The sequence below is a fragment of the Leptodactylus fuscus genome, chromosome 11 (genome assembly GCF_031893055.1).
Source record: "Leptodactylus fuscus isolate aLepFus1 chromosome 11, aLepFus1.hap2, whole genome shotgun sequence".
NCBI classification, from domain to species: Eukaryota; Metazoa; Chordata; class Amphibia; order Anura; family Leptodactylidae; genus Leptodactylus; species Leptodactylus fuscus.
In genome coordinates this window covers 1,496,694-1,640,872 of record NC_134275.1, presented here as the reverse complement: position 1 = coordinate 1,640,872, position 144,179 = coordinate 1,496,694, and the positions used below count along the sequence as shown (strand labels likewise).

Sequence of the window (144,179 nt, the reverse complement as noted above, 5' to 3'; positions counted from 1 at the left end):
TATACAATGTTGTTATTTGGACCTTAGAGTCAGTTTGTAGCCCTGTGCTTCCTATCCCTTTACACTTTGTTGGGGGTGGGGGCATAGGGTCTTCCTTACCAGGTACACTCGTGGTGCTTGCGGGCCCACTTCTCCCCCCATCTTTTCTTACTCCCTCACTCCTTCCTGTCTGTTGTTGTGCCCCTGGCCCATTTGTCTAGGGGTAGTTAGATTTGTTCTACTCTTGGTTCTTTTTCCCTTTCCTTTCTCCCCCCCCCCCCCCCTCATTCTTTACTGCTCTCCTTCCTCTACTCTGTTACTTTTCTCTCTTTTTTTTTTCTTTCCCTCCCCTTTACCCTCTTCAATTCTTCGCCCTCTCCCCTCCCTCCCCCCTCTCCCCCCTTTTTTTTTTTTTTTTTTTTTTCCCCTCTGCTCCTAGGGTGTGAGCTGGGAAAGCCCGTCTCCCTCCATGCCTCCGCTTGATCGCCTTTCCTCCATCGCTGTGGGCTCCCTCAATGTGAGAGGCCTTCATAGTCCAGAGAAGCGCTCCGTACTCTTCAATCTGCTCAAAGGTAAGCGCCTTCATGTTGTGTTTTTGCAGGAAACTCACCATTGCTCTACCAAGCCATACAAGTTGACTAATGCTTGGTTTCCTCATGCATATCATAGCTCCTCTCCTGATCCGAAATCCAGAGGGACTAGTATCTTGATTTCTCGCTCCCTGCCTTGGGAACATTTGGAGACTCGCACTGATTCTGAGGGGAGACTTGTTATGGTCAAGGGTCGTATCTCCTCTCAGCTTTTTACTTTTGCCTCTTTGTATTTGCCTAACTCGGGACAGGGTCGTGCCCTTAGTTCTTACTTAGGGCTGTTGGACGGCTTTGTGGAGGGCTTCCTGGTGGCGGGGGGTGATCTTAATCTGGTCCTAGACCCTTCATTGGACTCTTCTGCTGGCGTCTCTTCTCACCCTTACTCGCTCATCAGGAGGATTAAGAGGGACCTTCATTCCCACCAGCTTGTGGACTCCTGGAGGTTACTCCACCCATTGGATAGGGATTACTCCTATTACTCTCCGGTCCATCACCGATATTCTCGTATCGACTACCTCTTTATCCGTCACCAACATCTCCACTCTTTGTTGGCTGCGGAAGTCGATAACATTACTTTCTCCGACCATGCTTTGGTTACTTTGTCTGTTTCCTTGTCCTCTCCTATTCCCTTCCAGCGTCAGTGGAAACTTAACGCATCACTTCTTGATGACGTAACCATCCTGGATGACATTAAGACTCGTTTGGGGGAATACTTTGAGAGGGAGGAATTGTCGGGGATTGCTCCTCCAATGGTGTGGGAGGCTCACAAATGTTTTATCCGGGGTATCCTGTTGCAACATGGTTCCCGCTTAAACAAGGAACGCCGGGCTTGTATTGAATCTCTGCTGCAGCGGATCCGCTCATTGGAACTTCTTCATAAACGCCAAATCACTCCTGATGTTTATTCCCAGCTTGCCAGCGCCCGAGAGGAATTGCGTACGCTCGTCACTGATAGGGTGAAGGGTACTCTAGCTAAATGCAGACGTCATTTTTATGAGTTTGAAAATAAGAGCGGGCGTTCACTAGCTAGGGCCCTTCGGGTTCAGCAGTCCTCCACCTACGTTCCATGCATCAATTCCACCCAGGGTACTCGATTACACATGCCCCTTGATATTGCAGCTGCCTTTCGGGACTACTATGCCTCTTTGTATTCTGTAAACTCTGGCCCTTCTCCTCTCCCTGAAGCGGAGTTCCGAGATCGCATTCGTTCTTATCTCTCCTCCTCTGGTCTCCCGTCGTTGTCTCTAGAGGAATTGACGGCCTTGGAATCTCCTATTGTTGAAGAGGAAATTTCTTTAGCTATCTCCAGTATGGCAACGGGTAAGGCCCCAGGCCCAGACGGCCTTACCTTGGTATACTATAAGAAACTTGGCCCTGAACTCCGCCCCAGACTGTTGAAAGTTTTCAATTCTCTCACCGATGGCTCGGCCCTTTGTCGTGACTCCCTGTGTGCTCACATAGCGGTTATCCCCAAACCCGGAAAGGACCCTCTTCTGTGCTCTAACTACCGCCCCATTTCGCTAATCAATGTTGACCTAAAAATTTTAGCCAAGATCCTTGCGACGCGTTTATCGCCCTTGTTAGGAAATATTGTTCACGCGGATCAAGCTGGATTTTTACCCGGCCGTGAGGCTCAAGATAATACTACCAAAGCTATCAACCTCATGTATGGGGCTAAACAATCGGGCTCTCCTCTCATGCTTCTTTCAACTGACGCTGAGAAAGCCTTCGACAGGGTCAACTGGCGGTTCATGGAAGAGACCCTGTTACATATTGGCCTTGGAAATCGCATGATGAGTTGGATCATGGCTCTATACTCTCTCCCTACAGCGATGGTTAGGGTGAACGGTTTATTGTCCCAGTCCTTCCCTATCCGAAATGGCACTAGGCAAGGATGCCCCCTCTCACCTCTCATTTTCGTCCTGACTCTTGAACCCTTCCTCCGCCAGGTTCGAGCCGACCCGAACATCTCAGGCGCTGCTCATTCTTCCTGTTTATACAAAGTGGCGGCTTATGCAGACGACTTGCTATTTTTTCTTTCCTCCCCTCATGTTTCTCTTCCAGCTCTGATGTCTGCCTTTCAGGTTTACTCGACCCTTTCGAATTTTAAAATCAACTTTTCGAAATCAGAAGCCCTTAATGTGACCCTTTCCTCCTCGGCGGCCACCTCCTTGAGTCAATCTTTCCCTTTTCATTGGGCCCCCACTTCTCTCAAATATTTGGGGGTTTATCTTACTCCGGACCCGAAAGATCTCTTTCGTTGCAACTTCCCCCCACTTCTGGCGTCTATCAGGGCTGATTGTACTCGATGGTCCGCTGGAGCCTTTACTTGGTTCGGGAGATGCGCGATTTTTAAAATGAACATTCTCCCTCGTCTTCTCTACTTGATGCAGGCGCTTCCCATTCACATCCCTCTGTCTTTTCTTAGATCCCTCACTTCCGTCCAACTGAAGTTCATCTGGTCGGGCAGACCCGCCCGAGTGAGCAAGGCTTTTCTCTTTCGTCCCAAGAGTTGCGGTGGTTTATCGCTTCCGGACCTGAAGTCCTATTACTTGGCTACCCACCTGACTCGTGTCGTGGACTGGTGTAGGCATGCTGTTTCTAAACCTTGGGTCTACATCGAACAGGCATTCTCTCCGATCCCTTTGCAGGTTGCCCCATGGTTGGACTCCTCCTCATTGTCATCTCTCTTTTCTCACCCTACCCTTGGTCCCACGCTTCGGATTTGCTCCAGGGGCCTTGTTCGCTCCACTTTCCTCCCTAAGGATTCCGCTCTTTTCCCAGTGCTGGGCAATCCTGCCTTTCCACCTGGAATGTTTGACCGAGTTTTTCGTAATTGGCGCCGTCATGGGATTTTCCGTGCCTGTCACTTCCAGGACGCTGGGGGATGGACTACACTTCTGAATTCCCAGGCCCCTCCTGAGCTGCCCCCTTTGGACGCTTGGCGGGGGATGCAACTTCGTCACTTTTTACATTCTCTCCCTGCTCCTGCAGAGTTCCGCGTCGAACCTACCCCCTTGGAGAAGATTTTTGTTGGTGCTGGCCCCCTTCGCCACTCCCTCTCGCTCACTTACCGGATCCTGGTTGAACCTCCGGAGGACTTTGTTCCGCCGTTCTTGTTGAAATGGGAATCTGACTTATCCCTTTCCCTCTCTCAGGAACAGCGTAGGCGCATTTTTCGCCTTTCTCATACTGCTTCCATCGGCTCTCGCCACCAGGAGGCCAGCTACAAAATCTTGTCCCGATGGTATAGGGTTCCTACGAGACTCCATGCTATGTTTCCTCAGGTCTCCCCATTATGTTGGCGCTGTGGCGACGAGGAAGGCACGCTGCTACACATTTTTTGGTCCTGTCCTGCCCTTTCGTCCTTCTGGGAGGGGGTCAAGCGGATAACCCTCCAGCTTACTGAAACTTCTCACCATTTGGGCCCTGCCCTGTTCCTCCTTAATCATTGTGAGTCTTCTGTAAAGGTCTTTAAGCGTTCCCTACTTAGATTCCTGATCCTCGCTGCCCGGGCTTGTATCCCCCTTTTTTGGAAACGAGTGGATCCTCCTCCTCTCTCCCTCTGGATTTCGAAGGTCAACGAGATAATGCGCATGGAAAATCTCACGTCTTTCCTGCATGGCACGACTGAGGCGTACATCAAAACCTGGTTCTACTGGTTCAGGTTTCAACAGTCTGCAGAGTACCGGACGCTCCTGGGCTCTGACCCCTCCTCTGATTGATACTCTTGTTGTTCGTCTCAGGTATTTGACCAGTGGTTGCTCCCGAGCCCTTCCCAACTGGCTGTGGTATGGATGACCTGGCGAGCGCTCTCACTGGTTTCCTGACTGCTCACACTCACCCCTACCTACCCTTTCACCCCCCACATTTAGTCCTCTCCCCCACTCATCTGTCCCACTAACCCCTCCCTCCCCCCCCCCCCTTTTTTTCCTTTTTCTTTTTTTTCTATGTTGCTTTCTTTGTCTTTAATTTTTTTTTTTTTTTTTTTTTTTTTTTTTTTTAATTTTATTCTTCTGATTGTATTTTGTGTTGCACTGTGTGCTTTTTCTGTTCGCAGGGCGGGTGTTCGCCTTGTAACTTGTAATTGTTTTTTCTTTTCTTATTGTTTAAAAAAAATTTTCAATAAAAATTTGAGTTATAAAAAAAAGAAGTGAGGAGAAGGGGAGCCTGGAAAATGGCGGCCACACAATGTACACACCAGTATAAGAAGTGATGAAGGCCGCAATGAGGAGAAGGAGAGCCTGGAAAATGGCGGCCACACTGTGTACACACAAGTATAAGAAGTGATGAAGGCCGCAGTGAGGAGAAGGCGAGCCTGGAAAATGGCGGCCACACAATGTACACACCAGTATAAGAAGTGATGAAGGCCGCAGTGAGGAGAAGGAGAGCCTGGAAAATGGCGGCCACACAATGTACAGACCAGTATAAGAAGTGAGGAGAAGGAGAGCCTGGAAAATGGCGGCCACACAATGTACACACCAGTATAAGAAGTGATGAAGGCCGCAGTGAGGAGGAGAGCCTGGAAAATGGCGGCCACACAATGTACACACCAGTATAAGAAGTGAGGAGAAGGAGAGCCTGGAAAATGGCGGCCACACTATGTACACACCAGTATAAGCAGTGAGGAGAAGGAGAGCCTGGAAAATGGCGGCCACACTATGTAACACCAGTATAAGAGGTGAGGAGAAGGAGAGCCTGGAAAATGGCGGCCACACAATGTACACACCAGTATAAGAAGTGATGAAGGCCGCAATGAGGAGAAGGAGAGCCTGGAAAATGGCGGCCACACCATGTACACACAAGTATAAGAAGTGATGAAGGCCGCAGTGAGGAGGAGAGCCTGGAAAATGGCGGCCACACTATGTAACACCAGTATAAGAAGTGAGGAGAAGGAGAGCCTGGAAAATGGCGGCCACACTGTGTACACACAAGTATAAGAAGTGATGAAGGCCGCAGTGAGGAGAAGGAGAGCCTGGAAAATGGCGGCCACACCATGTACACACCAGTATAAGACACCACTTAGGGTACAGACCAGGAATAAAAACATCTAGAATATGGGCCTTGCTTATAAAGCCACTTATGCTAGCCTCACACCTGCACTGGGTTTCTGTTTTGGGGGTCCACTTGGGAGCCCGAAAAACGGAAACCCAATCTACTTAAAAAGCGCAGACCCCATAGACTATAATGGGGTACGGTCCAATTCATATCTGTGCTCTTTTCGGGTAGTCCGTCCCCCCAACAGAAACCTCTACACATATAAACATGGCTCCCTAAGGAAACCTGTGGACCCCATAGACTATAAGGCTAAGTTCACACGTGAATTACGTGTGGCGTAATTTGGTCCAGAAAAAAAAAAAGCTTCCTAATTAGCGGTTTTTGGACCTTGAGGCGTTTTTTGGAGTGGACAGTGAATGGAGCATAAAAAAACTGTGTCACGGTTTTTGGTTGCAGTTTTTGCTAAAAACTGCGCCAAAAACCGCAACACATTTATTGGCAAAAAAAACAAAATCGCAAACTTCTATTGACTTCCTGAGGCGGAATCCGCTTCTTTTTTTCCGCTAGAGGTTTCTATAGACCACCATTGTGAGGGGGCGGATTATGACGTGGATTCCGCACCATAATCCGCCCCCTCTGTGCCCGTGTGAACGGGCCCTTAGGGGGTCTGTGTGCTTTCCACACAAAACATGCAGAAAGAAAGCAGAACTTTTCTCTCTGCATGTTTCAAGCAGAAACCACACAGACCCCATTATAGTCTATGGGGTTCGCGGGTTTCCCAGGTAACCACTTTTTTATGTATATAGGTTTTCGTTCCGAAAAATGGGAACCCGAACACAGATGTAAACCAAGCCTCAACCCGGTTTCTGCCCAAAAAATGTGGAGGGAAGAGTCCTGTTTTCTTCCCTTTTTTAATGTAGATTGTGAGCCCCATATAGGTATATATATATATATATATATATATATATATATATGTCTCACATGTACATTGTTCCCTATCGGTATGTCTTTGGTGTACTGGAGGAAATCCATGCAAACATGGGAAGAACATACAAACTCCTTGCAGATGTTGTCTCTGGCAGGATTTGAATCCAGGACTCCAGTGCTGCACGGCTGCAGTATTAACCACTGAGCCACCACGTTGCCCCCTCCACATTTTTCTAGCAGATTCAGAGACAGAATTTCTGAATGGAATCCAATCACTGGTGTGAACCAAGCCTTAGGCTGCGACACAAGGGTGTCAAAGGTTGCAGAGTTTCCTCACTAGTAGCCGGAAGCACAAAAAAAAAAAAAAAATCTATCTGGTTTTAATTTTTTTGCAGTCACAATAGGTGTTTATGTACACTGGTGATTGCCACATCAATCTTAATATCCCCAGTGGCTGGGGAAGAGCTGCACACTCCGCCATAAATCTGGAGACTCCTCCCCCCGGCGATGCCCTTGTGATGAAATTTAGGCAGTGTCTAGCCTTCACTGATCATTTGCAGAAGTTACCTGGTGTCAATTACATTAAATGTAGTCCAACTCCCAAGCCACGTTTGCCTTCATGAAATGGTCACAGTTAGCACTTATAAAGTCCCAGACTTAAGGTTTGCAACTTTTTTTTTTACATCAAGAATCAGGAGTAAACTTAAAGGGGCCACCCCCCTTTTTAAAAGAAGATCCCTCCTTCTACACCTCTTTACTCCTTCCTTCAGAGCAGCGAGTCAGGTACAGCGCAATTAAAATCTCGCACATGTGCTGTACATGCTGTGCTTGTCTTTCAAGAAGGGGGCGGTGAGAAATGGAGGCGGCTAATCACGCAGGGGTGCTCGGAGCACAGGGATAACGCCCCCTGTGGTCCCCAAACATTCATTTGCATATAAAGAAAACCGGTTTCATTCAAAAACAGGATGAAGGAAAGACAGGCATGCCTAGAATAGCCTTGTTATAGGATATGTAACGTGTGCGGGGAGGGGAGGCTCAGCAGTGGACCCAGACAGCAAAATCAGGTTCTACAGGTTTTTAAGCCTGTGCCTTTATTTTGCAAAAACGTGCTGGGAGACAAAATAAACAGGCCTTAGCTTGAGGCAAAAACAATCACATAAATCCTGCTCGTCTGAGCGGCTAACTAAACAAAGGGACTGTAATTATACGTGTGGCAGGGGAAAAACCAAAAGCAGAAACTGTGGCGCACACTGGTCTCTCACCAGACGTCCGGCTGTAGGGACAGATCCCGGCTCCTCCACTCTCCCCCAGGACTGAAGTCTTGCCAGGCTTTATAGGCCTGTAATGAGGCCCAGTTCTCACCTGTGTTTGAAAGCTCCCCCCTGCTGCAGGATAAGAAGGGGTTAAAGGGATTCTACCATTAAAAGCCTTTTTTTTTTTTTGGATAAGACATCGGAATAGCCTTTAGAAAGGCTATTCATCTCTTACCTTTAGACGTGATCTCCACCGTGCCGTTCCTTAGAAATACCGGTTTTTACCGGTATGCAAATTACTTCTTTCGCAGTGATGGGGGCGGGACCCAGCGCTGGAAATGTGACGGGGGCGTCGACACTGCTGCTCGAGAACAGGCTCCAGCGACGCCTCTATCTTTGGCTGGATCCTCCCCCTTCTTTCGTCGTCTTTCTTCGGCGTCACCTCTGACGCCTGTGCAGTTGGCTCTGCCAGTGAGACACCAGTAGAGCCGACTGCGCATGTGCGCAATTGCAGCCTTGGAACTATGGCCACCGGCCGGCATGCGCAGTCAGCTCTACTAGTGTCTCACTGGCAGAGCCAACTGCGCAGGCGTCAGAGGTGTGAGCTCTCTCCAGTTTCTTATCCATTAGACCAGGACTATTGTTACAACTTCTCCACCAATCATGTTATGCTAATGATACAAGTCCAACCTGTTTTTGTCTATGCCATGTATTATATACCGCTTCCTTGTCATTGGGTGTCAGACTATGGTGATGCAATTACATTTCTTTTACATTTCTTTTACATAGATCGTACTGTCTGGCAGAATAAAGGTAACAGAAGTTTTACGGCAGTGAGTGCTGTATTTTACAAAAAAAAAGAGTAAGAAATTGGCTCAGCGCGTTGTTTTTCCTATTCCACCCTATTCATATTTTTTTCCAGCTTCCAAGTACTTTGTATTGAATATTAAATGGTGCCATTAGGAAGTTCAATTTGTGCTACAAAAAAACAAGCCCTCATGTGGCCGTGTTGGCACAAAGAAAGTGCAAAAAATAAAAAATTGCTGTGTCCTTAAGCGGTTAATGCACATTGTGCCGTATCCACACGTCTTCGCCCTTTCAGCACATATTGTGTCACTTTTCTCTACAACATAAATTTGTATCTATAAAAATGGATTCATCTGAAGTTTACAGACCTTAAAGGGATTCTATCAATGCTGCGAGCGAACTCTGCTGCGCTGCCTCTCTCTTCGCCTGGAGCGACCTCTCCTTGTGTCGGGCCTCGGGCAGAGCCAACGGCACATGACTGCGGCCATTTTCTTGTGGCCGCTTACCCCAGCTTACTGTGTAAGAAGCCAGAAGAAAATAGCAGTTTACACTAGGTTACTGTGTAAGCGGCCAGAATTTATGGAAGCTTCTGGTGTAATTTATGGTCAACTAGCATTTGCCTGTGACTTCGTCTGCGGGTTGGCGTTTGCGTCGACCTATGCAAAAGTGTGCAATTGCTGGTGGTGACGTGCTGCATCCCGCCGCGCTGTATCTCTGTATATGTACAGTATATGCAGGTGTGTGCCAGCCCCCCACCCCCCCTCGCACGTTCGCCCGCCATCCCGAGGTCCCCCACTGTATCATGTGCCCCTAGCCCCTCTCCCCACCTGATGCCCCTCCTGCATGTCCCCCACTTACCCACCCCAAACCGGGACCCCCTGCGCCCTACTGCAAACCCTCCTCCCTCACGTGATTGAAGAACAAACATCCAAACTTTCACATTTATAATATTAGTAGGATTTGTTTATCTTCAGGAGGTTTTACTTGTTTCCAAATGTTACAGGAAGCATACAAGACTGCCTCGAGTTACCTGGGTACACAGGGCCTGTAACAAGATTTGCATCCTTGTATGCCAGTTTGAGGCCCAATGCAGTGTTTTCTGCATCTTTTTTCACAACAGTCCACAGAGTTTTCCTCTCCGGACCGTCTGCCCCTATACGCGAAAACGCATCCACAACCTGTCCCTTCTATATCTGTAAGCTTTCGAGACTGCTTACGCCAGGTTCACACTAGTGCCCAGAGTCCGTTCTGAGCTTTCCGTCTTCTGCATGCAGAAGATGTAAAGCTATCAGACCGGGTCAGGCCGTGTGCGCCGGTGAGCGTTTTATGCTCTCTGCCGTGAAACCGTTTTTTTTTAAACCGAACAGAGAGAACTTCATGTCCAACTGTGTCCGATTTAAAAAAAAAAACGGTTTCGCAGTGGAGCACATAAAACGCTCACCGCCGCTCACGGCCGGACATCTTTCTCACCCATTCAAATGAAAGAGTTCTGTTTTGTGCAGGAAACGGAAACCTGCAGAACGGAGACCGGGCGCAGATGTGGACGAGCCCTTAGGCCTCTTCGTCAGGCATGGTATACCACAATTTCTGAAGCAGCCATAGGGGCCTCTCTTTGAACTGATAAGGGCCTTGTGAAGCGATGATTTGTTTACTTATGTGTACCAATTACCATCTACTCTCCCACCAAACCTTCTATTCCTATGTGCATAAATATACATCCTTCAGAAATTGTGTTTAAGCTATACCTGACGAAGAAGCCGAAGCAGCCTCAAAAGCTTCTGCAATCTGTCATAATTATAGTTAGGCATTAAAAAGGTATCAACTACTGAAGACTCAAATTTTTTATCAATTCAAATCTCATATGTCTATCTAATCTCTGATTCTTTCAAGACCTTGTTCTGATCTTATTCAATCTTCACAGAACCACCTTCAAGATTTCTCCCATGCATCCCTTGGACTCTAGAATTTACCCTCACGATACATAAGACTCAGGGGACAATCGTACACATCAGGGAGAGTGTCTGCCTACATACATGTATGGATACATAAGACTGTCACCCACAATTGCAATTACCTGAATAGCCACCTCTGTAGGAAAGTCAACAACCTTCTCCTGCCATCACATGGGTGTTGCTACAGTTGCATGGAGATCATGCAGGGGAGGGATGAACTCCCCATAGAGAAGACATATACAGTTTATTAGATCCTTGCAGTTCCGTGTGGTTTTATATACTGTCGTTTTCCCGCTATGTGCCTCGATGCTGAAGATATCGGTGTTGTTAGTTTCGGCACTGATATCTCCCCACTGTCACAAAGGCGTTCCTCATAGCTCAGCATCATCGTTTGGCTGTAAGGCCCTCTTTGACAGAGCTCTAACACATCCTTGTACAATTAGTATAAGTCTAGGGATGAGAACAAGTCTATGGATGTCTCCAGCACCCGGCACATACCGCCAAAGCCGACAGTGCGCTGAGTTTTTCTTGCAGATCCAGCGGTATACTGAACAAGTATAGGGATGTTGGGAGGAATAGTTGTCGCCTATAGGTGTGTTTGGATGAAAGTCATCCGTAGGCTGTAAATGAGGTTTTGTAAACCTGCAGAATGGGCTCATACAGTATTACCGCTCATAGGAATAAATCTGAGAGCTTTTACTTTTATAAAAGTTGATGGCAGCAGAATGTGTTTATATATAACATGTAAGAATACATAGATAGCGCCATAGGTGTTCTGTAATGTGCAGGTGCTCAATGACAGATGGACTAAACACATGATATCGTATGGTTGACAACCTAATGGCAAATATCACACTTCAGTTCTTCCCAGGAGCTACAACCTTCCCGGGAAAGAGAGTTTATTCTGTTCTGAAAGCCTGACATATGCAAATAGAAAACAAATGCTTGCAAAATATCCATAAGCTAGAAAGGTACATGTTCAAGGAAGTTTAAAGAGGACGTTTCATCAGATTGGGCACAGGCAGTTCTATATACTGCTGAGTTCAGCGCACTGTCGGCTTTCCCGATCTGTGCCCCGGGTAAAGCGCTATCGGTCCCGGTATCGTAGCTCTTTACAGTCAGAAGAGCGTTTCTGACACTCTGGCTCCCCACTTTACATGGCATAGGAGACTGCACAGGGTTTCATTGCCTATGACATGGAGAGTCTGCTGGACAGCCACAATGGATTAAAGGCAACTTGTAATCAGAAAACCTAGGCCGATATCAGACCACCATGCTGAAACTGGTGGGCCGGGAAGTAAAAGCACGGGTGGCTCCTTTCATTAAATGAACAGGAGCCACAAAAGCAATGGCCATGAAATAGGACAGGACTAGGGATAGCTCGTTCTAGATTTCTCAGCCTGGACTGTCAGCCCTCACAATGGTCATGGGTACGGGCCCATTGAAACGAATGGATCAGTGCGCTATCCAGGAAAAATACATTTCACATTGATCTCGGCCATGCTTGTTTGCACCCGACCTTAGTAATTGCATAATAATTAATCATCTATTTTGAGGCTAAAGTCAGTAACTCCACCCAAAATTGGTCCTGACATCAAGTCCACAGACCTGATTGCAGAAGCCACTTCACTTCATCCGTCCACAAATATAACGTGGATAGATCAGACTATATTAGACTTGGATAGAACTGCAGAATTTTCAGGAACAGATAGTAACATGGAAAATTACACAAACCACCAAAAATTTGTAAAACACGTAAACACATTCTCTTTAAGGTAAAACAATAATATGACCGCACTACATATTTTGCAATTTTCACAAATTTTTAATGGCATGATTTTTTTTTTTTCAAGTGAATTGAATAGGACCCCAAATTCAATGGGATTAAACAGTAGCAGACGGGGCACAAAGTACAAGTCCTAAAATAATTGCTGATAATCTGAAATTGGCCTTTTCTGGAGTTGCTCAGAAACGTCGGTCTGTCCGGGAGTTGTGTACACAAACGTCAATGTGAATTGTGAAGGATCCAAATGTTCATTGTGTAGTGAGGGTTTGGTAGTGTGTTATGGGATACAGACGGGCACTCAATAATTAGTCATGTATATAAGCCTTGCTTCTACCGCACAGCCAGCAATGGAGGTCTATGGGAAGGCGTGGTCACGGTCATGCCATGGATATTCAGTAATTTGTTATGTCCTGTATATACTGGAGTGCAAACCTCCATCTCTGGCTCCATGTGAAAAGAAGGAAAAAGAGGGACAAAGGTGATTACTACAAAGGGGCAACACGGTGGCTCAGTGGTTAGTACTGAAGCCTTGCAGCAATGGAGTCCTGGGTTCGAATCCTGCCCAAGACAACATCTGCAAGGAGTTTGTATGTTCTCCCCGTGTCTGTGTGGATTTCCTCCCTTTCTACAAAGACATACTGATAGGAAAAAAATGTACATTGTGATCCCGATATATATATATATCCGTATATGGGGCTCACAATCTGCATAAAAAAAGTGATTATTACAAAGTCCAGTTCAGACAGTTATAGAAAATCATGTAATAACACAGCGATTGTACGGCAGACACGAGAACAGAGTATATTAGCAGCATTACTGGCATAAGAACAATGTACATTACAGAGGACAGCAGGGTGTAGTTACCAAATTTACAGATATTGCCTCAGTCTCATAAAATATACAGAAATGCCATAAAAAATAGATTTAATAAATGTACATGGTGAAGGAACATTACACGAGTCAGATGTGAGAATATTAGATCCGTGCACAGTATGGCGTGCAGGTTATATTATATATATATATATACAGTATATATAGCCACGCACTTCAAATTCCCTGAAGCTTCTGTTCTACCCCATTCTGGTCCAGTGATGACACGTTCGCTCCGGGGTATGTGACTACTGCAGCGATAACCCACCACGGACAGATAACCCCTCTGCAATGCGCATTATATACTGTCAGTAAGGGCTCCCTGGTACGTACACTAAATATTCGGCTTGATCTTGACCTTTGCAGCAGAGTAAATGCTAAGCAGACTTGTGAGTAGCTTGTGACTGCGCTGCGCGGTTGTTACGTGCCAAAGGCAACCTCACAGAAGAACAAACACTCCCCAATGTGAAGATGCAAACAAGACCCGGTCTTATCACCCGAAACTTTATTACTAGGCCCACTACTGACTGGGAGTTATTGGTCGGGGTCTGAACGCCCTGTACAATATTACAAATAACAAAGCTCATCTATTATGACAAGGCTTTGTGTTTCCAAAAACTTTTTACCGTTCTGCCGAACCCCAATATCACGCCCCCACACACTCGTCTACACTTCTGTATAACCTAACATGGGCCAAAGTGACCACAATGCACATATTCCTTGGCGTGGTCAGTGACTATAAGACAGGGTGTTGTTCACCCTATTCCGGCATCTTCCGGTATCATGTCTGCTTTTTAACAAATCCACCGTCACACCGATCCCCAGGTTGTATACGGTATCACAGATCAGTCCATTTAACGTCCATGCAGTATTATCTGCAATACCATATACAGCCTGTGCTCAGGGTTGGCGCAACGAGGCAACTATGTTTTTCTAAATCTAAGCCAGCAATTTAAAGGGGTTGAAGATGAACCCCACCATTACCTGCATTTAAAGGGGAACTTTATCAGGAAACTGCTGCTCTAGAAGATCGCACTGTCATTACCAACCTATATCTATGACCACATGGTTGCATTACGTTTCTCTTCTCTATTAGATGACGTTACAGTAGGAACTGTAGTATGGTCATTGTTCAGGATAAGCTGCCCTATAGGTGTCTATGCAGAATAACAATTTCTGGCTGATATTTTGCAGTTTTCCCTCTGCACGCTTCATCTGTAGCTTGCAGTTGTCCATGAGCTGGTGGATGAGGACTAGCTGCCATATAATAAAGCACTTAGAAAGTTTCCGTCACAGCCGTCTTGGCTACTTTCAGTCTCTCACCCCCCCCCCCCCCCCCTCCTCATAGACTTCTATGTACATCTGAAATATGTGACCTGCAGTCCGTCACTTATATGTGTAGATGAGATTCAAGTCAATGTGGCAGCGAAGAGGGGGAAGAGCCATAAGAGGAGAAAGAAGCATTAGTCTCTGATCAGATATATTAGGGCTAGTTCACATGTGAACTGCCCACCGGGTTTTGACACAGAGAGAGACGCCGACCATCGCTGTTGCGGCTTAACCCTCTGCTGTCGGCTCAAATGAATGAGCCGACATAGGAGGGAGCTGCCGGGGGCGGAAGCCGCACGGCTGAGCCTGCGCGGCTTCCGCCTGAAGAAAGGACATGTCCTTTCTTTTCTCCGCTAGCGGCAGCCCGCCGCTAGCGGAGAAAAGAAGCCCGGCGTTCTCCATAGACCACCATTATAAGGGGAGGCTTTGGACGCGAAATCCGCTGTCAAAAACCTCCCCTTATACTCACGTGTGAACTAGCCCTTACAAAGTTCCTCATCTTCCTTTGTACCAGGGATTGATGCAAGGTTAGTTTTCCCAGTTACTGTATAGCCTGTACAGATCGGGCCACAATAATACTCGCCTTTCCTTACCAGCCACATTTATTATGTTTTCACACACCTTTACCTTCTTGGGCTGGGATTGTCAAAAAAGGACATCGTCTAAGTCACAACATATAAAATAATATGTATATTTGTATATAGATACAGATACATATATATATATATTGCTGTGGGCAGGCGGGCATATATTCCCCTCCACTGCAATCTTACAGTAAGCAGTGTAAGTTGGCTTACTCTGAGCTGGCATATTGGCACGTTATTGTATCTTAAGCTGTGCCCCTTCCTCAGTAAGTCGTGCCCTTTTCTCTGTACGTCGAGCCCCTTCCTCATTCAGCCTCACCACCAGAATTCAGCCGCGTTTCGATCAGTAAATCTCCCCCACTGCTATGGTTGGAGCCACACAGGACAAAGACGCTGCAGAATTTTGGTTACGGAGAGTTAGTCTGCAAACCATTGTAGCAAACCTGCAGCTTTCTCTCTGGGTTCCCCCCACAGTTTTCATCCCTTTTTGAAACCCATGGGTGAAAGCAGTAGCAATAATGGACAGGGTCACTTATTAGGGTGAACTGCGGGTTATCATCACAGCGGGTAAGAGCAGAAAAGAAAAAGGGAGCAGTGTGTTATGTAATATACCATAATGGCGGACTAGACCAACACAATCTGCAAAAAAAAAAAAAAAAAAAAAAAGGAAACCTAAAGTTTTCATTGTGTAACTGATGTGTTCTAGTTATATACAGACATGACCAGTGAAGTGTAATAATTAGAGATGAGCGCACTATTAGGAACAAGCCAGTACGAATAGCACGCTCCCATAGAAATGAATGGCAGCGGCCGGTTACGTCCATTCGTCAGCGGCCGGCTACGTCCATTCATTAGCGGCCGGCTACATCCATTTATTTCTATGGGAGCACACTATTTGAACGGCTGTTTCGAGTAGCGTTTGCTCATCTCTAATAATAATAAAACTAAAAGCGTCCTCATATCTAATATACAAATAAAATGGTCCAAATGAGTAATTCTGGAGCTAAATGACAAACCAGTCCCAATATATTCAGCTTTCTGCAGACATTGGCTTTGCCAAATATACACAGGCCTTAAACAACCCAAAGAGAAAGTCACTTCTAAGAGCTCGTTCGCACAGGACAAGAGCGGGTGGATTCTGGCGCTGAATCCTCCTCAGACTCCGCCCCCTCACAATAGAGGTCCATGCAGACCGCCAGCGTCCTTTTTTCCATGAGTGGTTTGTTCCCGATTGCAGAAAAAGAAGTGAGCTGTCCTTTCTTCAGGCGGATTCTGCGGCTGATTCCGCTGCAGCGTCCACCTCTGGACAAGGCCCATTCATACTCCGGAGCGGGAAGCCGCAACTATCAGAAGCTGCGACAGTCGCATTTTGGTTCTATTCTGATGCAGCTTCCAGTGTCAAAATCAGGACCAAAATATGCGGTCCCATGCCCTGTGTGAACGAGCCCTAAGGCTTAGGCCTCGTGTAGCAAAACAAAAACAAATAAATACATTTTTTTTCTGTGCACAGGATTACCCGGAATCTCGTTCATTTTGCAGGCCCGGTAACACACATTTTTTTCAGTAGTGTTTCCATAATTCAGAGCTTTAGCTTAGCAAATCCCATCCACACATTGCAGAGAAATACCTGCGGTGGAGATGATGCGATTTCCAAAACAGTCACATTTCTGGAAATCGCAGAATGTCAATTATACCTACAGAACCTCCGGCGGTTTCCCCATCGGTATAAAAGAAACAAAGTCAAGAAGAAAACGTTTCAGACTTTGTGAAAAGCGCTGCAGGAAAAACTGTGAGGGTAAGGTCTCAGGGGTTTTTTTTGGTCTGGAATCTCAAACGAAGGCAGCCTCAGATTCCCGAACCAAAAGACGGGTAGCTGCGACTGAATGCCGGGGCAGTGCACCAGTATCCGGCCACGCACTCCGCTCTGGATTAGGCCCAATGAATGAGCCTTGTGCGGAGGAGGGAATGTCTTCAGGCCAAATCGTGAGGCGAATCCGCCTGAAAGAATGAGCGTGTCGCTTCTTTGTCTGGGAGTCGAAACAAACAACCCCCGGAAAAAAAGAACTGACCAGCTCCTATTGATTTCAATGGGAGACATCGTTTTGGTCAGGATTTTGAGGCGGATACGGCCTCTAACTCCTGACCACAAAACCTGTGTGAACTTACCCTGAAGAGTTTCTGCCGCGGATTATCCTGCAGCGCTTTTTCACTGTGACCTAAAAGGGGTTTTTGGTTTGGGTTCTTGTAAAACTGAGCCAAGTCTTATCCATGGTTATTGCGCAGATGTTGCAGAACAGCAGACAAGGCCACACAATGTGATGAGACAGGAGAGGCCACATACACATCTTAAAATTATATAAAATAAAAATATTTGAACTTTAAATTAGAAGCTAAGATTAAAATGCAGATTTTCTTTAGGACATGAAAATTCTCTGGCGTCTTTCTACAATAGTACAACATATTGGGCATTTATCAAGGACCTCGGCACAGTCAGCGCACACGACTAGGTGACCACAAGGGATAAACACGATGCACACAGCCTTGTCCATGCACACTTTGCAGAGTTTTTCCTCTTCCAGTTTCCTCAACTTTTCTTCTATGCTGTTCTCTGCAAAGCGTGAAAAAAAAAAAAAAAAGAAAGTTAATCTTAGTGATCTGAGAAATTGTACAATTAAATTATAAACTAACAACAATAATAATACGGATTGGACTATCCTGCAAACTGAAATCTACATTTATGGAATGACATTTCCAATAGCAATCAGTTGAGAACTGAAAGCAATTAGGATATTGTCTGTGCCCGGGGCGGTGCGACATTAAAGGGGTTGTCTGGGGACTTTAACTTACTTCAGGGCTTTATTCACTCCAGATCTAGGGATCCTAAGCTGGCTCTGATCCCGGGTCACTTGCTAGGAACCCGCACCTGAGCACTCTGCGCCCTCCCGGTTTTCACAAGTAGTTACTAAGGCTATAGGATCTGGCAGATTATAGTAAAGCCCCAATAACACAAGTCATTAACAGACAAAACGTCTCGTTCATAGACAAGATCGCACCCTGACAGTGCTGGGGATTTGGGGAGATGCATACTGCCCAAAATATAGGGGAGATCAAGCAGATCTGTCACATTCACAGTCCAGTCATATTAATGTGAGCAGCGCCTACTTATGACGTCAACATTAAATAACCAATGGCAGAAGGCGCGTGTCATCAGCCATCTGGGTGCACTCATCATTGTGGAAGCCACGATGGATCAGCACCAGTATGCCTCAATCCTTGTGGACCATGTTCACCCCTACATGTGAATTGCGATGGCATCTACCAGTAGGACAATGTGACGTGTCATAAAGCTCGCAGTGTACGTGCACGGTCCGAGGAGCACCAGGATGAGGTTACCGTACTCCCTTGGCCAGCAAATTCCCCGGACTTGAGCCCAATTGAGAATCTGTGGGACCACCTTGATCGGGTTGTTCACGCCATGGAGGCTCAACCGCGTAACCTAGCGCAGCTGGCCACGGCACTGGAGTCGGCTCAACATCCCAGTGACATCACCACCACATCCCAGTGACATCATCACAACATCCCAGTGACATCACCACCACATCCCCTCTCTTCCTGCAGGTCTCGCCGCGGTCCGCGGGTTATTCTGGATTGTGACAGGTGGTGACATTACTGTGACTGGACTGTGTACCTTCATGGGTTTGTGGCCATGCCGTTCTGTTCCTACTCCTATTACTGGCCCCTTATTGGTCTGTGAGACATCGTAGACTCTTAGGACTTGGTGCTTACCCTTCTCTGTAAGTGTAACACTCTCCTTTGCAGACTGAGAGTTTAGCAAGTCGGAGACCAGAACCTCGACAGACGAGTAGTTTTTTCCGGTGTTTTTGATTCTTTTCAACATAAGTTTCTTAATTTCTTCTAGTGGAAATTCCATTTGCTGAGCGTGGATCACCAACGGGTTCTTCATTAGCTCGCTGTCTAGAGAGAGATACAGGGCTATCAAACTACAGAGACAATAATAATAAAATATACCGCAGTACATCATATCCGGTAACCAGGGGACGGATCTCATCTGCCGATTAGTAACGGCTTCTGGAAACGTTACAGAAGTCTCTAAAGGACATGAGGGGATGTCACCCCTGCCCAGGACCCGCTGCCCCGTCTCTGCTCTCACATGTATGGTGTACAGCCCCTATAAAGGGAATAGGTCAGTAGTCAGATGCCGTTACATAAAGGTCAGCTAGAAATGATCCTGGTCATGGCTTGTAGCCACAGGCACCGTCAGGTCACCTAGGCCGCATCATCACAATCTGTCAGTCAAAAGGCAGATGGGGCCATGAATGTCACATACACGTCAGCGAAAAGGGATAAAGTCATCACATATTAGGGCATGGTGACTTCTGACCATTATGCACTTGCATCGCTGTAGTATTCATAACCGGGCTGTGGCCTTATCAAACCAATAATGGCCCTAATAGTGGCAAAAATATACAAAATACCTGTGTGGCTACAAACCAATGCAGAGTTATTAATCGGTTTATAAATATGCAAAAATGCAGCCTGCAAGTGCACTGGGGGCGGGGCCTGATGTGCCAACAGAAATCAGCAAGTGCTCCAGCTCTTATCCGAGTAGTCAACCAGCAACATCTCTTAGGCCGGTTATAGAGGACCATGTGCTTTGCCATGGCCGTGAATTAAAGGCACAGGGGTACAAGCCGATGTCTCCCGTGTACTGCCCGTGCTCCACAGCCCCTTTCATTAAATGAATAGGAGCCACGGAAGCAAGGGCAACAAAACAGGACAGGAATAGGTCCCGTTCAATATTTTGCAGCCCAGACTGTTTGCCCGCACATAGGACTGTGTATTTCACAATCATGTATACGGGTCTATAGAAATGAATAAGTCTGTGTGAAATCTAGAAAATATATGGACAGCAAACTGACCACGGCCACAGTCGTCTGCAGCGGGCCTTAAGAGGCGAGCGGCGTCTTCAGCCATTGCCTGTATCATGGCTGTTTGTAGACAGATCAGACTTGCCCATTGTGCACTTGCAAACACATAAAAACAGATGATTCACGTCACATTTATTACAGCAATTTAATGAATGCAAAAAACTGCTGCAGAGACGGCAACCTGGGGAATCCGGAACAGATACCGTACTAAAGGGAGAAAAAGCCCAATTCTACTAACGCCTGGGTTTGTTTAAGAAAGACAAACCAAAAACTGCAATTTTTGTACCAGGACCAAATAACATTTTTTTTTTTTTTTTTTTAATAATAACAATGTAGAATAAGAGTTTTGTTACCTTCAGGTAAAGCAGGTTGGGTCGCACTTTCCTAGCAAAAAAAAAGAGGTTACATTACTACGTAGACAGCATATGCAATAGAAAATACAAAAATACGGCTGTACATCACATACATTGTGGCTTGTGAACCTAGAGCTAGTAATGGGTTAATAAGTGTACCCCTAAACTTTTAGCCGTGTTTTGAGTGATTTCTGAGTTTCCATTGGAGCTCATGGCATCCTCTGCATTTGTTTACAAGGTGTAGCTTCCTCACTACCTCCCCTGTCACCGCCCCTCCTCCTCTCCAACTCCGTTACACCCTCCTCCCTGTCTCTCTAACTAAGCTGTCCCACTCACTACTAGGCCCCCCCCTCCCTAGGCTATCCCGCCCATAACTAACTCACTCAGCCCTGGACAGGAAGACACGTAAGTATTGCTGGGTTTGGCGAGAGTACTGGTGACATCGTTTTGGATTATTAGAAAGTGTCTCTGGGGCGGCCACATGAACACCCCGGGGATATTAGTAATTATAGATTTTTTATTTTTTTATTTTTTTTTAATTAGAAGTTAGGCAGGAGGAGAGGGTTTAGTTTAGGGGTTAATTCCGATTCTATCCCGAACAATCGCTTTAACAAGTGGTCAGGACTAGTACAGCGAGCTTTGGCACTCCAGCTTTTCTATCCGTATTTTTCATGTAGAGAGGGGAACAGAACCCGCGTACAGACTGGCAAGTGAAAATGTGAGCTGGAAAGGAGCCAAATTATGTAAACGAAGCATATTACAAAACTTATTAATGACACAAATACTGTCAGAAACATCAAACGTTATCCAAAAGTCTAATTACACTTAATAATAATAATAAATACGACCTCTACATTTTCTTTTTCATGGAATCTGTGTGTTTTTTTATTTTTTCCCAAAAATGTTCCATGAACTGTATTGCAGAAACGTGATGTGCCCTTGGCCTACTGAGCATTTAGTAATGCAACACAGAAACCCCCTAGATGTCAGCTGGTGTCAAACTACGAAACACTTGAACCTTCTTCTGTGCAGAGAGCAGACACTCCCTAGGGCTTGGCACGTTATTCTGTGCACATAACAGCGGTCACATGTCTGAGGTCAATGCTTAGTGACTCCATTGTTATGCATCCAGTTTAGTGAGCAATAAAGGAACTTACCAGGCGGCTCAGAAGGGGGCGGGATAACTGCACATTATTAATAAAATGCTGCCCCTTCTCATCCACTAGAAACCTGCACCTACAGTAACAGAAGAAAAAGGTTAGATCCTTGCATCAAAGATAATGAAATATAGTCCCAGGCTCAGCGAGCACACGGACCCATTCGTTTCTAAAGCCCCATACACATGCCCCAAGTATTATTGGCCCGGGCTCATTCATAAAAATGAATGGGGAAGTGAAGGCGCACACATATCATCCATGTGCCGTACGTCAACATACTCGACACTTACACACGTTCATGTACATGTAGCTTCCAAAAATTATCTGCAAATACATCCACAGCAGTGCTAAATATTCATGTGCCCTGATGCATCTCCCTGCTCTCACCCTGTGCACCAAGCCAAGCTAAGGGAGCACAAGGACAGAGTATTTAGCACTGCTGAGGATGTATCTGCAGATCATTTTTGGAAGCCGGAGAACCCCTTTAAAGATGACCTTTCATGGCCTCGGACACATGTGTTTTTATATATCGCTAGATAGCCAACAGTGCGCTGAACTCAGTGTCCCAGGAGAAGAGATATCAGTGCAATTACCAATAGCTGTTCAACGTCAGAAGGGCAATCTAGCTGGGAAGGCTCCTCCTGACTGTACTGTCTGTAGCACTATACTGTCAGAGGGGGGCGCTCCTTACCACCGAGCGGAAGATTAGGACACACCTTATAGTGTCCCTCTGGTCCAAAGATTTATAATACAGTGCACGGCTACTTAAAGGGGATAAGTGTCCGACTACTGGGAGGCCCAACCACCAGGACCCCCAGTGATCAGGAGAACAGGGAACCAAACGTGAATGGGGCTCCATTACTGCTGTGCGGCTGCTGGACTGTAATCTCCGACAGCGCCTGCGGTCCAATAGAAGTCAATGGAGCGCTGGGAGGGTTTAGGGGGACTGATCACTTGGGGACACGGCGGTCGGACCTGATCGGACACTTGTCTATCTTGTAGTTCAGGTTGACAGAGGAATCGGTAACTCAGTTTGTGTAAAGAGTATGAAACCTTTTAACAAGCTATGTATACAATAGTGCAGTGTGTGGACATGAGGAATAACGTGTTTCCTGGCCATTATATGACAGGTATTGCAGTTTCTTTCTCTCGTTTTTAGTTCTCCCTAAGGTGGTGGATGAAGACTAGCTACTATGATGTCTGCCATACACTGCGCACAGAAAGAAGAGACATCTGCTCCATAACGTCATCTCTCACACTCAGAAACTGCTGCAGGATCATGTAGAGAAGTACTGGCCATTACTGATAGGAATAAAGCACTTGGGGCGAGACGCAAACTTCCTATTTAGCTGTTTGCACGCCCCGCTGGACCTCATGTCCTGCTCATCACTTCCACCACCACCTTTAGGTTTCTACTGAGAGATTTAAAGGGAGTCTGTCAGTAGGAAAATCAGACTAATGAATGTACCTGGTGGAGTAGCCTCTAAACTTCCCAAAGAAGTTTCTCTCCTCCTCCAATGGCTTGAATTATTTCCCACTTTACTCTAGATAACTGACCCCAAGTGAAGCCCTAACAGGAGCCAAAAAAAAGCCCCTTAAAAGCTTTTCAGATAATCTGCAGAAGAATAAAATCCTAACGGTCATGAAAATGGATCTGCAATGCAGAATAAGGAAGGCCTCTCTGGAAAGTGCAGAAGATACTCTCATTAGTTTGATGCCAATTTTCCGGGTCAAAAACTCCATTAAATATGTTTGTCCTGCAATTCAGGATATTTCAGAGTGATGCCACTAAATAATCACATCGGCCACTTCTTACCCCGGATACCATCTTGCATGTATTTCCCAGGGGTCATCCTTTGCTTTCCAATCTCTTAGTTCCCCACCACAGTAAAAGCATCTTGTAGAGTCATCTTCACCTGTGGTACAAAGTCAATAATAAAGTTTGGAACAAACATCATCCTGAGGCCTCAATTACCCCGGGGAACACCCGGACTTCCCGGAGTGAAACTAGTCCAGTGACCGGCGCTTCTGGTGTATGTGACCGGATACAAAGCCAAGGGCCCGAAATGTGAGCAATGCAAGGCCAGTCACTGACATTAGTGGTATCAGATAGTGGAGCTGAAGCCATATAGTAATCCCTGGCTCTGTATCCTGCACCAAGTATGGAGGAGATGGCGACCAACCTCTAAGCATTTAGGTATTAGAATATGTAGACCCCTGGAAAGCCCAACAGGGTGCGTATAGTGAGGGAGGAGGTGTGGACTAGAAGCTTGCACTTTTTCCCAAAAAATTTCAGAGGAAAATGGGGCTGAATGTAGTGGGGGATAGGTGAGGGGGGTGGAGGGAGGTCGTCGGTGGAGCAGAGTCGCCCAGATTGGTGCAAGTAAAAGCCCCAGTAGTGATGTCTGGGATGTGTGACCTCAAAGAGGATCAAAGAAGGTGCCGAAGAGAGCCGGACGGTGTGAGGAGGTCAAGGACAGGTGAGGTAAGGGGAGTATAAGGGGGCATTCACATGGGCGAAGTTGGTGCTGATTCTGGCACGGACTCTGGATCAGAATCAGCACTGAAAAAAAAGCCTACCACTGACTTCAATGGGTTCCTTTTTCCCCACACAGAACCCATTGAAGTCAATGGGAGGCTTTTATTTTTTTCAGCGCTGATTCTGATGCAGAGTCCGCACCAAAATCAGCGCCAACTTCCTCTGTGTCACTGCCCCCTAAGTGTTTTTTCCATCACCTCCCCTGGGCCTCCGATTATTATACACTGGTGTCTGAGGAGACCACAGCATATAATAGCCCCGGGCTACTGTGAGGAGCATATTGTACTGTGTGCGCGCCAGGAGGAGAAGAAAACCTGCGCCGCCTGTATGCGCCTCTGTGACGTGACTGGTGGGTCCCACATTAACATTGGCAAACTCCACTGCAGAGCCACCGGTCCATGCGGCCCTGCACACTTTGCAAAACTACAACTCCCATCTTGCTTGGGCGGGTTAGGATGATGGGGTTTGTAGTCTGGCAACAGCTGCAGAGACACAAAAGTTGTGCAAAACTACTGTCCTATACAAGAGTGTTGCAGAGTTTTGTCCCCCCCATAAATGATTTCCCTATTTTAATTCTCTAAATTCTAGGTGCGTCTTATGGTCTGAGGAAATCAATGACGTGAGTGTATATAGACTAATCTACAGATAATCAGGGAGATAAGAGGCATAATAAATCTGCTATAATAAGCTCCCCTAGGGACACGGAGTGATGTGACTACAGTCTCTGTACAGTGCTGTGGTATAGGTTGGTGCTATATTAGAAATAGATACATAGCCATGTTTTTTCTGTAGCGTAGTCGTTTAGTCCGTTCTCACCTGTACTATAGAATCCGGCTCTGGCCAGCAGCTCCTTGTTAGTGGCGTAAGACCAATTAGCAAAACTCTCCAGACGAGTCTTCATCTGACTCATGGCTGGATTTTCCGGAACTTCCGAACCTCTCCTCGTACTACTGAAGACGCCGCTCGACTCCAGAGAGACATTCCCGACATCTCGACCTAAAACGAATAAGCAGTCGGGGAAATGTTTGCGATGTTCCGTCCAGGCCACGTCACTTGGCTCCCAGTTCATCAGTTTTCCTCCACAACAGAAACATTTCACCATGTCGTTGACACCCGTGTAGAAGAGACCGGCGTTCGCCAACTCCTTGGCCGTCAGGCGCACATAACTCGGCCAGTTCTTAAAAGTCTTAAGTCGCGCCTCTTCGCTGCACATATTTATATACTTGGGGAATTTGGGCACCGACTCATCGACGATTCGTCCCGTCCGCAACAAGAAATCAGTCTGAATCTCTGAGTTGGAGCCGTGAGCGAGATCATTGGTTGCGCAGTTATTGACAAGGTGAGGGCCTGAGAATTGACTCCCGGGCGCTTGGGTTTGGATGGAACTGAAGGAGTTAATAAATTTGCAGTTTGGGCTGATTTTCCGGTGCTTGCCGATGGCCGTGTCTCCGTGATGCCAACCTTGTACCGCCGCCTTACAGCTGAAGCACGCCACTCTGTCTTCTGTTCCAGTGTAGTAGAAGCCGGCGCGGGCCAGGGCCGGGGCAGAAATAGGACAGGAACTTGGAAAATCTGTAAAGGACGCCAATCGAATGGTCTCCTCGGAGTAGTCAAGGTCCAATTCCATGTCGTAAACACCATCAGACAATTTTGGACAGTTACATGTCATGTCCTCCGGGATGAAAGGTTTATCTATAGCAAGAGAAAGACAACAATGCAGGGAGAATGAAAAGAAGGTCATTGAAACCTAACGGGGTGGTCCGGGATCAAATAAAGATTAACCCCTTCCCCCCGTCTAACTTCTAATTTACTTATGTTTAAAAAAAATTCTATAATTACCCATATCCCGTGTGACTTTCTGATAATCTGGTGACGTTCCATTTTCCCGTTTCTGAACATCACCATTACTCAACCCTCACCGACTCCATCTTACCAATGTCTCCTCCTCTTCGGACACAGCTCCTCCCCTCTTCCTCTCTGCAAGCGCTTGCGCAGTCTGAAGGTGCCTGCAACACAAGCGCAGTAGAGCTGGCACATGAACTCTACTGCGCAGGCGTCAGCGGTCCTGCTGGTCTGTGTACGCGCCTGCAGAGATGAAGAAAGGAGTCTCCAGCCTGCGCAAGTGAAAGAAAAGGAGAAGCCGTCTCCCAGATGGGAAGACAGGCAAGTATGATGGAGTGGGAGGGGGCTGAGGAAGTTGGGAAGGGCAAATAGTGGCGGGATAGCTAGGGAGAAAGGGAGGGGGCTGTAATGAAGTGAGAGAGGGGGGGGGAGCAGTGAGAGGGATGTAGTGTGGAAGTGACACCATGTAAACAAATGCAGCCAATGCCAGGAGCTCCCAGAGACACCCGGAAGTCACTCAGGTCTATGGGTGCGCTTAGTAACCCATCACTAGCACTAACAGATCTTTAAAGAAAAGAAAAAATTGTACCTTTTTAAAATGGAAGATTCTTGGGGGGGGGGGGGGGGTCCAACACCAAGGAAATATCAGCTGTTTCACGCAATAGCAGCACTCCCTGAGCGAGACGATTGGCTCCAGAGGCTATTTTACGCGACGTTCATTGGTCACATGCCTTGATCGCAGCTCAGTCCCATTCAAGTGAAAGGGGTGATGTGCGATACCCATCACAGCCACTGGACAACCACACAACACTGGGCTTGTACTGAAGAGGCTGCAGAGCTCATCCAAATGCTGCAGCCCCATGAAACAGCCGGTATAGTGGCTGGGCACCTGTACTGATCAGCTACAAGGAGCTGAGATACACTATACAGGTTCTGAATAGCTGATCAGTCTGAGGACTGGCTGTTATCGCACCATTAGATATTTATGGCCTACTATAAAGGACAGGCCATAAACCCCTTTGACCTTCGTTACGTCTTCCATTTTTGTTCCAAGTCACTAATATTATAGAAATATAATACGCTGCAAGTGACAATGCGTGGATTTAATAGCCGCACCTGAAATCTACAATGTCCGCTCATGTAAACTCTCCAAAGTATAGTACGATTCATCTAGAAAAAAAATCTGAACTGCAAGTCAATTTCCTCGCGGATTCTTCTACTTTTTCCCCCCCTTAGAATCTCATTCCCTAGGCGGCCACTGTAAACCTCTGCAGATTTATTCTAACAAATTTTGCAGCATTGCCGTCCTCTGGATACAAAATGAAGTGAGAATCATAAAGAGAAAGCAAGTAGAGATAAAAATACGGCCGCTCCTGATCCACGCTTGGGTATGGCCACAAGAAACCGTAAAGCGATAACGCAGACTAAAGGAATACATAGAACCATGGTATAAAGGAAGAAGTGTTCCTGTTCCGTGCCGCTTTATATTTCTGCTCCGCGCCGCCGTTCCGTTGATATACCATTTTTACCCAATATGCAAATGAGTCTCCAGACAGCACAGGGGGCGTCTTCTGTGCTGCCTGAAGACTCTCCAGGACACCTCCATCTTCTAAAGCCTCTCCGCCGTGTCCATCATGTAGTCTTCTTTCGGCGAGCCTGCGTTTGGAATCTAAATTCCGCGCATGCGCAGTTGGCTCTGCGATTGGGCAGAGACGACTGTGCATGTCTGTTCGGCTATTTTAGTATGGACGCTTACAGGCACAATACGCTCATGCATCGGTCATAGTAAACTGGCCGATCAGACACAAGCAGTCAACTCTGCCCGAAGCCTCAGCCGAGTGCGCAAAATTTATGCCCCGAATGCAGGCTCGCTGGAAGACGACTACACGAAGGACGCGGCTGTAGAAGATGGAGGCATCGATGGAGAGTTTTCAGGCAGCACAGGGGACGCCCCCAGTGCTGTTTGGAGACTCATTTGCATGCCAGAAAAAAAAAAAAAGATATATCAACGGCGGCACGGAGCACAAATATAAAGGTAGTGGACGAAAAGCCTTCCTTACGGTTATTCCAACGTGATATTATCTGAAAAAGGAATTCTAATGATAGACTCCCTCTGAAGCCTTAGGCCTAATGCCCACGATACACCTATAAGCAGGGTGACGCTCTCCCGATGAGGCGTCCAATGGTCCAGGACAATGAATACAAACCATATCCTATCCTGCTCCATATCATCAGAACCCCCCGCGAGGCGAGAACATCATGGAACGCACTTGGATGTCGCACTCGTGTGCAGGGGCCTTAAATCTTACCTGCAATGGCGTAAGGTCATTGGCTGCAATAATTTGGCAGGGCTCTCGATTTGTGAGCCCTTATAAAGCCTAGTTATTGGGATCAAACATTTCTACGAGTATTTGTCCCAGTCATCAGCCTAAGCAGGAGCCTGAACGCTTACACAAATCTCAAAAAAAAAATAAAATTAAGGGTTTTTTTTTTTACCAATTGTAAAACACCGGCCTTTTGGCGCAATTTCCCCACAGAACAGACATTTCACATCCTTCCACTAAAGGGGAATTTCTCAGTTTCATTTCATGAAATTCAGGACTACGAGCGCACCGCTGTATTGTGTATTCCTCATACGATTCCTATTACAGAACATGAGCGCTATACGTAACCCCCCCCCCCCCCCATTCGAATCCCATCAACCGACTGCTGACTTATGTGTACAGAGGGGTCGGCACAATCACATCTGCCTTCGGGCTAGCGGCTGCTATCTATGACTATTAGGCCATGCTCATATCTGCTGGCGGGGTCACTCCTGCGCCCGGTCTCCACAGGTTTCCGTCTTCTGCCCGAGAAACTAGAATTTGCAATGGGTTTGCAAAGTGCCCGTCCATGTGCGTCTTCTGCCTCTTCACAGCGAAACCGTTATTTTTAACCGGACACAAAGTCGGACATGCAGAACTTTGTGTCTGGTTAAAGAAAAAACGGTTTCGCTGCGGAGACCAGAAGACGCTCACAGGTGGACACTGAGCTCCAGGTTTCCGTCTCCTGTCCAGTTTCTTGAGCAGAAGACGAAAACCTGCAAAGCAGAGACCGGGCGGAGGCGTGACCCCGCCCTCACACCTGCCTAGTTCGGAGGGCATGTCCTCAGGTGAATGTCCTCAGGTGACCGGCCGCAGAATCCGCCTGAAGAAAGGCCAGCTCACTTCTATTTTCTGAAAGCAGGAACAAAGCACTCGTGGAAAAAATAAATGACCGGCTCCCACTGATTTCAATGGGAGACTTTTTTTTGGTCAGGATTTTGATGCAGATTTCACATCAAAATCCTGACCAAAAACCCCGTCTGAACTCAGCCTAAGTTTTATAACGTTAATTTTAACACGAACATCTACTGCGGACAGACAGATCTGTTATTACTGCACTGAAAGCAGAGAAGAAGAGGGACGCCATAAAAATGGCCTCGAACTGACGCTAAAGTGTCCGATAAATGGATCCGTTAATATCTGTTTGTGTCTGTTATGACGGGGGGGTGGGGGGGTGTTTAGTAGACACTACCAGAGCGGACATCCAATGGTAGTGTGAACCAAGCCTAAGTCTACACAGTGTAATAGGCAGTAATTATGGGTCATTGTGATCAGATTAGAGAACAGGGTGCGGGAGATAAACCAACAGCGATGCATACCTACAGAGTCTACCCTCATTAGGGTTTTGAGCCGCGATTCTGCAACATAATCAGCCTGCAAAAATGGCGCAAGCTGAGCAAACCGTTATCAAACTGACCCATGCACTATATATAATAAAACTAGCGTGGCGGTCTATCCATTCTTCTGCTCCATCGCAAATGACAGACAGCAACACATCTCATGGGGTCCCACTGACTATAATGCTAGGGGTGGGACAACACGGTGGCTCAGTGGTTAGTACTGCAGCCTTGCAGCGCTGGAGTCCTGGGTTCTAATCCTGCCAGGAACAACATCTACAGGGAGTTTGTATGTTCTCTCCGTGTTAGCCGACCAGAGATCACTGCGTTCCCTACTTCTCCTTCATTCATATTAGTGAATGTCGCAGGGTAACACGGTCATCTTTGGTTGCAGGATGGAAGTCACGGCAAAAGACCCCCGAGCTTATCAAGGAGTCTGATCACAAAGTCACGGACACTACAGTGCAGATGTGAATGCAGCCCTAGACACATCCCTGTCCTTGTGCCACACCTTGCAGACATACACACACACATATATACACACAGACAGATAGATAGCACTATACACACACCATATATATATATATACACACACACACACACATTAGGAGATTGCACCACTCTTTCCTATAATACAAGGCTGAGCTCTGAGCATGTGCATGCAGGTGCAGGATATCAGAATCCCTGTGACACTTACCACTATGACTGGAATAAGACTAGGCTGGAGGCCTGCAGAGGCTCCGGGGGCCATGTCCTGTGCTGTCCTCTCCCTTGTCCTGTCCTGTGCTCTCCTGTCCTGTCCTCTCCTCTGTCCTGTGCTCTCCTGTCCTGTCCTCTCCTCTGTCCTGTGCTCTCCTGTCCTCTCCCCTGTGCTGTCCTCTCTCCTGTCCTGTCCTCTCCCCTGTCCTGTCCTCTCCCCTGTCCTCTCCCCTGTCCTCTCTCCTGTCCTGTCCTCTCCCCTGTCCTGTGCTCTCCTGTCCTCTCCCCTGTCCTGTCCTCTCCCCTGTGCTGTCCTCTCTCCTGTCCTGTCCTCTCCCCTGTCCTGTCCTCTCCCCTGTCCAGTCCTCTCCCCTGTCCTCTCTCCTGTCCTGTCCTCTCCCCTGTCCTGTGCTCTCCTGTCCTCTCCCCTCCCCTGTCCTCTCCCCTCCCCTGTCCTGTGCTCTCCTGTCCTGTCCTCTCCCCTGTCCTGTGCTGTCCTCTCCCCTGTCCTGTCCTCTCTCCTGTCCTGTCCTGTGCTCTCCTGTCCTGTCCTCTCTCCTGTCCTGTCCTCTCCCCTGTCCTGTCCTCTCCCCTGTCCTGTCCTCTCTCCTGTCCTGTCCTCTCTCCTGTCCTGTCCTCTCTCCTGTCCTGTCCTCTCCCCTGTCCTGTCCTCTCCCCTGTCCTGTCCTCTCCCCTGTCCTGTGCTCTCCTGTCCTGTCCTCTCCCCTCTCCTGTCCTCTCCCCTGTCCTGTCCTCTCCCCTGTCCTGTGCTGTCCCCTGTCCTGTCCTCTCTCCTGTCCTCTCCCCTGTCCTCTCTCCTGTCCTGTCCTCTCTCCTGTCCTGTCCTCTCCCCTCTCCTGTCCTCTCCCCTGTCCTCTCCTCTCTCCTGTCCTGTGCTCTCCTGTCCTGTGCTCTCCTGTCCTCTCCCCTGTCCTGTCCTCTCCCCTGTCCTGTCCTCTCCCCTGTCCTGTCCTCTCCCCTGTCCTGTCCTCTCCCCTGTCCTCTCCTCTGCCCTGTGCTCTCCCCTGTCCTGTCCTCTCCTCTGTCCTCTCCCCTGTCCTGTCCTCTCCCCTGTGCTCTCCTGTCCTGTCCTCTCCCCTGTCCTGTCCTCTCCCCTGTCCTGTCCTCTCCCCTGTCCTCTCTCCTGTCCTGTGCTCTCCTGTCCTGTCCTCTCCCCTGTGCTCTCCTGTCCTGTCCTCTCCCCTGTCCTGTCCTCTCCCCTGTCCTGTCCTCTCTCCTGTCCTGTCCTCTCTCCTGTCCTGTCCTCTCCCCTGTCCTGTCCTCTCCCCTGTCCTGTCCTCTCCCCTGTCCTGTGCTCTCCTGTCCTGTCCTCTCCCCTCTCCTGTCCTCTCCCCTGTCCTGTCCTCTCCCCTGTCCTGTGCTGTCCCCTGTCCTCTCCCCTGTCCTCTCTCCTGTCCTGTCCTCTCTCCTGTCCTGTCCTCTCCCCTCTCCTGTCCTCTCCTCTCTCCTGTCCTGTGCTCTCCTGTCCTGTGCTCTCCTGTCCTCTCCCCTCTCCTGTCCTCTCCCCTGTCCTGTCCTCTCCCCTGTCCTGTCCTCTGTCCTCTCCCCTGTCCTCTCCTCTGCCCTGTGCTCTCCCCTGTCCTGTCCTCTCCTCTGTCCTCTCCCCTGTCCTCTCCCCTGTGCTCTCCTGTCCTGTCCTCTCCCCTGTCCTGTCCTCTCCCCTGTCCTCTCCCCTGTCCTCTCTCCTGTCCTGTGCTCTCCTGTCCTGTCCTCTCCCCTGTGCTCTCCTGTCCTGTCCTCTCCCCTGTCCTGTCCTCTCCCCTGTAATGTCCTCTCCCCTGTCCTGTCCTCTCCCCTGTCCTGTCCTCTCCCCTGTCCTGTCCTCTCCCCTGTCCTGTCCTCTCCCCTGTCCTGTCCTCTCCCCTGTCCTGTCCTCTCCCCTGTCCTGTCCTCTCCCCTGTCCTGTCCTCTCCCCTGTCCTGTCCTCTCCCCTGTCCTGTGCTCTCCTGTCCTGTCCTCTCCCCTGTCCTGTGCTCTCCTGTCCTGTCCTCTCCCCTCTCCTGTCCTCTCCTCTCCCCTGTCCTCTCCCCTGTCCTGTCCTCTCCCCTGTCCTCTCCTCTCCCCTGTCCTGTCCTCTCCCCTGTCCTCTCCTCTCCCCTGTCCTCTCCTCTCCCCTGTCCTGTGCTCTCCCCTGTCCTGTCCTCTCCCCTGTCCTCTCCCCTGTCCTGTCCTCTCCTCTGCCCTGTCCTCTCCCCTGTCCTGTCCTCTCCCCTGTCCTGTCCTCTCCTCTGCCCTGTCCTCTCCCCTGTCCTGTCCTCTCCCCTGTCCTGTCCTCTCCCCTGTCCTGTCCTCTCCCCTGTCCTCTCTCCTGTCCTCTCCTCTGTCCTGTCCTCTCCCCTCTCCTGTCCTCTCCCCTGTCCTGTGCTCTCCTGTCCTGTCCTCTCTCCTGTCCTGTCCTCTCCTCTGTCCTGTCCTCTCCCCTGTCCTGTCCTCTCCCCTGTCCTCTCCTCTCCCCTGTCCTCTCCTCTCCCCTGTCCTCTCCCCTGTCCTGTCCTCTCCCCTGTCCTGTCCTCTCTCCTGTCCTGTCCTCTCTCCTGTCCTGTCCTCTCTCCTGTCCTCTTCTCTCCCCTGTCCTCTCCTCTCCCCTGTCCTCTCCTCTGTCCTGTCCTCTCTCCTGTCCTGTCCTCTCTCCTGTGCTGTCCTCTCTCCTGTCCTGTCCTCTCTCCTGTCCTCTCCTCTCCCCTGTCCTCTCCTCTCCCCTGTCCTCTCCTCTGTCCTGTCCTCTCTCCTGTCCTGTCCTCTCTCCTGTCCTGTCCTCTCCCCTGTCCTGTCCTCTCCTCTGTCCTGTCCTCTCTCCTGTCCTGTCCTCTCTCCTGTCCTCTCTCCTGTCCTCTTCTCTCCCCTGTCCTCTCCTCTCCCCTGTCCTCTCCTCTGCCCTGTCCTCTCCCCTGTCCTGTCCTCTCCTCTGCCCTGTCCTCTCCCCTGTCCTGTCCTCTCCCCTGTCCTGTCCTCTCCCCTGTCCTGTCCTCTCCCCTGTCCTCTCTCCTGTCCTCTCCTCTGTCCTGTCCTCTCCCCTCTCCTGTCCTCTCCTGTCCTGTCCTCTCTCCTGTCCTGTCCTCTCCTCTGTCCTGTCCTCTCCCCTGTCCTGTCCTCTCCTCTCCCCTGTCCTCTCCTCTGTCCTGTCCTCTCTCCTGTCCTGTCCTCTCTCCTGTCCTGTCCTCTCCCCTGTCCTGTCCTCTCCCCTGTCCTCTCTCCTGTCCTCTCTCCTGTCCTCTTCTCTCCCCTGTCCTCTCCTCTCCCCTGTCCTCTCCTCTGTCCTGTCCTCTCCCCTGTCCTGTCCTCTCTCCTGTCCTGTCCTCTCTCCTGTCCTGTCCTCTCTCCTGTCCTGTCCTCTCTCCTGTCCTGTCCTCTCTCTTCCCCACCAGCGCCCGACACAGCGGGATTGTGACAAGGGTCAGACCACGTGACACCGCACACCCGCGCGCCTATGTAAATGAGGTTCCCGGCAAAGGGCGTGGCCTAAAGTCAGGTGGGCGGGGCCGGAGTATAACATAGCGGAGCATAGAACCGCAGGAGAACGCCAGGTGTGTACTGGACATAACCCCAGGACCTATCAGTGGTGTAATAACTCCAGGCTATAACCGCGCAGTCAGTATACAGGAGGTTACACATAAGGAAGGGCTGCAGCACGTTACAATACACACAGATTACAGAGAACACTCACAGTCCTCAGGCAGGGACTTCCCTCAGCAGACCCGGTAGTGATCGCTCCTCACCTGGAAGTAATGGCGGAGCTCAGTACACCATTTCCTGCATCGTCCAGTCCTGCCACCTGCTGGCCGCACTGTGGAAGTGCAGGCAAGGGGCAGCCCCCGGGAATTCACTCCCTGCAGAATACTGCTGACCTGTCTGACTGTCTCCTCCATCTGTATTACACGACAGCTATGGCAGCTCCACTCAGATCTGTGCAATAAGACAGCTCCACTCACATCTGTGCAATAAGGCAGCTCCACTCACATCTGTGCAATAAGACAGCTCCACTCACATCTGTGCAATAAGACAGCTCCACTCACATCTGTGCAATAAGACAGCTCCACTCACATCTGTGCAATAAGGCAGCTCCACTCACATCTGTGCAATAAGGCAGCTCTACTCACATCTGTGCAATAAGGCAGCTCCACTCACATCTGTGCAATAAGGCAGCTCCACTCACATCTGTGCAATAAGACAGCTCCACTCAGATCTGTGCAATAAGACAGCTCCACTCACATCTGTGCAATAAGACTATAATGGGGGTCTGTGTGGTTTCTGCACGAAACCTGCAGAGAATAAAGTCCCTTAATCAGCGCTTTTCTCCCTGCATAATTCATATGGAAACCACACGAACCCCATTATAGTCTAAAGCAGTGGTTCTTATCCAGGGTTTGATCCAACCCTAGGTCCTATGCACGGTTCATTTTGTGTACCAGTAAAAAAAACATATACCTAGGTCTTGAATTTGAAAAAAGTCATATTTGATTTATCACTAAAGAAGGGTTCGGTGACTGTGCAAATGAGACTGGTGGGGTCGGTACCTCCTACAAGGTTAAAGGGGTTGTCCCATCACAAGGCTCCTATCTATACTGCTTGTTAATGTGGATGTAAGACTTTTCCTAAATACATTGCTTCAGCAGAACTGCTTTGTTTCTCCACTATCTTACTATTCTTACTTTATTCATTTTTTTTTGACACATCCCTTGACTTATCTGGTCATAAGTCAAGTGATGTATCTGCTGCTCTGAGGGGGGAGGGAGGAGGGGCTAAGTGCACGGGAGCGAGCCTGAAGGGGGGGGGTAGTTTACACTTTGGGGGGAGGGAAGGGGCCACCAATACAGACCTGGCATCCGAGGTAATAGAGAGGCGGATGCCGGGGAGTGTAGACGCCGGCACAGGTGAAGCCAGCAGCGGCAGGAGCGATGCTGCTCTTCCAGAGAGGAGGGGGGGGGGGGGAGAGCGGTATAGCAGCATCGGTCCTGCCGCTGCTGGCTTCACCTGTGCCGGCGTCTACACTCCCCAGCATCCGCCTCTCTATTACCTCGGATGCCAGGTCTGTATTACATTGTGAAGGCTGTACGTCCAATGCCTAGTGCATCGGCAGCACACACGCAGGGCCAGCGGCATAGAAGTGACGACTTCTCGCCGCTGGCTTTGCATATGTAACCCCGCCCATCAATGACGCAACAAAGCCGGAAGACAGAAGAATTTACTGCAGCGAAGACTGGTGAGTATGCGACGTGGGAATACCCCTTCAAGCTTTTCACTGGAATCAAAACAATAGAGTTGAAATTTAGACATTTTTTTTAACCCTTAAACCTACACATTCACAAGGGGTTAAAGGAAAACAATATCTTTCACAATTTTTTTATGCCGTTTCCCCCAACCACGGAAATAGACAACATGTGGATGTAAACGGATATTTGGGTACGTCACCGCATATGGAAGGAGAGCCACTGGAAAATCGGATTTTGTTGCAATAATTTTTCAGGTGTCATGTCTCATTTGCAGAGCCCCTAAAGCACCCCCCTTCCCAAAGTGAGCACAAAAGTAGTTCCCAAAAACTAATGTGCCACGTGAATATTGACATATTTCAGGAAATATACCATTTTAGTGCCCAATATGTTGTGCCCAGTTTGGCTCAACAGAGACACACGCAAAGACTAAGGCCTCGTTCACATCAGCGTTTGTATTCCGTCCAGGGGAGTCCACATGAGGACCCCCCCAAACTGAATACCGGACACAACTGCAAACGGTGTGCAGTGACAGCACACGGACCCAATAGGCTATAATGGGGTCCATGTGTTAGCTGCCAGATCTCTGCAGGGATCATGTGGACAGAATACTTCACAATCTACTTTCCTGTCCGAATGATTCATACGGGCAGCACACGGCAAGCACACGGACCTCATTATAGTCTATGGGATCCGTGTGCTTTAACTGCACAGCGCTTTCAGTTGTGTTCAGTATTCCTTTCAGCGGGTCCCCATGCAGACTTTCCCCGGACAGAATGCCAATGCAGATGTGAACCAAACATATAACGTTTATACCCTGGAGGAAACTAATCCCTGAAACGAATAGTATTGTTGGATTCAAATAAAAGTTGACATATTCCCTAAACTTGGGTGAGTGCGGTTCCTCCTCTTCTGGCCTGATCAGTTGGTTTGGAATTGCTCCATTATATGGCATCCCAGCGAGGTGCTGACATGCTGGAACAATCACGGGCACGGTGTGAGGAAGAAGTTCAGTGACAGGCCAGCTTGACAGATGCCGAAACGCTGGAGCAGGCGGATCATTAACGCCAACAAGACGCTCATAATAGCGAGATTCTGAGATCCCGGATCAATCACAGGCACGGCGCAAGGAACGAGATCAGCAGCAGGACAGCTTGAGAACCGCCAAAATGCAGCAGCAGGCGAACCATCGACGCCAACAAGACGCAGCCGAAGTCGCGGGCAGAGGCTAGCTTCTGTTTACAGGGATGCTGAAGACTTGTTTGTGTGGCCAGACACTTTCTATTAATACCATTTTGGAGAATATCTATTGCTCTGGTCACTTCTTATTCAAATTTTTATGGCAAACCAGTAAAAAATAACAATTCGGCTCTTTTGATTTTTCCCCGCTGCAGCATTCACCATATAGGAAACATTTCTAAAGGCGCTCTATCATTGGAAAAAGTCATTTTTAACTAATCACATCCATGCAGAGGCTTTAGAAAGGCGATTCCACACCGACCTTTTGTATGTAAATTGCCTCAGTAGATTTTGAATAAGTTCGTTTTTATTCATATGCTAATTAGGTTCTTTGCACACCCTGGAAGTGTCTTTGTGCAACGTCTTCTGAATATATTGCTCAGGCTGCTTCTGCCTCCTCCTCTCATACACAGCACACACCATAGAGACCAGTGCTGCCGACAACTTCCTGTGCACCCTGGAGCCTAATTAGCATATGTATAAAAACGGACTTATTCAAAATCTACTGAGGCAATTTACATACAAAGGGTCGGTGTGGAATCGCCTTTCTAAAGCCTCTGCAAGGATGTGATTAGCTAAAAATGATTTTTGCCAATGATAAAGCGCCTTTAAAAGTCTGTAAACCAAGAGATTTTGGAAAAAAGGGAACCTGATATGTACGCGTTCACTTTAAGAACTTTTATATGTGTTTGAGGGGATTGGGGAGATTTTATTTTTTACTCTTATTTTTAGACTCCCCCTAATCTGGAGCGGAGTGTGTGGCTGGATGACACTGCAGTGCACTGGATTTCAGTCGTGGTATTCGGTTTTTGGATCGGAACCTGAGGTGGCCTCTGCCTCCAATCCAAAAAACCCTGTGTGAACTTATTGTTACACTGTAGCTATACGCCTGCTATGTTACTAGCACCTCATATACCACTATATACAGTATAACCCTACACAGTATCCAGTCCGCCCCTTATACTGTAGCTATACGCCTGCTATGTTACTAGCACCTCATATACCACTATATACAGTATAACCCTACACAGTATCCAGTCCGCCCCTTATACTGTAGCTATACGCCTGCTATGTTACTAGCACCTCATATACCACTATATACAGTATAACCCTACACAGTATCCAGTCCGCCCCTTATACTCCATGTGCCTGTTATGTTACTAGCACTATATATACCACTATAACACTATATATAGCACTACATATATCACTATAGCACCTCATATAACCCTACACTGTATCCAGTCCGCCCCTTATACTGTAGCTATACGCCTGCTATGTTACTAGCACCTCATATACCACTATATACAGTATAACCCTACACAGTATCCAGTCCGCCCCTTATACTCCATGTGCCTGTTATGTTACTAGCACTATATATACCACTATAACACTATATATAGCACTACATATATCACTATAGCACCTCATATAACCCTACACAGTATCCAGTCCGCCCCTTATACTGTAGCTATACGCCTGCTATGTTACTAGCACCTCATATACCACTATATACAGTATAACCCTACACAGTATCCAGTCCGCCCCTTATACTGTAGCTATACGCCTGCTATGTTACTAGCACCTCATATACCACTATATACAGTATAACCCTACACAGTATCCAGTCCGCCCCTTATACTCCATGTGCCTGTTATGTTACTAGCACTATATATAACACTATAACACTATATATAGCACTACATATATCACTATAGCACCTCATATAACCCTACACAGTATCCAGTCCGCCCCATATACTCCATCTATATAGCTACTATGTTACTAGCACCTCATATAACCCTACACTGTATCCATTCAGCCCGTTATACTCCATCTATATAGCTACTATGTTACTAGCACCTCACATAACACTACATAGTATCCATTCAGCCCGTTATACTCCATCTATATAGCTACTATGTTACTAGCACCTCACATAACACTACATAGTATCCATTCAGCCCGTTATACTCCATCTATATAGCTACTATGTTACTAGCACCTCACATAACACTACACAGTATCCAGTCCGCCCCGTTATACTCCATCTATATAGCTACTATGTTACTAGCACCTCATATAACACTACACAGTATCCAGTCCGCCCCATATACTCCATCTATATAGCTACTATGTTACTAGCACCTCACATAACACTACACAGTATCCAGTCCGCCCCATATACTCCATCTATATAGCTACTATGTTACTAGCACCTCACATAACACTACATAGTATCCATTCAGCCCGTTATACTCCATCTATATAGCTACTATGTTACTAGCACCTCACATAACACTACACAGTATCCAGTCCGCCCCATATACTCCATCTATATAGCTACTATGTTACTAGCACCTCACATAACACTACACAGTATCCAGTCCGCCCCATATACTCCATCTATATAGCTACTATGTTACTAGCACCTCATATAACACTACACTGTATCCATTCAGCCCCATATACTCCATCTATATAGCTACTATGTTACTAGCACCTCACATAACACTACATAGTATCCATTCAGCCCCTTATACTCCATCTATATAGCTACTATGTTACTAGCACCTCACATAACACTACATAGTATCCATTCAGCCCGTTATACTCCATCTATATAGCTACTATGTTACTAGCACCTCATATAACACTACACTGTATCCATTCAGCCCCATATACTCCATCTATATAGCTACTATGTTACTAGCATCTCACATAACACTACACAGTATCCAGTCCGCCCCGTTATACTCCATCTATATAGCTACTATGTTACTAGCACCTCATATAACACTACATAGTATCCATTCAGCCCGTTATACTCCATCTATATAGCTACTATGTTACTAGCACCTCATATAACACTACATAGTATCCATTCAGCCCGTTATACTCCATCTATATAGCTACTATGTTACTAGCACCTCATATAACACTACATAGTATCCATTCAGCCCGTTATACTCCATCTATATAGCTACTATGTTACTAGCACCTCACATAACACTACACAGTATCCAGTCCGCCCCGTTATACTCCATCTATATAGCTACTATGTTACTAGCACCTCACATAACACTACATAGTATCCATTCAGCCCGTTATACTCCATCTATATAGCTACTATGTTACTAGCACCTCATATAACACTACATAGTATCCATTCAGCCCGTTATACTCCATCTATATAGCTACTATGTTACTATCAGCAGTGAGGCCTGCTCTCTATCTCCCAGCCTGCTGTTATTTCCCGGCATGCACCGCTCCTCCCACCTCCCCTTTGACCTCTGCTGATGTGCTAAACATCCGGGCTATCTGTACTATAGAGGGAAGATGGCGGCGGCAGTACTACCTGCTGATTGGATAAAGAATTGGGAAAAATCCGGAAAAAATGATTTGTAAGTTGTCGTTTGGGGCTCCGGTGACCGCTGCGGGGGGTCCGGGGTTGGCGGGGGGGACACTAGAGCTGTAACGGGAGCCGAGGTTCAGGCGGGAGATCCGGGCGGCCTGGCCGTGCTAGAGGCCGCTTAACGTGTGAGCATGGAGAGGGCCGGAGGGGACATGGCGGGGAAACAGCGAGCGGAGGGCACGGGCTGGAAGCTGCTGATGGCCCGGTGTGTGGAGGCCTCACCGAGGGGAGTGAGACTGCCGGGAAATCCCGGGGGACTCCCAGCTTGTGTCGCTTTACGGCATGGGGGCCTCCGCCGCTTGTTACGCGGGGGATCGTAGCGACCAATCAGGCTGCGGCTTTCATGTATCGAGAGCAGGCTGGGAGATATAAGCAGTGATCTGATTGGTTGCTACGCTCTCCCCTTCTGGCCTGCACCCGATCAGTCTCCAGATGTGATAGATCTGCTGATACAGAGGAGTTACCTGCTGTCTATTATCTGTTACCTGCTGTCTATTATCTGTTACCTGCTGTCTATTATCTGTTACCTGCTGTCTATTATCTGTTACCTGCTGTCTATTATCTGGGTTACTCTAGGTGCTGTCTATTATCTGTTACCTGCTGTCTATTATCTGTTACCTGCTGTCTATTATCTGTTACCTGCTGTCTATTATCTGTTACCTGCTGTCTATTATCTGTTACCTGCTGTCTATTATCTGTTACCTGCTGTCTATTATCTGGGTTACTCTAGGTGCTGTCTATTATCTGTTACCTGCTGTCTATTATCTGTGTTACTCTAGGTGCTATTATCTGGGTTACTCTGGGTGCTGTCTATTATCTGTGTTACCCTAGGCGCTGTCTATTATCTGGGTTACTCTGGGTGCCGTCTATTATCTGGGTTACTCTAGGTGCTATTATCTGTGTTACTCTAGGTGCTATTATCTGTGTTACTCTAGGTGCTATTATCTGGGTTACTCTAGGCGCTGTTTATTATCTGTGTTACTCTAGGCGCTGTCTATTATCTGGGTTACTCTGGGTGCTGTCTATTATCTGGGTTACTCTGGGTGCCGTCTATTATCTGTGTTACTCTAGGTGCTGTCTATTATCTGTGTTACTCTAGGTGCTGTCTATTATCTGTGTTACTCTAGGCGCTGTCTATTATCTGTGTTACTCTAGGCGCTGTCTATTATCTGGGTTACTCTAGGCGCTGTCTATTATCTGTTACTCTGGGCGCTGTCTATTATCTGTTACTCTGGGCGCTGTCTATTATCTGTTACTCTGGGCGCTGTCTATTATCTGTTACTCTGGGCGCTGTCTATTATCTGTTACTCTGGGTGCTGTCTATTATCTGGGTTACTCTAGGCGCTGTCTATTATCTGTTACCTGCTGTCTATTATCTGTGTTACTCTGGGTGCTGTCTATTATCTGGGTTACTCTGGGTGCTGTCTATTATCTGTGTTACTCTGGGTGCTGTCTATTATCTGTGTTACTCTAGGCGCTGTCTATTATCTGTGTTACTCTGGGCGCTGTCTATTATCTGTGTTACTCTGGGTGCTGTCTATTATCTGTGTTACTCTGGGTGCTGTCTATTATCTGTGTTACTCTGGGTGCTGTCTATTATCTGTGTTACTCTAGGCGCTGTCTATTATCTGGGTTACTGTAGGCGCTGTCTATTATCTGTTACTCTAGGCGCTGTCTATTATCTGTGTTACTCTAGGCGCTGTCTATTATCTGGGTTACTCTAGGCGCTGTCTATTATCTGTGTTACTCTAGGCGCTGTCTATTATCTGGGTTACTGTAGGCGCTGTCTATTATCTGTTACTCTAGGCGCTGTCTATTATCTGTGTTACTCTAGGCGCTGTCTATTATCTGGGTTACTCTAGGCGCTGTCTATTATCTGGGTTACTCTAGGCGCTGTCTATTATCTGGGTTACTCTAGGCGCTGTCTCTTATCTGTTACTCTAGGCGCTGTCTCTTATCTGTTACTCTAGGCGCTGTCTATTATCTGTGTTACTCTAGGTGCTGTCTATTATCTGGGTTACTGTAGGCGCTGTCTATTATCTGTTACTCTAGGTGCTGTCTATTATCTGTGTTACTCTAGGCGCTGTCTATTATCTGGGTTACTCTGGGTGCTGTCTATTATCTGGGTTACTCTAGGTGCTGTCTATTATCTGGGTTACTCTGGGCGCTGTCTATTATCTGGGTTACTCTGGGTGCTGTCTATTATCTGGGTTACTCTGGGTGCTGTCTATTATCTGGGTTACTCTGGGTGCTGTCTATTATCTGGGTTACTCTAGGCGCTGTCTATTATCTGTTACTCTAGGCGCTGTCTATTATCTGGGTTACTCTGGGCGCTGTCTATTATCTGGGTTACTCTAGGCGCTGTCTATTATCTGTGTTACTCTGGGCGCTGTCTATTATCTGTGTTACTCTGGGCGCTGTCTATTATCTGTGTTACTCTAGGCGCTGTCTATTATCTGTTACTCTAGGCGCTGTCTATTATCTGGGTTACTCTGGGCGCTGTCTATTATCTGTGTTACTCTGGGTGCTGTCTATTATCTGTGTTACTCTAGGCGCTGTCTATTATCTGTGTTACTCTAGGCGCTGTCTATTATCTGTTACTCTAGGCGCTGTCTATTATCTGTGTTACTCTAGGCGCTGTCTATTATCTGTTACTCTAGGCGCTGTCTATTATCTGGGTTACTCTGGGTGCTGTCTATTATCTGGGTTACTCTGGGCGCTGTCTATTATCTGTTACTCTAGGTGCTGTCTATTATCTGGGTTACTCTTGGTGCCGTCTATTATCTGGGTTACTCTAGGCGCTGTCTATTATCTGTGTTACTCTAGGCGCTGTCTATTATCTGTGTTACTCTAGGCGCTGTCTATTATCTGTGTTACTCTAGGCGCTGTCTATTATCTGTGTTACTCTAGGCGCTGTCTATTATCTGTGTTACTCTAGGCGCTGTCTATTATCTGTGTTACTCTAGGCGCTGTCTATTATCTGTGTTACTCTGGGTGCTGTCTATTATCTGTGTTACTCTAGGCGCTGTCTATTATCTGTGTTACTCTAGGCGCTGTCTATTATCTGTTACTCTAGGCGCTGTCTATTATCTGGGTTACTCTAGGCGCTGTCTATTATCTGTGTTACTCTAGGCGCTGTCTATTATCTGTTACTCTAGGTGCTGTCTATTATCTGGGTTACTCTAGGCGCTGTCTATTATCTGTGTTACTCTAGGCGCTGTCTATTATCTGTTACTCTAGGTGCTGTCTATTATCTGGGTTACTCTAGGCGCTGTCTATTATCTGTGTTACTCTAGGCGCTGTCTATTATCTGTTACTCTAGGTGCTGTCTATTATCTGGGTTACTCTAGGCGCTGTCTATTATCTGTTACTCTAGGTGCTGTCTATTATCTGGGTTACTCTAGGCGCTGTCTATTATCTGTGTTACTCTAGGCGCTGTCTATTATCTGGGTTACTCTAGGCGCTGTCTATTATCTGTGTTACTCTAGGCGCTGTCTATTATCTGGGTTACTCTAGGCGCTGTCTCTTATCTGTTACTCTAGGCGCTGTCTATTATCTGGGTTACTCTAGGCGCTGTCTCTTATCTGTTACTCTAGGCGCTGTCTATTATCTGTTACTCTGGGTGCTGTCTCTTATCTCACGGTCACCAGTGGCCTCCTGCACAGAGTTACATTGTTTCCCTTGAGGTTGCTTTCCCTGTGGGGGCTTACATGGTGTTACTCATCTTTCCCAGGCTCCTGAATGGCTCCTTATACTAGTGATGTTTGCTCTGTCCCATGTTGTCTGGGTAGATTTCCTAGGACGTCTTGGTGACGGCTGCTGTAACTCAATGACAATGTGTCCCGGTCACAATAAACTAGATTTACTATTTGCCCTAATTTGGGGACTTTACATCTTAATCTGATGTGACGCTGGTTGTGATCTAGAACATGTGCTGGGATTGGTGTGACTAGGTCATTAGTAAGAAGAATCCTGACTGGACAACCCCTTCAGACCGGAGTCCCACGTGGCGGAAATGCCGACAGAAAAATTGCGGCGTTTTACGGCCACGCCAAAGTGGATGAGATTCTAGCGAAGCCCATGCTCACTTTACTGTAAAAACCACAGTGTGGACACACCGTGATTTGCAAAACCAGCGCAGTGTTGGAAATCGCAGCAGGAGAATTATATATACGGAAATGCTAGCGGTTTCCCCAAAGGAATCTCTGCAAACTTTCTCTAAAGCGCTGCAGGAAGATCAGTGATTTGCTGCTGCCGCGGTTATTCCCACAGCGTTTCTTACCGTGGAGCCTTAGCCTTAAAGAGGAGCTTTCATGTCCTCGGGCACATGCGTTTTTATATACCGCTAGAAAGCCAACGTTAGGCTGAATTTGGCGCACTGTCGGCTTTCCCATTATGTGCCCCTGGGGGGTGAGAGATATCTGTGCGTTTACCAATAGATCTTCACTGTCAGAAGGGCGATCCTGATGGTCTACCTGGGAACGCCCCTCCTGACAGTCTGTTCATAGTGCTATACTGTCAGAGGGGGCGCTCCTTACCGCCCACACGTGACGCTTAGAGGTAAGGAGCGCCCCATCTGACTATATAACGCTACGGATAGACTCCCAGGAGGGGCGTTCCCAGGTAGACCATCAGGATCGCCCTTCTGACAGTGAAGATCTATTGGTAAACGCACAGATATATCTCACCCCCGGGGCACATAACGGGAAAGCCGACAGTGCGCCAAATTCAGCATAACGTCGGCTTTCTAGTGGTATATAAATTCGTACGTGCCCGAGGACATGAAAGGTTCTCTTTAAGGCTCAAGACACGTGTTGGAGAAAGAGAATCAAAAACAAAACTTTTTTTTATTTGTTTTTTTTTTTTTGAGCCAAATGAAGTGTTTTCTAGTATTACATTTCTCATGACTTGGCCTTGAGATTGGTTGTCGGTCAGGGATCAGCAGGGGTCCAGCACCCAAGTCCCTGGCCGATCAGCTGTTTGAAGAGGCTGAAGGGGTCGTGCGGGCGCTGCAGTCTCTTCAGTACTGTTTTGTACAGCAGTTGGTTTTGCAGCTCAGTCCATTCACTTGAATAAGACTGAGCCGGGATCAGGCCATGTGACTGATGAAGACGACTCTGAATCCAGCGTCCACTGATCTCTGTGGGATGTTATTATGGTGGGCAGTAAAAAAAAAAGTCTGTTACACAAACCAGACAGATGTTCTGCAGTGGGATCGGCTGCACAAATTCTGTCCTGTGACCGTATCCTCGATGATGACCTATCGCCCCTTCTGACATATCCATTTTGTATTTTCCATGAATATTTTATATCAGTGTCTCTTCGTTCTGCATAATTCTGTTCTCCTATAAATGAGTGGGGTTGTGTCCCTTCTCGGTCACAGTGGGGCCAGTAACATATCTATAAATGCTCAGGACATAAGACAGAGGACTGGACGTAGGAGAATACGGGGATGCGGCTGCAGACTTGTCTGGGCGGTACAACTTCCTGGAATGGGACTTGCCCTGCAGGAACTCTCTGGGATGGGCCGGAGCAGCATTTTAGTATATTATATAAGTGTAGTATCGTGTTGCTTTCTATCGGTTACCTTGTAACACACATGGAGTATAACAGAAGGAAAACATGTTCAGCAACTGAACCGATCACATTGACGTGCACTTCAAGTAGGAATAATCGGATGTATTTTTGTCTTGGCAATTATTAGTCTTTAGGTTGGGTTCACACTAGTGCTTGCACTCCGTTTGGATACGCCGTTCCCCTCTCTGCTTGAAGAATGCTGAAAGAAAAGTTCTCTGCGGTTTTTGTCCTTTTCAGACAGAAATCTCTTTGGACCCCATTATAGTCATTTAAAGGGATCCTATCATTGGATTCCCTTTTTTTTTCCCTCGCTAACATGTAGGAATAGCCTTAAGAAAGCCTCTTCTCCTCCCACCTTTAGATGTCTTCTCTGCACCGCTGTTCAGTAGAAATCCTGGTTTTCCTTGGAATGCAAATGAGTTCTCTCGCAGCACTGGGGGCGTCGCCAATACTGCGAGAGAAATCTCCAGCGACGCCTCCATCTTCTGGAAAGCCCTCTCCCTCTGCGTCTTCTTCTGTCTTGGGTTTTAGTTTTCTAGGCCTCGGGCAGAGCCGACTGCACATGCCCAGACCACAAGAAAATGGTGTATGCGGCCATCTTTTTGTGGCCCTGGCATATGCAGTCGGCTCTGCCCGAGGCCTAGAAAATTGAAAACCCAGGACAGAAGAAAACTGTATTCCAGAAGAAGATGGAGGTATTGCTGGAGAGTTCTCTCGCAGCATTGGGACCGCCCCCAGTGCCTGCAAGATAACTCATTTGCATACTGAAGAAAACACGGATTTCTACCAAACGGCAGTGCAGAGAAGACATCTAAAGGTGGGAGAAGAAGAGGCTTTCTTAAGGCTATTCCTACGTGTTATCGAGGAAAAAAGGTATCCAATGATAGGATCCCATTAAGTAGACCCCCCCCCCCCCCAATGGAAACCCAAGCGCAGGTGTGACCCTATTGTTAGTCATTGATATAAAAAGTGTGTCGCAGATTCTTATATACACTGACCTAGTGTATATATCTCTCACTGTATCACATAATTGGATGGTGAGCAAATTAGCCATTAATTAGCATATTAATTATTCCCCTATATGGGCACGGTGGCCTTGCAGCACTGGAGTCCTGGGTTCAATTCCTGCCAAGGCTTTTGTATGTTCTCCCTGGTTTTCCTCTGGATACTCCAGTTACCAGACCTACTGATAGGGACTGTAGATTGTGAGCCCTGTATGGGACTGACAATGTGTGTACAGCGCTGCGGAATATGAGGGCGGTATAGAAATAAATGAAAATAAATTTGGGTTTAGTAGTGAAACATAAAATGTTCTGTAAAGTGTCTTCTATTAGGGGATCTCGTGTCTAGCCGTATGTGTAATGGCACGTGCAGGGGGACAGGAAAGGTCGTCTTTTACTGAAAATATCCAGAATGGTTATTGGAGAACATTCACCTGGAAAATGAACAATTGTAGCTTTCAGTTGTGAGAAGAATCTGCTGAGTATGAACTTGGTTTAAAGAGGATCTTTCCCGACCTCCAGCAACTCTTTGCACCGATTCCTATAGAGGTGGATCTTGTCTGTACCGTCCACCATCCCCAGGCAGTGCTACCTGCACTTAGTTTCAGCACCTTGTGTTCTAATTAGGCAATTGGGTGGTCCCAAGATGTCTGCTCCAGACAAGAACCCCCCACCTGACTGTAGGGAGCCTGGTTGCAGTGCTGAAACTTAAATTATTGCTTGGGAGCGGTGGGGGCTAGAGGGGAGAAAAGGGTTAATCCAGCTTCTAAAAATGATCTGCAGATACATGCACAGCAGTGCTCAATGGTCCCTTACCTTGTACACCCTGTGCTTGGCTCTATCTTAACTTCATGTTCCAGGTCTGTACAGGGAGTGAATCTGTGGACAGACTACATTATCCCTGATTCATCTGCCTGCTCTCAATCTGTGTCCCCCTCAATTCTCCGCTCTCCCCTGCAATGTAATCACTCCCATATCCGAGGTCACTGCTGCTGCCTGAACGTCTCCCAAGGAGCGGTAGTCAGCTTGCAAACAAAACTTTGAGGTCATTGATCTAAAAATGCATCCAATAAGCAGTGATGAGTTTATATAGGATATATAATGGAGCGGGTTTATATTCATGTTACTTGGCCCAGGTTTTTTTTTTTTTTTTTTTTTAAACTGGATAACCCCTTTAGGTCTAGAGGGACCGTGACGTGTTGCATGTGTTTCCGGCTTCACACCAGCGCTAGAACTACATTCAGGGTTTCCATCCTCGAACCCACTTGCAAATTGTGGAGAGAAAAGTCCTGCTTGCAAAAAGTCAATGCAAATTTGCAAATAAAGTGACTTCTTTAATGCCTTTGCGTTCTTGCCTGTTTCTTTCATTGATCTAATGCTTTGATACTTTTGTATTTATTTGAGAGCCCTGATTATTTCTTACTTTCTTCTTCCACTTTCCACAGTGTGCAGTTATGTCGCAGCCTCAGTGAGAAAGGACAGGAAAATGTGACGTTCAAAGGTAAATGTTCTAGAAGTGTTTTCTGGTGTCTCAGGCTATGTCGCAACGCTCTCTAGTTAGCCACAGGTTGCATGTTATACCATGGGCGTTGATAAGATATTAATGACCTATTCTTAGGATAGGTGAACAATATCCGTTTGGGGGATCGATCAGCGGCGACTGGTCAGGGATCGCTTGAATTAATACAAATGGTGGCATTCATTGCCTTAGTAATGGCGGCCCAGGCCCGTGGCGTTGGAGGAGAGAAAAGTTATTGACTCCTTTATCTTTAAAATAAAATGATCTTTAATTATAGTCTATTATTTATTCTATAATTAATTAGCCGCTTAGTTTATCGCATCTTTCCTTGATGGGAATTCAGATATTATCTTGGATCATAAATTTGGAGTCAGGCTTGGTGGTTTGGCCTACAGACTCCATAGCCCTGTAGCCAGGGAGCGGGCAGTGCTACACATTTCATTATTAGAAGAGAGGAAAAAGACACCGAGCGCTCTAAGCGTAGTAGATCTGTTAAAATGGTGGTAGACAATATTCATTAATATTAATTCAGACCAGTTGGCCTCTCACCTGAAGGGTTGTGGGATATCACAACCCCAATGTGGATTTAAGTTAGTAAACAATCCAGGTGAGAGTGGCAGCAGAATCCACGATGTACCGGAATCCCGGAGAGAAGACAGTGGAAGGCAAGAACCAGAGGTTCAAGATGAAGTGGAAAAACTGCGTTCCCTGGTTGTTGATAGATAGTGACACAAAGACCAATTGTCCATTATGGATTTATTGAGAAACAAAAGCACGACGCGTTTCGGACCTTCAAGGGTCCTTCAAGTGCAAGAACAAAGCTTGACACGTCAGGCTAGATGCATAGCTGTCTGGCACACCACATTTCATTATTAGAGATGAGCGAGTACTGTTGGGATCAGCCGATCCGAACAGCACGCTCGCATAGAAATGAAAGGACGTAGCCGGCACGCGGGGGGTTAAGCGGCCGGCCACCGTCAAAGCGAAAGTACCAGGTGCATCCATTCATTTCTATGGAGCGTGCTGTTCGGATCGGCTGATCCCCACAGTACTCGCTCATCTCTATTCATTATCTTTCAACCCCTATAAACTCCCCAGACTCTTTGCCCCTTCTTTGCTTTGGCGCTGGCCAAATTTTGGATGTTTTTTGCTGCGTCTTTTAGAAAAACAAACCGAGTTTGCAGCGCAGAGGGGCTGACCGAGGCTTTGTCACCCCCACAAACCTGGAGCCAGCCCGGCTTCTAATGGTTTCCTAAAGCCTTCAGAATGTCACCCGTCCCTGGACTTTGCATGTTGTCCTCCTGATGACTTATTCTTACGCCCCCTGTATGCCCGATTATTTATTAGACTTTCATATAGTTCTTACCTATTTTATTCTTCCTTTTGAGTAACCCTGAATGTGCTTTGTGTCTCTTAGAGATCCAGCAGGCTCTTTATGAGCTCGCCTGCCATGTCATTAAAGGCAATCTGAAGCAGGATCAAGCGGCCGGCGTGCTGACCGATATCATTGTAAGTTTTTGCCTGTATGACACTAAAGGGTTTTTCTGGGATCCGCATATCGATGGCTTGTACTTAGTCAAAGGAACGCCACAGGTCTATGGACAATACTGTCAGGGGGACGTTCCTCACCGCCCAGATAGACGGTCTGACTGTGGGTAGAGACAAGCGCCGAAACTAACAGCGCCGATATCTCCAGCCCCAGAATATGTAATGGGAAAGCCGACAGTGCGATGGATTCAGCTTTCTATCAGTATATAAGACCACATGTGCCCGAGGACATGAGAGCTCCTCTTTAAGTTCTAGAATCCATTTGTTGTCCTGTCCTCGCCCATTATCTTGATGGCCCTATATAGGACAGACATGACGGCCCTGTATAAAGCCTCATTTATTCTCTGTCTCCTTATTCTGACATGAAATGTGTTTATTTCTTTCTAACCAGGACTTAAGGGATGACATGCCTTCAATACTTGCAGATGTATTTTGTGTTTTGGGTAAGTTTTTTGCTAGATAAATGGTTCCAAATACTTTAAAGAACATAAATGTTCTGATTTACCGTATTAAAAAAAACTAACAAACTAGAGGCCGAGTCTGCGTGCCATCCATTGTATGGGATTCTCCATAGATCACATGCCTTGGTCCAAAAATATGTCGGTCAAAAACTTTCCATGGTGGTCCCGCCCTTGTGGGTGGAGCTAATATCAAGCAGTGTGGAGGGGGGTGGGACACGTTACCCCCGAGGACATATCCTGCTGTGTAAGACTGATAGTTGTAATCGACCATGCCTTATCTAGCCTGGCCACAGCCGTCATGTTCCGTTTTTGAGGAGGTCATTGCTGGAGCTTGTGATGGTCTGGAGTAGAGATGGGCAAGTAATATTCCATCCAATACCTCCATTGCATAGTTATTGGTGGACTCTGCCGAATACCACATGGTAAACGGGGGGAGGCATTTGATGGAATATACTCGCTCATCTCTAGTCTGGAGCATTCACATCACACAATATCAAAATCCCAAACCCAACTGTGTTTTAAATCAGTGAGATCTTTGGAAATTTAGATCTATCCCCTTAGTTCCCTCTAAAACAAGAGGATCTCCTCTTTTATGTGACGCCAAAGACAAGTTTTACAATGTCTGAGATATTCCGTCTCCTCCACCCTCGTTCTGTAGAGGTTTCACAGCCCCGCACTCCCATACACAGAAACTAGGGAAAGACATGCAGGGTTTCACCAAAAGGATCCAAAATTTGTTACTAAAGTAGATGGCAAAATGTATCAATGGCAAAATGTATCAATGGCAAAAACTCTGCCAGTTTATTTATGCTTTAGATGTTTCCTATGGCGTTTCTTCAATGTTTGGGCTTAGTCTTAGGTATTTATGGCATCTTCACAGCCTAGGGCCTCTCCTAGAGAGCAGCACATTTAGAATAGGGCTCCCTCCACCCCCCTGTAAAGGCGTCCAAGTAAAAGGTGTCGACACTTTTACAGAAAAAGCCGTACGAATGGGGTTGTCCGGGATAAACTACAAGGTAACGCCTAAACTAAAGCCCCTCCCCCGCCTAACTTCTAATCTACTTCTATTAAAAAATGTATAATTACCCCTATCCTTGCGGTGGTCATGTGACACTTCCTGATAATCCGGCGATGTTCTGTTTGACCGCTTCCGAAATGGAATGTCCCCACACTCCTCCCCCCCTCCAAATCTCCATCAATGCCTATCTTCCTGTGTCTGGGAATGGCTCTTTCTCTCTTGAAGCATCAGCACATGTCTTACGTGGGGAGTGGGGAGCAGTGACACGAAGTTACACAGCAGGAAGATAACACCACATAAACAAATGCAGGAGATGCCGGGAGCTCCCACAGACACCCTGAAATCACTGCCCAGAAAAAAACCCCTTTAACTAACTTTTTTTTTTCCCCTTTCCTAGATATTGAAACCAGCTGCTTGGAAGAGAAATGGAGACGAGATCATTTTACCCAGTTGGTCTTATCATGTTTGGTAAGATTGTTTTCCATTTATTTTTCAGCATTGTGTGCGTGTTGAGTTTTGGCTCCAGGACTTTCCCACACGGCCTGACTAAGACTAATCAATACAATTATCACTTTTACATCCTTATTAATATTTATGTGCCATTAAATATTATCCCCCCCCCTCCCCCAGCCAAAAACATCACTTATAAGGAAGATAAGTTTTTCCTTTAGGGTATGTCCATAGGGGTCACCTACACCACTAATCATTGGGCGGAGAATCTGCGGTGCTAAATATTCCCCCTAGATCTCCCCATAACCTGACCCCTCAGTGCCGCCGGCCATTGTGCCTGATAGTTGTGATGTGCAGCAAAGGTAAATTGTCTGTGACGTACAGCGCTGCGGCGTGTGTGGGCGCTATACGAGGAAGATGGAGTATGAACGTGTAACCTTTACCGCCTGTCCTGTTATTCGCAGTATCTGGTATCAGACACTATTCTGAAGGAGCGTCTGGATCCGGAAACACTGGAATCATTAGGACTCATCAAACAGTCCCAGCAATTCAACCAGAAATCTGTGAAAATAAAGACCAAACTTTTGTAAGTAAATTGTAACCTGTATGTATGTGTATATATATATATATATATATATATATATATATATATATATATATATATATATATATATATATATATAAATAATGTGTGTGTGTGTATATAGAGATATATACTGTATATATGTGTTACTGATGTGTCATCACAAGGTGTAATCCATAAGCTTTCTTTCCCGTGTGGATTTACTATAACATACTAGCCATTGTGTAGGATGTGGTCTCTTACCGGGGCTATATAATGTAATACCGGGGCTATATAATGTAATACGCAGGTTATGACTATACCACTTATTAGAGCCTGCTATGGGTACACGCCGTGCAGTTTTCTGCCTCCGTTTGTACAGCCTGGCTCTAGTTTTTTGGTGAATACCCTGTATGTTGTCTTGCTCCATTGCTTCTGGTCTATTACTCCGGTATCCTTAGGTGACTTACAATGTAGGGGCTTGGATGTTCCATCTTTGGGTTATCGGACACGTTTTTCAGATCTCTTGTACCATTCTGTAGTGTGGAATATAGAAAGTACAGCTTTGGTGCCATATTTAACATGTTATAGGAACTTGTCAGTATGATTTGTCACACTGATCCACCAACAAGTCTTCATGTAGTGAGATTTTACTATTTTCGGTGTAACGCCCTCGTTAGCATTAAATATAATAATAATAAAGTTCCAGCTGTATTGGAATCAGTGGAGCTGCACCTATTACACGATTTGGGCTTGGGAGAGGTTGGTGGAAGGTTCTCCTTATTTAGTGACCTTTCTTTAGGTCGTCAATTGAAGATCAATGAGGGTCAATGTGAATGCTACAGTCTCTTCAAGCAGATAATGGCTGTGGGGGGCACGGGTGTCCGACCCTGAACTGATGACCTATCCTAAGGCCGTATATCACATCAGTATTTGGTGTGACCGCTCTTTGCCTACATAATAGCATCAAACCTTCTACATACACTTGTATACAGTTTTTTTGAAGGCTGTTCCATGCGTCTTTAAGAACTTATCACAAACAAAATCTTCTTTGCCTATAGGCTTGCTCCAATCCTTCTGTATCTTCATGTAATCCCTGACCGATTTAAAGGGATTCAATTATTAAAATGCTATTGTTTTGTCCCTAGCACGTAGGAATAGCCTTAAGAAAGTCTCTTCTTCTCCTACCTTTAGATGTCTTCTCCACGCCACTGTTTGGTAGAAATCCCAGTTTTCTTTGGTATGCATATGAGTTCTCTCGCAGCACTGGGGGCGGTCCTCAGCACTCAATCAGCACTGGGGGCGTCCCCAAGGCTGCGAGAGAACTCTCCAGCACCGCCTCTATCTTTGCCTGGAACGGCCTCTCCCTGCGTCTTCTACTGTCATTGGCTTCAAACTTCTAGGCATGTGCAGTCAGCTCTACCGTTGAGCCTCGGGCAACTGCACATGCCCTACGGTAATTTTCCTGTGGCCGCTTACACCATAAACTGGTGTAAGCAGCCATTTTCTTGTGGCTGCTTTCACAGTAAGTGAGCCGACTGCGCATGCCTAGAAGTTTAAAACCAGCGCCAGAAGAAGATGCAGGGAGAGGCCATTACAGGCAAAGATGGAGGCGTCGCTGGAGAGTTCTCTTGCAGCATTGGAGACGCCCCCAGTGCTGCGAGAAAACTCATTTGCATACAGAAGAAAACCAGGATTTCTACCAAACAGTGGCACAGAGAAGACATCTAAAGGTAGGAGAAGAGGCAGCTTTCTTAAGGCTATTCCTACGTGCTAGGGACAAAACAATAGCATTTTAATAATTGAATCCCTTTAATGATGTTGCTGTGGGGGGTCCGATCATCACTTCTAGACTCCTAGTTCCCCTGAAGATAGTTCTTAGCACTATCTGTATGTTTGGGGTTGTTGTCTGCATCACAAGGTCTGTCCCAGGCAGAGATTTCCAAGATTCAAGATGTTCTATTCAAGTTCTTATAAAGAAACTGCAGGAAATGAGCCAGGCTGAGGAGTTGTGCAAGTGTACCTAGAAGAATTCCTTGTAAGCAATGGGTGGTCACACCAGATATTGATGCGATTGAGATTTCTCTGTTGTTCATTTACTTACACTTTTTATTCATTATGCTAATTGTCTCAGTGTATTTTGCCGGTCCTGTGTTCCTTCTACCAGTTCCATGTGAATCTGTTGTCTGTCTTTGTGGACTGTAACATCAATGAATATGAGACCGTGTGCCAGGAGCAGAAGGAAATATTCGCAGAGAGCGGCGCAGGCCCCAGTCTTGGCATGTCTCTTGTTTTCTGGTGTTTACAATCTCCACAGGCAAATGTCATCCTATTGCCGGGTAATGCCCCTGTAAGCGCCGCTCGGCAGATGGGACAGAAGGATCAGCATTCGCAGCGCTTGGCACATCGCGGATTCAATGGCTCTTTGTGTTTTGCTATTTGTTTCCTTTGTCCACTTTGTGTCCCCACAATTGGATTCCTGTTGTCCTTGTAGTTTTTCTGAACATGCCGTGCACCGATATGAAAGTCTCTCTTATTTTTCCCCATTGCAGTTATAAACAACAGAAATTCAATCTATTAAGAGAAGAAAATGAAGGATATGCAAAATTAATTACAGAGCTTGGGCAAGATATGTCCGGGAGTATAACAAGTGATTTAATCTTGGAGAATATCAAATCCCTAATAGGTATGCGGCTTCTCAAATGTTTATCAGTGGTTATTGTTATATTTGTAAAGGGATTCTATCATTATTCTCGCGCTAACACGTAGGAATAGCCTTAAGAAATACCATTCTTCTCCTACCTTTAGATGTCTTCTCTGCGCCACTGTTTGGTAGAAATCCGGTTTTCTTCGGTATGCAAATGAGTTTTCTCACAGCACTGGGGGCGGTACTCAGCGCTCAAACAGCACTGGGGCGTCCCCAATGCTGCGAGAGAACTCTCCAGCGCCGCCTCCATCTTCTTCTGGAACAGCCTCTCTCCGCGTCTTCCTTCAGAGCTGAGTTCAAACTTCTATGAATGCACAGTCGGCTCTGCCATTGGGCCTCGGACAGAGCCAACTGCACATGCCCACAGGCCACAAGAAAGTGGCTGCTTACACAACTTACTGTGTAAGCGGCCATTTTCTTGTGGCTGTGGGCATGCACAGTCTACTCTGCCCGGGCCCGTGGCCTAGAAGATTGAAACCCAGGACGGAAGAAGACGCACAGAGAGGCCATTCCTGAAGAAGATGGAGGCGGCGCTGGAGCGTTTTCTTGCAGCATTGGGGACGTGCCAGAGCTGTTTGAGTGCTGAGGACCGCCCCCAGTGCTGCGAGAGAACTCATTTGCATACTGAAGAAAACCCGGATTTCTACGGAACGGCGGCGCAGAGAAGACATCTAAAGGTAGGAGAAGAAGAGACTTTCTTAAGGTTATTGCTACGTGTGATCGAGGGGGAAAAAAAGTGATTTTATTGTTTTATTCCCTTTAAAGGAGCATGTTATCTGGTCATCAGGTTATCACACAATATGTGGGGCAATTCTTTAACCCCTTCCCGCCAATGGCATTTTTTGATTTTCGTTTTTCATTTTTGACTCCCCTCCTTCTAAACCCCATAACTTTTTTATTTCTCCGCTCCCAGAGCCATATGAGGTCTTAATGTTTGCGGGACAAATTTTTCTTCATGATGCCACCATTAATTATTCTGTATAATGTCCTGGGAAGCTGGAAAATAATTCAGAATGGGGTGAATTTGAAGAAATAATTTCTGCGACTTTCTTACAGGCTTCGTTTTTACGGTGTTCACTGTGCAGCCACAATGACCTGTCCCCTGTATACTATGTTTTGATACGATTCCGGGGATACCAAATTTATATGGTTTTATTTACATTTATTACAACCCCTTAAAAAAATCCAAAACTGTGTACAGCCGTAACGTTTTTATACGTAAGTGTACGGGGATGTATAGGGCGTCTTTTTTTGCGGGGCCGGGTGTACTTTTTTTAGTTCTACCATTTTCGGGAAATGTTATTGCTTTGATCAGTTTTTATTCAAATTTTTATCAGAATCAAAACAGTGAAGAAACTGTGGTTTGGCACTTTTGACTATTTTTCCTGCTACGGCGTTTACCGAACAAGAAAAATATTTTTATAGATTTGTAGAGCCGGCGATTTTGGACACAGGGAGACCTACCGTATTTTTCGGACTATAAGATGCATTTTTTCCCAAAAAAATTTGGGGGGGAAAAGAGGGGTGCGTCTTATAGTCCGAATGTGGCCGCAATACAGATCCGGCATCCGCTGTAATAGAGAGGCGGATGCTGGGGAGGGTTAGACGCCGGCACAGGTGCCGGGGCCTGAGACATCGCTACACTCCTGCCCTGCATGAAGCCAGCAGCGGCAGGAGCGATGCTGCTATTCCGCTCCTCCGTCCCTCCCCGCAATAGCAGCATCGCTCCTGCTGGCTTCATGCAGGGCAGGAGTGTAGCGATGTCTCAGGCCCCGGCATATGTGCCGGCGTTTAACTCTCCCCGGCATCCGCCTATTACAGTGGATGCTGGGTCTGTATTGCGGCCCCTACCCAAAGTGTAAACTACCCCCCGTAGTACCTGTAAAGTTGCAGGCCGGCTCTTGCGTGTCGATATTGCAGGAGCCGACCTGTTCGGGTGACAGCCGGGAGCCTAATGAAGACTCCCAGGCCTGTCACTGCTATATTACCATTGCGGCTAGTCTATGACCAGCCGTAATAGTTATATACAGAATGTCCCATAGACTGCAATGCAGTTGTATTGCCGTCTATGGGACTTGCAATCAAATGACTGCAGGTTCAAGCCCCCTAGGAACTAATAAATAGTTAAAAATAAAAATAAAAAAAGCTTTAAAAATATATAATAAAAAAAATGAAATAAGAGTTCTAAATCACTTCCTTTCCCTAGAATACAATGTGGCCTTGCAGCTGTTGCAAAACTACAACTCCCATATATTAAATATTTTTACCATTTTTTGCTTCGAAATTTTTTTTTTCCCCCTATTTTCCTCCTCTAAAACCTAGGTGCGTCTTATAGTCCGAAAAATACGGTAACATGTATGTGTTTTACAGTATTTAACTACTTTTATATGTGTTCTAGGGGAAGGGGGGCGATTTGAATCTTTAATACTTTTTAAAAATGTTTATATTTTATTTACTTTTAAAAAAATAAATAAATAATTTTTTTTTTTTTTTTTGCATTTATTAGACCCCCTAGGAGTCTTGAACCCCAGGGGGTCTGATCACTAATGCAATGTATTACAATACTAATGCATTACAAAATACTGGCACTTCTATTTCAGGCTTATGTAGCATAGCCTGCTATAGACACAATGTAATGACAAGCGGGGGAACCTTCACAAGGCTCCCAGCTGTCATAGTAACGTGACGCCGGCCCCGGAGCTTACTCCGGGTGTCGGCAATCACCAGGAAAATGGCGCCTCGGTCAGCTTTGACCGAGGTGCCAGAAGAGTTAATGCCTCCGATCGGTCCCCGGACTGATTGGAGACATTAGTTCCGGTTGTCTACTGTGTAAAGCAGTAGACATCCGGCGGCTATGGTGGCCGCCCGACTCCCGGGCAGTCGCCACAGTTACACACCCGGCATGTGCTGTACTAGTGAGAGTGGGAATGGGTTAAAACATAAAAAGTACTAAGTATCCCATATATATATATATATATATATATATATATATATATATATATATATATATATATATATAATGTATTTTTATTTTTTAAGCAGACTACAAATTTTCATATATTTTTATTTTTTTATTTTTTTATTTAAAGGATGTTTTAACTTGGACCCAAATCGAGTCTTGGACATCATCTTGGAGGTGTATGAGTGCCGGCCAGAGCAGGATGATTTTTTTGTACCATTGATTGAATCCTATATGGGTATGTGCGAGCCTCAGACTCTCTGCCACATCCTCGGCTTCAAATTCAAGTTCTACCAGGTAAAGCTGTCACTTCTGTAACTCGCTTCAGCACAATGTCACCGTTTTTGGCTTTTATCTTTTTATTACATGGCTGGTGTATTTTTGCAGGAGCCTAATGGAGAGACCCCGACGTCTTTGTACAGAGTCGCCGCTGTTCTCTTACAACAGAATTTAATTGATTTGGAAGACCTTTATGTACATGTAAGTCCACACTCTGTTACCCGGACTGTCCGTGGCTTCCTTGTCGGTTTATTGGTGTGGACCGCAGGGTATATTTGCCCGTCTCCTGTACTTACTCCTCTTGTCTTCTCCCCTCAGCTCCTGCCATTAGACAGCAGTATTCTGGAAGAACACAAAAAGGAAGTTATAGAAGCAAAGCAGATTGTCCGCAAGCTGACCCTGGTGGTTCTATCATCTGACAAGTCCGAAGACAAAGAGAAGGATAAAGAAAAGGATGATGAAAAAGCTGAGAAGGTAAAAAGTTCTGAATCTGCAGCGAAGGCTTTATTCATATTTATGTGTAACGTGCCTTTATAGAAAGAGATAGAAAAGTGACGAGAGAGGATGGAGGTGCGTAAAGCCAGAAATAGAGAGAACATTTGCAGCGTTACACTGGAAAGCTTTGGTTGTTTATCTGTATGTGATGGAATTGTAACATGAAGGGTAAAGGTGAGGCCACACTACCTGTGTTAATGTCCGTTACGGTCATTCGTCTGTGTCCATTACTCTGCTACAGTTACAGCCTAGCTAATAGAGATGAGCAAACACTACAGCTGTTTCAAATAGCACACTCCCATAGAAATTAATGGACGTAGCCGGCACACAGGGGGTTAAGCGGCTGGCTACGTCCATTAATTTCTATGGGAGCGCTATTCGAAATGGCTGTTTTGAATAGTGTTCACTCATCTCTAGTAGTTAATATTTTGGATAATGTTCTTACGGTATTTGTCATTAATACATTTTGTAATGTACTTTATTAAAATACAACCTTTCTCAGGCACTCAGATGATTCCCAGTGGCCTCTAGACACCAAATAATGCTCTCCACTGGTTCACAGACACCTAATAAATGCTCCTCAGTGCCTTCCAGACAACTAACAATGTGCCCTAGTGGCCCCCTGACAACTAACAATGTGCCCTAGTGGCCCCCTAACAACTAACAATGTGCCCTAGTGGCCCCCTGACAACTAACAATGTGCCCTAGTGGCCCCCTGACAACTAACAATGTGCCCTAGTGGCCCCCTGACAACTAACAATGTGCCCTAGTGGCCCCCTGACAACTAACAATGTGCCCTAGTGGCCCCCTGACAACTAACAATGTGCCCTAGTGGCCCCCTGACAACTAACAATGTGCCCTAGTGGCCCCACACTGTTGTTGTGCTGTATAAATAATTCAATAAACAAAACAAACCCCACTTACCCATCCTCTGTCCCCGGAGCTCTGTGATTCTCTTCCTCTGCAGATCGATGCAGCAGGTGGCAGATTCCACTGTGTGAACAGGCCCTTACACCACATCAGACTGCAGCTTTAGCTGAGATGTAGCTTGTGCATTCAGTACTGCAGACGTCTTACACACATACTTGTACAATCAAATGATTTCCTTCCAGTCTAGAAAATGGAGGAGTTGATACAGAAATAAGTTTGGAGTCTTATCTACCTTTTCATTATACGAGCAATAACCTGTCTGCCATCTTGGTCTAATAGTGGTCTGGGGTCATTAATCTCACCTTGCTGTATCCGGCAGATTCTTAATCTTGGACCCCGGGGTTCTGACTGTACAATAGTCAACGAGCAACCATAGCCCAGGTAAATTACCTGAGAGATCAGGAAAAGAGGAAGGGGGTGGTGCAATACGGGGAACGCAACCAGGCCGGGTCCCCGGGGTCCATGACTAAGAATATTCCGGATACAGTAAGGCAAGTTTCACAACTCCTTATAAGCCACAGCTTGCAGTCAGAATGAACGTGCTGAGCTGTATCGTTCTTGTGGGCTGCAGATGTCACTCGCAATGTCTGGGACCCCCACTGATTGCAATAACAGGGATTGGAGCCCCCTGGTTCTTCCACCATGCACCGTGCTGCTTCATTTCATGTCTATGAGAGCGGTGGAGATGGAGCGCAGGTCTACGGGAATAACAATCCTATAAACATGAGCAATATGAGTGTAACCGTAGAGAGACGTTCTGTTTGCTTTTCATTGACGAGCAGCGTTCATTCTGCGTTCTTCTGGTCGTTGTGCTAATCCGCCAGCCAAGCCTCACTTATCCCCCTCCATTCGCCTGTCGTGTTTTATGCTCTTTGTATTATTCTCATACTTTTTTCTTTAAGTTTTCTTTTAGATTGGATTGTGCAAATGACTTCATGCTTTGTTTAGTTTAGTGCCACGGATGTAAATAAAATTGCAGAACGATCCTCGAGAGGCCACGCAAATGAGCAGAACCCAAATCCTAATTCATATTTTATTGTCGAAAGCGGCATAACGTGATTATATGCTCAGCGGTAAAATGATTAACTTGCAACGAATGTTCATTACTCCTCAGCACCCCGCACATAGTCAGGGCTCCGGCTGACACGTTACTTTTACTTTTTCCAGAAAGTCGTCTTAAGTAGTTTGTAAAGTTTTTGGATAGAATTTTTTCAGTTGTAATTTTTTAGTCTTAGGTTGTCTATTAATGTATATAATATAAAGGATGAAGGAGCTTCCACTTGTCCCTTCCTATTACATGGGCATTGCACCACATGTAAAGCTATAGCTGTTCCTGCAATTAAAGCTGCCCAACTGGCGGCCACCTGAATGCTTGTATGTATGACCTCCAGGTATATGACCCCATACACATGTATGCTTGTGGGGGGTGGTGGTAAAGATAAATAGGGGTTCAGTTTGTGGCAGACTCCTCTAATGGCATCTTTCCTACCTAGAGACTCCCCTCGGATGGTTTGCCGCTTCTGCTGACTTTCACTACCTTCTATTTTATTGACTCGCGTACGATTCATATGCAGCACAGGGCCCAGACTTCTGTACAAGGAGCTGCTTGTCTGTGCAAACAACTGAGAAGGCCGTGCACGTACATCCTACTGATTTGTGGGGTTGGCTGGAGATTCAGCATCTTGTTATTTCCTATTTTGCTCCATCCCCTGCCTGGATCCCATTTTTTGACAATCCCATAAGTATGTCATTATCCCTCTGAGCCAGTTGTGAATGCCGCCTTATGCGAAGCTCTCTCTCTCTTGCCCGTGTTACTTACTCCTTGTCGTCGATATTTCCTTTTAGGCTCCTGACAACCAGAAGCTTGGATTGCTGGAAGCGCTGCTGAAGATTGGGGACTGGCATCACGCTCAGAACATAATGGATCAGATGCCTCCATTTTACGCCACATCCCATAAGCCTATTGCATTAGCGCTGTGTCACCTTGTCCACGTCACCATCGAGCCCCTGTATCGCAGGTACGTACAGTAGTCGTCTGAGTAAATTGTGAAGGAGTTCAGGCGAGTAAATGGCTTATTGTCTTTCCAGCGAACTGATCGCTGTGTCTAAGTTACGGTTATAGGATTTCCGTGACCGCCTAATTGGGAGTATTTGTAAATGTACAATAGCTAGATATGACTTCCACGATTTTACACCGCCATTGCTGCTGTAGCCCTCTTTCAGACACTTTACCGTATTTTATATGCAAGATGAAGCAATCCGGTATGATCTGGACCATGTAGCATCTCGTAAATGAGAAGGTTGTAACACAACAGACCTGGTGAGAGTCCGGCTGAGCGCGTGCTCTGTTGTCGAGGACGTTTCGGAAAACGGTTTCTGCATGATATAGTAATTGGCTACAAATAAACCTGGCTCCATGAATAAAGGCAATGGGGACTGTATAAGAATAACCTTAAGGGCTCGTTCACACGGAGCGAGAGGGGGAGGATTTTGACGCCAAATCCACCTCAGAATCCGCCCCCTCACAATAGAGGTTTATGTAGACCACTAGCGCTCTATTTTCCATGAGCGGTTTGTTCTCGCTCTTGGAATAAATCGGCGAGCTGCCCTTTCTTCAGGCGGATTCTGCGGCATTCACTTCACAACAGCACCATCCGGACTAGGTCCAAAATCAGGACCAAAATATGTGGTCACTAGCCCCGTGTGAACTAGCCCTAAGTGACACTCCAAAACTGGGCAAAATTCATTGAAAGCAGAATGTCCTTTCTTAAAGGGATTGTCCAGGCTAAACTTTTAAAGTTTAAATACGTTGGGGCAGTGAAAAAAAAACCCCAAAACTTACTTCCCTGTCCCCGTTGCTCTGTTGTCATCCCGCGGGTCCCAGTTTGTTTTCTCTTCCAGCATTATGCAGTAGTCATGTGACCACTGAGGCCAATCAGTGGCTTCAGCACGATGCCAGCATATGACACAGGAGGCGCATGACTATGACTATGCCGCCAACGTCTCATTCCACATACAGTATATTTTGTATGTAATACATCTCATCTTATCTTTTTTTTTTTTAGGGTGGGGGTGCCCAAAGGTGCCAAGGGATCTCGCGTTTTCTCTTTGAGCAGCAAGAAGGCCCCCAGACCAGTGGAGTGTTTTGAAGACTTGAGAAGAGATGTTTTCAGCATGCTTTGTTTCCTGGGGCCACATCTATCGCATGATCCCATTTTGCTTGCAAAAGTTGTCAGACTGGGCAAAGCGTTCATGAAGGAGGTTTGTGCTTTTTAGGGCACCGCTTACTATGAATAATGGGGGAAATTTATCAACCATTCTGTTCCAGTTTTCTCATGTAGATTGGGGATGATTGTGGAGGGGACACTTGTTTCATCTGTTGTAACGGATCCTCATAATGTAGGTCATATTCTATTATTGGCCGTTTTCACTGAATTCGCCATACACTTAAATGGGATCTGTGAAATGGGCGCACCGCGGGTCTCTCATAGCGATGGCCGTGTGTGCAAGACGTTCAGTTTCTTTTAAATGTCAAATGATTAAAGGGATCCTATCATTAAAACGCATTTTTTGTGACTAACACGTAGGAATAACCTTAAGGAAGTCTCTTCTTCTCCTACCTTTAGATGTCTTCTCCACGCCGCTGTTCAGTAGAAATCCCGGTTTTCTTCAGTGTGTTAATGAGTTCTCTCGCAGCACTGGGGGCGGTCCTCAGCACTCAAACAGCACTGGGGGCGTCCCCAATGCTGCAAGAGAACTCTCCAGCACCGTCTCCATCTTCTTCAGGAATGGCCTCTTCACGTGTCTTCTTCTGACACTGGGGTTCAAACTTCTATGCCTTGGGCAGAGCCGACTTCCGCATGCCCGCGGCCACAAGAAAAATGGCCGCTTACACAGTAAATAAGTGACCATTTACTTGTGGCCAAGGCCTAGAAATTTGACCCCCAGCGCCGGAAGAAGACACGTGAAGAGACCATTCCTGAAGAAGATGGAGGCAGCGCTGCAGAGTTCTCTCGCAGTATTGGGGACGCCCCCAGTGCTGCGAGAGAACTCATTTGCATACAGAAGAAAACCGGGAATTCTACCGAGCAGCGGCACGGAGAAGACATCTAAAGGTAGGAGAGGAATAGTCTTTCTTGAGGTTATTCCTACGCGTTAGTCACAAAAAAAATGCGTTTTAATGATAGGATCCCTTTAATGACAATATGATGTGTGTTTCAGGTGTTGTGCTCTACACGACAGTCTGGTGAAAATGTGTAATTTTGTTCTTTTCTCCTCAGTTTCAGTCTGAGTCAAGTAAAGTAGACGATAAGGATAAGATGGTAAGTGCTGCTGAGACGTCAGGGTAACAACGTGCAAAAACTATGAGAGAAGGAGTCTACTAAAGAGTTCACACATAAGGAAACTGCCAGGGGACTTGTATGACGGAGACCTGGATAGCTAGAACAGCTGTTAGCCGTGGACACCCCTGGACCCCATAGAGTCTGCCGGCTTTATACTGAAACCAGTGGAGAGAGAAGTCCTCCTTGTGTGAACATAGCCTGATACAGATCCTGATTGTATAGGGAAGATGACTGTCAAGATGTCTATGTGGGATCCTCCGGTCACTGAGGCCTCATCCACATGAGAACCTCCCTGAACGGACTACCGACTGCAACTGCAAACGGTGTGCAGAGAAAGCACACGGATCACCATAGACTATAATGGGGTCCATGTGCTCGCCGCCAGATCTCCGCCAGGATCGTACTTAACAATCTACTTTCCTCTCTGCATGATTCGTGTGGACACCGCGCGGCAAGCACACGGACCCCATTATAGTCTATGGGGTCTGTGTGCTTTCTCTGCACACCGCTTGCAGTTGCGTCTGGTATTCCATAAGGGGGGGCCTCATGCAGACTCCCCCGAACATAATACCGAACACAGGTGTGAACGAAGGGTCAGTAAGATATGATTAGGCCCAGAAACTGATTACAAGCCCAACTTCATGCCCAGCAATATGGGACTCTCGCCTCTTATTCCATTTTCTTATATTTTTGATGGACGGCTTCTAATCTATGTAATGTTGTTCTTTCCCAACAGGAAATCTTATTCAGTTGCTTTCTTAGCATCACAGACCAAGTTTTACTTCCATCATTAACACTAATGGATTGTAATGCATGCATGTCTGAGGAACTTTGGGGGATGATCAAAACCTTTCCGTACCAATACAGGTAAGCTGACGCTGTGCAGGGATTTTAAAGTGTCACTTTGGTTTTTTTGTTCTGTAAAATGTACTAGCTATTAAGCTTCTTACATAACGACTTCTTATGCGACAAATTGTAGTCGTCTCTTCTTTCCTTCCTTCACTCACACAATGAAAGTTTCGTAAGTTTATTACCAAAAAAGTCATTTTGGAGTCAATGGACAGGATACTTTATGCAATGGCTTTTCTCTGTTTTAAAGGGGTGATCCTCCCTTAGCAGCTTGCAGGACATCTCTCTTTTCCATATTCATAGATTCTTATACGGGGGGGTCTTTTCATACCCCGAGTATATTGATTAGAGGCCAGGAGAGGTAAGAGAACATAAAAACAGTTACTTACCTCTCCGGGCTCCAGACAGGCTTCAGGCCTAGTTGTGTGACGTCACATGAACAGGGCCTGTGTCCTGGGTTTGCAGCGGAGCCGGGGGTAGGTAAGTAACAGTGTCTCTGATTATTATACTCTGGAGCCTAAAAACACCCCTGAGTATAATAATTGTTCATGGGTGTCCACAGTGGGGCATAATGTTGTGTGCAGGGGCCAGTAAGGGACATAATACTGTGTGCAGGGGCCACTATGGGGCATAATACTGTGTGCAGGGGCCAGTAAGGGACATAATACTGTGTGCAGGGGTCACTATGGGACATAATACTGTGTGCAGGGGTCACTATGGGACATAATACTGTGTGCAGGGGCCACTATGGGGCATAATACTGTGTGCAGGGGCCAGTAAGGGACATAATACTGTGTGCAGGGGCCAGTAAGGGACATAATACTGTGTGCAGGGGCCACTATGGGGCATAATACTGTGTGCAGGGGTCACTATGGGACATAATACTGTGTGCAGGGGCCACTATGGGGCATAATACTGTGTGCAGGGGCCAGTAAGGGACATAATACTGTGTGCAGGGGCCAGTAAGGGACATAATACTGTGTGCAGGGGCCACTATGGGGCATAATACTGTGTGCAGGGGCCAGTAAGGGACATAATACTGTGTGCAGGGGCCAGTAAGGGACATAATACTGTGTGCAGGGGCCACTATGGGACATAATACTGTGTGCAGGGGCCACTATGGGGTATAATACTGTGTGCAGGGGCCACTATGGGACATAATACTGTGTGCAGGGGCCACTATGGAACATAATACTGTGTGCAGGGGCCACTATGGGACATAATACTGTGTGCAGGGGTCACTATGGGGCATAATACTGTGTGCAGGGACCACTATGGGGCATAATACTGTGTGGAGGGGCCACTATGGGACATAATACTGTGTGCAGGGGCCACTATGGGACATAATACTGTGTGCAGGGGCCAGTAAGGGACATAATACTGTGTGCAGGGGCCACTATGGGACATAATACTGTGTGCAGGGGCCAGTAAGGGACATAATACTGTGTGCAGGGGCCACTATGGGACATAATACTGTGTGGAGGGGCCACTATGGGGGATAATACTGTGTGCAGGGGTCACTATGGGACATAATACTATGTGCAGGGACCACTATGGGACATAATACTGTGTACAGGGGCCACTATGGGGGATAATACTGTGTGCAGGGGTCACTATGGGACACAATACTGTGTGCAGGGACCGCTATGGGGTATAATACTGTGTGCAGGGGCCACTATGGGACATAATACTGTGTGCAGGGGCCACTATGGGACATAATACTGTGTGCAGGGGCCACTATGGGACATAATACTGTGTGCAGAGGCCACTATGGGGCATAATACTGTGTGCAGGGGCCACTATGGGGCATAATACTGTGTGCAGGGGCCACTATGGGGGATAATACTGTGTGCAGGGGCCACTATGGGACATAATACTGTGTGCAGGGGTCACTATGGGACATAATACTATGTGCAGGGACCACTATGGGACATAATACTGTGTACAGGGGCCACTATGGGGGATAATACTGTGTGCAGGGGTCACTATGGGACATAATACTATGTGCAGGGACCACTATGGGACATAATACTGTGTACAGGGGCCACTATGGGGGATAATACTGTGTGCAGGGGTCACTATGGGACATAATACTATGTGCAGGGACCACTATGGGACATAATACTGTGTACAGGGGCCACTATGGGGGATAATACTGTGTGCAGGGGCCACTATGGGACATAATACTGTGTGCAGGGGTCACTATGGGACACAATACTGTGTGCAGGGACCGCTATGGGGTATAATACTGTGTGCAGGGGCCACTATGGGGCATAATACTGTGTGCAGGGGCCACTATGGGACATAATACTGTGTGCAGGGGCCACTATGGGGCATAATACTGTGTGCAGGGGCCACTATGGGACATAATACTGTGTGCAGGGGCCACTATGGGACATAATACTGTGTGCAGGGGCCACTATGGGACATAATACTGTGTGCAGAGGCCACTATGGGGCATAATACTGTGTGCAGGGGCCACTATGGGGCATAATACTGTGTGCAGGGGCCACTATGGGGGATAATACTGTGTGCAGGGGCCACTATGGGACATAATACTGTGTGCAGAGGCCACTATGGGGCATAATACTGTGTGCAGGGGCCACTATGGGGCATAATACTGTGTGCAGGGGCCACTATGGGGGATAATACTGTGTGCAGGGGCCACTATGGGGGATAATACTGTGTGCAGGGGCCACTATGGGGGATAATACTGTGTGCAGGGGCCACTATGGGACATAATACTGTGTGCAGGGGCCACTATGGGGGATAATACTGTGTGCAGGGGCCACTATGGGGGATAATACTGTGTGCAGGGGCCACTATGGGGCATAATACTGTGTGCAGGGGCCACTATGGGGCATAATACTGTGTGCAGGGGTCACTATGGGACATAATACTGTGTGCAGGGGCCACTATGGGGCATAATACTGTGTGCAGGGGCCACTATGGGACATAATACTGTGTGCAGGTGCCACTATGGGACATAATACTGTGTGCAGGGGCCACTATGGGGGATAATACTGTGTGCAGGGGCCACTATGGGGCATAATACTGTGTGCAGGGGTCACTATGGGACATAATACTGTGTGCAGGGGCCACTATGGGACATAATACTGTGTGCAGGGGCCACTATGGGGCATAATACTGTGTGCAGGGGTCACTATGGGACATAATACGGTGTCACCCATGCAGCAGCTTAGCCTGAGGTCATCTATAGGGTTAGGTAATGGCAGATGGTGCTAATAGTCGGCTATGGTAACGTCTGCCCCTCTTACACGGGCTCTGCCGCACATTCGTGTATCCTCCCACTTCGTAGTGCCAGACCTGCAGTTGTGATAATATTGTATGTAGAATATTGTACGGCTGCTGTTCTATCTCCAGTAATTCTCTTTTGTTTGATCTATAGATATCGTCTGTACGGACAGTGGAAGAATGAAACCTACAATAATCACCCATTGCTTGTAAAAGTCAAAGCACAAACAATTGATCGAGCCAAATACATCATGAAGTAAGTGATGACTTGCGGAGCGTCTAACCGGCCGGTCTCCTTCCATAGCCGCGGGCTCTTTGCATATATTGGCTGTTCCTCATAAGTCTCTTGGTCAGGGCAGCATGATGCAGATACGGTTTGTTAGCAGGGGAGAATAAACTGTTGCCAGAAAACAAGGGATTGCGCAGGTTGAAGTATAATATGTCCAGTCTTTCTTCCCTCTGACATCTACTGATCAGGGAGGAGGAGGGCACTCCCATGCACATTAGGTTCTCAGCAGGCCCCATTGGCCGTTTTGGATGATGTTCATCTAATATTTATGGCATTTGCTTCTGGGCAGACACAACAGTGATGGAGAGAATTGACCAAGTGTGTCCAGTCTCCAATAGCAATATTACACATCAATCGTTCTATGATAACCTCGGCATCAGCGCTCTAATGGCAATCGCATGAATGTGAAGGGTCTCCTGGCCCCAGCCAGCTATATAGGAGACCGACTACACCACTCGCACACCATAACCCCCCATGTCTGACAGTGGTCTGATGGATGCGGCTTTACACCATTTAAAGGGATTCTATCATTAAAATGACATTTTTTTTCTCTCGATAACACGTAGGAATAGTCTTAAGAAAGTCTCTTCTTCTCCTACCTTTAGATATCATCTCCACGCCACCGTTTGGTAGACATCCTGGTTTTCTTTGATATGCAAATGAGTTCTCTTGCAGCACTGGGGGCGGTCCTCAGCACTCAAACAGCACTGGGGGCTTCACCAATGCTACGAGAGAACTCTCCAGTGCTGCCTCCATCTTCTTCAGGAACGGTCTCTCCCTGCGTCTTCTTCCGCCGCTGGCTTCAAACTTGTAAGCCTCGGGCAGAGCCGACTGCGCATGCCCGCCTGGTGTAAGCCGCCATGTTCTTGTGGGCACTTACATAGTAAGTATGAGCAGTTGGCTTGGCCCGATGGCAGAGCAGACTGCGCATGCGCAGAAGTTTGACCCGCAGCGCCAGAAGAAAATGCAGGGAGAAGCCGTTCCAGGCGAAGATAGAGGTGGCGCTGGAGAGTTCTGTCGCAGCATTGGGGATGCCCCCCGTGCTGCAAGAGAACTCATTTGCATACAGAAGAGAACTGGGATTTCTACAGAATGGCGGTGCAGAGAAGACATCTAAAGGTAGGAGAAGAAGAGGCTTTCTCAAGGCTGAAAAATCTGAATTGGTTTCTTTCTGCATTATAAAATTTAAAAAATACAAAAATAGAAAAAGATATAAAGTAGCTCACCCTTGTAGTCGTTCAAATGATGATTGTTGGTGCACGACCCTATTCTCCTTGACTCATTGGAGTAAATAAATGGAAGTATAATCTTGTCAAACCGAAGGTTCGATATAAGGGTCCGCGACTCACAGCTTGTAAAAACTTTTCTTTTTATTTCATCCTTTTAAAATTTCTGTTTGCCACCATAGGCTGAAGTATACATTTAAACACAAAAAAACATAGTGTAGACAAGGTAGACACTGGACATGGTGAGTTAAAAACCGCTAGAAAACTGACGCGTTTCGGGACTATTGAGGCGTCCCTTACTCATAGTGAAACTAGCCTCAATAGTCCCGAAACGCGTCAGTTTTCTAGCGGTTTTTAACTCACCATGTCCAGTGTCTACCTTGTCTACACTATGTTTTTTTGTGTTTAAATGTATACTTCAGCCTATGGTGGCAAACAGAAATTTTAAAAGGATGAAATAAAAAGAAAAGTTTTTACAAGCTGTGAGTCGCGGACCCTTATATCGAACCTTCGGTTTGACAAGATTATACTTCCATTATAAAATTTACAATAAAAATAATTGGAAATGTTTTATTAAAGCCCGGCAGTTAAGGAACCATTACACGTAACCCGGAGTGCAGATTCAATAAGCCCATCTCTAGGTGCTAAGAAATCTCTGTGTCTGCGTTTCGGGCCTAGACATTTAATATTCCTTAGACGCGGCCGGTATGAACCATTGCAGCCGGTGATAAATGAGCGCACGCTGCAGCACTGCAGTCCTGTTATCACCCAGGCAGAAACGCGTCCACTTACAGGAGACTTATAGACCGCACGCGGCACCTGCTGGAAATCTCCGTACATGTAATGAGCTCAATCACAGATTGCTATGAAGCAATTATTTTCGCACGCGCTCACGAGATTCTTATCTCCTTCATTAAGCGCCGCTCTCATTAGGAACATGGGTACAGTAGTTACTCAGGACTTTCCACTTCGCATGTCTCGTACGCTTTTATAGGCCATCGACACAAAATATTTTTATGACTTGGAAACGTTACTGTAGAATTTGTGTGTTGTGATAAGACGTTCGCGCGCCGGCGGTGCCTCGTAGTCCTGATCTATGGAGGCAGCCGCACTAGTCTGCAGTCATTCGCCCTTTTGTGTTTTTGCAAAATAAAAAATCAAAATCCTCCGTAGTTGTTTTTTATGGATTTCTCCCCCCTTTTATTTTATACATCCACTTGGCGTGTGTTTATGGCCAATTAAACTGTTAATGGCCCCCATAAAACATCATCTTATAGGTGCAGCCAAATGTTCATCCCCTCCCCCTCTTTTCCCTTTCAGACGTCTAACAAAAGAAAATGTGAAGCCATCAGGACGGCAAATAGGAAAACTAAGCCATAGCAATCCAACCATATTGTTTGACTATGTAAGTTTGTTTCTTCCTATATAATATTCCTGTGTGTTTGTGGCTCTGTGTAGGACGTGTAATGGCTGCAGAAGGGGGTCAGACAGACATCGAGATGGTCTCGTAAGAACGGAATCTACTCGAGCTGTAGAAATATCAATAGACGTGGGGCTGGGGGTGTATTGTCTCTATAAAGGGGTGAAGAATCTTATAGGCCAGGGGTAGGGAACCTTTGGCACTCCAAGTGTTGTGAAACTACAACTCCCAGCATGCATGCTTCCTCTGCAGGTCTTGGAAGTAAATAGAGCATGTTGGGAGTTGTAGTTTCACAGCAGCTGCAGAGCCGAAGGTTCCCTACCCCTGGTGTAGGCTCTGGAGTTCTCCTAAAGGTAGTTCTGTCAAAGAATAAGATGGCTGTACCACCTGTTGGAAGGCAGCAATCCTAGAAGTCATTGTCCCACTCTTTGAAGGTTTACATCGTAGGCCTGATTTAAAGGGATCCTATCATTGGATTCCCTTTTTTTCTGACTAACACATAGGAATAGCCTTAAGAAAGCCTCTTCTTTTTTTTTTATTTTTTTTATGTAGATTGTGAGCCCCACATAGAGCTCACAATGTACATTTTTCCCTATCAGTATGTCTTTTTTGGAATATGGGATGGAAATCCATGCAAACACGGGGAGAACATACAAACTCTTTGCGGATGGTTTTTTGCCCTTGGCGGGATTTGAACACCAGGACTCCAGCACTGCAAGGCTGCACTGCTAACCACTGAGTCACCGTGTGGCCCCGAAAGCCTCTTCTTCTCCTACCTTTAGATGTCTTCTCCATGCCGCCGTTTGGTACAAAATCCGGATTTTTTTCGGGATGTAAATGAGTTCTCTCGCAGCACTGGGGGCGGTCCCCAGCACTCAAACAGCACTGGGGGCGTCCGCAATGTTGTGATAGAACTCTACAGTGACGCCTCCATCTTCTTCTGGAACGCTCTCTCCGTGTCGTCTACTTCAATCTTCTAGGCATGCGCAGTCGGCCCTGCCATTGGGCCTCGGGCAGAGCTGGCTGTGCATGCCCGTGGCCACAAGACAATGGCCACTTACATGGTAAGTCGTGTAAGTGGCCATTTTCTTGTGGCTGCAGGCATGCGCAGTCGGCTCTGCTTGAGGCCTAGAAGATCGAATCCCAGGACAGAAGAAGACACAAGAAGAGGGCCGATCCAGAAAAAGATGGAGGTGGTGCTGGAGATTTCTCTTGCAGCATTGGGGACGCCCCCAGTGCTGTGAGAGAACTCTTTTGCATACCGAAGAAAATCCAGATTTCTACCGAATGGCGGCGCGGAGAAGACCTCTAAAGGTAGGAGAAGAGGAGGCTTTCTTAAGGTTATTCCTACGTGTTAGTCAGAAAATCGGTATCCAATGATAGGATCCCTTTAATGGGCCATGCACTGACTTGTAGGATTACTTCCATCTATCAGAATGCCTTACTTTTATAGTCATATGTGAGGAGGTCGCGTGGTCTACCATAGTCATATGTGAGGAGGTCGCGTGGTCTACCATAGTCATATGTGAGGAGGTCGCGTGGTCTACCATAGTCATATGTGAGGAGGTCGCGTGGTCTATCATAGTCATATGTGAGGAGGTCGCGTGGTCTACCATAGTCATATGTGAGGAGGTCGCGTGGTCTACCATAGTCATATGTGAGGAGGTCGTGTGGTCTACCATAGTCATATGTGAGGAGGTCGCGTGGTCTACCATAGTCATATGTGAGGAGGTCGCGTGGTCTACCATATTCATATGTGAGGAGGTCGCGTGGTCTACCATAGTCATATGTGAGGAGGTCGCGTGGTCTACCATAGTCATATGTGAGGAGGTCGCGTGGTCTACCATAGTCATATGTGAGGAGGTCGCGTGGTCTACCATAGTCATATGTGAGGAGGTCGCGTGGTCTACCATAGTCATATGTGAGGAGGTCGCGTGGTCTATCATAGTCATATGTGAGGAGGTCGCGTGGTCTACCATAGTCATATGTGAGGAGGTCGCGTGGTCTACCATAGTCATATGTGAGGAGGTCGCGTGGTCTATCATAGTCATATGTGAGGAGGTCGCGTGGTCTACCATAGTCATATGTGAGGAGGTCGCGTGGTCTACCATAGTCATATGTGAGGAGGTCGCGTGGTCTACCATAGTCATATGTGAGGAGGTCACGTGGTCTATCATAGTCATATGTGAGGAGGTCGCGTGGTCTACCATAGTCATATGTGAGGAGGTCGTAGGGGTGAGGCCTCTGGTGTCCGAGCACCACTGATTTACTCTTAAAGGGAAACAGTGACCACTTCTTCTGTCCCTAAATCATAAGGTTTCTAATCATACCCTTATCTGTCCAGTAGATGGTCCTGTATGTCCAATACCCTGTACCCGTGGTTGGATTTGGGGTTACATAGGGTTGTATACTGGTACTATCTCCATGACTCTTCTGACATGGTGACCTGTTTCAGGTCTGCTGTGGTCCAAATGGAATATACATAGAGCATTGTCATAAAACTCAGTAAAATCTCATATAAAACCCATTTTTCTGACTTTTTCTTGTGCAGATACTCTCACAGATTCAGAAGTACGACAACTTAATAACTCCAGTTGTAGATTCGCTGAAATACCTCACTTCTCTGAATTATGATGTCCTCGCATGTATCCTTTCCAGAAAAGCTCAAAGCAGATCTATCGGAGGGTTCCAGAAATATTATTCATTGTTGAAGGGGATCGGTATAGAAATACAGGCTTACCAGGAGCCCATCGTCCTATGTAAGCCGGATTGTGCTGCCGATGACCAATACAAATAAATGGCGGGGGATCGGTGTACAGCCAGTGTAAAAGACCAATACCAATAGATAGCATTGACGCATATAACACAGAGTGGTGCTAGTCCTGCTCCAGCAATGTCATAGGATCATAATTCAGCGCAAGCTGTAGGGAACCCTATACCTATACATCAACTTGTACAACTTCTGTATCAACTTTCACATTATTAGAACACACTGTACAAGTCAAATGTAATAAAGCACTTATTAAATATGTGCACCTGTATCAGGGATGGTCGCCTGTGCACCTGTGGCAGGGATTTTAGGGGTGTGCACCTGTAGCCGGGATGGTATGCCTGCGCATCTGTAGCGGGGATGGTATATTTGTGCTCCTGTGATAGAAATGTGCACCTGTAGCAGGGATTTTAGGGATGTGCACCTGTAGCCGTGGTAGTATGCCTGTGCACCTGTAGCGGGGATGGTATGCCTGTGCACCTGTAGCAGGGGTGGTATACCTGTGCACCTGTAGCCGTGGTAGTATACCTGTGCACCTGTAGCCGTGGTAGTATACCTGTGCACCTGTAGCCGGGGTAGTATACCTGTGCACCTGTAGCCGTGGTAGTATACCTGTGCACCTGTAGCCATGGTAGTATACCTGTGCACCTGTAGCCATGGTAGTATACCTGTGCACCTGTAGCCGTGGTGGTATACCTGTGCACCTGTAGCCGTGGTAGTATACCTGTGCACCTTTAGCCGTGGTGGTATACCTGTGCACCTTTAGCCGTGGTGGTATGCCTGTGCACCTGTAGCCGTGGTGGTATACCTGTGCACCTTTAGCCGGGGTAGTATACCTGTGCACCTGTAGCGGGGATGGTATGCCTGTGCACCTGTAGCCGTGGTAGTATACCTGTGCACCTTTAGCCGTGGTGGTATACCTGTGCACCTTTAGCCGTGGTGGTATGCCTGTGCACCTGTAGCCGTGGTGGTATACCCGTGCACCTGTAGCCGTGGTAGTATACCTGTGCACCTGTAGCCGTGGTAGTATACCTGTGCACCTGTAGCCGGGGTAGTATACCTGTGCACCTGTAGCCGTGGTAGTATACCTGTGCACCTGTAGCCGTGGTAGTATACCTGTGCACCTGTAGCCGGGGTAGTATACCTGTGCACCTGTAGCCGGGGTAGTATACCTGTGCACCTGTAGCCGGGGTAGTATACCTGTGCACCTGTAGCCGTGGTAGTATACCCGTGCACCTGTAGCCGTGGTGGTATACCCGTGCACCTGTAGCCGGGGTAGTATACCTGTGCACCTGTAGCCGGGGTAGTATACCTGTGCACCTGTAGCCGGGGTAGTATACCTGTGCACCTGTAGCCGGGGTAGTATACCTGTGCACCTGTAGCCGGGGTAGTATACCTGTGCACCTGTAGCCGGGGTAGTATACCTGTGCACCTGTAGCCGGGGTAGTATACCTGTGCACCTGTAGCGGGGATGGTATGCCTGTGCACCTGTAGCCGTGGTAGTATACCTGTGCACCTGTAGCTGTGGTAGTATACCTGTGCACCTGTAGCCGGGGTAGTATACCTGTGCACCTGTAGCGGGGATGGTATGCCTGTGCACCTGTAGCCGTGGTAGTATACCTGTGCACCTGTAGCTGTGGTAGTATACCTGTGCACCTGTAGCTGTGGTAGTATACCTGTGCACCTGTAGCTGTGGTAGTATACCTGTGCACCTGTAGCTGTGGTAGTATACCTGTGCACCTGTAGCTGTGGTAGTATACCTGTGCACCTGTAGCTGTGGTAGTATACCTGTGCACCTGTAGCCGGGGTAGTATACCTGTGCACCTGTAGCTGTGGTAGTATACCTGTGCACCTGTAGCTGTGGTAGTATACCTGTGCACCTGTAGCCGGGGTAGTATACCTGTGCACCTGTAGCCGGGGTAGTATACCTGTGCACCTGTAGCCGGGGTAGTATACCTGTGCACCTGTAGCAGCCAGGGTGTATAGTTTTATGTTGGCTTATCTTTAACTGTCCACCCAGACTGTATAATTGAAGCCCTTGCAAATCCTGAGAAGGAGAAGATGAAGCACGACGACACCACAATCTCCAGCTGGTTGCAGAGTAAGTCTTACGTTCATCTATTCTTATGAGTTCCTGATACGTTTGGTTATATAGATGAGATTATTCAGTATTCAAACACTTTTGTGAAACTTCTATAAGTTATAGTTTCTGGTTCACTGGAGTTGGGTCATATGGATTCTTCTCCTTAGGATAGATGAACCTGTGCGGTATCGAGACACGTGATGATGTGTGTGCCCCCCATGTCTCCATAGAGCCATTCATTTCCATCAAGAACTGGATTACATATTTGTAGATCTTTACATTCTAGGTCTGGATACCTTTTGTGAAGACTCAGTATGTGTCCGATAATGTCTTCAGCCAATTGCAGGCCTCGTTGGTGGGGACTTCTGCAAGAATAACAAGGGTCTGAGCGGCCTCATCAGTAACATGCTGCTTGTGCAGAGGTCACTATTTAGGCTACTGGTTACCTGACACAGCACTGCCTGTTCTTTCATCTCAATTTACACGGGGATTGATTTTGCACGTTTTTTTTTTCTAGGCTTGGCTAGCTTTTGCGGAGCAATTTTTAGGAAATATCCCATTGAATTGGCTGGCCTTCTACAGTACGTCGCTAATCAGCTGAAGGCTGGGAAGAGGTAAGAGGTTTTCTTCCAAGTCTGTGTGTTCTGATTTATTTTCTTGATCATATATGGGTGCTTGGTTTTGGGGTCTGACCCTTTATTAAATAGCAGAACATAGAGGCTGCAGTGAGCACCCTTGTCCCTGTAATGTCTATCCAGGCTCAGCAGCTGTGCCCGGTACTGGACCTGGTCACTAGAAGTTATAGACCAGGGTTAGGGAACCTTTGGCTCTCCAGCTGCTGTGAAAATACAACTCCCATCATGCTCCATTCACTTTCATGGGAGTTCCAAGAACAGCAGAGCAAGTATGCATGCTGGGAGTTGTAGTTTTGCAACAGCTGGAGAGCCGTACGTTCCCTACCCCTGTTATAGACCATCAGACTCTCAGAACATCCGTTTTAGTAGGAGCAGGGAGCTTGGAACCCAAAACATTTATCCAGTATCCATAGGGTAGAGGATAAATTGCTGCTGTAACCACATAGACCCCGCACTGATTGTGTTGTACCCCCGTTGTGAAATATATCCGTGCTGTTGCTTTTGTTGTGATAGGTTTGCAGCCACAGTGTATATAACAGGTTAAGTGTCACGCTAAACCCTGCCACATTCTGCAGGTATACATTACTTGCAGCTTTATTTGTTGACGCTCTGACGGTGTGACTAATGCACCCCCGTCGCTCCATTCTTATCACCCTCACATTTTCTTTTCAGCTTTGATTTACTGATTCTAAAAGAGGTGGTGCAGAAGATGGCTGGGATCGAGATTACAGAGGAAATTACAATGGAGCAGCTTGAAGCCATGACAGGCGGAGAGCAACTTAAAGCCGAGGTGAGAGATTCAATGCGACGCCCGCTGAGTCTTCTTTCGAGGGCACATATGGCTTTACGTGTTCGTATAGATTTGCCTGTTCTGTGTGCCGTGTGATGGTTTAATGCAAACCACTGCTTGTCTTCTATGACTGGGGGAAATCCAGCGCGGGGTTTGGGTCTTGAATCCTCGTATTCATGTCTCTTTATTATTCATTGACAAATTTCTTGTAGGTTAAATCTGAAAGGACCATTGGCCCGGTATGCTGTGTCCTGTATCACAATATGTTATAGGAAGACTGTGAAGGGTGGGGGTGGGGATACATGTTGGGATTATTGCTATTGTTATTTTTATGCTGAAATCTGACTCTGATGGATGCCACCCATCCACATTTGGAGTTTTCCAGTTTGGGGCAGGTTCACCCCTCCGCCCGGTCTCCACTTTGTAGGTTTCCGTCTTCTGTTCGAGAAACCCTGACAGGAGACGAAACCCGGCAGTCAGCGTCCGCCCGCGAGCGTCTTCTGATCTCCGCGGCAAAACCATTTTTTTTTTCTGCATGTCCGACTTCGTGTCCGGTGAACCCGCCCTTAGTCGTCCTTCTTATACTGCAGTGACCGGAGATCAGATTACTTTCTCTCTACTCTGGGCCCTTGGCTATTTCTTAGCTTCCTTTGTACACATGCACACTTGGCTGGGTGTTGTATACTGAACTAGGACGGTGGAGAAGACTCTACTAGTGGTTTATCTTCAGGAGAACAAATGAATTGTTCAGTAAGAGCCACTTACCTTCCATCACCGTCTCCTCTGTCAGGGCAGTGCCAGAAGGCCCTTATACACGCTCCTTTAAAGGGATTCTACCATTAAAATCACATTTTTTTGTCGCTCACATGTAGGAATAGCCGTAAGAAAGTCTCTTCTTCTCCTACCTTTAGATGTCTTCTCTGCGCCGCCATTCGATAGAAATCACGGTTTTCGCCAGTATGCAAATGAGTTCTCTCGCAGCACTGGGGGCGGTCCCCAATGCTGCGAGAGAACTCTCCAGCCCCGCCTCCATCTTCTTCAGGAACGGCCTCTTCACGCGTCTTCTTCCGGTGCTGGGGGTCAAACTTCTAGGCCTTGGGCAGAGCCGACTGCGCATGCCCACTGTCACAAATAAAATGGCCGCTTACACAGTCGGCTCTTCCCAAGGCCTAGAAGTTTGACCCCCAGTGCCGGAAGAAGACGCGCAGATAGGCCACTCTTGAAGAAGATGGAGGCGGTGCTGGAGATTTCCATTCGTAGCATTGGGGACGCCCCAAGTGCTGCGAGAGAACTCATTTGCATACAGACGAAAACTGGGATTTCTACCTAACAACGACGCGGAGAAGACATCTAAAGGTAGGAGAAGAAGAGACTTTCTTACGGCTATTCCTACGTGTGATCGAGACAGAACAGAAAACGTAATTAGAGCGAGGCCCTGTAGATCCCGCGCTGTCCATTTCCGCAGGTCTGGCTTCTGGTTTGGGATATTTATTTATTTTAGTGTAAGAGCTGGAGTCTCCATCTTGTGTCTTATCTCCTCTCTTCTTGTGTCTAATGTGAGACGTGTGTACGTACTGTAATATTTGAAGGCTGTATCTGGTTTTGTGCAGATTTTTAGAAGGGCTTTAGGCAGCAGTTTTGTCTTGTGCCTCTCATGTAAGTAGCGAGGAGCCGCGCCGGTTATCTAAAGCTCGGAGCCGTACCGCCAGCTTTCGCAGCAGTCTATCTGACGCCGGCAGGGCCCGCTGACACAGCAGGAAGGATCCATTCATCTAGTCTGATTGCAGAGATCACAGCACTCCTCTTCACTTCATTTATTGATTTGGGAGGCTTTAAGGAATAACATGGCTGCCTTCAGATAAGCCGTGAGGTCTGGAAAGTGGCCTGGACCCGGGGAAAGGACCATCGTCAGCAGACGCTTCACCCATATGAAGGAACTCCAATCTGAAGCTAAAAATAGATGTGAAAACATTTTGGCTTCTGTGATCCTGCTGAGGATATTAAATGGAGAATAAAATGCTCTTCTTGTCCCCGCAGGCTTCTCCCCTCCCAAGTTGCCATTTGAAATGGAAAGCTTAAAATACAAGGCCTGACCCCTCTGACGGCCCCAGCGCTCGCTGACAGACTTTAGTCTTCTATGTTTCCTATTTACACTGCAATATTCCTATGGCTCCTATTGATACAAGCCTGTATAGCTGCGTATGGTCTAGCAGGGTAACCTCCTATAGGTACATGGGCCACATAGGACGGGAAGCCTTGCCAAGAAACCTAAAGAACTAAATGCAATTTGATGGGGGAGATGTGTGGGGGCATCACTTGGATCCATCTTATGCAGGTAGTAATGGAATAGGAGCGTGTGCGGAATAGGAGGGTGTACGGAATAGGAGGGTGTACGGAATAGGAGCGTGTGCGGAATAGGAGGGTGTGCGGAATAGGAGGGTGTGCGGAATAGGAGGGTGTGCGGAATAGGAGGGTGTGCGGAATAGGAGGGTGTGCGGAATAGGAGGGTGTGCGGAATAGGAGGGTGTGCGGAATAGGAGCGTGTGCGATCTGCTCCTATAATAGTATTATCACTGCGTACTGATGGTTTGGGGAGATTGCAAGGTTTCTCCTATTACTTGAATAGGATCAGCCCGCACATGCGGCTTTCACACGGGTCATCCGTAGCCATTTGGCCTGGCAAACGTCTATTGAAAGGGGCTGTCCACGTTCTGATATAGGATAGGCCATCAGTATGAGATTTCTTAGTGTCTGACACCTATTTACATGCCAGGAGCCGTTCCCTCCATCACCGCACAGGCTTTAGATACTGCAGCGCTATCAGTATTGGATTAACCATAGATCTTAGTTCTGCAATGGGCCATTTTTGCTTGATTATGTGAATTGAGTTTTAGGATGTGTATATTGCGGTGGGAATACCTATTAGGCTCATTTCTTAATTAGTTTTAGTCTAATTCTTCTTCTTTCTTTCTTATGTTTATTCCTAGGGTGGTTATTTTGGACAGATTAGAAACACTAAGAAATCCTCTCAGAGGTTAAAGGACGCCCTGCTGGACCACGACCTGGCCCTTCCATTGTGCTTGTTAATGGCTCAGCAGAGGAATGGCGTGGTGTTCCAGGAGGGGGGAGAGAAGCACCTAAAGCTGGTGGGGAAGCTCTACGATCAGGTGAGGCCGGATTCTACAACACTTGGACGACTCGCTCATATGTTATTACTATCATTTATATTTGGAGTGGTCCTTCTATACCAGGGGTCGGGAACCTTCATCTCTCCAGCTGCTGTGAAACTACAACTCCCAGCATGCTCCATTCACTTCCATCGGAGTTCCCAAACAGCAGTATGCATGCTGGGAGTTGTAGTTTTGTAACAGCTGGAGAGCTGAAGGTTCCCTGTCCTATACTATTCCTCCATGCTGAGGGTTGTAGTTCTACTGTATCAGGGTCACTCATGTATATAGTAATACTACTTAGACTTTTGCTGCATAGGATTGTAATACCTTTGTTCCTGTCCGTTCTTTCTTTCAGTGTCACGACACCTTAGTTCAGTTCGGTGGATTTCTGGCATCTAATCTGAGCACAGAAGATTACATAAAGCGTGTACCTTCAATAGATGTGTTATGCAATGAATATCACACTCCTCATGACGCCGCATTTTTCCTATCCAGACCAATGTATGCACATCACATTTCAGTAAGTATATGTCTGCAAGAAAGTCTATAAGCGGAGGTGGCGCCTTGTTCGATGCTAGTGAAAGCACCTTCAGGGTTGTTCACACCAGTGTGCAAAATGGCAAGTGAGTGTGGCCGGCTGCAGTTCCCTGCACAGCGAGTGTCTGGCAGGGGCAGCCATGCAAAGATTCCTGCACGGAGTTTAGTATGACCTGCATGTTACCTCCGTGTTGGACGTTTCCATTACACATTGGCATTATTTTCTTGAATTGTGCAGTAAGTGCTTGGGGCTGGCAGGGAAGAGGTTAACACTTTGGAGCCGGGGGGGTTTCATCATGAACAGTGAGGACGACCTAACCTGCTTGTAATATCGGGAAACTTGTGGGGTGACCTTTCTTTTCTTGTAGGTGTTCAGATAAGATTTCCGTAATCGCTAATTTCTTGTTCACTTTGATTCTTCAGTCCAAATACGATGAGCTGAAGAAGACGGAGAAGGGAAACAAACAGCAGCACAAGGTGCACAAATACATCTCATCGTGTGAAGTCGTCATGGCTCCTGTTCACGAAGCGGTCGTTTCCTTGCACCCTCCTAAAGTGTGGGAGGACATCAGCCCCCAGTTTTATGCCACATTTTGGTCCTTGACCATGTACGACCTCGCCGTCCCAACGTCCAGCTACAACAGAGAAATCAACAAGTTGAGGATACAGATGAAAGCCATAGATGACAATCTTGAAATGGTAATTTGGTTTGGTCTCTTCCTATTTGGAGGGTTTTTTGTTCTTGAAATATTGGATCTGGAAATATTAGCCAGACTTTATATTTGAGCTGCACGGATTGGTAAGCAGCAAGACTCTGTAAAGGGTTTATATTACTTTGTCTGGACATATTACTGCAGGAGGCGGGCACAGGGCTACATAGTTATTACAGACTGGTAGTAAAGTGAATACTTGTAATAGATTGTAATGGCGTTGTATTCTCCTTTCATCTGCCTCTAGTGACTTTGATTCTTTTTATAGACTTTACATTTCCAGAAGTCTCCTGCATACTCCTTTCTCTGTCTGTATAAGGGCTAGTTCACATGGGGGAAAGGAGGCAGATTTTGACAGCGGATTTCGCCTAAAAAATCTGCCTTCATACAATGGTGGTCTATGGAAACCACTAGCTGCCCTTTCTTCAGGCGGATTCCACCTGGTGGCAGCGACCTCGGGAGTCGGCCCATTCATATGAACCGACTCCAGAGAGGGAAGCCGCAACGGTCATGGCAGGCGGGTTTTGATCTGAGAGATGCGGCTCCCCCCGTCACTCTCTGTGCCAAAATCAGCCCCACTGCCCCCCGTGTGAATGAGCCCTAACTAGTGTTAGTGTTTGTGGTTTTGCTATTTGCCCACACTGCTCTACTTCCTTACAGACCTTCTTTGCTTTCTGTGTCCCTTTTATCCCCTCTTTTGTTTTCTGCGTCCCCTTTATCCCCTCCTTTGCCATCCCCATCCACTCGATCCCCTCCTTTGCTTTCTGCGTCCCCTTTATCCCCTCCTTTGCTTTCTGCGTCCCCTTTATCCCCTCCTTTGCTTTCTGCGTCCCCTTTATCCCCTCCTTTGCTTTCTGCGTCCCCTTTATCCCCTCCTTTGCTTTCTGCGTCCCCTTTATCCCCTCCTTTGCTTTCTGCGTCCCCTTTATCCTCTCCTTTGCTTTCTGCGTCCCCTTTTATCCCCTCCTTTGCCATCCCCATCCACTCGATCCCTCTTCTGCTCCTCGCACCCACTTGATCTCTCCCTTCCTTTTGCTTGCTGTTTTCTTGAAACCTCCGTCAAATGACATAACAAGTAGAGTAGTTCACGTGGATAAAAAAATACCCCAAATGTGCCGTTACGAAGGCGCGGAGATCTCACAATTCCTGTATTTTCACAAGCTAAACTTGGGGTTCGCGCGCCCCTTTTTCATTGTAGCTTGCATTGAGCCATGTGAGATTTGGAGAGCAGGGCGCAGCTCCCAGTAATGTTCCCATGCTGCTATCGGAGCTGCTCACGCACCGTATGACATGTAGCAGTGGCTTTAGGTGCTTCAGCGCGGCCCCATAGACGTGTCTTGGGCTGTTGCAGATTTATTATCGATGGCCTGTGCTATGTATAAGCCATCAGTATCAGAAAACTGCTATCTCTGTTCATTTTAATGTTGGCTAGGAAGTCTTCCAAGCCGGGATTGTAGAGCTATTAGCACTGGGCTCTCCTAGTACATCAGGTACATCGGGTCTATTTAATAATTCCTGCAGTCTGCATTGTCCACTGACACATCTTTGTCCTTAAGGTACAGAATATAAATATAATCACAATTTGGTGTGTTATGTATCAATTCTACTTGGTGCATTTTGTAGCCTCCCAACAAAAAGAAAAAGGAGCGAGAGCGGTGCACGGCTCTCCAGGATAAGCTGGTGGAGGAGGAGAAGAAGCAGTCTGAACACGTGGCTAGAGTCCTGCAGAGAATGAAGCTGGAGAAGGACAATTGGCTTTTGGCACGTGAGTACAACAGGCTCTGCTTCATTCCTTCATGTGTCACTGATCATTTTGGCTAATACTTGATACATAAAGGTGATAAACCTCGGGGGGCTCAGCATCCGGGGCTTTCCAAAAACCAGTTGTTGCCAACAAATTACTAAACTGACTTTTGAGAACATTTCTATGTACTTGAGTTTTATCAGCTTTACAACGTTCTTCTTTGAGTTCTGCCCACCCATTTATGACATATCTCCAGGACAATCAATGCTCTCATCTCCCAAACCAGGGTCCCCTGACCCCCTCCGCAGGGTAAAGTGGTTGTGTATATGTGCGGTACTTCATTTACCTACATAAAGTTGATTCTTGCGTTGCAATTCCTGTGACTGCCACGGCCATTATTATTGAGCTCCTGGGATCACAGTTTAGAAATATTCTGCATCTTCTCATCAATGTACATCAGCAAGCGCTGGTCTGAGTAGTCCGTGTAATACGCGAGCCGCGCTCTCCAACAATGGGATCAAAATAGCAGCGAGCACATCGTAACTTTCCTTCTACTTTCTCCTCTGAAAGGAGTTTCCGAAATAATGAATTCCCGCTGATAAATCCCGCTGCGTGAAAATGCTTACTCGGTAGATATAGTCAGCAAAAACAATGTTCGCTCAGGTCATGGGAATTGTGATGTAAAAGGAAAGAAATTGTGTTAATTCACCAAAGTGTGATGGGATGTTTCTTTCAGTGCAGTATATATAATGTGTATAGTGTATATAATGTATATAGTGTGTGTGTATAATGTATATGTATATAATGTGTATAGTGTGTATAATGTGTATGTATATACTGTGTGCAGAACAGGAGGGAATGGCTTTGACTTTGCACAATTTTTGCAAGTCTGGATGATAAATGGAGAGTGTGAATACATGTATAGGCTTTTGTGCCTAGGTAATGGTTGTAAACATGAAGGAAACCTATTTCAGCCTATATATACCGTATATACAGAGCCTATAACAGGTCACTATGACTCTCAGGTTCTAGGAATTTACCGATGAGAGTGTTAATGGGGAAATATTCCTGCTCACCAGTCGGGTAATGGTCTCCGCAAAGTGATAATGGAGAATTTATATTCTAGGGCCCAAGATAATACAGAATAACTAATGTCCCCATTGGCAGCCACAATCAGGACCCAAATAACCAAATCTGGTGCAATAAGTAGATGGTGAAGGTGACTGATGGCCGATGCTGGTGGTCTCTGCGGCACTGTCACATGGGTCACCAGTGATCTCCCTTTTTATGTTTTTTAATGTTGGACGGTATTAAATGTTCAGTTTGTAATCATGTTCATATCATACGGTCACAAAACGTCCCCCATATCATACTGACACAGAGATTAATCCCATCCTAAAGTTGTAGTTGGGTTTTCGGCCAAGGTGTAGGAGTCTCTCACCAGATAAATGTGGGTTGGTATTCCAGGCCTTTGGAAAGCGACAGCACAACCTCTGTACAATCCATAATGTGTGTAACCCAGCTTTCCCAGAAATAGATGTAACCCTTCCCTGCTTTCTTATCCTAGTAGGATACAACATGTTGTAGTAACCTTTTCTTTGCATTCTGTTTTAGGGTCTACCAAGAATGAGACGATTACCAAATTTTTACAGCTTTGTATTTTCCCCCGCTGCGTGTTCTCCTCTATCGATGCTGTATACTGCGCCCGCTTTGTAGAGCTTGTTCACTTACAGAAAACACCAAACTTTTCTACACTACTTTGCTATGACCGAGTAAGTATCCTCTCAATTGTTGATGCGATTTTGGCTTTCCTATTACCCTTTCCCTTACAGCTAGGCGCTGCTGTGCTATTTATTTGTGCAGGTTCCTGGGCCCTCCTAGGTGCTTTTAGATTTGGGCTAGGCAACCTTTGGCACTCCGGCTGTTATAAAACTACAACTCCCATCATGCATACTCATTCTGCTGTTCACGGAAGTGAATGGAGCGTGCTGGGAGTTGTAGTTTTGCAGCAGCTGGAGTGTCGAAGGTCGCTGACCCCTGGGATAGGTCATCGGTATCTAATCGGTGGGGATCAGACCCTCCTGCAGTAGCAGTACACACAATGGTGGAGTTTCAGGATTGTAGGTGGCGTCTCTAGATCTAGTTCATTGGGATATGTCACTGACACAGAAATACACACTGGTGTGTGAGGATAGAGTCATGACATTTCTGATTGTTGAGTAGGCAATCCAGTTTATTGCAGTGATCGAGTCTCTGAGCTGATAAGTCTGATCTTCTAATGTGCAGGTCTTCTCGGACATCATTTACACTGTCGCTAGCTGCACAGAAAATGAAGCCAGCCGCTATGGAAGATTTCTTTGTTGTATGCTGGAAACTGTAACCAAGTGGCACAGTGATCGCGCCGTGTATGACAAGGTGAGGAAAGAAGAGAAGAGTCGTGGCAATAGATTGTTGTACATGTCACATACACTTGTAGTGTCTTCCTTCTCACACTTTATTAATGTTCCTTTTTAGTTTCTTGAATAATTCTTATAGCCAGATATTATAGAACTTTTTAAATTAAATTTATTTTATTTATTTCTAAAATAAAATCCCCCAAAGCTTATGTTTTTAAAGGGATTCTATCATTAAAATGCAATTTTTCTCTGGGTACCACGTAGGAATAGCCTTAAAGTCTCTTCTTCTCCTACCTTTAGATGTCTTCTCCGCGCTGCTGATCGGTAGAAATCCTGATTTTCGTCTGTATGCAAATGAGTTATCTCGCAGCACTGGAGGCGGGCCCCAGTGCTCAAACAGCACTGGGGGCGTTCCCAATGCTGCGAGAGACCTCTCCAGCGACGCCTCCATCTTCTTATGGAACGGCCTCTCTGCGCGTCTTCTTCCGGTACAGGCTTCAAACTTCTAGGCCTCAGGCAGCCGACTGCGCATGCCCGGGCCACAAGAAAATGGCCCCTTACACAGTATTGTAAGCAGCCATTTTCTTGTGGCCGGCAGGCATGCACAGTCGGCTTTGCCCTAGGCCTAGAAGTTTGAAGCCCGCACCGGAAGAAGATGCGCAGAGAGGCCGTTCCAGAAGAAGATGGAGGCGGTGCTGGAGAGTTCTCTCCCAACATTGGGGACGCCCCCAGTGCTGTTTGAGTGCTGGGACCGACCTCAGTGCTGCGAAAGAACTCATTTACATAGCGACTAAAACCGAGACTTCTACAGAACGACGGCAGTGGTGAAGACATCTAAAGGTAGGAGAAGACGCATTCTTAAGGCAATTCTGACGTGTTAGTCAGAAAAAAATTAGCATTTTAATGATGGGATCCCTTTAATGACATCTAGTTGGGGAAAAATAATACAAAATCTGCAGAGGCCAGGATGAATTTATACCGGCGCACAATAACATTTCAGCTGGATACCCCCATGGGAAAACTGTTCTTGGGCCACAGCTTGTCAGATTGAAGTTGCATTTCTACAAGGTCTCTCCAAGAATGACAGAGAAAGGAATTCTAGCTGCTGATAACATCTACATCATTGACAGAAGGAATAAATCTGAGACCTGGATTTATGAGCCTTTACATGGGCACAATTGACTCCCCTGCACTTCTCAGTCCTCACCCTATAACCTTGGCTTTATTACCCTCCTTATCTTACTAACCTACCGCCTCTAGATCTGCCATTGTCTAGTATCTTGCCAGTCTTGTGTTCTTGCTCATTCATTTGGAAATGGCTGAAGATGAAGTCTATGTTCTTTGAAAACTTACATTACCAAATATTGCAAGACGCTAGTAGGAACGAAGAAGTAAGTCATAACCTTGCAATACTGCATGCACCGGCATGAATTGGCTGGAGTTTGCAATATGCCAATGCGCTGGTAAGGGGGGCCGTTTTATCAAACCCTGAGTGACGGCACTTCCTTGGCCCTGCCGCCATGCATCTCCGCTTGCATATTGAGTCGTTGTGCTTTTCTATTACTTTCCATACTTCCATGTGTGGATTTGGGTGTACGTGACCTGACTCGCCCCTGTTATGAATTTCCTAGGCGTGCACTAGAGAAGAAGCTAAGCAGGCCAAGTCCATCGAGTCCGCCCAGCATTAATATATTAGACATTGCCGCATGCTCGGCATTTTTACATCTGTGCCAGAGACTCCATTGTGGGTTATATTTATAGAAAAATAGGTCAAACGAATATTAAGCCGCAGTCAGTAAGTGATTAAGAGACGCGGCCGCCATTGGTTCCATGGAAGCTTCTGACTAGACGTGTCTTACTTCTTTTAGTAAGTCATGTGAGGTTCCTTATAGGCTGTTATGGCTCCCCTATAAAGGTTTTTCCCCCTACGCCCAACAGCAGCACAACTGGGGTATTCCTGCCCCTATGAGCTGTTAGGACAGGTGGAATTTTTAATTACCTAACAGCTTTTGACCTCTATAAGAGGCCGGAAGACCTGCTCCTCCCTTGTGTTTTTTTCTGTCCTGTGGGACAGGACAGGTGGTCAGGGGGGGAGCAGATGTTCTGACCTCCTATAGGGGTCCACTGCTCTCCCCCACCGGTACCTGACAGCAGAAGATCTTTTTCTGGACATCCTCTTTTTTCAGCAGAGGTCCCCTTCTCCCGGCGGGGACCCTGCCGGCTCGTGCACGCTCCTGTCCGGCTGGCGCGCCGGGTCGGGGCTTTCCCCTAGGAACGCTAGACCTAGGAACCTTTCTCAGGTTCCTCCGGTCCGCCGTCTAATAGGGTCCGCCGCACATGCGCAGTGCGCGGGTCTCGCGGCGGACGGGAAGAGAACAACCCTAGACACGAGCATTGCACGGTAGTTCGGGAGGGGGGTCCCCCGGTCCTGGGGACCATACCTGGGTCAGATCCCCCTCCCCCTGTCTTCTCCCCTCCCCTTTTTTTCATGAGATTCTGGCTCCGTTGTAGCCCCTACCCCTTGGGCGGGGCTCCGGGCAAAACCCCGCCCCCTGGCCTATTTAAGTCCCCTTAGAGCTTCAGTTAGTGCTTGTCGCTCCGGTTGCAAGCACATCAGTTGGTGAAGCTCCCTGGTCAATTTCTGTGCTGGAGAACTGTCTTCATTGACTAAGGTTTGGTGGACATGGCCGGGGGGGGGAGGGAGGTTGGAGAGTTGCATCTCTGAGTGCAGTAAGTAGTTAGTGTATCCTTTTTCTTCCTCCTCAGAATGTCTTCTTCTTCCTCCACTGTTCCGCCTAGAAGGAAGGCTACTTCCAAAAGGAAGCATCTGGCGTGCGCTTCTTGTAGAGTGCCGCTGCCTGATGACTCCCAATATCGCTTCTGTCAGGGGTGCAGGGCCCCCTCTGTTGAAACAACTCCCATGCGAGAGATGGTGTCCTGGGTGAAGGGGTACGTCCAGGACTCCATGAAAAGAATGGAAGCCGTCTCCCTGGCCAAGAGGCCACGGCTGGATTGCGAATTGTCCCTGCCGCCTCTGGAAAAGCTGCGCCTCAGGGATGTGGAGTCGTCTTCTAGTACGGAGGAGGAGAAGGAGATTTTTCCCCTGGACAAAATGTCCAGAGTATTCAAGACCCTAAGAATCAGAGACCGGGAAGGCGGGGAAGGCTCTAGCCGTAGGTCTCGTACCTTCAGGCCCTCTTCGGAGATGCTCCGCCTGATGGAGGGCGAATGGAGGCACCCGGAGAGATCCTTTGCGCCATCCACACGCTTCAAGTCACTTTTTCCTGTCTCTGAGAGTCAACTAAAGGCGTGGGGTCCCCCGCCAAAGGTGGACGTCGCCGTGGCCAAGTTATCAAGGCGCTCCATCCTTCCATCAGAGGACGGCTCGGGCCTCAGGGACCCCATGGATCGCCGAGTCGAAGGATCTTTGAGGCGTGTATATTCGTCCGCCTCTGCCCAGGCCTCTTTGGGCATGGTCGCGAATGAGGTAGCAACTGGCTTACGCGCAGAACTGTCATCCCTGGCCAAGGACATCGATTCCGGCGTGGATCGTGATGATCTCCTCGCGGCAGTGTCCGACATCATGCTGTTGGTGGATCACCTGACAGAAGCTACCCATTTTCAGACCCGTCTGGCGGCTAGATCCATGGCACTGGCTACTGTGGCTCGCCGACCCCTATGGCTGAAGCCCTGGAAGGCTGACCTTACTTCCAAAAATAGTCTCTGTGGTCTCCCCTTTGAGCCCGGACGGCTGTTCGGAAGGGAGCTCGACCACATCATGGAAGGCTGGGCCGACTCTAAGAGCAAGAACCTGCCACAGCCCCTTGAAGGTCGGAGTACCTCCTTTCGAGGAAGAGGCACTCGAAAAGGCACCAGAGGCCAGCGGCGATCCGGGAAAGGAAGAGGTCGGGGCTCATCTCGTGGCCGTAAGAATGCCCCCTTCTAATTCCCTCTCAGTACACCCCCCCCCCTTCCTACTCCCCCCCCCCCTCCCCTCCCCTGGGGTGGGCGGTCGTCTTTCCCACTATGTGGAGGCCTGGCGGCAGAATATTCGGGACCCCTGGGTCTTCCAGATGATCCAGGAAGGTTATAAAATTAATTTTGTTTCCCAGCCGCCAGAGAAGATGGTAAGAACCCGCCCTCTTCAGGGCCCCAAACAACTTCATCTGGAGAGATTGATTCAGGAGTACGTGGACAAGGCCGCGCTAGAGATGGTTCCTCGCGCAGAACAAGGCACAGGCGTCTACTCTCCAGTCTTCTTGGTCCCCAAGCCATCAGGCGAGTGGCGTATGATCATCGATCTCAGGTATTTGAATCACTTCATCCGCAGGCTGCGGTTTCGCATGGAAACCATAAGGTCAGTACTACCTTTCATGCACCCTGGAGATCACTTCGTCACTCTGGACCTGAAGGACGCCTACCTCCACGTACCCATCTTTCTGGCACACCGAAAGTTCCTAAGGATTGCCGTAGACATACAGGGGAAAGAGGCGCACTTCCAGTTCGCAGCCCTCCCGTTCGGCATATCCTCCGCCCCCCACACCTTCACAAAGGTCATAGCTCCGGTCGCTGCCGCCCTGCGCCTTCAAGGCATATTCATAGTCCCGTACCTGGACGACTGGCTTCTGAAGGCTCATTCAAAGGAGATTCTTACCACGCAGGTGCAGACCGTCGTAGCTCTACTAGACAAGCTGGGGTGGCTGGTAAACTGGCAGAAGTCAGTGATGGTGCCATCAACACGAGTTCAGTTCCTGGGACTTATTCTAGACTCTCTCAACATGACGGTCTCTCTACCCTCTCCTCGCAAAAGGAAAATTGCTCGGGCGGCACATCATTTGTCTTCCACACGGAAGGTCACCATCAGGACGGCGATGAAGGTCCTCGGATTGATTTCCGCTGCCCTAGATGCAGTTCCTTGGGCCCTATGGCATATGCGCCCATTACAGAACGAGATCTTGAGAGTCTGGAATCACAGTCCTTCAGGTTTACAGAAGCCAATCCAGTTAACCATCAGCACCCAGCAAACCTTGCCCTGGTGGACCCATCTGCGAGATGGGAAGTCCTCGGTCCAGCCCGCCTGGACCCTGTTGACTACAGATGCCTCCCTCACAGGCTGGGGGGCTCATCTGGGGGAGACCCCGGTTCAAGGTACATGGAATCAGCGGGAGAGGACGCACTCATCCAACTGGCGCGAGCTTACCGCAGTTCATCGAGCCCTTCTGTCATTTGCACCACTTCTACGAGGGAAAGCGGTCAAAGTAAGATCAGACAATCTGACGACAGTCCACTACATCAACAAGCAGGGAGGAACCAGGTCCCCCTCACTCATGCAAGTCACCAACCTGATCTTCTCCTGGGCAGAACGAAACCTCTCCCAGCTGGCCGCAGTACATATCCAGGGCCGCCTGAACATCCTAGCGGATCAACTCAGCAGAGGCCGGCCGACCGCAGGCGAATGCTCCCTGAACCAGGACATCTTCCACTACCTGACCAGGTGGTGGGGTCTCCCCGAGGTGGATCTGATGGCCACCCAACACAATGCCAAAGTAGAAAGGTTTTGCTCCCTGTACCGGGAAGACAACCCTTTGGCTGTGGATGCCCTGTCAATACCATGGAGGTTCGAACTGGCATACGTGTTCCCTCCCATCCCGATGATACCGAAGGTATTGGCGAAACTCAGGCAGGACCAGACTTCGGCAATAGTGATCATGCCGTTCTGGCCAAAAAGGGCATGGTTCACCGACCTTATCCTTATGAGTCGGGGGAACTACTGGAGGCTTCCACCAGTCAGGAACCTGGTGTCACTGAACAGTCGGCCGTGCCTGGGCCTAGACAAATTCAACCTCACTGCCTGGAGGCTAACCGCGCCATACGCGCAGACAGAGGATTGTCCCAGGGAGTGCTAAGTACCTTAGCCCATTCAAGAGCAGAGGCAACCAATCAGAGCTACCAAAGGATCGCCCGGATATTCCGAGATTGGTGTACAGGCAGCCCCCGCGATCCAGACAGAGATGCAGTCCTAGAGTTCTTACAGAACGGCTTGGAGAGAGGACTAGCACCTGCCACCCTCAAGGTTCAAGTGTCAGCTCTATCTGCTCTCCTGGAGACACGGTTATCACAAGATCCTCTTGTCAAACAGTTCCTTAGGGGGGCTGCCAGGCTCCGCCCCCAGGTACGGCCCCCTGTCCCCAGGTGGGACCTGGCCGCGGTTCTACAAGGGCTATGTGCGCCCCCCTTCGAACCATTATCTGAAGTGGACTGGAAGTACCTGTCATTTAAAGTAACCTTTCTGTTGGCAATAACCTCCGCCAAGAGGGTTGGCGAATTGCAGGCTCTAGCAGCCTCCGAACCTTTTATAACTTTCTTTCCTGACAGAGTACAGCTAAGGTTCGTCCCAGGATTCTTGCCGAAGGTACCCACACTTCAGAACACCAATCAAGTGATCACCCTACCGGGGTTCTTTCCCTCCCCTGCCACTGAGCAGGAGGAGAAGCTACACACACTGGATCTGGTAAGAGCACTACGTATCTACCTGGATCGTACAGCACCGTTCCGAAGATCAGAGAATCTTCTGGTTAATGTGTTTGGCCACAATAGAGGCGCTAAAGCATCAAAGGTAACCCTGTCTAGATGGATCAGAGAAGCTATCAGCTGTTCCCTACGGGCTCAGAATCTTCCTGTTCCAGATTTCCTACGAGCCCATGCCACCCGAGCAGTGGCGACATCATGGGCAGAGACACGGTTCCTCTCTCTAGAGCAGATATGTGCTGCAGCCTCTTGGAGCTCACAGCTGACTTTTGCCAAACACTACAGATTGGACTGGCATACGGCCGATGCTACAGCACTTGGGCACTCCGTCTTGGCATCAGCCTGCCAGGAGGTCCCGCCCTAGGGGAGATAATACTTGCTAAATCCCCAGTTGTGCTGCTGTTGGGCGTAGGGGGAAAGAAAGATTATGAATGATAATCTGTTTTCCCTTAGCCCAAACAGCAGCACAAGGCTCCCTCCCTAAAAGGTGCTATTGTACAGATTTTGTGTATGTGTGTGTAGCTCTTGGCATAGATTGCTCTGTATATCATACTTGTTACTAACACAAGGGAGGAGCAGGTCTTCCGGCCTCTTATAGAGGTCAAAAGCTGTTAGGTAATTAAAAATTCCACCTGTCCTAACAGCTCATAGGGGCAGAAATACCCCAGTTGTGCTGCTGTTTGGGCTAAGGGAAAACAGATTATCATTCATAATCTTTCTTTCTTGGTAACGTGCCAGTGTCCCTTCTACGATTCCTCCGCCGAGCATCGCACCGCGGTGCTTTATAGTTTCGGTGCAGGCGACGACTATCCGGCATTTGCTTTGCATGTATTAACTATTTCTTACTTATTACTTTGTAGCCACCCGAGTCTGTTAAAATTAATTACAGGAACATGTCGCTGTATTTTTGGCTGGATGTTATCGGAATGTTCCGGTGAAGAAATGTACTGTCAGGCCGGGTTTGACAGTAGAAGATATGCGGTTCTGCTCTCGTATCTTCTTGTGAGAATGCTTCATGTCGGGATTGTGAACTGTTGAGCTTCATCATCCGCTGGAGACAAGTGATTAAAATCCCGGGCACTGCCGTTAAATATTCATGCTGCTTCTGACAGTTTGCCTTCTCCTTGCTAACACATTTCTCAGCCAAATTTCTGGCTGTCACTTCCTGCTGCATGTCAGCCATTCATGTCAATAGTCAGTGAAGCATTGACTTTCATTCCCCCCTATCTCTGTGTACTGGATTCAGAGCTGTGATAGATAGTGCTTCAGTATTACACTTACCGGGAACTTGGCTAGTTCAATGAAAACATGGGAATGACAGGGGCTGTCATCATAGAACGACCATCCCGTTATTAAAGGGATTGTCCAGTCTTGTGTATATAAAAGTGTCAGCACGTGAAATGCTAACGTTCCATTTTGTAATAACATTTAAGATCAGCTACAGGACTTGTCCAAATATGTGATCGCTGGACGTGCCTCTGCTAGCACTCGTACTCATCTTAAGAACAAGAAGTCCTATGCTTGTGCTAAGCTGTGGTTGCATGCTGCCCATGTATTCGGTCTGTAGCAGTGATGGCGAACCTTTTAGAGACCGAGTGCCCAAACTGTATCCCAAAAATTACTAATTTATCAGAAAGTGCCAGCATGGCAATTTAACCATAATAATGTGCTGATCCACAATTACAGACCTGCAAAATTATGGTCATACGAATGGGGCTATATAGAGCTTTATGCTCCACAGTGACCCCCACACAGTACAATCTGCTGCACAGTGGTCCCCACACAGTACAATCTGCTCCACAGTAGTGCCCACACAGTATAATCTGCTGCACAGTGGCCCCCACACAGTACAATCTGCTCCACAGTGGGCCCCACACAGTACAATCTGCTCCACAGTGGCCTCCACACAGTACAATCTGCTGCACAATGGCCCTCACACACAGTACAATCTGCTCCACAGTGGCCCCCACACAGTACAATCTGCTCCACAGTGGTCCCCACACAGTACAATCTGCTCCACAGTGGTCCCCACACAGTATAATCTGCTGCACAGTGGCCTCCACACAGTATAATCTGCTCCACAGTGGCCCCCACACAGTATAATCTGCTGCACAGTGGCCCCCACACAGTACAATCTGCTCCACAGTGGCCCCCACACAGTACAATCTGCTGCACAGTGGTCCCCACACAGTACAATCTGCTCCACAGTGGCCCCCACACAGTACAATCTGCTCCACAGTAGTGCCCACACAGTATAATCTGCTGCACAGTGGCCCCCACACAGTACAATCTGCTCCACAGTGGCCCCCACACAGTATAATCTGCTGCACAGTGGCCCCCACACAGTATAATCTGCTCCACAGTGGCCCCCACACAGTATAATCTGCTCCACAGTAGTGCCCACACAGTATAATCTGCTGCACAGTGGCCCCCACACAGTACAATCTGCTCCACAGTGGCCCCCACACAGTACAATCTGCTCCACAGTGGCCCCCACACAGTACAATCTGCTCCACAGTGGCCCCCACACAGTACAATCTGCTCCACAGTGGCCCCCACACAGTATAATCTGCTCCACAGTGGCCTCCACACAGTATAATCTGCTGCACAGTGGCCTCCACACAGTATAATCTGCTGCACAGTGGCCTCCACACAGTATAATCTGCTGCACAGTGGCCTCCACACAGTATAATCTGCTGCACAGTGGCCCACACACAGTATAATCTGCTGCACAGTGGCCTCCACACAGTATAATCTGCTGCACAGTGGTCTCCACACAGTATAATCTGCTCCACAGTGGCCCCCACACAGTATAATCTGCTCCACAGTGGCCTCCACACAGTATAATCTGCTCCACAGTGGCCCCCACACAGTATAATCTGCTGCACAGTGGCCCCCACACAGTATAATCTGCTGCACAGTGGCCCCCACACAGTATAATCTGCTGCACAGTGGCCCCCACACAGTATAATCTGCTGCACAGTGGCCTCCACACAGTATAATCTGCTCCACAGTGGCCCCCACACAGTATAATCTGCTCCACAGTGGCCCCCACACAGTATAATCTGCTCCACAGTGGCCTCAACACAGTACAACCTGCTCCACAGTGGCCCCCACACAGTACAATCTGCTGCACAGTGGCCCCCACACAGTATAATCTTCTCCACAGTGGCCCCACACAGTATAATCTGCTCCACAGTGGTCTCCACACAGTACAATCTGTTCCACAGTGGCCGCCACACAGTACAATCTGTTCCACAGTGGCCCCCACACAGTACAATCTGTTCCACAGTGGCCCCCACACAGTGTAATCTGCTCCACGGATGCCCAAGGAGAGGGCTCCCCGTGCCATAGGTTCGCCACCATGAGTGTATAGGATTGATCACAATTTCTGGGTACGATGCTGAGCGGTCGACATCAGTCCCATAGACTTTGAATGGATCTGCTGCATGCATGTCTGACGTGCGGGGCCCAGTTCTCCGGAATGGCGGGGGTCCTGGTGGTCGGATATCCAGCGATCAGATATTTATCACCCATCTTATGGATACAAGACAGTTCTAAGATCTCTTGTTTGCTGTCATGGAGCAGAAATCGTCACTGTGTGTCATAGAATGAGCTCTCTATCGTTCCGTCTGGAGACAGCCCATGTGAAGGGACTTCAATCCAAAAAATGATGTTTATAAAATTCACATAAACCCTCCAGAAATACGTCTAATGTATTTGTAGGTTTCCGGAGCGTCTTGGAACTGGAGATACGGCAGAGATCAGGGGAGCAGATGTTTTCTCTGCGCTTTCTGACAGTCTTCGTTCCGAACAAGGCTTTATTTTGATCTGCGCAGAAAATATGGAAAACATTAATGTTTTTTGTGTCCTTTTCACTTTATGGGACTTGAGTTTCCTATAACAGGTTTTAAACAGATTTTTGCACATTTTGTTGTTTTCCATGTAGACTTGTCAATTTTGTAGTGTTGTATATTTTGGTGAGGACTACAAAGCGTTCCTTTACTGTGTGCGGTGCAGGCGCCTGAAGGAATCCGGCATCGGCTATTCTCCCTCCTTGTGCAGCATTGCACCCATCCGTGTCCATGGAGGCCGTACAGTGGCTCCCCTAGTGGCTGCTGCTCTGTTCTGGCAGGGGGGCTGTAACATTATCATCACTAGCAAAGATTGTTTTGGACTGTATTCAGAATAACAAAAGTAAATCAAAGCGGAGTTACTTCTGGCTGCAGCAGTCCTGTGTAAGAAGAGAAGGGATCTAGGATCCTGGCTGCAGCAGTCCTGGGTAAGGAAAGAAGGGATCTAGGATCCTGGCTGCAGCAGTCCTGTGTAAGGAAAGAAGGGATCTAGGATCCTGGCTGCAGCAGTCCTGGGTAAGGAAAGAAGGGATCTAGGATCCTGGCTGCAGCAGTCCTGTGTAAGGAAAGAAGGGATCTAGGATCCTGGCTGCAGCAGTCCTGGGTAAGGAAAGAAGGGATCTAGGATCCTGGCTGCAGCAGTCCTGTGTAAGGAAAGAAGGGATCTAGGATCCTGGCTGCAGCAGTCCTGTGTAAGAAGAGAAGGGATCTAGGATCCTGGCTGCAGCAGTCCTGGGTAAGGAAAGAAGGGATCTAGGATCCTGGCTGCAGCAGTCCTGGGTAAGGAAAGAAGGGATCTAGGATCCTGGATGCTGCAGTCCTGTGTAAGGAAAGAAGGGATCTAGGATCCTGAATGCTGCAGCCCTGGGTAAGGAAAGAAGGGATCTAGGATCCTGGATGCTGCAGTCCTGTGTAAGGGATCTAGGATCCTGGCTGCAGCAGTCCTGTGTAAGCAAAGAAGGGGTCTATGATCCTGGATGCTGCAGTCCTGTGTAAGGAAAGAAGGGATCTAGGATCCTGGCTGCAGCAGTCCTGGGTAAGGAAAGAAGGGATCTAGGATCCTGGCTGCAGCAGTCCTGGGTAAGGAAAGAAGGGATCTAGGATCCTGGATGCTGCAGTCCTGGGTAAGGAAAGAAGGGTCTAGGATCCTGGATGCTGCAGTCCTGTGTAAGGGATCTAGGATCCTGGCTCCAGCAGTCCTGTGTAAGGAAAGAAGGGATCTAGGATCCTGGCTGCAGCAGTCCTGTGTAAGGAAAGAAGGGATCTAGGATCCTGGATGCTGCAGTCCTGTGTAAGGAAAGAAGGGATCTAGGATCCTGGCTGCAGCAGTCCTGTGTAAGGAAAGAAGGGATCTAGGATCCTGGCTGCAGCAGTCCTGGGTAAGGAAAGAAGGGATCTAGGATCCTGGATGCTGCAGTCCTGTGTAAGGAAAGAAGGGGTCTAGGATCCTGGATGCTGCAGTCCTGTGTAAGGAAAGAAGGGATCTAGGATCCTGGCTGCAGCAGTCCTGTGTAAGGAAAGAAGGGATCTAGGATCCTGGATGCTGCAGTCCTGTGTAAGGGATCTAGGATCCTGGATGCTGCAGTCCTGTGTAAGCAAAGAAGGGGTCTATGATCCTGGCTGCAGCAGTCCTGTGTAAGGAAAGAAGGGGTCTATGATCCTGGCTGCAGCAGTCCTGTGTAATGAAAGAGGTCTAGGATCCTGGCTGCAGCAGTCCTGTGTAAGGAAAGAAGGGATCTAGGATCCTGGATGCTGCAGTCCTGTGTAAGGAAAGAAGGGATCTAGGATCCTGGCTGCAGCAGTCCTGTGTAATGAAAGAGGTCTAGGATCCTGGCTGCAGCAGTCCTGGGTAAGGAAAGAAGGGATCTATGATCCTGGATGCTGCAGTCCTGTGTAAGGAAAGAAGGGATCTAGGATCCTGGCTGCAGCAGTCCTGTGTAAGGGATCTATGATCCTGGCTGCAGCAGTCCTGTGTAAGCAAAGAAGGGGTCTATGATCCTGGCTGCAGCAGTCCTGTGTAATGAAAGAGGTCTAGGATCCTGGATGCTGCAGTCCTGTGTAAGGGAAGAAGGGATCTATGATCCTGGCTGCAGCAGTCCTGTGTAAGGAAAGAAGGGGTCTAGGATCCTGGATGCTGCAGTCCTGTGTAAGGAAAAAAGGGATCTATGATCCTGGCTGCAGCAGTCCTGTGTAAGGGAAGAGGTCTAGGATCCTGGCTGCAGCAGTCCTGGGTAAAATATTTGCAGCCACCTCTTTTCCTTACACAGGACTGCTGCAGCCAGGATATTAGACCCCTTCTTCCTTACACAGGACTGCTACTTTACGCCTGTATATCTCACACAGGACTTCCCAGCCCTAGAAATGATCTAATAGAAATAACATTGTGACTGTCCTATCAAACTCATCCAGACTGATGGAAGAAACGTCTTTCTGCTTCCATATGCAACTGGCGGTAGACAGAGGTAGAGAAAGTCTCCTGGCCGTACTGTTATGGAGCCGCGCTAGGCCTGTGTGAATAGGAATCTAAATCTCCTGCAGTTTTTGGATTTGCTGCTGGGATCTCGGAGACTTTCCCCAGGACACGTCTGCTCCATAGTGATTGGAATATGTGACGCTCTTAATGTTCTATTACATGATGGATTTATCCCCCCCCCCTCCCTGTTCTTCATCTCTTTTAGGATTGTGGGAGCTATCCAGGTTTTGTCACCATTCTAAGGGCGTCCAATTTTGATGGAGGAAACAAGGCCGACCAGTTAGATTATGAGAATTTCCGGCACGTCGTTCACAAATGGCATTATAAGCTGACTAAGGTATATATAGTATATAGTATACAGCACCATTTATGGGGGGCAAGTGCAGGTCATTTATATGACGATCGGTGCTCATTTGTATGAAGGTCCCGCTACTACTACAGCGATTGTTCCTCCTCCGCACGGTCTCATTGTTGGCGCCCTGTTTCCATAGGGCGATGTGCCGCCATCTGTCCAGCATCTTTTTTGCACAATGAGCATTTGCTCCTCCATCAGCACATTCATGTGAAGTTCCTATAAATGACCCCCCCCCCTGAGATTGGCGAGTGTAATGAAGTCTTATCATACATGAGTGACAGATCTGTATCTGGGGGGAGGGGGTGGAGGATGGAGCCGAGCCCGCTCTCTTCATGTGTCTTGTGTTTGCACGGTTTTGATGGTTTTTATTTGTTCTTTTGCAGGCCTCGGTCCATTGTCTTGAGACAGGAGAATATACTCACATCAGGAATATTCTTATTGTGTTGACCAAAATCTTGCCTTGGTATCCCAAAGTGTTGAACTTGGGACAAGCCCTGGAACGAAGAGTGCACAAAATCTGTCAAGAGGAGAAGGAAAAAAGACCTGATCTTTATGCATTGGCCATGGGGTAAAATCCGAATGAAAGGTGGTGATAATACACATAAACCAATAGGATATTGTCCTCAGTGAGATGCATTCTGGGTAATTCTTCATACTGTCCCTTCCAGAACAGTTTGAAAAGTTACAGTGAAAATGCATAAAGAGAATGTCCTGTATAAAGAGAGCTTTAGTGATTTATAGTTCTGTATTTATAGTAAATCCCAAAATCTCTTCTACATAGGGGTTGTCTGGGGTGTTGAAATTTGGTCCGGCGCTTGGATGATGATGGGCCAGTGCTCGGCTCCCCCTTCCCTTACTTGTGCTATGGAAGCTGGATAACTATAGTACATTCACCCCCCATAGCACAGGTAATTTGGTGAGATTGGGGAGGGAGTGGAGCAATCCAGAGGGTATAACGTTGCTCCTGATCACATGACCCAGCGGTCGTGATGTGGTCGGAACCACCGGGTCCATCTTCATCCAATCCCCGGACCAAGGATCTCCCTAGACAATCCCTCTTAGCAATGGTTTTGGAGAGCGCAGAGTAAAATACCTGTTTATAAATTGCCCGTTGTGACTTAGTATGTGAAGACCTACAACCTACAGGGCCAGTCTATCCACAGCACAGGTAATGGTCTGATCGGTGAGGGGCCTGGCAGCGACACCAGTCTACAGATCAGCGTTACCCCCATGTGAATAGAGGGGCGCATGCTTGTGTAGTCTAGTTAATCTCTATGGCCTGATGGAGGCTGCAGATTCTGGGGAGTTCCCATGCCCCGCACACACATTATCAGTAGTCCCGTGGCTAGGTCACAGCTTGTCCTGGTGAGACTAATGCTTCTATTATTGTATCTTGCCCGTCCTTAGACACAGATAAGTTCATGTACTGAATTGCGCCCGTGCTTCGCTGGTTGTCTTCTCTTTTTAACTGGTAATTGTCTCGGTGTGTTTAACTTGTTGTGCGAATTGCAGCTACTCTGGACAGTTGAAAAGCAGGAAATCTTTCATGGTCCCTGAAAATGAATTTCATCATAAAGATCCCCCTGCTAGGAACGTCATTCCACCGACAGTACAGAACGGACCAGGAGTGGCCAGTCAGTCGGCATCTGTCATGGTGAATGCAGCTAAACCCGAAGAAACCAGCACTGAAGAGATCGGTCAGTACTGAGGCGTTCTCTAATACATTACATTGTTTTATAAAGGGGACCTGGGCTTCTTTCATTTTATGATGTGTATAGATGCTGCTATGGAAGCAGCGAATTCTTATCTGCATTGTTACTCTGCAAGTGCAGCACCAACCGGGATGCAGGGATTCATGGTTGTCAATAGGTTTAGTGAATGATGGAGCCCTAGTAAACCAGCCTGAGATTCTAGGTTAAAATAATGGAATTTAAAAGGATTCCTATCATAGGATACCCTTTTTCTTGTCGGTAACACGTAGGAATAGCGTTAAAGGGGATGTCCCATCTCAAACATCCTATCTATACTGCTAGTTTATGTGGATTTAAGACTTTTCCTAAATACATTGCTTTATCAAAACTGCTTTGTTTGGCCGCTATCTTAATTTATTCACTTCATTGTTGACACTGCGTTTCTATGGCCCTTGGGCTTATCTGCTCATTTCCCAAGTGATGTAGCTGCCTGCTCTCAGCGGGGAGGGAGGGGCTGACAACCAACGGAGCTCCTCAGATAGGGGAGTGGGGAGGTGAGAGCTCCTGGTTTACTGTGCTGTCTATCTTCAGCTTTTCCATTTATCAGCCGGTTTAATTGAATTTGGCTTATAAGTGCTCTGTATGTAATGCAAGCTGACTCAAATCCAGCTCTGCTACATCAGTTTCCACATCAGCTTCATACTGTGGTAAATCATAGCAGATAGCAGAGCAAGTGAAACCCTGCCCACCAATGTGCCGAGAAATCCAGGAAGTGAAGAGAGCACAAAGCCCTACAGGCTGCAGAACAAGAGTTATGGGAATACCCCTTTAAGAAAGTCTCTTCCTCTCCTACCTTTAGATGTCCTCTCCGTGCCGCTGTTCGGTAGAAACCCCAGTTTTCGTTGTTATGCAAATGAGTTCTCTCACAGCACTGGGGGCGTTCCCTAATGCTGCAAGAAAACTCTCCAGCGCGGCCTCCATCTTCTTCTGGAACGCCCTCTCCCTACGTCGTCTCTGCCCAAGACCTAGAAGATTGAAACCCAGGACGGAAGATGACGCAGGGAGAGGGCGTTCCAGAAGAAGATGAAGGCGGCGCTAGAGAGTTCTCTCGCAGCATTGGGGACGCCCCTAGTGCTGTTTGAGCGCCAGAGGACCGCCCCTAGTGCTGTGAGAGAAGTCTTCACACATTATTTTTTGCACGTCTGTGGACACACCAATCACCTTATTGCAGCGATTATTGATCATTATGGTAATTTTGTTTTTGTTCTTTCTTCCTAAAGAAAAATTAAAGGAGAAATCTCAAAATGCATTGAAAGTTGTTACCAAAGCTGCAAATGCGACACCCAAAGTCACTGCGAATAATGGAAGTAGCTCCTCAAATAGGTGCGTATGTTTTCCCCCGTTGCGTGCTTTTGATTTCGTACGTTTTTTTAAATCTGTTTTTCCTGTGGTATAATAACTGAAATTGAATAACGTTTTCCTGTGTTTACTTCTGCTCTCGTCTACAGCAAAGCTATTAAAGAAAAGGAAGACAAAGATAAAGTGGGGAAGGAAAAGGAGAAAGATAAAAAGGAGAAGACTCCAGCTGCTCCGCAAGACACCAAGGCACTAGGCAAGGAAGGAAAAGATAAAGTCAAGGAAGAGCGGGCAAATAAAGATGAAAAACTGCGAGATGTCAAGGAGAAAACGCCAAAATCTGAGAAAGAGAAGGAAAAAATGAAGAAGGAAGAAAAATCTCTGAAGGAAGAAAAATCTAAGGCTTCTACGACAAGCACTGAATCCAAACTGGCTGCAGAGAAGGAGAGAGAAAAGGAGCCCTCACGGGAGAGAGATCTCGTAAAGGAATCTAAACTGAAAGAAAGTTCCAAAGGAGGAGATAAAAGCGCTGTTGCTGGGTCCTTGAAGTCCCCTGTTCCCAGATCTGAGACCTCTGATCCTGAAAGGGGTACGTTTTATTTGTTTTGTACAGTAACAGAACCAATGACACAAAGAAGGTTACGTTATAGAAACCGATGCACATAATGCAGAACTTCAGAATATTACGTGTAACGTTGAAGCTTCACGTCTTGTAGAAGGACAGTAGCAAATGTATCGAAGAGTGCAAGGTGCTGGAGTAAGTCCTGACCAGGCCGCTCTCGGCTTCTAAGTGACATCATATCACAGAATACATCTGTTCCACATTCTGTAGCTGGATATGTTGCTTTACTGTATTTAGAGAATACTTAGCAGTTTTTCACATTGTTGTTTCAGGCGGGTTCACATCTGCGCCCGGTCTCCGCTTTGCAGGTTTTTATCTTCTGCCCGAGAAACTGGACAGGAGACGGAAACCGGCAGTCACTTCTCAAACCCATTCATTTGAATCAGTCTGCAAAGTGTCCGCCTGTGAGTGTCTTCTGGTCTCCGCGGGAAAAAAAAACTTTTTTTTTTTTTTTTTTTTTTTTAACTGAACACAAAGTCGGACATGCAGGACTGTGTGTCCAGTTAAAAACAAAAAACTTTCACAGCGGAGACCACAAAATGCTCACGGGCGCGCACTGACTGCTGTGTTTCCCACAAAGCGGAGAACCCGCCTTTAGCTGCATCTCATTAAAAAATAAAAACTCCAGACCTGAATGTATTGCTGGGAAATTTAACTGACCTCTGAGCAACCCCAACTTTAAGGGATTCTATCATTAAAAAAAACAAAAAACAACACGATTTAAACTGCAGGTCCGCACCGCCATTTTTGAATTTTTCTTCATTGTGTTCTGAGCACAGCCTTGTCATCCATTTCAGCACCTCTTTTCTTCTGCTCCACCTTCTTACAGGGGACCACCGCAAAATGGTTTACGGAACAGCTGACTGCGCCTGTCCTTCGGCCTTTTTTGTGGTGGTCTCCTGTAATAGGAGGAGAGAGTCTGCACTGGAATGGATGACAACGCTGTGCTCAGAACACAATGAAGAAACATTCTAAATGAATAGATATAATATATTATAGGTTTTAGGAACCTGCGAGTGGCTTTCGCACCGTTTCCTGTATTAAAACGTTTTCTTCCTTTACTTTTCAGAACAAAAACGACGTAAAATTGATACGCATTCTTCCCCATCACATTCCTCAGCAGTAAAGGTTAGTATAGCATGAGGAAGCCTGTATCCATATTAGGCTCACCTGTGTGGAATACAAGAGTCTCGTCTTCCTTCAAGTTGGGTGCCAATTTTCCACTGGAAATCGCTGGAGGTTTTTTTGTTTCCCTTATTTTTGTGTTGATATTTTGTATTTTGAAAGTTGCGATATTATTGAATATTTGCCCCGTGTGGACTATTTTTCTAGAAAAAATTTTAAAAAAAAGTATTTTTCTAAAAGGGCAAATAAAAAGCTATAAATCTTCAAGGACCTAGCAGTGATATTTTTGTAAATAGTGTGAAGCAAGCTGGTGCCGAAGTGCCTGAATATTGTTAAGCAGTCCGCTGTTATTTCTATAAAAGAATGAAGTCGCTACAAGCAAAAAAAAATCCACCTTCAAGATGAGTCCAGGAGATTTTTATATATATATTTTTTATTTTTATTTTTTTTCCCATTCTACGCTGGCTTCTATTTTTGTGAGAGAGTTTTCTACCGAAGATTTCTTGGATGCGGTGGGAAGGATAAGATGATAAGATACCTCCTGAATTCCTCAGCTTCGTTTTGCCGAATCGTGCCTTGTAAGAAGGAGCCGTGAAAGGTTTCCCTTGTAAAGTCCGGTGATGGAGCCTGCAGTAGTGATAGGAGCGTGCGGCTTCGGTTACAGGCGTCCTGGAGAGTTTGCCTAATTCTCATTACATGTGGCAGCTGCTTAATCGTCTCGCCAAACCAAGAGAAACCCATTATGGCCTCCAAGCGGCCGCTGCCATGGGCGTAGCCTACGATGAAGACTAGTGATCCGCTGCACCCACGCACCTCTTATTTATTTTTGTTTCTATACTACCTTTCCCCCCACATGTCTGTGATGACCATCAAAACTGTAAGTCCCTCACTTCTGGCCATGAAGCGCTTGGATTACCGAGACGTGCCTTGCAACTGGCAATGGATTTTCATCACTTTTTTTTTCTTTTTCTTTTTTTTTTTTTCCCTTTTCCCATGTTTTGGTAAGGTAATGTGACCTGGCGGAATATATTCTGATTAAAAAAGACTGTTTTGCACAAAATTAATGTCACATTGTACATTTCATTTCACTTTTGCCCCCGTTACTCTTATCCCCCCATATTTGTAGAGCTAAATATAAACCTTTTGCTTAGCTCTTAACGTGCTTTTTTTATTTTATTTTATTTTTTTTACAATTTTTGTTAATTTTTTGGTGAAACTCCCGACACCCTTTCATTTCTATCTCTGCTTAGCTAATGAATATGAGTTTAACATGTCGCAGTTTTCATGTTGATTTTCTTTGTTCAGTGTTAACAGCGTCAAAAGATTTATTCCCCCCCTTCTCAAAGGAGTAGCTGTATTTTCTCAAGGTCACGACCATGGGTCTCCTTACTGACAACTAGCCAGCTTATGTGTCATCTCCATTCATTTTCTACAGGACAACCTCAATGAATTTAAGGACTCTTCAACAAAGGTTTGACTTCCTTTCATCCTTCTTGTTTTCTTAGTTATGTCTTTTGGATTTGGTGTCACTTACTTTGTAGATCCGCTATCCATGGGGTAAAGATGAATAAATACTTGATGGGAGTTGTCAGAGTTGGTGATATATATATATATATATATATATATATATATATATATATATATAGTGATGTAGATCTGTGTAGCATCAATGTGCCAATGATTTACATGGCAGAACATTAAAGGGATCCTATCATTAACATAACATTTATTTTGTCCCTAACACGTAGGAATAGCCTTAAGAAAGTCTCTTCTTCTCCTACCTTTTAGATGTCTTCTTCGCACCGTCGTTCGGTAGAAATCCCGTTTATATTCAGTATGCAAATGAGTTCTCTCGCAGCACTGGGGGCGTCCCCACTGCTGCGAGAGAAATCTCCAGTGACACCTCTATCATTGTCCTGTGCTTCAATTTTCTTGGTCTTGGGCAGAGCCGACTGAGCATGGCCACAGACCACAAGAAAATGGCCGCTTACTTACTGTGTAAGTGGCCATCTTTCTTGTGGCCGCAGGCATGTGCAGTCGGCTCTTCCCAAAGTTTAGAAGTTTGACCCCCCAGTGCCGGAAGAAGACGCGCAGAGAGGCCGTTCCTGAAAAAGATGGAGGCGGCGCTGGAGATTTCTCTCACAGCATCGGCGACACCCCTAGTGCTGTTTGAGCGTTAGGGACCGCCCCCAGTGCTACGAGAGAACTAATTTGTATGCCGATGAAAGACGGGATTTCTACTGAACGGTGGCGTGGAGAAGACATCTAAAGGTAGGAGAAGAAGAGACTTTCTTAAGGCTATTCCTACATGTGATCGAGGAAAAAATTTCCTTTTAAAGATAGAATCCCTTTAAGTGAATGAGAAAGAAGGGCCTTGATGTCATGTATAATGTAGACAATAATACACATTCTGGCCACATGCACCAAACTATAGTGGACGTTACTGACTTGTCTGCATTGTCTCAGTATCATCCACAATCCACTTGTAAGGTGCAGTCCGATCTGCAGACAGGAGTGGGCTGTGGAGTGGGCTGTGGAGTGGGCTGTGGAGTGGGCTGTGGAGTGGGCTGTGGAGTGGGCTGTGGAGTGGGCTATGGAGTGGGCTATGGAGTGGGCTATGGAGTGGGCTATGCTTAGATTTGTGAGGACCGTTTCTGCAGCCGGACACTGATGTTTGTGACTGGTTCCATGTGCTATCCCCACTTACATGGATGCAAGTAATCAGATAGACAGGCGATGTGTGCATAAGGCCTTAACTTCATCTCTAACCAGGACAACCTTGTTACCTAGTCTCCATAAGGCCATATGAATGTTATTGGGGCGGTTATTTTGGGCGGCTGACAGTGACTTCTCTTTGTCTCCTCCTGTTAGTTCTACATTTGTGGTAGTAGAGCGAGCACGCTTCATAAGTGGAGCCACCATTCTCCTACGCCCATCTGTTTGCACTTTTTCTCCATTCCTTGTCAGCTGATGTAGTCTGTGCTATGGACCAGAGGTCCCCAAACTTTTTTTGCACCAGGGACCGACTTCAAGCAAGATCATTTTTCCTCGGCTGGGGCTTTGGCTATATGGTGTGGGGTTATAGGTGGGCTCCATCTGCATCGGGTGCTGTGCGGGGAAGGCAGGTGTGACACAGGCACCTGAGCGGACATGGCAAATTGTGAGACCCCGAGGCTGGATACTTTATGCTAGGCCACGTCGCTGTGGTAATGTCTACACTATTAGATAGTGCGGCATTCTTAGCTGCTACATTGGCCTCAGTCGCTGCACTACCCAATAGCGTACACATTACCATAGCAAAGCGGCCTAGCGCGTAGTATCCAGCTAAGGCCTGGTGCACATCTGCATTCGGTATTCTGTTCAGGGAGTGCGCTTGGAGACCCCGAATTACCGAATGCATTGACAAGCGATGAGCAATGAAAGAACACGGACTCCAGAGACTATAATGGGGTCCGTGTGTTTTCTGCGCGGTTTCCACACAAATCATGCAGAGAGAAAAGTACTTTCCTTTATGGGGTCCATGTTCTTTCATTGCTCATCACTTGTCAATGCGTTCGGTATTTCGTTTCGGAGGTCCCCAGGCGCACTCTGTGAACAGATTACCGAATGCAGATGTGAACCAGGCCTAAGACTCGGGCTAGCCCGCGGACCGGCAAAAAACTCCCAATGGCCCAGTCCTGGTCCGCACTCTGAGGGTTGGGGACCCCTGCTATAGCCCACTCACCCAACTAACATAGGCAAGGCATGTCCATTTTATCCAAACACTATCCTCCGCTAATATGGATCAGGGGATTGATTTCTAGCAGAACGTTCATTGTCACAGATTGGTCACTTTACTGTATATATATCTCCCATACTGCACATATATCCTCTATACTGTACATGTATCTCCTATACTGTACATGTATCTCCTATACTGCACATATATCTCCTATACTGTACATGTATCTCCCATACTGTACATGTATCTCCCATACTGCACATATATCCTCTATACTGTACATGTATCTCCTATACTGTACATGTATCTCCCATACTGCACATATATCTCCTATACTGTACATGTATCTCCCATACTGTACATATATCCTCTATACTGTACATGTATCTCCTATACTGTACATGTATCTCCTATACTGTACATATATCCCCTATACTGTACATGTATCTCCTATACTGTACATGTATCTCCTATACTGTACATGTATCTCCTATACTGTACATGTATCTCCTATACTGTACATGTATCTCCTATACTGTACATGTATCTCCTATACTGTACATGTATCTCCTATACTGTACATGTATCTCCTATACTGTACATGTATCTCCTATACTGTACATGTATCTCCTATACTGTACATGTATCTCCTATACTGTACATGTATCTCCTATACTGTACATGTATCTCCTATACTGCACATGTATCTCCTATACTGTACATATATCCTCTCTACTGTACATGTATCTCCTATACTGTACATGTATCTCCCATACTGCACATATATCCTCTATACTGTACATGTATCTCCTATACTGCACATATATCTCCCATACTGTACATGTATCTCCTATACTGTACATGTATCTCCTATACTGCACATGTATCTCCTATACTGCACATGTATCTCCTATACTGTACATGTATCTCCTATACTGCACATGTATCTCCTATACTGTACATATATCCTCTCTACTGTACATGTATCTCCTATACTGTACATGTATCTCCCATACTGCACATATATCCTCTATACTGTACATGTATCTCCTATACTGCACATATATCTCCCATACTGTACATGTATCTCCTATACTGTACATGTATCTCCTATACTGCACATGTATCTCCTATACTGCACATGTATCTCCTATACTGCACATGTATCTCCTATACTGCACATGTATCTCCCATACTGCACATGTATCTCCTATACTGTACATGTATCTCCTATACTGCACATGTATCTCCTATACTGTACATGTATCTCCCATACTGCACATATATCCTCTATACTGTACATGTATCTCCCATACTGCACATATATCTCCCATACTGTACATGTATCTCCTATACTGTACATGTATCTCCTATACTGCACATATATCCTATACTGCACATATATCTCCTATACTGTACATGTATCTCCTATACTGCACATGTATCTCCCATACTGCACATATATCCTCTCTACTGTACATGTATCTCCTATACTGTACATGTATCTCCTCTATACTGTACATGTATCTCCTATACTGCACATGTATCTCCCATACTGTACATGTATCTCCTATACTGTACATGTATCTCCTCTATACTGTACATATATCTCCTATACTGTACGTGTATCTCCTATACTGCACATGTATCTCCTATACTGTACATGTATCTCCTCTCTACTGTACATGTATCTCCTCTCTACTGTACATGTATCTCCTCTATATTGTACATGTATCTCCTCTATACTGTACATGTATCTCCTATACTGCACATGTATCTCCTATACTGCACATGTATCTCCCATACTGCACATATATCCTCTCTACTGTACATGTATCTCCTATACTGCACATATATCTCCTATACTGCACATATATCTCCTATACTGCACATATATCTCCTATACTGCACATGTATCTCCTATCCTTCACATGTATCTCCTCTATACTGCACATATATCTCCTATACTGTACATGTATCTCCTATACTGCACATGTATCTCCTATACTGTACATGTGTCTCCCATACTGTACGTGTGTCTCCCATACTGCACGTGTGTCTCCCATACTGCACGTGTGTCTCCCATACTGCACGTGTGTCTCCTATACTGCACGTGTGTCTCCTATACTGCACGTGTGTCTCCTATACTGCACGTGTATCTCCCGTACTGCACGTGTATCTCCCGTACTGCACGTGTATCTCCCGTACTGCACGTGTATCTCCTGTACTGTACGTGTATCTCCTGTACTGTACGTGTATCTCCTGTACTGTACGTGTATCTCCTGTACTGTACGCGTATCTCCTGTACGTGTATCTCCTGTACTGTACGCGTATCTCCTGTACGCGTATCTCCTGTACGCGTATCTCCTGTACGCGTATCTCCCGTACTGTACGCGGATCTCCCGTACTGTACGCGGATCTCCCGTACTGTACGCGGATCTCCCGTACTGTACGCGGATCTCCCGTACTGCACGCGGATCTCCTATACTAAACCCAGCGGTCAGTTTTTAAACCCATTCACTTGAATGGCTTTGCAAAGTGACCGCCCGTGAGCGTCGCACAGTCGCCAAGTACCGGATATGATATTGGAGCTAAGATGGCCAGCTGAGACCATAGGCTTACCATCTCCTGTTCCCTGCAATTTCAGTTGCAAATTTTTGCCACTTTGGGAATTGTGAAGCTGCCGTACAGACTGATTCAGGCCCTTTGTCTGCACATTTGTTCTTGCAAATATTGCAAATGTAAATGCGACTGAGAGCTGCGCTAAGTGGTGACTGTTAGGACATTGAGCTATAGTTTATCATTTCATGGCTACAAGGACGTGCAGTGTCACCGTTGCATCCCAATATTTTATTGTTGTCACCAGGTAGCTTTTGCCAAGGCTGTTGGCGGTGTGTCAGGCGTGCATTGAATATCTGACAACGTCGGCACGAATATAAGACTTCCATTTCTTTTTTTTTTTTTTCTTTAAATTAAGCTTAAAACTTCCCCAGGCATGTCCAGCTCCTGCCTCCATGTGACCGAGCATACTGGTGGCATACGGCTAGGTTCACATTACCACTGGATGGCTCTTATGATGGGGTGGCCAGCGAGTGCAACAGATGTTTGTGTCCATTATTTTTTATTTTTTTTGGATGGATTCATTAAATGGATCTGTTGTGTTCTACAGGGAGTCTATCATTAGAAAGATGGCACGCTGGAATAACCTTTAAAGGGCTGTTCTACTCCTACCTTCCATCCATTATTTTTTCCCCGTTTCTTATAAAATCTTTTGTTATGTCACTTATGATGACAAAGCTCTGGCGTTTCCCTGTGTTGCGAGCAATCCCAGCGTCCTAACCTTCCCCTGCCCCGTAGCTGGTTATGTTCACTCCTGTCTTCCTCCGAATCTTCTGCCTTTCGCATGCATTGGTATGTTCCGGTCTCCAGAGAACTACACAGGCCCTGTTCGCTCGTGTAGCAGACCACTGCAAAATGGCGCCATTGCGTCCCATGTATTGTTCTTGCAGCTTCTCCCAAATTTCAGTTTAACGCTCTCCTGCTGTGGCTCCTCTTACGGCTTCTTCACTTTCCATAGATGTCTGTCTGCATTCTACATTGCAGCTCCGTCTCATGAATATCAGACATTTATTCTTATACAGATTAGCAGGTCGGGGTGAATATCTGGAGGTGTCACTCAAGCAATGGGCTCAGAGCTGGGTGATGGGCGGAGAGGGGAAACCTGGCAGAAGAGGACATGTCCCTAAAGCCCACTTTGCGGTAAAAACTGTGAAGTGGCCATGCCGCGATTTCCAAGAATGGGGTGGAATCCTGAATAAAGGAATGGTGCCATTGTGTAGTCCTGAGGCAGTGCTGCGTCACTTGTGCTGATGTCACGGTTTTGACGAGCTCATTGTGGTTTTCTGGAAGTTCAAAGCCAGGGGTGCGTTCAGAGGAATGGGAAAATGTAAAATAATTGGTTTGTACTTTTCCTTCCTGTTGGATCTTTTCGCTGTGGAGTTTTTGGGTTTTTTTTGTCCCAATTGTTTCAATACCAGTTTGCTAAAAGCTTTTGGTATGTGCTGGTTGGAGGGGGCATTCACCCAGTGCAGTTATGGTGCAGTTTAAAGGGATTCTACCAATAAAACACTTTTTTTTTCTTCTTCTCATTGACACATTGGAATAGCCATAAGAAAGGCTATTCGTCTCCTATCTTTAGATGTCTTCTCTGCATCCGCGTTACGTAGAAATCCCAGTTTTCTTCGGTATGCAAATGAGTTCTCTTGCAGCACTGGGGGCGGGCCCCAGCGTTCAAACAGCACTGGGGGTGTCTCCAATGCAGAGAGAACTCTCCAGCGACACCTCCATCGTCTTCAGGAACATTCTTTTCACAGCACTGGCGGTCAAACTTATAGGCTTCAGGCAGAGCTGACTGCGCATGCCCACAGGCCACAAGAAAATGGCTACTTACTGTGCAAGCAGCCCGCCTCCAGTGCTGCAACAGAACTCATTAGCATACCGACGAAAACCGGGATGTCTACGAAACGGTGGCGCGGAGAAGACATCTAAAGGTAGGAGAAGAATAGACTTTCTTAAGGCTTTCATAAGACTTTCTTCATCATTCAGAGTCTGGATAGCGGCGCCCATGGCAGCTATAATGGCCGCTATAATGGCCGCTGTCATCTTTTGTCAAATACGAAATCCAGATAAAAAGAAATTACTCAGGTTCTTAAATGTCCTCCTAGAAATGGTGCCCACGTATTTCATCGCTTACATCACTTTCTCCGCCTTTCCTTTCTCTTTTGTACTTCGATCCTATTTTGATTCAGAACTGCCTCATATATTGTCCTAGGACCGTGATGGCGAATTTATGGCGCGAGTGCCAGAGAGGGCACACAGAACCCTCTGTGGGCACGCACGCTGTCGCCCACTAACTGGGAATCCGGTACAGGACTCCCCATTAGACCGCGGTCACATTTACACATACAGCTGCGTGTGACCTCTTCCCTGACCCAGGTACGTTGACTTAAGTCATCAGCGCCTGAAGTCAGAAAAAGGATGATGCTCTTCGTGGGACTGCGTACTAGGTAAGTAACAGATAATACTATGTGTGGGGGGCTACTGTGGAGTATATAATACTGTGTGGGGGCTACTGTGGAGTATATAATACTGGGTGTGGGGCCTACTGTGGAGTATATAATACTGTGGGGGGGCCTACTGTGGAGTATATAATACTGTGTGTGGGGCCTACTGTGGAGTATATAATACTGTGGGGGGGCCTACTGTGGAGTATATAATACTGGGTGTGGGGCCTACTGTGGAGTATATAATACTGTGGGGGGGCCTACTGTGGAGTATGTAATATTGTGTCTGGGGGCTACTGTGGAGTATATAATACTGTGTGGGGGCTACTGTGGAGTATATAATACTGGGTGTGGGCCTACTGTGGAGTATATAATACTGTGGGGGGGGCCTACTGTGGAGTATATAATACTGTGTGGGGGGACCTACTGTGGAGTATATAATACTGTGTGGGGGGACCTACTGTGGAGTATATAATACTGTGGGGGGCTACTGTGGAGTATATAATACTGTGTGTGGGGACCTACTGTGGAGTATATAATACTGTGGGGGGGGCCTACTGTGGAGTATATAATACTGTGGGGGGGGCCTACTGTGGAGTATATAATACTGTGTGGGGGCTACTGTGGAGTATATAATACTGTGGGGGGGCCTACTGTGGAGTATATAATACTGTGGGGGGGCCTACTGTGGAGTATATAATACTGTGGGGGGGCCTACTGTGGAGTATATAATACTGTGTGGGGGGCCTACTGTGGAGTATATAATACTGTGTGGGGGCTACTGTGGAGTATATAATACTGTGGGGGGGGCCTACTGTGGAGTATATAATACTGTGGGGGGGCCTACTGTGGAGTATATAATACTGTGTGTGGGGCCTACTGTGGAGTATATAATACTGTGGGGGGGCCTACTGTGGAGTATATAATACTGTGTGTGGGGGCTACTGTGGAATATATAATACTGTGTGGGTACCTACTTTGGAGTATGTAATATTGTGTCTGGGGGCTACTGTGGAGTATATAACACTGTGTTTGTGTGTGTGTGTGGACCTACTATGGAGTATATAATACTGTGTGTGGGGGCCTTCTGTGGAGTATATAATACTGTGTGGGGGGACCTACTGTGGAGTATATAATACTGTGTGGGGGGACCTACTGTGGAGTATATAATACTGTGTGGGGGGACCTACTGTGGAGTATATAATACTGTGTGGGGGCTACTGTGGAGTATATAATACTGTGTGTGTGTGTGTGTGGGACCTACTGTGGAGTATATAATACTGTGTGGGGGGGCTACTGTGGAGTATATAATACTGTGTGTGGGGGGGGGCTACTGTGGAGTATATAATACTGTGTGTGTGGGGGACCTACTGTGGAGTATATAATACTGTGTGGGGGCTACTGTGGAGTATATAATACTGGGTGTGGGGGCTACTGTGGAGTATATAATACTGTGGGGGGACCTACTGTAGAGTATATAATACTGTGTGGGGGCTACTGTGGAGTATATAGTCCTGTGTGGGGACCTACTGTAGAGTATATAATACTGTGTGGGGGCGTTACTGTGGAGTATATAATACTGTGTGTGTGGGGACCTACTGTGGAGTATATAATACTGTGTGTGTGGGGGGCTACTGTGGAGTATATAATACTGTGGGTGGGGGCTACTGTGGAGTATATAATACTGTGTGTGGGGGGGCTACTATGGAGTATATAATACTGTGTGTGGGGACCTACTGTAGAGTATATAATACTGTGTGGGGGCTACTGTGGAGTATATAATACTGTGTGTGTGGGGACCTACCGTGGAGTATATAATACTGTGTGTGTGGGGGGGGCTACTGTGGAGTATATAATACTGTGTGGGGACCTACTTTGGAGTATATAATACTGTGTGGGGGGGGCTACTGTGGAGTATATAATACTGTGGGTGGGGGCTACTGTGGAGTATATAATACTATGTGGTGGTCACTGTGGAGCATATAATACTGTCTGGAGGCCACTATGGAGTATATAATGTCTGGGGGCCACTGTGGAGCATATAATACTGTCTGGAGGCCACTGTGGAGCATATAATACTGTGTGGGTGTCACTGGAGCATATAATACTGTCTGGAGGCCACTGTGGAGCAGATTGTACTGTCTGGGGGCCACTGTGCGGTACATTGTACTGTCTGGAGGCCACTGTGGGGGTACATTTTACTGTCTGGGGGCCACTGTGGGGTACATTGTACTGTCTGGGGACCACTGTGGAGCAGATTGTACTGTCTGGAGGCCACTGTGGAGCATATACTGTATGGAGGCCTCTGTGGAGCAGATTGTACTGTCTGGGGTCCACTGTGGAGCATATAATACTGTATGGGGTCCACTGTGGAGCATATAATACTGTATGGGGCCCCTGTGGAGCAGATTGTACTGTCTGGGGGCCACTGTGCGGTACATTGTACTGTCTGGAGTCTCCCTCACTATTTATATCGCACAGTTTCTGTTTTATAGTAGAAGTGATATTAGTGCTAAAAAGAAATAAACCAAAGCTCAGCCCGGACTCACTTGTTGATGAAGCCAATAATCGTGTCCAACCTCTGGTGCTCGGATCTCAGTCTCCTCGGCTGCAGATGGTTGTATAAGGAATAAAGAAGCCTGCAATAATCCAGCACTCCAGGAAGGGGTATAGTCAAGTAAGTTTATTTCATTGGATCCCTTCCTGGAGTGTTGGATATTTGGAAACTTCTTTAGTCCTGATATTAGTCCAGGCTGTAATAACATTGCATGGTCACTAGAATACAGATCTGTGCCAGGTAAATAGTGAACATTAATTGTTCACAAGTACCAAATGCAGAAACCTCGACCTATCGGGACAAAGTTGTTTGTATCATTGAAGGCCGTGTAAAGCCCCAATCACACCACTGTATTTTGCGGGTCCGTAACTGTCCAGTTGTGGATCTGCACAGTATTAAGGTTAAATTGCCGCGGGTTTTGGGTTGCAGTTTGGGCACTGTTATTACCCATTCTACTTGGGCAGCATGTACAGTGCTCCCACAGTAAAGGCCCGCCCCCAGTGCACCCACTGCCCCATCTCCAAATCTACAAAACGGTCATTCATAACAAAGGTATATTATTTATCACTGTAAGGCGCTCTATAACATGATGGTGGCCGGAGGAGATGCTTGGCGGAGGGGATAGACTCTTTATAGCTGGATGTATGGACAAGTGGAAGGATATTGGAGTTTTATTGCCTTCTTGGAATATAGATGGTTCTTAGCCATAGTGACTGTATAATTCGCATCCATTTGTAATCACATTGGGAATTATACTAAGTGCTGTTATGAATTCTCTCTGTCTGTTGCTTAAATTATTGTAAATCAGGTTATAACAGCAGGAGGAATATCTACAATAAATATAAAGCTCTTACTGGATATAAAGCTATCCTTGTAGAGTTATAAGAACAGTCTAACACGTATCTAAAGTTGTCAGCAAGTTTTATTTTTTTCTACCAGCATTTACGACATTTTAATAATTACCTTATCAACAAATTTCTGTGAAATTCTGAGCTGGAATCCACTCCGTGCCTTATTTATTCTTAAATTATTTCTCTATTGCCATCTGAAACCTGTAGACTGCTTTTCACTAGGAGTATGTAAGGGCAAGCTCATGTATAATGCAGGGAAACTTAGGATGCCAGATAGATTTCTTGGCAGCCGTGTGAAAGACGAGATCATCAGCTTTATATGACACCAAGATCACAGTTCTACCTGTATTATTTCCAGATTCATCACCAGATGGGATTGGTATATTTATATGTTGCTCCTTCCAATCCTGTCTTGTAATTTCAACTAGTGACTATTGAATGAATACAGGTAGAGTCTGATCTTTCGTATGACACCAGGATTGCAGTTCTATCTGTATTATTACCGTTAGTTTGGATTGGTATATTTATGTATCGCTTTCCAGTCCTGACTGTAGTTCCCAGTGATGATATCTCCGGACGGCACGCAGGTAGAATCTCATCTTTCATATGACACCAGGCTCGCAGTTCTATCTGTGTTATTTTCAGATGGATCACCAGTTGGGATTAGCCTATTTATAGGTATTGCTTTCTATTCCTGGCTGTAGTTTCAAATAATGATATCTCTGCTCAGAATGGAGGTAGAATCTTCTCTTTCATATGGCACCAGGATTGCCTTTATACGTATTGAAATGCCTCAGAAATAAATCCTCTTCTTTACCTTATACAGGAGCCCATCCACCCAGACTCGTAGCCAAACGCAGTGTACATATGTCAGCTGGCAGTGAAATAGCGAAAACAATAAATGACTGAAAGTGGATATCGGCTCAGCCAAACATTGTTAATAAAGTATAAAGATTTAATAATGACATGGATAAGAAACCCTTTATTTATTACGCTGATTTCTTAAAGGGATCCTATCATTTAAACACTTTTTTTTTTTTTTTCTAGTTGACATATTGGAATAGCCTTAAGAAAGGCTATGCGTCTCCTACCTTTATCAGTCGCCTCCGACCCACCGTTCCGTACAAATACCAGTTTTTGCCGCTATGCAATTGAGTTCTTTCGCAGCACTTGGGGGCAGGCCCCACTGCTCAAACAGCACTGGAGGTGTCCCCAATGCTGCCAGAGAACTCTCCAGCGATGCCTCCATTCTCTGCGTCTTCCGGTTGGGGTCACACTCCGGCGCCTGTGCAGTCGGCTCTGCCATCGGGACGCCAGCAAGAACCGAGTGCACAGGCCGGCGGCCATTATTTTGGAGGCTGCTACGCGTGCATGCGCAGTACACTTCTGTTCTCCATAAAACTACAGAAGCGTACTGTGCATGCGTGCGTACCGGCCTCCAAAATAATGGCCGCCGGCCGGCCTGTGCACTCGGCTCTTGCCGGCGCCCTGATGGGAGAACCAACTGCGCAGGCGCCAGAGTGTGACCCCAGCTGGAAGAAGACACAGAAGAGGCGGTTGCTGCAGAAGATGGAGACGTTGCTGGAGAGTTCTCTGGCAGCATTGGGGACACCCTGAGTGCTGTTTGAGTGCTGGGGCCCGCCCCCAGTGCTGCGAAAGAACTCATTTGCATAGCGGTAAAAACTAGTATTTCTACCGAACGGCGGGCCGGAGGCGACTGATAACGGTAGGAGATGAATAACCTTTCTTAAGGCCATTCCGAAGTGTCAACTAGAAAAAAAAAAGTGTTTAAATGATAGGATCCCTTTAACTGCGTATTGTTTGATGCTGCCATCCTGTGTCACTAGGGTAATTGTAACTATTGTACTCCTGATCTGCACACAAGGGCTTAGTGCTTGCAGATTGATGTTACCTACAGGTTGGTTACAACGAGCGGTAATTTTGCAATATCTTGTTCATTCCACAGCACTACACAAACCACACTACCCCACCAACATCCAAGAGCAAAGAGAGAGAGGTAGAGAAGAAAGAGGGCGATAAATCGAGAGAACGTTCCCGTGAGAGAGAGAAAAAGGAGGAGAAAGAAAGAAAAGAGAGAAAAAGGGTTTGTGTCTTATTCCTTCTGATTTCCCAGTATGACATAGTCCAGAGCGGAATGTGCTGGTTATATGGTCATTACCCTGGGTAGGCAGGATTACTCGTTATGCTTAAAGAGGTGGTCCAGGTTTGTAATATGGATGACTTATCCCGAGGATAGGCCATGAGTATTATATCAGTAGTGACTTGGCTCTTCATTACCAGCCATTAGTACTGCAGGTACCAGTCACTCCAGTCAGGCCGAGCACAGACCAGTCACTCCAGTCAGGCCGAGCACAGACCAGTCACTCCAGTCAGGCCGAGCACAGACCAGTCACTCCAGTCAGGCCGAGCACAGACCAGTCACTCCAGTCAGGCCGAGCACAGACCAGTCACTCCAGTCAGGCCGAGCACAGACCAGTCACTCCAGTCAGGCCGAGCACAGACCAGTCACTCCAGTCAGGCCGAGCACAGACCAGTCACTCCAGTCAGGCCGAGCACAGACCAGTCACTCCAGTCAGGCCGAGCACAGACCAGTCACTCCAGTCAGGCCGAGCACAGACCAGTCACTCCAGTCTGGCCGAGCACAGACCAGTCACTCCAGTCAGGCCGAGCACAGACCAGTCACTCCAGTCAGGCCGAGCACAGACCAGTCACTCCAGTCAGGCCGAGCACAGACCAGTCACTCCAGTCAGGCCGAGCACAGACCAGTCACTCCAGTCAGGCCGAGCACAGACCAGTCACTCCAGTCAGGCCGAGCACAGACCAGTCACTCCAGTCAGGCCGAGCACAGACCAGTCACTCCAGTCAGGCCGAGCACAGACCAGTCACTCCAGTCAGGCCGAGCACAGACCAGTCACTCCAGTCAGGCCGAGCACAGACCAGTCACTCCAGTCAGGCCGAGCACAGACCAGTCACTCCAGTCAGGCCGAGCACAGACCAGTCACTCCAGTCAGGCCAACCTCCGGGCACTGGCCTCATCCTCATTGACGATTCTTTGTTCTGTTCCTGTAATAGCCGGCTGTGCTCGGGTCTACAGATCTGCACCTATTAGGTCCCGCCGAACGCTCGGGACAGCTGATCAGTGTGGAGTCCGGGTGTGAGATCTTCACCGATCGGATACTGATTAGTTCATCAGAATACAAAATCCCTTTAACTGCAGGTCACAGAGGTCTTTAGACTATACCACGGCTATAAGGCCGGGTCACATGATGTCCTATATACCTTTACTATGTATAGCATACATCATGGGATGTATCTGTGTAGCGTGTACATTGGGCAGACTCCATAACTGTGATGTGATCAGTAATCCTGACTGTTATACAATTACTATCTAACATTTACCCTCTCGGTTATTACACAACAGGATCATTCCAACAGCGACCGAGAGGTGAACCAGGAGTCAAAGAGACGCAAAGAAGAGAACGGAACCAGTAAGTGTCTGAGTGTTCTCACTTCTCACAATGCCGTGGATCAGAAGGTCATTTTTTGTCATGTGGAAAGTTGTCGTCGTTTTACTTCTGGGTCAGACGTCCGAGCTCCTGCCATGGGTCAGACGTCCGAGCTCCTGCCATGGGTCAGACGTCCGAGCTCCTGCCATGGGTCAGACGTCCGAGCTCCTGCCATGGGTCAGACGTCCGAGCTCCTGCCATAGGTCAGACGTCCGAGCTCCTGCCATGGGTCAGACGTCCGAGCTCCTGCCATGGGTCAGACGTCCGAGCTCCTGCCATGGGTCAGACGTCCGAGCTCCTGCCATGGGTCAGACGTCCGAGCTCCTGCCATGGGTCAGACGTCCGAGCTCCTGCCATGTAGTTGTAGTTTTAGATTTCATTTAAAAGTCCTTTTTAAGAGAATTTTTTGTGTTCTGGCAATGACTGAGCAGTTATAGCCATCACTAGTCCAATACAATGTCTGGCTGGCCATGGCTTCCTATTCCAGAATGAGAGGGATCGCCTGATCGGGGAGTTAGAGCAGCCGTATACTGCAATGGCTCTCATTGTAAAGGGTTGTCTCCCATGTGATACGCGCGTTACAGTGAGCGGTAAAAGAGGTTTGGGATCACTGGCACTGCTGAGCTGTGCGGTTCTCTGCTGGTCCGCGCCATCGGGTGCGCTGCATTTCTTATTACTAATCACACATTGATAACCTGACCCAAAGATAATCATCACCCTGAAATCCTAAAGACTCCTCTAATGGAATAACTCCTCTAGTCCAAGGGCCCACGCGACAGAAACTCTGCCATCTGCCAGTGGAATCACAGCATTTTACAGTAAGGGCAAAGTGGATGGCATTCTAGGTAATTCCATGCCCACTTTGCAGTAAAAAACACAGTGTGGACACCCCACGATTTCCAAAAACGGCGCAGTTTTGGAAATTGCAGCATATCAATTATGTCTATGGAACCGCTGGCAGTTTTCCCATAGGTAGAATTGTAAGAGAGTCTGCGGAGCAAAACGCTGCAAACGTTCTGTCTAAAGCGCTGCTGGAAGAACAGAGATGCATTGCCGCCGTAGTTTTTCCCGCACCGTTTTTTTTGTGCTGTGGGACGTCCCGTGGGTCTTAATGAATATTTAGGGTTTTCATTTCTTGGCTTCTTACAAATAAATTGCCAGACAGGACAACTGCTAGTTAACACTTTGGGCGGGTTCACATCTGCGCCCGTGTTTGCAAAGTGACTGCCCGTGAGTGTTACGTAGCTCTTGGATTGCTGCAGTGGATGTTATAGATCCTTGTATTCACCTGTAACATTACTTTTACTATGAGAATATTCAGCTCTTAACTGTATACAACCAGGTGCTCTCGCATTTTATTCTTCTACTCCATATATAGTCCAGTGTCTGTATTATATCACTTCTTTTATTACGTGGTCTCTCTTTACACTTATCTGTTTTATTCATGTGACTATAGAAGTTGTTTAGAAGATACAATCTATTTCTCACCGAACATTTCCCCTGTTGTAGGTGGTTCCTCCAAACACAGTAAAAGCGAGAGCCCGTCCGATTCTCCCCGCTCCAATGAGAAGGAACGAAGCAAATCCAAGTCCTCAAATAAAGAAAAGGCAGAAATAATGAAATCCGACAAAATGGAGAAAAGTTCTTCCAGTAGCAAGAAGGTATTTTGTTTTCAGTTTTTATCGCCATCTAATCTTTCATCTATTCTTGTCGTCAGATCTTCCTATAAGGAGGTGCGGAGAAGCGAGACGCGTTGTGTCAGAAATAGTGAGGCCTACTAGAGTGCCTCCTCTCTGCAACCTGGCGGACACTGCTTCTATAGTGCCTCATCTCTGCAACCTGGCGGACACTGCTTCTATAGTGCCTCATCTCTGCAACCTGGCGGACACTGCTTCTATAGTGCCTCATCTCTGCAACCTGGCGGACACTGCTTCTATAGTGCCTCATCTCTGCAACCTGGCGGACACTGCTTCTATAGTGCCTCATCTCTGCAACCTGGCGGACACTGCTTCGCCTCTGATAAATATTCCAATAAAACGTGATCCAATGTGTGATTGTTGTTCAATGAAACATGAAGGCCTACCCCAAATATGAGCCCTAGGAGACAATAATAACATAAGAGCCTTCCTTCTTTTGGGAGATGCGCGGTATAATCTCAGTCCTCGTATTTCTGGGCATCTTATGGTCACGTAATGAAGTGTCATCCAGATCGGACGGAGCCAATGGATTTCTCTAGGCAAAGAAGGAATGTGGAGCCTTAGGGGTTAATGTTATCTGCATAAAGACGATCCTGTGTCTGGAGAAAGGTAATAACACTTCGGCTTTTCCTTTACAGGAATCCAGACACGACAAGGAAAAATCTGAGAAGAAAGAGAAACGCGAGAGCGCTGGAGGAAAAGAGGAGAAAAAACAATATCCTTTTAATGGCGGCAGAGACTTGCTGGGATCTGCACCGGGACAGGCGGCCATTGATGTATTAGAGATCTCGACCCCGGTATAAAACGTAGCAGGTCTTATGGTGACAAATGTTCTGCATTTGATAAAGGCGTTTCCCATCACTGTATACATAGGATATATCCAAGTACCTGACTAATTAGTCGTGGGACCCCTTCTATTTCTGAACGTCAAAGTCCGCTATGTTCCACTTTTATGTGGTTTGCATTATTCCAACATCACGGTTACATTTGCTTCCGTGTGACGTATATATGTATATCAGATTTTGCATTAAAGGGGTTAGCCGCTTAGAATAGCTCTGATTGTGGCCATTAACCCCTCTGGCGCCTCGCTCACCTCCATGTCTGACACTTTCTTTCTCTGTAAATTTGTCCCAATTGGACCAAAAATGCAACTTAACATGAAAACGGATCTGCATAAATTCTAAGTTTTGTTCCTTGACTAATGGCTTACCCATAAATCTTCGGATAAGCACAGATAATGATCATGATTGCTGCGTATGGCAAGGTAAGTCTGCTGCTTCTTGCTATATGGTGGAAGCGGACTGTATATATGGTTAGTTCTGAACAGTCGTACGCTCTATATAATTATAGTCCAGGCCTGACTGATCCCTAGTGTGTATGATGGCGTCCATGCCTGGATTCCCTGATGTGTTTCAGGCTAGGATCACACCTGCACCGGGATTCCTTTCAGGGTTTCCATCCGAATCTGCTTGAGAAATGCATTGGACCCCATTATGTTTGAAGCGGATTGGGTTTCTGTTCTTGGGGTCCCCAAGTTGGCACGAAGAACGGAAACCTCGGCACCGGTGTGAGGGTGTGATCGTAGTATATGGGTCAGCAGTTGGGTTTCGGTTGCCCAATGCCCTTGCTACTACCAGAGGTGTCTGACAATGTCTCTCTACGTTGGCAACGCATCTGCACTTACTGAGCATGCTTGTGAATGAGCAGGAAGGAAGAGGTTAAGAATTTGGCCAACACCCATCTGTATGGACGGCCTAGGCCTTACTGTGTGTGTGTCCTCCAGCATCCCCCTCCTCCCCCTCTCCCTCCCCTCTCCATATATGTGAACGTAACTCACCTACCTAAATGAAGGAAACACATGTCTTTTATTAAGCTTTATTACAAAGTCTCTTCTATTCCTTTATGAGAAGTTCTTATACAATTGTAATTACAATTCAATATTAATATAATTAGTATTTCCTCGCTTGTGACGTGCGCCATCTTAGCACTGCGCTATGGCTTGTAGCGCCCTGAAATAACAGTTCCCGGTCACCGTGCAGGATCGGGCGTTCCCCTTTGATTGGCCAAGTAGGAATCTTAGGGCTTTCTTTTGTGTACTGAAAAGCTAAGGGTAAGTTCACACTGAGTTTTTTGGTCATTGTTTTGAGGCCGTATCCGCCCCAAAATCCTGACCAAAAAGACGGCGCCCATTGAAATCAATGGCAGCCACTCAGGAGTTTTATCCGGTGCCGTTTCTTCCGGCTCCTGGGGAAAAAGAAGCGACATGCTCATTCTTCAGTCGCCTCGTGATTCGGCCTGAAGACTCTCCCTCCTCCGGCCATGCATGGGGCCTAATCCAGAGCGGAGTGCGCGGCGGGGTGACAGTGCAGTGCACCGGCTTTGGGACTGGAACGGTTCTGGTTCCGTCTGAACTTACCCTAATAAGTGATACTGTCTGGGCCTGGGGTGGCTTCAGGATTGTAGTAAGTGGGGATCAGCGAGAGGCGAGTATCTTAGTTTTTAGATGTTTTATCCCTGATAACCCCTTTTTGGGGGGCTGGGGGTTTAAGGTCAGCTCTCCTTAGTATATAGGTAATAAGGGGCAGCCATGTCTGTATACCTGCACCTCTCATACATGTAAGCGCTCTTGTATCTCGGGGTTCTTACCCCTCTTCTACACCTGGATCTTGGTTACTCTGTTATTTCTTACTTTCTTCCTTCTCTCTGCAGCCACACCTTGAATTACTAGCAGGGATCCTGCAGCCGGATGAAGACGAGACGTATCTACCACACTATTGATTGCACAGATATTTCTCCATGAAGAGGCCCAATTGCATCTTCTTAAATTATTATTTTCAGATGATTTTTTTTTTTGTTTTTGTTTTTTTCTCCCCACCATCCAGTAAATGTTGGCGTTGTGCATTACTGTATTTTAATGTGTTGCTCGTTTTCTTATCCATTTATTTTCAGTACATGGCTGAAAGTGTTTACCTATTCCATAATTTTAAGCACAATGTGCTAGAGACAGAGAGTCGCCTCGTCGCATACAAGGTTCCGTTTTGTGTGTACAAAGTTTCTTTAAGTCGTCAGAGAGACAGAATAACCCCCCTCCCCTCCCCCACCTGAAGCTTAGCCATTATTTGCCACCTGAAATGCATTCTTTTTAATTGTTGCAACCGGAAATAAACGATTATTCAACCGTTATTTTGGAATTTACCTCATTGAAGCTGAGTTTTATTTATTACCTTGTATGTAAGGTATCCGGAGCGCAGGTTCCGTGCTAATCCAGAGCAATTGTTTGTATATTGTGTAGAGCGTACCTGAACCAGAGAGCGGGACGTGCGCCCCCTACTGGACGCTCCCCCGACACCAGTCTGTTTTTGTCATCATGTTTCTTTTTTAAATCAAGGAAGAATAAATTAGGATTGAGATCGACAAGTCCGGGAGCTTTGTACCGCCGAACCATAGTGTGAAAAGTTTTAAAGACTTTTTTAAAAAAGAAATTTTTAACTGCTGAATTCTACCAGTGTAAGCTTTTTTTTCTAAATAAACAATAGTTTTCTCAATGGGTCGTAAATCATTGTGTGTATTGTGTCTTATTGTCTAGTTATTATCTGATTCATTGGCGTACGGGGGTGGCGGTAGTACGACGGTATTGGTGCACACGCTTGGGCTGGGGTCACTCTAGCGTTATGTGATGTCCGCTGTGACCGGGAGAGGAGAACGGACTTTACATGACAGATGCAAACGGAGCCCCCTCCATTGGGTGTCCACTGCTTCTGCCTCAATGTAAAAACAAAAAAAAAAAGAACATGGCGGACGCTTTCTTCCATCATGGTTTTTAAGGAAGGCGAGTACTCAGGACTTTTTGATTCTTCAATTGCAAAGTTTAAACAAACTTGATGAAAACCAAGCGTCCATGTTTTTTTTACATTAGAGTCAATGGGAACCGATATGGGGGTCTGTCCGTGCCCGTTACTCCACTGAAGTTAGTGTCTGTTGCTGTCGTCCTATGACAGCGATTGACATTAATAACAGTAGTGTGCACATAGCCTTACAAATGATGACGTGCACAAGACATTGCTTAAAAAAAACAAAAACTGCATTGTGCAGCCATTGTTTCTGTAACTTGCAGCTCCTGGAGGGAAGATCGAGCTGTCACTGACAACGGGACACCCCATAGGGGAAATGGACTGTATATTACTGTCCCTGCCTGATCACTCAGTATACAGCAATGTGCAATATATACTATGCAGGAGGCTGTAATGTCACCCACTGTATCAGTCCCGATGCTCACAGGATTGCAGAATATATGCTAGAGTCATGCTGGTAGTATCGAGGGTCTATTGCAGCCTGGCCTATCTGGTGCTTTGGATGTAATCCAACAAAAGGAATCGCGCACAATATTTAAAAGGAGCTTTCAGGGCTAAAAATCTGATTACTGGGGGTTGGAAATTTAGCTGATCCACAGAGAATGGAACAGGAAGCAAACAGCTCTGTTCTCTATGTAGTGGCCAGACCTGGTATTGCAGACCAGCTTCTATGAATGTGACCTGCACGGACTAGGTCTGCCACTATACAGAGAACAGAGCTGTCTGCTACCTGTTCTATTTTCTGTGTATCATCTGCTGTAAGAACAGCTAAATGATGAGGATGGTGGGTGTCAGACCCACCACACACACACACACACACACACACACACACACACACACATCAATTGGTTCAGACACAAAGTGCAGAGAAAGCACAAGATGGAAGCCGCTAGTATTCCGCCTGTGGTCACTTTGTGTCTTCGTGTTCTGCTGGTATCAAATGTGTAACCACCTTGAATCCTGACATTGTACATTATCAGACATGAACATTCCCTGTGCTCATACAGTAACATAAATAAGAATATACACACATATATGTCAGTCTGATTATTCTGTATTAGATTTTTCTTTCTGCAACCATAAAACAGATGTCCGGTCCTAGTGTGTCCGATTTACTTACGCATCTGGTTTCACAGCGCAATAAATTAGGCTGTGTTCACACTAGAGTCCCTGCTGAGAAACCTGGTCTGGGTGGGGGCCCATGTGTGAGCAGAACTGAATTCTGAATTGAGGTCACTGCGTCATATTGCGGCATGGCCGTATCACTACGGTACTAGCTGCTTTATGTCACTTCAGCAGGGTAACAATCTGCACATTTGGAAGGTCAGTCCGATTTTCTTTCTTTTCCAGCTGATTGTGATCGTGAAGTTTACTCGATCACCGATCGGAATCTGACCGGCAACTCTATATACAGCGACTAAGAGTGAATATAAAACCTGTTCAATATCAACGAAATAAAAGCTGGACAATTGCACTAAATCGAAGGTCGGATTCACAGGAACGGACTCGGTCAAGGAGATAAAGATCAGATATTAACAGAAGAAAAGTAAAAATGGCTTAATCAAAAAAAAATGACATTTTTATCTGGAGATTCTTTTATTACATTTCTAATAAAACTTGAGAATACAAAGCAAATACAAATGTTCTAAAGCTCTCCCAGACCTGATAGACACAAACTGTATGATATAGATATTGGGGTCACTAATACACAAGAACAGAATCAGGACTCCATTAATAGGGGGTTGTGTTACTAAATATGAGACGTCTCTATAAGGCCCCATTCACACTTTTAGCCTCTGTATGATGTATATGATGGAGCAGCTCTCAATATAACTTAGAATACAAGTCTGTACCCCGTTCTGCGCCAATTTTTTCAATGTATTGGGGTGGAATAGTTTGTAACAAATTGACTAATCTACAGTAATGTATATATGTATATGTATATACCTTCTTATACGCTGTATAGTCTGCAGGGATGGGCTACTAAGGCCGGCTCCTCTTATTCTACGTCTTATACATCATTTGTCGTCCACCCTCATCTGCTTCCATAGGAATAGGAAGGACGTTACAGCCATAAGGAAACAAATCTATTGTTTCGCTGAATTTCAGCACATCATAAACGATATTAGGTCGCCATCACAGATCCCTCCATAGCGGCTGCCACGATACTTCAGTGTCTTGTCTACGACGTTCCGTCTTATTTCTATATAATTTATTCCATGTTACCTTCTCTGCGAGAATTGCCCTCAACTGTTCTGGGCCAGATAACCCGCTAACAAATAGAAGCGTGTCAGTAGCTGCCCGGCGTGTAGATTCTCAGCGTGATCGATGGATAATAAGCCTCGCGGTTTGTAGCTCTGCAATTTATTAACACAATTATTTATTTTTTTGCAATGTATTGTGTATGGACATTATGAGAGCAAGTTGGTTGAAGAAAAGTGGAATTGCTGTAGCAAGGACAGCTGCCATATTGTATGCAATGGTGTGACGTCTTCAACCAGCTAATCGGTGGAGCTCTGACCCCTCACCGATATTCAGGACCACCATAGAAGTCTTGGAAACCCCTGAAATACTTGTATGAATGAACGTTTCACACATTACTAACATACTTTGTGTTCTAGTTCATCACAATCTTCAAGATCTTCATCCACTGCCACTGAGTGAGAAGTTTCTTGGTTATGTTCAGACATCTCATCTCCAGTCTTGGTGCCTCAAACCATCAGAAGGAGCTTACACAACCTTCTGGACCCGAGCTCCAGCTACAAGTATTACATTGACCAATGGGACCTCCTTAAGATAAGGGCGGATCCAAAGAAGAACCGCGCTTGACCTGTTATGTTCAATAACAACTCTTTATTCGAAATCCGGATTCAAACACGATGCTTGTACCAACATTTTGGGGTACCTGCCCCCTTTATCAAGTGATGCACGGCAACAAAAAACACACAGCGGTACCCTGTCATCCGAAATGATCTGTCACAAGGGTCACACTGTCCGTCTGACTCTAGGTGGCGTGGTGTGCAAAATGAGCATTTGTATACATGATGAAAGCCATGTCGTAAGCCACACCGTGCTGCTTTCGAACGTATCTTTAGGAGCGCGGTCTGCGCATGCGTGGCTTACCACATGGCTTTCATCATGTATACAAATGCTCATTTTGCACACCACGCCGCCTAGAGTCAGACGGACAGTGTGACCCTTGTGACAGATCATTTCGGATGACAGGGTAGCGCTGTGTTTTTTTTTGTTGCCGTGCATCACTTGAAAAAGGGGGCAGGTACCCCAAAATGTTGGTACAAGCGTCGTGTTTGAATACAGATTTCGAATAAAGAGTTGTTATTGAACATAACAGGTCAAGCGCGGTTCTTCTTTGGATCCGCCTTTATCTTGAGGTCCCATCGGTCAATTTTCATTACTTCACTTCCCTGGTTGGACTGTGCGAAGAACTGCTGATACATATACCTGTTGCTACATCCAACCTTGAGCCCATCTGTCTAACTTTGTTTAGTAGACCAGCTCGGTGTATCTATTTTTAATTGACTCACGCTACCGCTGTCAAAGACTGCCATGGTGCACAGGAAGACAACATTGAAGGTTGGAATGGAGATTGGCCTTTGTATCAGAGGTGATCGCAGAAGACTGGTTTGGGCAAGGTCACAAAGAGGCATTTACAAGGTAATGTCAGACCAGTCCTACTCCTAGGATTATGGTATGGGGTGGTATAGTCTACCCTTTTCGGCAGTGTCCCAGGAGATGTTATTCAACACTCTAGGCTGCATGTTGCACATGGACTAAAGGTGCCACCATGATCTACTGCCTGGACTTGTCTCCCATTGATCTCATCTGGTACCTTGGTCCGCAATTGCTTGATGATTTGATTGCCCAAATGCACAACATTCATTAACAACCTCATTGATCGCCATAGTATGTAAATGTTCATATTTCTGCAATCCTCTCTAAGTATCACTGTATTGAAGTCCAAATGAATAAAGTTATATTATACGTTAGCTTAGAGAGACACCCAAACACACACGACTCTGGTGTATATAGCGGGTTCTGCTGTAATGGAGAGAAGCAGGTCGTTATAATACATTGTATAGACAAAGAACAGGTTGGACGAGTATAATTAGCATAACATGATTGGTGGCAAAGTTGTACAATAGTTCTGGCACATGGCTATTGGGTAAGAAACTGGAAAGAAGTTGTACCCCATTAAAGGCTGACGGGGGAGGTGAGCTCTTAAATAAAGAGGAGTGTAAAATGGTGCTATATAAATAAACAATAATAATAATAAAATGGCTGCAGACATGGCCCTGGAATCCAAAATGGCGGTTACACAAGCGGACCTCCTCCACATGCATCAACTCAATACCGCATAAATTAGATGGTTTAACACCAACATGTCTACTGATCCTGTGATTTCCATAATTCCAATGCTTTTCCTTCCCGATATTGCAATTTCTATGTTGATGAGTGTATTAATACATTGACAGCTGGGTGTTACTATTCTCCTTGTCAGTGACCGGACAATGTCAGGATTTGTTGGTAACAATCAGATATTAATTTATCTAGAAATTTCTAGGAGGAACAATAGAGGAAAAGCAGCTGAAGGTTCCTCTTATACATTGTATCTAGATGTCCATTGGCTAATATTTATACATTGTAACTTCTACAGCCAGAAATAACCACTCAGCACCTTCACCTAAGATCAATAACATTAAGTGCAGCCCCAAACCATAACCCTCAGCATCTTCACCTAAGATCAATAACATTAAGTGCAGCCCCAAACCATAACCCTCAGCATCTTCACCTAAGATCAATAACATTAAGTGCAGCCCCAAACCATAACCCTCAGCATCTTCACCTAAGATCAATAACATTAAGTGCAGCCCCAAACCATAACCCTCAGCATCTTCCCATGCCCCTCATCGGATCCCCCAATAACTGAAGAAAGATTGCCTTCTCTAACTTCCAAATCCCACCAGACTCCATGTTCTTCTGATCTCGTCTCTCTCGTAACCTCCTCCATGCCCGGACTAACACATCTCACTTATCATTTGCAGCCGGCAGATTCCTCCTTCAGCTCCAACATCAATTGTCAAGACGCCCATCCGACCCCTCGGTTTCCTCCAGCTATTGCTCGACTTCTCTGACTTTATTCTTCTCGAAGCTTCATGTGCATCGGATCTACTTTAGAATGGCTGAAGATATTTCCTCCAATTCCCTTTCTGACAACTTTCTGCCTGGATTCTGAAAATCTGAATTAAACTTCCATTTCTACAACAACTAATGATCTCCCTGCGCACGGAAGGATCGGGGCCATCTTGGGTTCACTCCTACCTAACAAGGGAGCAGAAGAAAGCCAATCTGAGGGTTATTGGGTACAGAACTTTTGGTTTTATTTCATTAAATAAGTAAGTACATAAAGGGATCTTTTTCTGGCCACATTTGTACACATTGATGAACCTCAGGCAGCGATCGATTTACCGTTATCGAACGTCTTTGGGAGATGAGAAGCACAATAGTGTGATAACAACATTGCCGTTACTATGGAGGCTTACCGTGATATACTAGTGATATACACAGTCCACACAGTGATATACACACAATAATGTGACCGCTGCGAGACCTGCAGGTAGAGAAGGGATGTGGTGATGATGTCACTGGGATGTTGTGATGATGTCACTGGGATGTTGTGATGATGTCACTGGGATGTTGAGCCGACTCCAGTGCCGTGGCCAGCTGCGCTAGGTTATGCGGTTGAGCATCCATGGCGCGAACAACCTGATCGAAGTGGTTCCACAGATCCTCGATTGGGTTCAAGTCCGGGGAATTTTCTGGCCAAGGGAGTACGGTAACCTCATCCTGGTGCTCCTTGGACCGCGCACATACACTGCGAGCTTTATGACACGTCGCATTGTCCTGCTGGTAGACGTCATCATCCTGAGGAAAAACAATTCACATGTAGGGGTGACCATGGTCCGCAAGGATAGATGCATACTGGTGCTGATCCATCGTGCCTTCCACAATGATGAGTGCACCCAGATGGCTGATGACACGCACCTTCTGCCATTGGTTATTTAATGTTGATGTCATAAGTAGGCGCTGGTCACATTAATATGACTGGACTGTGTATATAGTGGTTGGCTCGCTACTGTATACGGTATTGCAAGCATCAAACTTCATGATGTTATTCTGTTAATATTATAGATGAGCGAGTAGTATTCGATCGTATACCTTGCTCCCATAGGAATTCATGTAAGCGGCCGAACACCAAGGGGTTAAGCACATCAAATATTCACTGTGCTTAACCCCTTGGTGTTCGGCCGCTTACACGCATTCCTATGGGAGCGAGGTATTCGATTGAATATTACTCGCTCATCTCTAGTTAATATATATAAATGTAGCAAAAGAGATATTAATTGTATTTTTGTGTACTTAGAGAGGACCTTTCATGTCCTCAGAGATGTGTGGGATGACATTCTGCAGGAAAGCCGACAGTATGGGGTGCGTGAGTTTCGGCACCGCTATCTCTCCACTGTCAGAAAGATATGCCTTACCGTCCAGCATCATCACTATGCTATGAAGACCCCCTTCCCACCCACCAATACACTTCCATAGATTCCAAGATTGCATTATGATTCAAGCCCCGGCTCTAGTGACGTCTCTTCCATCATTGAAGATGGCCGACCTCAGCAGGGAGAGCGCCGGAGCCCAGGAGAGGTAAGTAATGGTGTTTTTTATGTTTGTATCCTCCCCTGGGATTATTATACTCTGCGACATCCTTAAATGGGATTGTACAATAAGTCCCGGGCCATACAAATAACTGTCTCACAAGTTTATATTGTATCCAATATCATGTAATATACGGCTACAAGTTTTCTTATATCCTTCACCATTTCCAGCATCTCCTAGAAATCAGATAAGTAAATATTTGAGCCAAAATAACATTGTCTCAATCTGTGGCCTGACAGTATTTTCTGTAGTGTGTTACAGCTAAATGAATATACTCGGGGCAATGATATTACATGAGGCGGCCATTACATATCGCAGGTCTATCATCTATAGCTCCCAGTTCAGACAGGGCAATAATGGCGATGACCTTCATGTGACCTTGACTGCAGCGCTCCTCGTGTATTCGCGCAATCTACCAAAAAGCTCGACACATTTTCAATGGAAATCCTATTGAGAATTTGAAGTCTTATTCTTCTTAGGCGCACTCATGTCCATAGATCAGATTAAAACCTACAAATGTTGTACAAGTGGAATCACAAGGTAGACGGAAAACCAAAAGGTTAAACGCGAATAGAAAATGGCAGCGAGAATCGCTTTTCTCCGTTTGTGGCCTTTTGACAACTTATTAAGATCAGTGATCGTAAAGGACTAAAATAAATGGACAGAGATTCATAATCTGACATAATGAAAAGGGCAAATTACTCGGCACCTTGTACAGATTTGTAGAGTCGCCGCCGGGTTCTTTATATCCGTGACAAAGACAATCATGGAGGTGGAAGGATCCTGGCGTCCTGTGTCCAGGGCTGTAACCTGAGGGGGTGCAGAGGTGCAATCGCTCCGGGGCCCAGGAGACTTAGGGGCATCAGTATTGGGATTGCATCTTCCATCTGGCCCATAAGCCAAGGAGACCCACAGATTACCTGAACCCCACTAAGGGGATGAAACTCCTCAGCCCCCGTAACCATCACTATCAAGAATTCACTGTAGGGATCAGGTAGGGGGTCACTGGACATAAGATTGCACCGGGGCCCAAAGACTTTAGTTACACCACTGGGTGTGTCCCACAATTTATAGAGCAGGGTTAGGCCTTATTCACACGACTGGGCTGTTTTTCATGGCCATAACATCAGTCAAAGATAGCCCAATGAATAATGGGAGTACAATGGCCAACAACTGTTACACGGCCGCTTTATAACCCATGGGTTTATTCACAAGGCTCCGTCTATGTGTGACATAATGGACAAGGATAGAGCGCTTCTTCAATCTAAGGCTGGATTTACACGAACAATGATGAAAATGGCCACCATGACCATTGTGCACCCAAGGGGCAGATAATGCATTAAAGACATATGGGGTGCGCTATTGGTGCAACCTTGTAACCGATCCCCTCCATCTCCCCTAAATACCAACTGGAAGCCAATGGTCTGTTGAGTCAGTACTGGGATCAGCGATACATTCTGCCACTATGTGGTCACTCTATGGCCGTAGTATTGGTTACATTGTTGTTTGAATAATGGTGCCACAGGTTCTTTTACATCTCATCCACCCCTGTCTCTGTTTTCAATAAGATTTCCTTAAGAATTGGGGCTCTTACTGTTCGAATGTTCCCATATAAGTGACCTGTATCTCTATTACATTGTTCCAAAATGTTACCTTAATATTGTGATGCAACATATAGCGTTTCTTCGTGTCACGGATTGTGGGTGAAAAGGCCATTTGGGAGGGAACGTAGACCGGACAGTTCATTTCATTGACTGTAGTAAAAGAGAACAAATACTTGGAAGGAATTTACTCGAGGTAATTCGGGAGCTCGTAATGCAAATCATGCTCCATTGGCAATACAAGGACACAAGTGGTAATATCCAGAACTTTATTGGATCGCTCCCCAGTGTCTGCTCAGGGCCTGGTGAATCTTTTCACATAAACAGCAAATTACATTATATATTCCTGGTGGCATATTTTTGTTCTACAATATAAATCTAGGCTTTGGAGGGAGCCCTTGAAATGCTCATAAACTTTTAGGAAATGATGTGTAATAAATAGATGCCCGTAATAAGAGCAAGATTACAAAGAGCTCGAAAACATCGCTCCCAAATTGATAATAAGATGATCTCTAAATGATGGCTTAGGGGGATTTGTGTCCTGTAGTCGGATGAGATGATTTCCTGCAAGATGCATACAGATACATTGTATATATAAGTATATATTAGTAGGTGTAGGTATGTATGTATTAGTAGGATCCTCAAGGTGGTGGTGAGGTGTGGTGCAGGGGGAACTACAGACTCATCAAACTTATCAAAATCTATGAGTTTTCTGCTGTAAAGTATGCCACCATTTTTGTTGCTTGCAGGCATAGATTTGTGTTATTTATGATGAGGCACCTTGTCATACATTAGGCCAAACTTCAGCAAGGTCAAGGATTATCAAGACTGATCCACAAGCCTTTATTAAAGGGGTTCTCTAGGAATATTCCAAAGGGCTTAAAGGGATTGTGCCCCTGGATAGAGAATAAGTGTCTGATCATTGGGTGCCCTATTGCACCAACAATCCTCGATCAGTGGGGTCTGCGTGGTCAATCCCCCATCAATTTGCAAGTTATCACTTGTCCTATGGATAGGAACAACTTGCTTAGGCTAAAGCCTCACGTAACGGGACACAACATAAGAAAAACTGCACCGACAACACATTGTGGAGCTTCTGGCAGCAATTTTAACACCTATACCTATAGGGAAGTCTTGGTATTTCCTTAGGTATAAATGACATGCTGGGATTTCCAAAACCACAACGCGTTTTTTTCCGCAATGTGTGGATGGGATTTGCTAGAGTCACTCTGCAGGGACTGTAAAACACCATGGTATTTGCCTTGGTATTTTTAATTCCTTTTTTTGTAGATTGTGAGCCCCATACATTTTTCTCTATCAGTACGTCTTTTGGAGTGTGGGAGGAAATCTACACAAACACGGGGAGAACATATAAACATTCAAATCCAGGACTCCGGCACTGAGCTCCCGTGCTGTCCCTTGGCATTTCTATTATGTGAAGCCTTGGATGGAGCTACATTGGAGCTAAAATTACAAATATAGGCCATGGATAAATGAAAGAATTCCTATCTTATACTTCAGACGGCTTTTTGTCCTTGTACCCACTTACATCTTATGTATTTTGCAATATGTGTATGTGCATATGTACATGTATGTACTGAATATGTATTGGTATACATGTCCCTATGTTGTATCTGTGAGTGCATGTGTTCACTGACTCTATGCTCTATGGCATTCCTAACTATAGAATGGATACTATGAAGATCATTAAGCATACTGTATATATATATATATGTTGTTTTTTTTCTTTTATTTTGTTCCCCGGATGTTCCGACTAAAGCTTTGTAAAAGACTCATCTGTGTCCTTCAGATTCCAGAATCTCCCGGCAGTCAATGTTAATTAGTGCTATCAAAGTTTTGACATTGAGTTTCATTCTAGGGCTTTTGTTGATGCGCATCCTGACGCTTTGACCTCCATATTGATCTGGATGATTTGTAGCTTAATCTTGTTTCTGCAGAAAGTTTACCCTGCCAGCTAATCTTGCTGCCATTCTGCGACGGCGTCATTAATTTCTGCTCTAACTATAAAGTCTTTACACTGCAGACTAGAGAATCCGGGAAAGATTTGGGAAAGTCTATGGGTTCTTGTAAACACTGCGTTTAGATCTTTTAGTCTCTTAGATGAAGTCTTTCCCACAACAGCTTGCTGTCTAGAGCCTTGATCACAAACTTTCGGTGCAACTTCCAGGGTTTGAGAAGCGATGGGGTCAGCTCTTGTTTCCTCCTGAATTCACATTAATAAGGAACTTTTCCAATTTACCATGAAAAAGAACTAGTGGCCGTAACACCTGACCGGGATACTTGTAGCCTAGGCTGGACTTATATATATAGACGCTGACAATGTATTACTACAATATTACTACGGTATATTGTTCAATCTTCTTTAAGTGTAATAATAGACTGTCACTGGCCAATTCACAGCAGTCACCTCATTTACATCACAAATAATTACAACAGAAGTTAACGCCTCTACAGATAACACCACATATCACCTGCACTGAATGGCCAAAAGTCATGAAAAGGAACCAGATGCGCTGTTTATAGCGGGTCACCCATCCATGAGCCCTGATATCTGCAGCAAGACGATGAGGCCAGGACTTCACGAGGCATTGGAAGAGTTCAGGGGGGATATTGATCCACAGTCTGCACTGCAGCCCACAATTGGTCCTGTGTAGTTGGAGCGGACACTAATATCTACAGCATCCCATAAATGCTCTATAGGGTGGAGGTTGGGTGAGCGGGGAGGCCAATCGAAGGTGGTGAGGTCACTGGTGTGTTCAGTAAGCCAGTCCTGTGCCACCAATGAGCGATGACATGTTACATTGTCCTGTTGGTGCAGCATCCCCATCAGGGAACCCCAACACCAGAAAGGGGTGCAGATAGTTTGCCATAAGTCGTATGTATCCAGCAGCGGTCATTGATCCCTGCACCCAGACAATGGGGCCCAATTGCGACCATGTGAACACGGCCCAGACCACGATGGAGCCAATGATTGTAACTAGGTTATCTATATGTAGATTGCAAAGCCTATCTATGTTAATACGCTTAGTGACTGCTGCAAATGAGTTTCCTATAGAAGGGAAATATCAGTACAGTTCGTGGGCAGAGCGGAGGAATTTGCTGCAGATTTGGGGGTAGATTTCGTCACCGGAATCGGCCTCCCATTATTTTCAATCAGAGGCAAAGATTGCATCAGGCCGCGGAACAAAGAAGCGTTTTGTTCGATTTTGCTGTGGATCCCGTGGTTGATTTAGCCACGGGGTCCGCACCTCGAGACTCCCTCCTGATTCGGCGTCCCGTCGGTTAGACCACTGCGAAAATGCCAGTGGTGGAAAATGAAGACAAATTCCTCTTCATTTTCTGCCATGTGAACGTGCCCTAACTCTTTCCCATAACTATTGGGACAATTTCCCATCGGCCTGATTACTAACAATGTAATTCCTCTATAGAGACTCTGTGTCCAATGACGAGGATCAAGGACCCAACCAGGGATGAATGGGCTCACCGTAAAGGTCCTATAAAAGCTGCTTGTTGTGCCTAAATACTCCCATAGGCTCGCACATGTTTTACGGCAGCGCTCATGATCGGTAACATTATTTACTTCATTGTCTCTATCCCCGAGCAGCGAGCTCCTAAACAGAAGGATTCCTATATCACCAAGTCCGGCCACGAGCTGCAGGAAAATCTTTCATCCCATTATCCTATTGTGTGTCCTACTTTCATTATCAGAGTAAATGGAATCCCTATTGATCCGTGTTAGTTAATTGTGCGGTTTTTGCTTACCTGGGTGAAAAAGTTTATAACCCTCATTTATATCAGAGATGGCTTTTAGTGGCTTTGCCTTGGTGGTGATGCGTCCATTAAATGAGGTCACATGGAGGGTTTTTAATGAAATCAATTAAAATCAGTTTAGTACTGCAAAAGGAATCGATATTTATTGAACAACCAGCGAAAGAGGAATTGTAGAAATGCCGCAGAAAGAAAACCTAACAAAACAGCTACTGGTGTGAAATCACTTCCAATAAGGAGATCTCTGACTACCGGGGTCTCTCACATGGGAATATTGATTGATAATGTACTGGATGTATTGTTTCTATATTTGTATGTCACACCAGCAGATATGCGATTGACTTCTCTTATTAGCCTCAGCCAACTCCAACTCTTTGCATCTCTCAATAGGGTCTGCTTTACGAATTCTGGTGCAGTTGGAATTTTTTCTCTAGCCCCCACTGTCCCTCAGCAATCAATGCGGTTAGTTTCAGCACAACTAGGCTCTCTGTTGTCAGATAGGCGGTCCCTGACTGTCCACTCTTGTAGCAAATCACTGGAAAAAAGCCGCCCACCTGCAATATGCTCATGTAGCAGACCACTGTAAAAAGCCCACACAGACATGCGCAATTGGCTTTGCCCAAACCCGAAGTGGCAGAGCCGATTGTGTCTAATGCCTGTGAAAAACAGAAGTTCTGTCGAAGAGGAGGAGGGGAGTGAAAATAAGATGCTAAGGGGCGGGGGAACAGTTCTGATGCGGAGTACAAGCACAATGGACTGTCCATCACATGACCATGGACCGTATATCACATGACCATGGACCGTATATCACATGACCATGGACTGTCCATCACATGACCATGGACTGTCCATCACATGACCATGGACTGTCCATAACATGACCATGGACTGTCCATCACATGACCATAGACCATATATCACAGGACCATGGACTGTCCATTCTATGACCATGGACCATATATCACATGACCATGGACTGTCCATTCTATGACCATGGACTGTATATCACATGACTATGGACTGTCCATCCTATGACCATGGACCATATATCACATGACCATGGACTGTCCATCCTATGACCATGGACCATATATCACATGACTATGAACTGTCCATCCTATGACCATGGACCATATATCACATGACCATGAACTGTCCATTCTAGGACCATGGACCGTATGTCACATGACCATGGACTGTCCATCACATGACCATGGACTGTCATCACATGACCATGGACCATATATCACATTACCATGGACTGTCCATCCTATGACCATGGACCGAATATCACATGACCATTGACTATCCATCCTATGACCATGGACAGTATATCACATGACCATGGACTCTCTATCCTAGGACCATGGACCACATATCACATGACCATGGTCTGTCCATCCTATGACCATGGACTGTCCATCCTATGACCATGGACTGTCCATCACATGACCATGGACTGTCATCACATGAACATGGACCATATATCACATGACCTTAGACTGTCCATCCTATGACCATGGACCATATATCATATGACCATGGACTGTCCATCCAATGAGCATGGAGCATATATCACATGACCATGGACTGTCCATCCTATGACCATGGACCACATTTCACATGACCATGGACTGTCCATCCTATGACCATGGACCATATATCACATGACCATGGACTGTCCATCCTATGACCATGGACTGTCCATCCTATGACCATGGACTGTCCATCCTATGACCATGGACTGTCCATCACATGAACATGGACCGTCATCACATGAACATGGACCATATATCACATGACCTTAGACTGTCCATCCTATGACCATGGACCATATATCACATGACCATGGACTGTCCATCCTATGACCATGGACCATATATCACATGACCATGGACCACATATCACATGAACATGGACTGTCATCACATGAACATGGACCATATATCACATGACCTTAGACTGTCCATCCTATGACCATGGACCACATATCACATGAACATGGACTGTCCATCACATGACCATGGACTGTCCATCACATGACCATGGACTGTCCATCCTATGACCATGGACCATATATCACATGACCATGTACTGTCCATCCTATGACCCTGAAAGCAAAAGCCTGCAGAACCTTCTACGCCATCAGAAGACAACTGTACCACCTCAAACCACCGGTGAGGGTCTGGCTGAAGATATTTGACGCAGTCATCTCCCCGATCCTTCTCTAAGGCAGTGAGGTTTGGGGCCCAGCCACCTACCCAGACCAGTCAAAGTGGGATTCCAGCCCAACAGAGAACTTCCACCTGGAGTTCTGCAAATACCTGCTCCATGTCCATCGCAACACCTCCAACATGGCCTGCAGGGCAGAGCTAGGCAGACTCCCCCTATGGCTCACCATACAGAAGAGGGCGCTAGCTTTCCAGGCACACATCCAGGGGAGCGACTCCTACCACCACCAAGCATAGCTAAGCCACCTGAGCAAACCAGACACTCACCAACCAAACAGCAGCCAACCACCAAACCAAAAACACCAACAGACGATAACCAAGGCCGAAATAAAGGCGACCACAGAGGCAAACAGAGAGCGGTACATTGAGGAATGGAGAAACGAAATAAATAACTCCAAGAAACTCACCAAAGTGTACCAATCCCTACAAAGGGACTACACCATGGCTACCTACCTGGAGAGAATACGCCACCCCAAGCACAGACAGACCCTGAGCCGGTACAGACTGAGCGCCCACAACCTAGAGATAGAGACGGGGCGATACAGGCAGACGTACAAGCCACGGGAGAAGAGACTGTGCCAGCACTGTGACCAGGGGGCCCTAGAAGACCAGACCCACTTCCTGCTACACTGCACCAAATACTCAGCTGTGAGGGCCGTCTACTACCAAAGACTCTCTGCCCACATCCCAGACTGGGAGAAAAGGAAACTCTACATCCTACTGGGAGAAGAAGAGGCCACTGTGGAGATCGCTGCCCAATACGTGTCCAGCTGTCACCAACGAAGAGGAAGATGAGACTCCACGGACAGTTATGTTTATCCCAATACACCCACCCCACCCCCACCTCCCCATATAGCAGTCACCAACGAAGAGGAAGATGAGACTCCACGGACTGTTATACCCCAAACCAACCGCCCCACCTCACCCCACCTCCACATATAATGGTCACCAACGAAGAGGAAGATGAGACTCCACGGACTGTTATACCCCAAACCAACCACCCCAACCCCACCATACCCACCACTCACCCACCCAAGTCCAACTCCCCCCCCACACTTTACTAGCTTTGGCAATGCCAAATATCTATTCGGACATGCCAATAAAGCTTTTTTGATTTGATTTGATTTTGATTTGACCATGGACCTTATATCACATGAGCATGTACTGTCCATCCTAGGGCCATGGACCACAAATCACATGACCATGGACTGTCCATCCTATGACCATGGACCATATATCACATGACCATGGACTGTCCATTATATGACCATGGACCGTATATCACATGACCATAGACTGTCCATCACATGACCATGGACTGTCCATCACATGAACATGAACTGTCCATCACATGACCATGGACTGTCATTACATGACCATGGACCATATATCACATGACTATGGACTGTCCATCCATGGACAATGGACCATATATTACATGACCATGGACTGTCCATCCTATGACCATGGACCATATTTAACATGACCATGGACTGTCCATCCTATGGCCATGGACCTTATATCACATAAGCATGGACTGTCTATCCTATGATCATGGACGGTTCATCCTATGACCATAAACCACATATCACATGACCATGGACTGTCCATCACATGACCATGGACTGTCCATCATATGACCATGGACCATATATCACACGACCATGGACTGTCCATCCTATGACCATGGACCACATATCACATGAGCATGGACTGTCCATCATATGACCATGGACCATATATCACATGACCATGGACTGTCCATCCTATGACCATGGACCATATTTAACATGACCATGGACTGTCCATCCTATGGCCATGGACCTTATATCACATAAGCATGGACTGTCTATCCTATGATCATGGACGGTTCATCCTATGACCATAAACCACATATCACATGACCATGGACTGTCCATCACATGACCATGGACTGTCCATCATATGACCATGGACTGTCCATTACATGACCACGAACTGTCTATCCTATGATCATGGACGGTCCATCTTATGACCATGGACCACATAATCACATGACCATGGACTGTCCATCCTATGACCATGGACCACATATCACATGACCATGGACTGTCCATCACATGACCATGGACCATATATCACATGACCATGGAATGTCCATCCTATGACCATGGACTGTCCATCCTATGACCATGGACTGTCCACCACATGACCATGGACTGTCCACCACATGACCATGGACTGTCCATCACATGACCATGGACCATATATCACGTGACCATAGACTGTCCATCCTACGACCATGGACCATATATTACATGACCATGGACTGTCCATCCTATGACCATGGACCATATATTACATGAAGATGGACTGTCCATCCTATGACCATAGACCATATATCACATGACCATGGAATGTCCATCCTAGGACCATGGACCACATATCACATGACCATGGACTTTCCATCCTATGACCATGGACTGTCCATCACATGACCATGGACTATCCATCACATGACCATGGACTGTCCATCACATGACCATGGACTGTCCATCACATGAACATGGACTGTCATCACATGAACATGGACCATATATCACATGACCTTAGACAGTCCATCCTATGACCATGGGCCATATATCACATGACCATGGACTGTCCATCCTATGACCATGGACTGTCCATCACATGACCATGGACTGTCCATCCTATGACCATGGACCATATATCACATGACGATGGACTGTCCATCCTATGACCATAGACCATATATCACATGACCATGGACTGTCCATCCTATGTCCATGGACCATATATCACATAAACACGAACCATATATCACATGACCATGGACCACATATCACATGAACATGGACTGTCCATCACATGACCATGGACTGTCCATCACATGACCATGGACTGTCCATCCTATGACCATGGACCATATATCACATGACCATGGACTGTCCATCCTAGAGCCATAGACCACAAATCACATGACCATGGGCTGTCCATCCTATGATCATGGACCATATATCACATGACCATAGACAATATATCACATGACCATGGACTGTCTATCATATGATAATGGACGGTCCATCCTATGACCAAGGACCACATACCACATGACCATGGACTGTCCATCACATGACCATGGACTGTCCATCCTATAACCATAGACCATATATCACATGACCATGGACCACATATCACATGACCATGGACTGTCCATCACATGACCATGGACCATATATCACATGACCATAGACTGTCCATCCTATGACCATGGACTGTCCATCCTATGACCATGGACTGTCCATCCTATGACGATGGACTGTCCATCACATGACCATGGACTGTCCATCATATGACCATGGACCATATAACACATGACCATGGACTGTCCATCCTATGACCATGGACCATATCTCACATGACGATGAACTGTCCATCCTATAACCATGGATCATATATCACATGACCATGGACTCTCCATCCTATGACCATGGACCATAAATCACATGACCATGGATTCTCCATCCTATGACCATGAACCGTATATCACATGACCATGGACTGTCCATCCTAGGACCATGGACCACATATCACATGACCATGGACTGTCCATCCTATGACCATGGACTGTCCATCACGTGACAATGGACTGTCCATCACATGACCATGGACTATCCATCACATGACCATGGAATGTCCATCACATGACCATGGACTGTCCATCACATGAACATGGACTGTCATCACATGAACATGGACCATATATCACATGACCTTAGACTGTCCATCATATGACCATGGACCATATATCACATGACCATGGACTGTCCATCCTATGACCATGAGCCATATATCACATGACCATGGACTGTCCATCCTATGACCATGGACTGTCCATCACATGACCATGGACTGTCCATCCTATGACCATGGACCATATATCACATGACCATGGACTGTCCATCCTATGTCCATGGACCATATATCACATAACCATGAACCATATATCACATGACCATGGACCACATATCACATGAACATGGACTGTCCATCACATGACCATGGACTGTCTATCACATGACCATGGACTGTCCATCCTATGACCATGGACCATATATCACATGACCATGTACTGTGCATGCTATGACCATGGACCATATATCACATGACCATAGACGATATATCACATGACCATGGACTGTCTATCCTATGATAATGGACGATCCATCCTATGACCATGGACTGTGCATGCTATGACCATGGACCATATATCACATGACCATAGACGATATATCACATGACCATGGACTGTCTATCCTATGATAATGGACGATCCATCCTATGACCATGGACCACATACCACATGACCATGGACTGTCCATCACATGACCATGGACTGTCCATCACATGACCATGGACTGTCCATCCTATAACCATAGAACATATATCACACGACCATGGACCACATATCACATGACCATGGACTGTCCATCACATGACCATGGACCATATATCACATGACCATAGACTGTCCATCCTATGACCATGGACTGTCCATCCTATGACCATGGACTGTCCATCCTATGACGATGGACTGTCCATCACATGACCATGGACTGTCCATCATATGACC

The 144,179-nt window shown here is 46.7% G+C and overlaps 2 protein-coding genes across 3 annotated transcripts; one reads left to right on the top strand and one right to left on the bottom strand.

Annotated features, from left to right (window-relative positions):
- Positions 1-12,342: 12,342 nt before the first annotated feature.
- XIAP (X-linked inhibitor of apoptosis) lies at positions 12,343-34,046 on the bottom strand. Of its 2 annotated transcripts, none has more exons than XM_075260628.1 (7): positions 34,000-34,046; positions 24,890-25,765; positions 23,351-23,450; positions 21,535-21,613; positions 20,378-20,408; positions 18,862-19,050; positions 12,343-17,683 (listed from the first exon to the last, which is right to left on the bottom strand). In XM_075260628.1, the coding sequence occupies exons 2-7, from the start codon at positions 25,740-25,742 to the stop codon at positions 17,490-17,492; spliced, it is 1,446 nt and encodes a 481-aa protein (XP_075116729.1). In that variant the 5' UTR covers positions 25,743-25,765; positions 34,000-34,046; the 3' UTR covers positions 12,343-17,489. The 2 variants fall into 2 exon arrangements, with proteins under 2 accessions (XP_075116729.1, XP_075116730.1); XM_075260629.1 differs by lacking the exon at positions 34,000-34,046 and adding an exon at positions 30,313-30,499.
- Positions 34,047-40,106: 6,060 nt separating this feature from the next.
- THOC2 (THO complex subunit 2) lies at positions 40,107-124,417 on the top strand. The gene is made up of 39 exons (XM_075260618.1): positions 40,107-40,185; positions 48,220-48,275; positions 49,711-49,802; positions 50,233-50,284; positions 51,718-51,788; positions 52,235-52,356; positions 54,885-55,018; positions 58,129-58,295; positions 58,386-58,478; positions 58,596-58,751; positions 61,548-61,720; positions 62,768-62,963; positions 63,983-64,024; positions 64,782-64,912; positions 68,304-68,405; positions 70,985-71,069; positions 73,636-73,729; positions 75,875-75,955; positions 76,455-76,551; positions 77,245-77,362; positions 80,350-80,529; positions 80,888-81,052; positions 81,493-81,768; positions 83,403-83,544; positions 85,138-85,295; positions 85,810-85,938; positions 98,980-99,111; positions 99,513-99,697; positions 100,642-100,826; positions 102,101-102,203; positions 102,329-102,765; positions 103,868-103,926; positions 105,359-105,394; positions 118,082-118,219; positions 119,558-119,624; positions 121,152-121,303; positions 121,978-122,054; positions 122,550-122,603; positions 124,049-124,417. Exons 1-38 carry the CDS (start codon positions 40,121-40,123, stop codon positions 122,575-122,577), a joined length of 4,776 nt encoding a protein of 1,591 aa, XP_075116719.1. The 5' UTR covers positions 40,107-40,120; the 3' UTR covers positions 122,578-122,603; positions 124,049-124,417.
- The last annotated feature ends 19,762 nt before the right edge of the window (positions 124,418-144,179 follow it).

Bases quoted from the DNA above. Each gene is read 5' to 3' on its own strand.
- XIAP (XM_075260628.1), bottom strand. From the start codon at position 25,742: ATGACATGTAACTGTCCAAAATTGTCTGATGGTGTTTACGACATGGAA. The intron at 23,451-24,889 runs GTGAGAACGGAC...TTTGTACCACAG, and splicing joins AGCCGGATTCTATAGTACAG to GTGAAGATGACTCTACAAGA. The intron at 19,051-20,377 runs GTAACAAAACTC...ATCTCTCTCTAG, and splicing joins CCAACCTGCTTTACCTGAAG to ACAGCGAGCTAATGAAGAAC.
- THOC2 (XM_075260618.1), top strand. From the start codon at position 40,121: ATGGCGGCGGCAGTACTACCTGCTGATTGGATAAAGAATTGGGAAAAA. The intron at 58,752-61,547 runs GTAAAAAGTTCT...ATTTCCTTTTAG, and splicing joins ATGATGAAAAAGCTGAGAAG to GCTCCTGACAACCAGAAGCT. The intron at 118,220-119,557 runs GTTTGTGTCTTA...ATTACACAACAG, and splicing joins AAAGAAAAGAGAGAAAAAGG to GATCATTCCAACAGCGACCG.